Below are 141,440 nucleotides of genomic sequence, written 5' to 3'. Positions count from 1 at the left end.
ACCTGTTTGTTTTAAACAAGGACACGCGACCGGGAGCACTTGAGGGAATAGACATGCTCTTCTACGAAGTTGCTTACCCTGTTACCGTGGTTATTTACGGTGCGTACAAGATAAAGACGCCGGATGTTAAAGAGTTAAAACCAATGCGCCATCCAGGTAACTGCGTAGGGAAGCTGGTTAGAGAGTTCTTCGAAGATTCCTCCCGCGGTGGTAAATTAACCTTAAAGAGAAGAGAAGCCATCAGGAAATGGGAAAAAAATACTAATAGGACCGGAGGAACCATCGAAAACATCAAGAAGTTGGAAACCGCGTTAGAAAGGCGCATACACGTCAAGGATATCACCGACGGCTTTATTTACCCAGGAACGCACAAATACGGAGGCAGAGGTGCTCCTATAGTCATTTATCAGCACAACGCACACGCATGGAGAGAGTTAAGGTTTCCTAAAAAGAAGGAGACAAAGGTCTATAAGAAGTCACCATTGACAGAATTAGTTCATGAGAATTCTATTTGGTTAATGGATGCGGAGGGGTGTCAATTTATGACGCAAGATGGTACTTTATACCGACCGGAAATGGAACACCTGCGCATACGAAGTGCATGTGAATCCCTTGGAGAAGACTTCTCTGACGAAGTGCTTAGCTCCCGCAGTTTGGACTTCTTAGCCGCAAAGAAAAGAAACGGGTGGAAATCCACGCCGGAGGAGTTCAAAGACATAGCTAAAGCTTGCGTAGAACACGGTCACGGTGGTCTGTGGAACATGGAATACGACGAAGACGAATACGTGTCTCTGGATATGAAACACTGTTACCCTGCAAGTTTTAAAGGCCTAGGAGATTGTAAGGAATATTACGACCGTTACGGACATCCAGATTCACAGTTCTTTCGTGTTGCGTTGGATGGTCACTACGACGCCCCAGCAACTGGGTTCGTACGGTTAACCAGCTGGAAGTTAGCAAAGGGCTTACATCCCATAATCTATGCGTGGTACGGGAAGCACCTGCAGGAGAAAGAATGGATACCCATACCCCTATTGAAGTTCTTTGAAGAGCGCAAACTTTTGAAATACACAGCGCATGAAGCCATACTTTGTCACAGCGCCTTCACGCAATGGTTACCGGAGCATAACCCCACAGCGCGTGTGGTCATAGGTAAATTCACGCAGGGCGCAAAAGAAGGTGAAAAACATATGCAGCGACGCCTGATAACGGACGCCGGCGAGTTAAGCTTCCTCATCAAGCGTGCACATGATGAAGGAACGATGGTATCCGTGGAGAAATGGGATTACCTTGTAGATGATAAACTACACGAATGGAATGCGCTGTGTTATTACCAAGACCATCGACCGCAGTATTACCATTTACGCGCCAGCATGCTCGCATATGCGCATATTAACCTACTTGCGATGCTCCTACGGTTCGACAAAGAGGACATTCCACGCGTAGCCACGGATTCTTTGTACGTAAAGCCCGAAGTGTTAGAAAAGATGCAGGAATTCTACACCGAAGATGAGTTGGCGGAAAGTGGTCAATGGCGCGTTAAAGATGAGGAGATAAAAGCATGGAGAGAACGTGTAGAATATCACGGAGAAAATACTTGGGGCGTCGTAATGCCCACAATGAGGCCCATGCCAACCGTAAAGGACCCCATTTCCTACCAACGCTTCTCTTATCTGTATGGTACGGGAGGCAGCGGTAAGACGACGCGCGTCTTGGAACTCTTTCCGGCCTTAAAAGTGCTAACGCCAACGCATCGGCTGGAAAGAGAACTCTGCAGTCAGGGCCACGACGCACAAACCTACCACAGCTTCTTTCGCTGGAATGGCCAAAAGTGGGTACCTGAAGCCATCCACGACATACCACCAGTAATACTTTGGGACGAAATCTGTACCGTTCCTTTAGAAATCCTCAAAGAATTCGTAGAATTCCTCCGTGGAAAGTGTCAAGTAATATTCGCCGGAGATCCCTGCCAGCCTTCTCCAATAGCCGGAGAGATGCCCCACGAATGGCTAAAAGAAATGGTAGACCATGCGGAGGAAATTAACGCAGATTACCGCAGTAAGGATCAAATAAGAAACCTGAAAGCAGAATTAAGGGGCCTTAGCGACGCCGAACAATCTAAGGTGTTACGTAAGAGGGTACGAGCAAAGTCTTACGAAGACTTCCTTTACACATGGCATCCAAAGGATCTGGTGCTAAGCAGCAAACGCGCAGCACAGTCTCGCATACAAAAGGATTTGCTAAATATACACCGAGAGCGCTTCCCTACGCATTTGGTACCTGTTTGCTATAAGCCGCGTGACACCCGCATGCAAAGAAAAGATGTCTGGGTGCCGGGTACCGACGTTCAACTGCAGAACGCAGTAACGCACGATAAAGCCTGGGTACCCATAGAAAAGGTGGAAAAAATAACCTCCCATCCAGACTGGCGCTTGGGTTATTGCATGACAGTCCACAGCGCGCAAGGGCTTACCATAAAAGAAACCTTATGGATCATAGACCAGCGGCTGTGTTGGAGCAACCTTATCTACACCGCCGTAAGTCGTGTGTAGTATGCCAAACAGTTGAAAAGAGCCTGGGGTCCGCAACTGCGTTACGATAAGACGCCAGAAGACATAGCAAAGGAGAACATTGCTAAGAAACTCCTTCGCTACAAACGGCACGACGAAGAAAAAAATATGACGTTCGACCTATGCGTGGACGACGTCTATAAGAAAGGCGCCCGCTGCGCCAAATGTAACATACCTCTACTATGGAGGTTTGACCCAAATGACGATCAGCAGTTCTCCGTGGATCGCATAAATAATAAACGCGGGCATTGTAGAGGCAATGTAAGACTGACATGCCTAGAGTGCAATCGGGCGCGCGGTGCTGCGCTACTCTGAGTCTTTGGGGACTATGAGCAGCTCTTCCATGACAAATCCACGACTTGGGCCATTTAGGTAATACAACACGGGTTGCCCTTCCTTGGTGACGGACTTCGAAATCTCATACGTTTCCAAAGACCAGTTAGGATCCGTGGCTCTCTTACTGCCACCTTCGAGTTCCCCCGGCTGATAGAGGTATCGAACCACTATGTCGCGGGGTAGCTTTTTTTCCTTCAGTCCGACCGCTCTTGAACTTCTGACGTAGGACTTGTGTTCCACGTGTTTCTTTTTTATGGCATCCTTGGGTTTCATTCCCGTAGCCCTGGCCGCCTCGTTGTTCAAAGCCACAATGACCTAGGGAAGCCGCTGAGTCCATTCCCTGTTGCGTTTGGAGGGATCTTCCAGCTCTTTCCGATACTGGTATCCAAAGAGACGCTCGGCCAGGGTCTTATTAAATCTTTCAACAATGCTCTGACCCCTGTGGTACTCAGCTTCGGCTCTCCTAATTTTAGTGTCGTGGTCTTTCAGGGTCTTAGTAACCACGCCCATGAACTCTGTCCCCGCATCCACTTGCAGCAGCTTAGGCCATTTCAAAACGCGCTTATAAATCCTACCTAGGGCTTCTGCGACTTCCCCAGAATCCTTGCTGGTTATGGGTTCGGCGTCCTTATATCTGCTTGCGATATCAACTACGGTCAAAGCGTACCTATAGGTCTTTTTTCTTACCTTGTCGTGCGGTAAGAAAAGCAAATCCGCCTGATGAACCTCGTTGGGGGCATTTACGGTAAAGCTGGGCCTGGGAATGTACTTCGGAACGGGAAGATAAACCTGCCAGAGGGTTTGTTTTCTTAGCCAGTTCTTAGCCGTTTCTTCTGATACCCTGGCCGCGGTCGCGAGTTTCTTAATAGCTGACGCTCCTTTCCAATAGCCTTCAGGCCCATAGTAAATCCTCTTTAGTTTGTCCTCCAGGCGGCCCATTATATGAATTCCAAAACAAGATTGATCTTTCGCCCGTTGAAATCCGCCGTCTTTCCGTCCACTTTAATGGTGATGTTTATGCTTTCTACCAAATTAGACAAATCATAGCTCAAAGAAATGGGAGTGTATTCTACTGGGTCAAATGGATTACCTTTGGGCAGAAACTTGGACATAAGAGAAGACTTTTCTCCATTGTTGTAACTATTGACCAAGTCGCAATAGACTTCGTAAGAGGATGCGACTTTCCATTTCACATCAAGTTGACCATTTATCGTGGTACTAGTAAGGCCCAGGAGTTCTACCAATGGACTGCCCTTTAAATTAGCGCTTCCACTATTTTTCTTGAATTTCATTTCATGGGGTAATCCTGTGGTAAGAGTATATCCATGCTTTGCTAGCTCCTTAGCCAGTGTTATAGGGGTGTAATGGGAATCTGGCAACTTTGGTTTGGTGGAAGTCACGACGACAAAGCCGCCAATCAAATTATACCAAGAATTGTACAAAGAGCAACTAACCAACCGAACCCTTTCCGCGCGGATGGGAGGATTCAGATAAGTAGTAAAGTTATTCTTGTCGCTTTCCAAAAAGACGATCATTATATTAGATACGCCAAAGCCACGCCTCCCGCCAGCCCTGCGACTCCTACGAAGACCAGCTCATTGTCTTTTTGTTTCTTAGAAGGCTGATAGTAATCCTTAAACTGAGGCTTTTTCAACCCCGTTAATGCCGCGGGGTGTGCTTGCGCATAAAGCTTAAAGGCGTAGTCTGTGTTTTCAAAATTCTTATCCGCCTGCATTTTGTCTTGGTAGTTCTTGTCCAACCAATCCCTGTAAGCTTGTCTTTTTTCATTCCAAGCTGCCACGTCCCTTTGATATTTCTCCAGCGCCAAATCGTGTCTCTTCCTCTCAGCGGCCAAATCTCCGCTTTTGTCGCCTCTAACTAATCTATCCAAATACTGACCACCATAATTAGCTCCAGTGAATGCTAAAGCTGCGACGACTCCACCTATGACCACGCTAGCCATTATATATTACGCCGTAGGGAGGTACTTTTCCTTTCGTAGGTAATCCTTTAGCAAGATAGCCCCGCCTACGGCAGCGGTCATTTTAGCAAAATTAGCGAAGCTCTTGCTTGGGTCTTCAGTAAAGTCTTCTTTGAGCACTTTCTTACCTACCCAACCAATACCCGCAACGATGGAAGTAATGATAGCTGCTTCTTCAACAGTTTTCAACAACGCGGTCGACATTATATTACAAAGCGAGAAGGTTATTCCATTTCAGGGATCTTACTTTTTCTAACCTCCACGGGTGCGCGATATGTTGGGGCCTCCCACTTTACCTTTGGCTTCGTAGCCCGCCATTGTAAGTAGAGGCTGCCTGCTGCTATAGCAATTCCTATCGCGCCAATGACGTACCCAGGATTCCAAAAGGATTCCTCTTCTTCTACCTTTTCCTCCTTTTTTGCCTTGTTCTTTTTATTCATCTCTGCGAGCTTCTTTCCGGCAGCAACTCTGCCTGGAGATTTAGCCTTGGTAATCTTGGTATCTTCTACGGGTGGTTGTTCTTCGGTGCCACTCATCTTATATCTAAGGACTTGAAGGACTTGACAATGACTTAAGGACGACTTGACAATGACTTAAGGACGACTTGACAATGACTTGATGACGACTTGACAATGACTTGATGACGACTTGACAATGACTTGAGGTGACTTGACAATGACTTGACTAAGTACTTGACAACGACTTAAGTAAGTACTTGAGGACGACTTGACTAAGTACTTGAGGCGACTTGATCAGGTACCTCAGTAAGTGCTGCCTGGAAGACCTTTTCGACTTCTCTGTCCTTCTTGAAGTCCTTCCAAGATGTTCCGAAGGAACCTAGTACCTCCTTCAAGTCGACGTGCTGAGCTACGTGCAAAGCCACAGAGGCGACTGCCATTAACTTACCGCACTTCAAGGACAACCAGCCGCAGGTTATCTTAAGTTCTTGAGCGATAACATAGTCCTCGCTTATGTCCTTCCGCAGTTGCTCCACGTCGTCTATGGGCAGTGCAAGTCCGAGAAGCTTGGTGGTCAGCTTAATGGCTGAGTCTGCTACGGCGTCCGTGGTCTTACTTGCAAGGGCAGGCTCCTACCTTTTATGGAACTTCTTAACCTCCTCTTCTGACAACTTATTAACTTGCTCATGGGTAAGTTCCTTGCCTATCATTTCTTTACACTTCCCAGAAGACACAAGGACGTTAAGTTGTTCCTTGAGGTTACTTTCATCTAGCTGTGTGGGGACTTCATCTAAGAGCTGCTCAATATCCATATACATTAGAAATCATAGATTCCAACCGCGTAGGGAAACCTCAAAGAGAAGATCATTTTGGAATGTTGGTGCGTTTTTAAATGTCGCATGTATTCGTGTAACTGTTCCTTGGATATCTCACCGCCGTAGTCGCTTAAAATGGTTTCCAGGTTAGACTTACTTGGAGTATAAAATACTACGAGGGAGCCTATGTTTTCCCTGAAGGGCTTGTAGACACTGGTAAGCTGCTGCGAGAGCAACCAAACGCTGATATTGTCATGCCTACCGCTGAAGGCGAGTTTAACGAGCTCGGAAGTGCGTCTTTTTACGTCGTCCCCACAGGCAATGTCATCCAGTATGAGGAGTGTTTGCGTGTCCTTGGGGAATTGTTTGTGCCAAAACTTCAAATGGCTGGATAACTCATTAGGGTCTAAGATATCTACGAAGAAGTCGTCATCTTTCACTCCTATGCCTTCCCAGGTGCGGTTGTTCACGTAGGTGGGGCATAATAACACTATGTAGTCGAAACGGTATCTAAAGGGTCCTAATAGCTGCTCCACTACGAACTGCGTTTTGCCGCAGCCGGTGGGTCCTACTATCAGAGCATTGCAGGGAATATGGTTCGGATCCATTATATATACGATGGACCCAGTGGACGCAGTAAGAAGGATTGCTGGCGACGCAAAAGATAAAAGAGACACCATAGAAATGCAAAGGGAGGAGATCGATCGGCTGCGGGAGCGCGTGCAGGAATTGTACGATGAAATGTGCGGTCTGAAGCGCGCGGAGAGGTTTGGTGCCTTGTTGACGATGGCCGGTTGGGCAAAAGAAAGCATTAAGGACTTCATGCGATATCCGCTGTAGAGCTGTTTAAAAGACACCTCAGAATGTTAAGTGTATGGTTGTTAAATTGTTAAAGATGTGTGCGTGTGCTGTTTAAAAGACACCTCAGAATGTTAAGTGTATGGTTGTTAAATTGTTAAAGATATACACATGAGTCATTTAAAAGACACCTCAGAATGTTAAGTATAAGGTTGTTAAATTGTTAAGGATGTCTGCATGTGTTGTTTAAAAGACACTTCAGAATGTTAAAGATAAGGTTATCATACTGTTAAGGATATGCTGCATGTGTTGTTTAAAAGATGTCTTAGAATGTTGAGTATAAGGTTGTTAAATTGTTAAGGATATACGTATGAGTCATTTGAAAGACACCTAAGAATGTTAAAGATAAGGTTGTTAAATTGTTAAGGATATACGTATGAGTCATTTGAAAGACACCTAAGAATGTTAAAGATAAGGTTGTTAGATTGTTAAAGATGTCTGCATGAGTGCCGTTTAAAAGACACTTCAGAATGTTAAAGATAAGGTTGTTAAATTGTTAAAGACTATCATTTCTTTTTTTAAGAAGATACCTAAGAATAAGGATATTTCTTTTCTTAAAAAAAGAAATGATAGTCTTTAACAATTTAACAACCTTATCTTTAACATTCTGAAGTGTCTTTTAAAGCAGCACGTGCATATATCCTTAACAATATGATAACCATACGCTTAACATTCTTAGGTGTCTTTCAAACGACACATGCACACATCCTTAACAATTTAACAACCTTATACTTAACATTCTAAGACATCTTTTTTTCTTAGAAGTAACATCCTTAACAATATGATAACCTTATCTTTAACATTCTGAGGTGTCTTTCAAATGACTCATACGTATATCCTTAACAATTTAACAACCTTATCTTTAACATTCTTAGGTGTCTTTTAAACGCAGCTGTATGCTCCTGCAGACCTATTTTAAATGACACTGCAGAATGTTAACAATAAAGTTAAAAATACGTTATATTGTGCTTAAGGTACACTTAAGTATAAATGAACTGTTCAATGTGTAAAAAGGTGTTCAGCACCAAGCAAAGACTACAATACCACGTTCGTCGTGGCGTTTGCACAAAGAAACCAATTAGTAAAGTTTGTAAGGATTGTGGTAAAGAATTCAGTACCGTTCAAAAGATGCGACAACATCAAGACAAACGCATTTGTGGGCTTTGCAAGGGCTGTAATAAGGAATTTCCTAACACCTCCGAGCACCTGAAAAGGGGCGTCTGTGAACAAAGCAGACAGTGTAGTTTCTGTAATAAGATACTAAGCAGTCGTCAACGTTTACAGACGCATCGGAAAACATATGAAGTCAACTATCGATTTCTCTTTGGGAGCTACGACTTAGAAGGCGTGGATTGCTACCAATGTGCGGATATGATGAGTCGCTGCCCGCATAAAGAGGATTACTTAAGGAATCGCATAGATTACCATAAGAAGATAGTCCGTACTTTCCCCTCTTTTGAACGCGCCGAAGGCGTTCCGTGGACTAAAAGGGAGTATTGGAGGCAAGAGTGCGACCGCTGTGGTTGTGTCAGAGAAGAGGAACATATCTTCAACTGCCTCGACAAATAAACGTCCTTAACAATATAACAACCTTATACTCAACATTCTGAGACCCTTTTAGAATGGGGTTTGTGCAAAGAGTCTCAAATCCCATTCTTATTTTTATTTATTATTATTAAGAATAATGAATAATAATAAGGACCCCCTTTAAAGGTATATGCTAGCCTACGCAGCAGCCTTCTTAGGAGGATTCCTAATCACCCTTTCAATATATGGACTGTATTACGTGCGAACTACCAGCCGATTGCATTACGCCCACTCCTGCACCGCGTAAAAAATACACCTGCCTTCATTGCGGCAAGGTATTCCTGGAAGAATCCTTTGTGGGGCATTGGTGCTCCGCGGAGCAGCGGACTTTAGCAGACGTCCTTATGAATGCAGAGGACTCTCAGGCTCCCAATTAACCACGTCAAATACCCACCTGCCATCCTTTTTACCATGACTCATAACATGGGTAACATCCTGCCCTTCGATGGCGTACCTTATCCTATCAGGCGCCCAAAGGGTGTATGTTCTTTTTTTATTCTTTAAGACCAAGCGCAGGCGGTCCAAGTCTTCAAAGACTACGTAATTCTTTATCTCATAAATCTCCCCCACCGGCAAATCCCTCCAGTATGTTTGTATGAACTTTAACTCGTTAAATTTATCCTTGTCCATATATTCTATGAAATATCTTTAAGTGTGTTGCCAAAGTCTCCGAGGTTTTAAAGACCTTACAACACCACCTGCAGGGAATTCGTAGGTGTTCAGCATACGCAGTGATCTCCCTGCAAATGACATCGTAGTCGCTGCTTATGAGCACCTTATAGCCATTTTCTTCATACCTCTGTAAGAGCAGTTGCTGATCCTCAGATAACCTGCCGTTGCCTTTTGGGGTCTTTAGCTCTATGCAGAATCCACAGTAATGTGTGTGCGCGTTTAAAATCATTAAGTCGGGTTGACCGCGTTGATATCCTTTCTGCCAGCACTTTATGCGTTTGCCGTTCGAATCCTGCAGTTCACCTAGACCAGGGGCTAAAAGTATCTTAGGGTAAAACTTGCGGATGTAGTCCACTACCTTTTTATGTAGGTCAAATTCATTTTCTATTTTGAATACTAACTTGTTTGGGCCATCAAAGCGCCTTTCATATTTACCTGTTTTTCTTAGCGCGGGTAGGACTTCTTCGAAGACCCAATCGCGAAACTTAACGGCTTGGGGTAACTTAGAGCTAAATATCAGTTCATACAAACCTGGCTCAGATATGAACACAGAATGTGGGTGCATAGTAGAAGCGCCCTGTTTTAGGGCCCTTCCTAACTCACTCGACCTTTTCTGGTATTTCTCAGAAACGTGCTCCCTGATTGCGTTTCTCGTTTTTTCATATCCTAATGCAGCTGCCACCTCTTTTCCCTTAAAGTACAAAGTTTTGCCTTGCACTATGCATTGCAGTTTGGTTTCGTTGTTTTCAAATACGCGAAGCATTGTATATCTAAGGAATATTTAACCTTAATATGCAACACTTTTAAGTTGGTTCATTTCCACGCTCAGTTGCGCGTCTGAGACGACGAAGATGTAGCAGTTTATCTTGTCAGCATCCTGCGCATCGGTGTTCTTGGTGCGTTTGATCTCCAATGTTATGCCATCCTGCGTATTTACTAGACGTAAACCCTGACCATGTAGGTCTTCGTCGTTGATGGTGCGCATATCGATCCACAGCGCATACTTATCCTTAAAGAATTCCTCGGGGCTAATTTGGTCGCCAAACTTACGCTTTGCCTCCCTGTACACGTCTGCGGGCTTTATCCCCTGGGAGTAGACCTTGTTTGGAACTCCGTTAATATTCACGCCGACGTTAGTAATGTTGGGGTTGTGAAAGGCTTCGGAGTCGCGCTTACCAGCCTCATAGGGTTTGGCAAACACCAACACCAACCCCGTGAGACTTCTTCGGGGGAGGTTAATACTTTGGTTGATAACCTCATCCGTCTTATCCAGGAAGCTAAATGTCTTATACATCACTACGTGGTCGTATAAGAATGCCTTTCCGGCGCTATATTCCATGCCAGCGCTACGGGCCAGCTCTTCGCTGTACACCGTTTCGTACTGTAATTCTAGATTAGTGATAGAGTATGGGGTTGTCGTGGTAAGTGCACTGCTTAGCCCACCAATGATGTTATTAGCATCTGCTAAAGTTACTTCAAACTGCAGTTCGGCAAGCTGTCTTGGGTAATACACACCGTGATTCGTAATCACTTCAAAGTCCAGTGGTATGACATACTTACTACCATAGGCGGTCTTTATTCGCTTTGCGTCTGCCACTGCGGTTTCTCCGCTGCCGTCAGTAGGTTGCGTTTTCGTAGGTGTGCGGACCTTACGTAGAATGACACTACCAATTCCTTGTTCTATCCTTTGCGCGCGGTCAAAGGCTGTCAACCATAGATCCTTATAGGTGGTATACAGATCGTACCTATTTAAGTCCAGCAAGGATTCCCCGGCGAACTTTACGCGCATCTTAGAAACGATGTTGCGACCCACGTTGTTAACGATAATCCTTTCATCTGTGGGGCTTGACTGCACCGCTAAGTCGAACCTTAAAGCCAAGGTGCCGGGTACTAAGACTAGGTTATCCGTTAGGCGGGGTACGCCTACGTACAAGGTTTCCCCTGGCTTTGCGCTGCTGGGCGTAAAGGTGACCCGATGAAAGGTGCGTTCTGCTTTCAGTCCGCCAACCTGCTTAGGTAATACGTTGGGATTTAACTTTGAGCTTATCATATATAATGGAAGTAGAAGGAACGGATTTCGACCCCCTTACCGAAGAAGGCCAAGTTGATATTAATGACGAAGAATACGAGTCTTTACTTCCTAATGACAACGTAGACGGACGAAGTCTCTTTGAGAAATTAAGTAGTAAGTATGGCAGCAGGGCCCGCGATGCTATGCGTTCCTTGAGAGATAAATTCAAGTCTAAGAACCCCCACACGCCCATTCCAGAATACTTAGAAATGGAATCCCTTGGCGTGCGGTCGGACTTAATAGCGGACATCATCGAGGACCTAAGAGAGCGATACCCAAACATAAACCTGGCTCTCTTAGACATCCAAATAGGAGACAAAGGGCAGATTCAAGTTAGAGAATCGGGTAGGGAAAAATGGCACAACCTGTATCAAAGGAAGAATTCCAGCCTGCTTAACAACCAACTTCCAAAAGGAGTTACAAATGCGCTTGGAACGCCCAACTTGACCATGCTAAGCACTTTGACTCAAAGGGATACAGAAGTTGCCAGGGAGGCCTTTGTTAGTCGCCTTTCACCGCCGGGTAGCGAAGTTGCCCTCAGATCCGCAATCAGACTGCAAGAGGAGTGCCAGGAAGAACTTAAACGACTTGAAGAAAGCGATGCGGCCGGAGGCTCAATGAGTTACTTGCAGAGAATAAGTGCAAAGAAGGAAATACAGGAAAATAACATAACCATCGATGACCTTACGCGACAAGACTAAACCAAGGAAGAAGGCGGTATCAAAGCTACTTGACGATTTTAAGGAGGATAACATAGCTGCAGGAACGTATAAGAGAAGGGAAGGAATTCATTAAACAAAATGACGGCTCGCTGCAGCGCATAGGAGGGAGGTCGAATTCAAAGAGCAAGATATAAGGGATCTGGTAGACCAAAGGAATTATGTTCGACTTGAAAGGAATATATTACAAAAGGATCTCGATCAAACCCTGCAGGCGTTGGACGTAAAAAGCGAAAACCTGCGGGCTGAAATGTCTGACTCTTTGGTAGAAAGGCGAATGTTAATGTCTGAAATCAATGCCAAAACAGATCAAATTCAACAGAAAGATCAAGCCATCAAAGACTTGGAGTATGAAATAGATCGACAGCGGGGCATAATCGAAGATCAAGAGCGCCCCGAGGAAGAAAAGGAGGCTGCTCAAAAAGAAATAGAAACCCTTCAGGAAAGAGTCGAGGAATTACAGGCGCAAAAGGAGAAGCTGGAGAAAGAATTAGGGCTTACCACCAAGGAAAAGATAAAAAGAGCTCTGGTGAAGTATGGCGTGCCGCTGGCATTTGCGATCGCTATTTCGAGCGTAGTAGGGGTGATCCTTAGCACACTTAAGGCCACAGGCGCTGGCGTAAAGAAATTAGGCAGTGGGCTAACGGACTTAGGTAAAAAAATGGCAGCCGGCTTGCCTGGGCTGCTTGGTAGCGTTCTTAGCCTGACACTTAGGGCCGGCGGCGAACTGTTGAAGTTCGTGGGGAATAACATTTGGATCTTAGTCGTAGCTATTGGGGTGGTACTCCTGAAGAAGATGAAGGGGTAATCTTATCCTTGTATGTTATGTCAGGCTTATCGTCGTCGGACGCCCCTCGGGGTGTTCTCGACTGGGGATAAATAAAGATAGTATTCGCGCCGCCTTGGTAATGCGGAACTAAAGGTAATACGCAGATAGTACTAATGGTCTTATGATTCCAAGTAGCATCCGACGAAGGACCTACCGTTGGAGCGGCATTTATGCGAAGGTTGGCGACGTCATTGGGAAGAACATAAAGCTTAGCATATTGACAATTGACTATCATATGAAAAGTTACGGGCGCTAGGTTTTCTTGGGAAATTCCATAAGGCTCCGCCGAAAAATGAACTGGGTTCCTATTATTATCTTTTTTTCTAAAAGGTAGTAATGGTTGGTCGTTCTCATCGACAATTTTAAACCCAACATTACATGAGGCCTCCGTGTTAATGCAAATGGTGCACATGAGCAGCCCTAAACCTCCAACCTTCACCTGCAGTCCGGTATCGTACCATTGCTGTTGTAAGCAGCGCTTCTCCTCCATAAGATGTGAGAAAAATTCTTCTTTCTTATGTGGGTTCATATATTTCAGGTCTATAGACTTAATACCGTAAGAGTGCTAATAACCTTGTGATTGTAAATCTCATCCCTTTGATTTTCTATGCTGTTTATGCAGACGCTTCCCGTGTCGTCTATACGCATTTGCAGCTTTACCTTTCCGTGGCAATCGGCAACCATGTGAAGAGTCCAAACCGATAAATTCTCAGCGCTATTCGCTGGCGGCTCTACGGAGAAATGCGCAGGCTCCCTGTTGTTCGTCTTTACGCGCATGGGCTGTAGTATGCCATTATCGTCGCAAAAACGAAAGCCCACGTTAGCATGACTCACGGCGCCAATGCAAATACTACAAAGGATTAACTTCTTTCCCGAGTAGTTCAAGTCTACAGACATGCCCGTGACATCAACCCAAGAGCTCTGGGTGTATTTTTTCTCGCCTGTGTAAGTCGTATAGACACAATCTACTCCAGCTACGTAGGGGTTGTTCATCGCCATATATAATAGCTCAGACCAATGCTTGCAGCTGCTAAGCCGGCTTTTAGTAAGTTGTGGTCATATTCCTCAGGCGGCATAACCTTCTTTACTGGTTTCTTTGGCGGCACGTACACCTTTTTTAATGGTTTTTCTACCTCTTTTTTTGGTTTCTCTACGAAGTGAGTAATGCCCTTGGTCATGTCAGAGTTCACGTCATTCACCCCAAACTTCATATCCTTAGTAGCTCGCTGCAGTTTGTTGTTATAACCCACAACGGAATTGGTGTTAATAACCAAATTACTTGGCATTAACCAACAACCAGGCGACAAAGCGTAATCCAGACGCACTTTAGACTGCTGCACCGCTAATTGATATCTCTGCACCGATTTAGATATGTCATTTTCTATTATTGCAGACTCAAACAGGGTTAGGAATTCTTGTTGCGTTTCCTGTGAAGCGCCTTGGGATCCAACAATGGGGTTGCGGGTATTTACCTGCGCTCCCAGGATGCAGTACACGAATGCTTCTATGCTACGGTTAATCCTGGCTAGGTTTCTTAGACCTTTTCCTTTCATTAACACGAACGGATCCCAAGTGCCGGGGTAGTTTGTTTGAATTCTAGTAATTAATGAATTATTGCCCTTATCACCACCCATATCGCTAAACTCTAACTCATCACTTGGATATTCCTGATGCCCGTAGTCGGCCGGCTTCTCACCATTGGCACCCCAAACATAAACTATACCCAGCCCATGCGTCTTACCCTCCTTATAACGAAAATCTTTTTGCTGTGGTTTGAACTCATTAATTAACCTTTCCAGGGCTGCGGAGTCGTAGCGGTTATTCATTGGATCAAATGCCTTATCTCCCGGTAGGGGTACGTTAAGCTCCTTCAACAACCTCCTTACCGTAAAGGCAACGTGAAACCGCATAAATGAAATGTGAAACATGTCCGCGGCAACACCACAACCTTTAGTGGCAGCCCAAATAGCAAAGTCTAACTGCTGCGGCCAATACCGCATGTTGGGTCCTGCTAACCATTCCCTGGCCTCTTTACCTGACGTATGCTTCAACATCGTATTCTTAAAGATATTTCTTACTACTATGTTAAATGATTGTTTACCCACTGAAATCTCTAAATGCGTTACCAATTTTTCAAAGTTGTTTACACCACCTTCAGCATCGTAAAATGGGTAATCTTCCGTGGTTAACAATAAGTTTCTAGGAAAATTGGATGCTTTATGCTCGGGTTTTGGTGGTTTATGAACGGGGTGTACAATCGTCAATTGCTGCACCTGATCACCTACTTGCTCCAGCTTTGAATGTTCCAAGTCCGCATTGCTGTACATCCTGGAGCCGTTGAAGTAAATCCCATCGGGTCTTCTTTCGAACTTACTAGCATCCGCGTGCGGAAACATCTTCCTAAAGGCCCTCCAGTTGGCATAATCCCTGTTGTCGTGATGTGGCTGCTCCTGTATATCATTCCCAAAAGCGTCGTACATTAGTATATAATGGATGTTATACCTTCAGCACCTCCACTTTATCCTGAACTTCCTAAGGAACCTAACGAATTAAACGCGGAAAACTTTCGTCTGAATAAAGCGAACTTAATACTGGCTTACTTGGAAGGGCAGGCAAAACACTATGAGGAGGTCAGGAAAAAGTATGCTAGAGCCCGAAGCATATTACATAAAATCGCGATAACTTCCGGCTCCATGTCCGTGGCTCTTACAGGCACTGGCGTTGCTACCTCACTCACCGGACCTGGAATAGTCGTTGGCGTTCCTTTGGCCAGCGTTGGAGCCGTCTGCGGCATCGTTTCCGCTGTTACGACAGGTATTATAAAGCAATTGTCCGGTAAGATATCCAAGCACGACACTCACATAGCCCTAGCAAGAGCAAAGGCTAACACCATCGCCGACTTAGTCTCCCAAGCTTTGCGGGACCATAAAATCGACGACACGGAGTTCTCTTTGATCCTCGCGGAGGAAAAGAAATACGGCGAATTAAAGTCGGGTAATAAAAAAACCATCGTGAAAGATCTTTCCGAGGAATCTCGCAAAAAGATCTACCAGGAGGCAAAAGAGGAGCTGCAAAGAAAACTCGCTCAGTAGACATTTGCTTTGAAAAGAACGTAGGGGGATTTCGGCTGCACATTTCATCTTCTCGGAATCCATTCTAACAGCGGATGCTGGGGGTCTATTTTGTAAAATATTTCGTAAATTACGTCAGGGTAATAAGGAATATCCTTATCCAGCCGACAAAATAACCACTCGGCCCTTTGCATATCTGGGATATGAGGAATAGACTTACCGGTAATTTCAGACAAAAGATAGGGGATAGCTTTGTAATATTTTCCTAGCTTTAATTTTTTCAACGTTTTCCGTAGACTTTGCGGGGTTGGCTCTTCTAAGTGGTCTATGATTTTCTTCTTTACATCGTCGTCAAAATATACCGGATGTAAACCTTGGATATGACTCATCCAGTCTCGGAAGTATTTTATTCTCTTATATGGGGTCTTCGTACGACCTCCATTGGCGTAATATTGCTCTTTGGTAGCATTTGGTACGGCATTACGAATATTCTTACCACACTCGTAACACTGTGCTGACGTGTCGTCCTCTATTTGCATTTTTTTACCACAACACCAAAAGGGTTCTGGCTTAGGTACGATAACTTTAGGTCTTAGACAAATTATGCAAAAGTCGTTAACGAACTTCTTACATTCGTGCATCGTATATCCAACAAATATTTTAACCTCCGTTTGCGGTACCCAAATACAGCAGCAGTAAGGATTTTTCGCGCTGCCCCCGGATCGCGCAAGACCCCCTGTAGGGCCTTTAACCTACCTCCGAAACCCCAGGGGGGGCTGGGGTTTTTCGATATGTCATTTTTTCAAATGCCGGCGCTACGCGAGTCCCCCTTACTGCTGCTGTCTTCCTGGAACTATGAAGCTTATAAATGTCGAGTTTTTCTCTGTGTTTTTTGCTTGCATGGCAGGAAGCAGCATGTTTAGTTTGACGTGCAAACGCGCCGAAAACAGAGTTTGTCACGCCGTTTTGTATGCTGCGTAACGCTTTTCACGCATTCGGCATAAGATTTATCCCTAATAATGTTCTTTAAAAATTCGTATCTCTTAAAAACGCCTGGATACCCCTATTTTTTCTTCGTCTAAATGATAGAGTAAATGCTAAATTAGCCTTGTGAAATGAAATTTATAAAAAATAATTGGTTTTGAAAAGAATATGGACACAATCTTTATGTACCTACTGATTGAAAATAGGGAGCACGAAGCTAAAAAATTATATATATTATAGCCAACTATTAAAGTCATGGTAGAATTGGGTATATTTTAGTAAAAAAACAGAGTGACAGTCATTTAGGACGATTTCAATTAGAAATTTCTCAAAATCATTTGAAAAAAAAAAATTTCCTGGTGTTAGTAAAATCATGACGTCATCATTTGTTAACGATCTTTAAGCCTTATTATTTCTTTTAAATGCATGGTGACCCCTACTTTTCTAACCAGAATTTGACAACCCTTTGATAGGTTAAAATAATTCACATAGTCATTTAAAAAAATAATTGATTCTCAATTAATGGTCAAACCATGGTCAAACATGATTAAAACATGTTAGAACATGGTCAAGCAAACATGGTTGACCATGGTTTGTCCATGATTTGACCATGTTTTGACCATGGTCAACCATGAACGTTAAATTGCACAAGTTTAACCATGGTCAACCATGGTCAGTTAGTGTCTTGCTATGTAAAAGAACAACCATGGTTTGACCATGGTCAACCATGTTTAAAAACAAAATCAATACCATGGTAGACCATGGTCAACCATGTTTGAAAGCAATATCAATACCATGGTTTACCATGGTCAACCATATTTGAAAGCAAAATCAATACCATGGTATACCATGGTCAACCATGTTTAAAAGCAAAATCAATACCATGGTAGACCATGGTCAACCATGTTTGAAAGCAATATCAATACCATGGTTTACCATGGTCAGCCACGTTTGCAAACAGCACCCGTACAGCATGGTCAAGAAAAACCTACATAAATATACAATATCAGGGTGCAAATCATACTGAGCAGTAGTATAATTCACTCATTAATAGAAGGAACAAAATAAATAAAACAATTATTGCCTTTTCAAACAAATATTTGCACTCACTTTTTTAATGCAACAGAAAATAATTTGAATACAATCAGCATGTAAATATTAGCCAAAATTTTTGTTTCTACACTAAAGTTACTATCATGAAATTTGGTTGGCCTGGTGCTCTTTTGTCCTGACAACTTACTGTACTTTCTTTTCAATGCTTAATGCACATCTACAGTATGGTAATAATTTTTAGAATTATTTATATTTTGTCATATTATAATACACTCAATGAAATAACTTGATTATGTATACAGCCAATCTGTTTATGCATTTTAATGTGCTAACTAGAATTCTTTTAAAGAAAATTGATCAAAGAAACAGATAAAATGACTTTGCTTAAAAATACTTTTTCCATACAGTTTTGTTAAGTATAAATGAATAATTGCAAGACCTTGAAAAAATTCATAATTAAAAATGAGAAATAAATTGTCATAAAGAGAGAAGTTCAATTTGTAATAGCTTCTGCAAGACTTTTTCTAAGTATGTTGTGAATTTTGATTCCCCACTATAATTCCTTGTACATGGGTTTTTTAGCCTATAAAAATATTTTCTCGGCTCTGTACATTACTTCTTGTAACAGATCTTTCTTGAACCTTAAAATCAATGTGGAAAGATATAAAATAATTAATGTTCTGTAATTGTATATGAGTTACGTGCACTTGCTAGCATTCTGGTTCGCTATATTAATTACCAAAGAGCTCAACAAGAACGTAAACGATTCAAGTCGTATTTCGAAACATAAATGTTGTTTCACGCTTTCGAAAAGCCAGCCAGGCATTCAGCTTCATTGACAAACCTCATTAAAATGCTTAAAGCCACGAAGAGCAAGATTCCAGCCAGTTAACTCCAGAATAAATTGGGTTTGAATAAAAAGTGAAAAGCAAAATAAGAGTCTCAATGTACATGCCTGATAGTGATTCAATCCATGTCCTCATGATCAGCCACCGATTTTGCAATCCAGGAAAGTAAAAATTGAACCCATTGCATGATATCAAACTCTTGCTGAGCAAATTCAGCTTCCAAAACTCATAAAAACTTCTTTTGAACAGAGATTATACGGTATTTTTCTCTACAAGAAACGGTTACCGGTGAATAACAACATTAGGCGCCAAAACACAGACTATGAGCCCGCGTACATACCGGCTAATCACCAGTCCACTCACGGTCACAGTAGAGTGCTTTGTGGAAAGAAAGACTTGCAAATGTGTAGAGATGGATTTGAAGATGTTTATATTTTAAATGCACTGGAAATAGTTGCAGCAGTGGGTAACAGTAACAGGAAATAAATAAGCATAATTTTCAATAATGTATTGTGTGGAAGTTTATTCGAAATGCACTGGTAATCTAAGATATGGATTTCAAAAACGAATTTTTACATTGTAAAGGTTAACTTTTAAAAGGCCTCACTTACATACTTACTTACAAGTATATGGTGTTAGTCTCTTGTTAGTTTCTAAGGAAAAAGTTGACATTTTTGCTAGCAAATGGGTAGAGAGTTATGATAACTCAGATATTCTGGCTGACCATGGTTGACTGTGTACCATGGTTATCCGGGCATTAACATATTTTGACCATGGTTGATAGTGTAACATGAAAATTGATTCTTATGTTTAAATGTTCCTTATATATTGACTGTGTGCCATGATCATCATTTTTAACACTTTGACCATGGTTGACTGTGTGCCATGGTCAACATTATTAACACTTTGACCATGGTTAACTGTGTGCCATGGTCATCATTTTTAACACTTTGACCATGGTTGACTGTGTACCATGGTCAACATTATTAACACTTTGACCATGGTTAACTGTGTACCATGGTCATCATTATTAACACTTTGACCATGGTTGACTGTGTACCATGGTCAACATTATTAACACTTTGACCATGGTTGACTGTGTAACATGCATGGTCATAACAATAATGTAAACCAATTTTTTATATATATATTTAGGAATTGATTTTTAGATTTAACATTCATTATATTTTCTCATTTTTTGATCAATTTAAGTTTTTTTTAAGAAAACCAAACCAAATGTCTTTTGACCTTGGTTGACTGTGTGCCATCGTCATCATTATAATAAACTTTGACCATGGTTGACAGTGTAACATGGTCATGACAATGAATACAAATTAAACATATTTAAAATATTTAAACATTGATTTTAGCTTTTGTTCCTTATATTTTCTTATATTTAAATCAATGTATGCCTTTTTTTGGGTAAAATCAAACAAAATGTTGTTTGACCATGGTTGACTGTGCCATGGTCATCATTATTATACTTTGACTGTGGTTGACTGTGTAACATGGTCATGAAAAAAAATGTAAATTAAATTAATTTAGAATATTTAAAAACTCATTTTTAGCTTTTGTTTCTTATGTTTTCCCATATTTATATCAATTAATGTCTTTTTTTTGGTAAAATCAAGCAAAATGTCTTTTGACCATCGTTGACAGTGTGCCATGGTCATCATTATTTTCTGATCATGGTCAGCCACCATGGTTAGACCAAAGTCAAAACATGGTTGACCATGGTTGACAATGAAAAACCATGGTACCATGGTCATTCTAACGCAGGGGTATGTCCCTTTCTTTGAAAAAACTTGTTGTTGTTGTACAGATGAGATCTAGATTGTTTGGTTGGAGTTTTCTTCGTTTAATTAATTTCGACTTATTCCCACATAATTCAAAGCCTACAAACACTTCGCTCGTCAAAACAACTTTTATCTTTTTCTATCCATTCATTGATACGGCATATTTTGATTTTTCCTATGGCAAAAATTACAAAAATGCCGAACTAGGTCCCACAGAAATTTTCAAACTTTCTATTGTTCATCGGTATGGATGCAGAAAATATTTAATAAGCAAACGGCTGCTATTTTTGTTTGGTGAAATAATCGTGGAAAATCGCCGTCAAGAGGAAATTTTTCAACCAAACGCTAAAGACAGATGTATAATGAGTACGGCGCGCAAAGCATGCTAGTGAACCATCCTCCTTTGTCTGTGGATAAATGTTTAGAACTCAGACGTTTATAATGCACTAGTCAGTTGTTTCCACTACCCCCCCCCCCCCCCCCACCCCCGGGACATGGTGGGGGAATTAGCAAATGATGCATGGCAATCTAAGACAAATCCTCCAGCAACCAGGGCAGAAATAAAATGCAAATCCCCTACCCTCAGAGGTCACGATAATGATTACTTATGGTTATTGATTTGCTATCACTCATTCTTTCAGAAGTTGAGAAAAGAGGGAGAGAGAGAAAATAAAAGAACTTGACATTAGTTTGGAATATCAACTTTAATTTCATCAAACATTAGACTTGAGAGCACAATGGACAAAACCATTGCTCTGTCTTGGGTTCCTCTGTCAATCCAACACACTGAAGATGGAACCATTGTGCCACACACTTAGGACCATCGCATCCAACCATAAGGCCATATTCTCCTTGAGAGCATACACAGTATACATCTGCATCCTCTGAATTTAATAATAGATTAATTCAAGGCATTTAAGTATATTCTAAGATCTAGTGATAGCTTTACCAAATTAATTAACAGTTTTAGCTTACCTTGGCACATTGGACAAACCCATTCCATGGGTGCGGTGTATTTCAAATCAAGACATCCTAGGCAATAAGCATCTGTACATTGTTCAGGGTCAGCTGAACAACATACAGATGCCATACCTTTACATACAATACAGCTCATACCAATATTGTTATCTAAAAATTACAAAAATAATATCAAGAAATGCTAAAAAAACATGCTTTTTAACTATGACTTGCAAACTATGGTAAAAAATACCTAAGCAGTCATTCATTTGACTTGATTTCTTTGCTGCAGTCTTTGCCTTACGCTTTTCTATGATATTCCCATAGTGGTCAAGGTGCCATTTTACTTCCTCCACTGGCAACAGTACTTTCTGTGAGAGATCTTCAATATCTATACCTGGAACAAAAATTAATGGGAATTAACAAAGTAATCTAGCTATCCAAGATATATTTTTCATAAAGAGTCATCAGATGCTTTCAGTTTGATCCATTCATGCTGCATCACTGTTTTTTTTTGAGGTGGCAGTTTGCAGTGACTGGATTTGTAAAAAACAAAAAAAGGAAAACAAAATAAGCACCACAGCAGCAACAACAACAACAACAACAGATACATTTATATTTCTAGACTGGGAACTTACTTCAAGTTCAGGTCCAACTTTTAAAACACCACACTTCCCAACAACTAGAGTTGCTTGCTTGGTTTTTGACAGAGAAATGCTTTTGACTGAAGAGTTTATGTTTTCTACCTTTTCAAAAATAAATATTTCATGATTTTAAAAAGTGTTTAGCAATGCAAAATTATATGATATCACATCCATGTGGCTATGATGGTGCTATACTGTACATGTGGTAGCATGATTACAACAAAACTTGTCCCAAAAATTAATTATCACCTTGATATTTTTTGCCTTTGCAATCATACCTTTTTACTTTCTTCAGCAAAGTCAACAGATGAAGATATCTGAAGTTTGGGAAAGAATGTTTATTAAGCTTATGTTCATGAATTATCATCATTATTATTTGTTGTTGCTATAATATTGATATATCTATTAACAATAAATAAATAATTGATAATATTTCCAAATTTGACTGGAACCATAATGAGACAATAAATAGAAAATTTTCTGTCTTTACGCTCTTAAATTATATTCTATGTGTACATACCTCTTTTGCATACTTTAAATTCGCAACTGAGTCGCCTACTGTAGAAATACCGATTTCTTTGAGAATTTCTCTGTTCAAATCACGAACCATCTCTTTTTGCATTCTAAAAGAAATATATCATACGACACATTATTGAATATTATTATAAAAGAAAGTTTAATTCTTATAAAATACAATGAATATTGGGTTAAAATAAGCTTTCATACAGACCTTTCACGAGCGAACTTTTCTGCATAATCTTCAGCCTCTTGTACGGCACATTTGGCGAAAAAGTTTTTCCAAAGTCTTAGCAGATTCTGGAAAAATCAATAAAAAACAGCGCATTTAATTGGAAGTTAAGAATCTAATACGAAATATCCAATCAGTATGAAGAAAAGTACATTTAAATAACAAAAAACATGCAAATATATCATTACCTCGTGGACTTCGTGGTGGTCATCCATGTCCGCCATCTTGAAAGCAGAAACTCGGTTCCAGACTCCCAACTTCAATTTCCACGTGAGGTACGGGGAAGGCGATTGGTATTTCCAAAAAATCCCCCGGGGGGTAGAGAACGGAATTTGCTCAAAGCTACGGTAATTCTCCCTATATTGCCCGACAAAATCCCCACATACCGCGGGGGAGGGGGGGTGGTGGAAACAACTGACTAGTGCATAACATGAAATGAGATGAGTTATATTACTCCCATAAAAGTGCATGGCTTACCTTTTCCCTTCTTTGTAACCATTAGGCGCACATAATATGGTAGGTCTCCAGATTCATCGTCACTGATGCTTGCAATGTATTCATTAGTGTCATTGATAGTAAGGTTCTTCAACACGAACCAAGCACGACCTATTGTCAAGTTTCCAAGAAATTCTACTCTTCTTTTCAACGTGTCGCCAATATCTTTGTTTATGTGCACCCTTCCATCATATGAATTAACGCTGATAAACTGAGGATCGGGGATGTTTCCCTTTCGTATTCCCCATCTGGCAGAAAAGATTTCTTTTTGACCCTTCGTATTCCACATAAACAAGGCATCTTCTCCAATACAACCGTTGATATCTTTTGGACCCTTGATTGAGTATACTTTAAAAAAAGAAGAAAATAATAAGGCATAGATATATGTTTGCTATTATATGGTAACATTGAGCTGCTGTCTGCAGTGATGAATGTATTACATTAAGTATATCCACAGGTAGCCCAAGCTTGGTTTCTGTGGTGTCCTGTTATAAGGAAATGTATGGGGAATCATCAAAAATTTCAATAAAATCATCAAAATGTGAAATAAAGCCTCGAAATTTTACCCTATCATTGCGAAATAGCACTTCTTTCGCTCTGCGTGGTTATTTTTTGAATTTAGCCCGTTTTAAGGATTTTTTTCCCCACCAGTAAGAAATAAGAGAACTTCTCTTAATTTTTGATGATTCCCCATACATTTCCTTATGACAGGACACCACAGAAACCAAGCTTGGGCCACCTGTGGTATATATCTGTAGAAAAAATCAGTCCCATCGCTGGTGATCGAGTGTGTTAATATGTGAACAACTCTGCGATCTTATGCGATCGCGATCGCAGACGATCGTAGGAATAGAATCGGGTTCTATTCCTGCGATCGGGTGCGATCTTTTGCGATCATTTGCGATCATGTGAACAGAATTCTGTGGAAATAAAACGCGCTTTTTTCACGCACGGTTAACTGAAGTTTCTTAGCACTCGATCGTTTATGACGTATCAGTCTGTCAACTAAAACTATTCGTTTTTCAGATCATTTGGACAAAAAAATATTGAAAATTAAAGACATTCTTTACCTGGTTGAACGATTTCGAATAAGGTTAAATGCAAGAAGATGAAAAAGTACTGAAACCTGAAGGAAGCCATCGCCTTACCCTGCGAGCAGAGTCTCCTTTTAACTCCTCTACGGGCGAGAGAAGGAAAGGAGACTCTGCAGAAATCGTGTACAATTTTATTTGAGCATGCGCAGCGGTTGCTAAGAAACTAACTCGTTCACAAGCTCACTCGTTTTATAAATGGTTTCCGGTTCCTGTCCGAACACGATTACCGCTTAAAACATGTTTTTAGAGTCATGACCTCAGTGAAAGATGATCTCGTGTTCTTCTTTCACTGCTTAATCAAGCTTAGCAGTTTGAAGCACAATTTTTTCACAAGCGGAAATTTGGTCGCTCATCAGTGCCTGGAGCGGAGTTATTGCCACCAAAAGAGGATTTTTAGGGTATCGACTAGTGTTTGGATCGATTTCTTGAAGATGTTTGATCATCGGAGTTACAAGCTGGAAAATAAGCGACTTTGCATGACCTGTCGGCAGCGAAACAAACGGGTCTTTGGCATCCATAAAACTTTCTAGCGATTTCCTTTGATGAGTAATTGGTTGAAATTGATTTTTGTTTTGATAAAACGTGATATAGATCGCTTTCGAAATTACAGTTTGGGATACGATGCGGGCTCAATTTTGGTCATCGGCCATATTTTTTAATACAGACTCGCGCATCAAAACCAGTTTAAACCAGTATGAAACCTGAAATTATGTATCTCATTATCCAGATTCTTGGATAACGGCACTACAAAAGAAAAACACGATTTCTGCAGAGTCTCCTTTCCTTCTCTCGCCCGTATAGGAGTTAAAAGGAGACTCTGCTCGCAGGGTACCATCGCCTTTCAGTAATACTTTCGCTTTGCTTAACTCTTTCCCGTTCACGCTCAGTAAAATCGGACGAATTCGTCTGATGACGTCATAATCGGATAAAATCGTCGGATCTCATCGAAAAGCCACGAAAATCGATAACTAGCCTTCGGAAGAAATAAACCAATCACTGGCTTCGTTTCAGAATCGCCGAGTAATTATTGACTCTGTTTTTGACCGGCGACTCCGAAAAATTTCGTTGGAGCGTGACGCTCAAAAATGGCGTCTCAACCAAAGCAAGCAAGAGCCTTTAATTTTGATATTGACAGAGAGGAAATGCTTTCTTTTATCATGGATGATGCCCTTAGTGATGATAGCAGCTGTGGAGGGATTTCTAGTTCAGAAGAATCGGATTTGAACCGAGAAATACTCGCTGAAAGTGAAGAATCGAGGTGAGTGAAAACTGTCACGAAGCGTGTTTACGAATGATCACATTTAGATTCATGTAAAACCTAAAAAAAATCACATTTATAACACCACATAGACAACCAGAACAGTGTTTTTGCAACAGTCATATACTTATTCATAAATTTCTGACAATCTCTTGCCATAGAATTAATTTTTTTACGAATAAAATTTTCGTTGAAGCGGTTAGCACTTCTTTGGCAAATCGGTTTCCATGGCAATTTAGATGCTGTTTTTAAATTTGATATTATCGTGGCTTATACTCTGCTCGTTTTATACATTGTATGCCAAATCTCATCTAGAATCTCTTTTTGACTTTTCAGCTTTTAATTTTGATTGAATTTCTTAAGAAAAGATTAGAAATTTTAACATATTTTGTTTTATTTACCAAATGCTTTTGAAGAACTTGATCGATGCAAATCTTTTACTTTTCATAATCTGGTGTTATTTTCCTTTTCTTTATTGATTTTTCTATTTATCATCTTTTCTAAGAAGTCTATTAGACCATAAAATATAAAGTCAAATGGCTTATTTTATTGAAAATAAGTTGAACTAATACTTTACTATTGAATTTTCAACAGTAATGATCATGAGGAGGAACAACAGGAGACCGATTCACCACCACCAGACTCAGATCCCTCATCAGGTGAGGAAAGTGATCCAGACTTCAATGTTCCCCTTTCTGCTGTGCATTCTTGTAGACCTGTTAGAGCTGGTGCTGTTGGACGAGCCGGTGCTGTTGGACGAGCCGGTGCTGTTAGACTAGCTGGTGTTGTTAGACGAGCCGGTGCTGTTGGAAGAGCTAGTGCTGTTGGTAGAGGAGTTGGTGTTGGCAGGCCCCGTGGTGCTGGTAGAAGAGTTGGTGTTGGCAGGGCTCGTGGTCAAAGAAATGTCGGGAGAGGTGCTGTTGGAGTTCAGAATGCTGCTCAACAAGGGGAAAAAAGCTATAACCACCCAGATACTAGCAATATATTACCACCCTTTGCACCTAGACGGCCACCTGGCTTACACTCAGACCAGCCATATCTGAGAAACACTTTAACCACAGCCATTGAATTTTTCCAGCTGTTTTTTACAACTGATATGACAAATGATATATGTATGCATACTAACAGCTATGCATATCTAAAGATAGCAGCTACTGGAGTACAACAGTCTTACACTAGGCCAGATGGTAGCTGGCTGGATACAAATCCAGAAGAAATCAGGAAGCTAATAGCTGTCCTCATCTATTTTGGTCTTGTCAAAGCTAGTACTTTTGACAGATATTGGAGCACAAAGACACTCTATCATGGTCTTTGGGCCAGTAGTATAGGGAATGGGGGTTCCAGCGCAATCTCAACACGGGGTACGACCCGCGTCAAAAATCCACCTACGGACGACCCCCACTCCAAGTGTGGTTGAGGGCAACAGCGCACTTAAATATGTTAGTCTATATATGGAGTGCGAAGAATGTAAGAAGTTCGTTAACGACTTTTGCATAATTTGTCTAAGACCTAAAGTTATCGTACCTAAGCCCAAGGGTTTCTGGTGTTGTGGTAAGAAAATGCAAATAGAAGACGACACGTCAGCACAGTGTTACGAATGTGGTAAGAATATTCGTAATGCCGTACCAAATGCTACCAGAGAGCAGTATTACGCCAATGGAGGTCGTAAGAAAACGCCATATAAGAGAATAAAATACTTCAGGGACTGGATGAGTCATATCCAAGGTTTACATCCGGTATATTTAAGCGACGAAGTAAAGAAGAAAATCATAGACCATTTAGAAGAGCCAACCCCGCAAAGTCTACGGAAAACGCTGAAAAAATTAAAACTAGGGAAATATTACAAAGCTATTCCCTATCTTTTGTCTGAAATTACCGGTAACTCTATTCCCGAAGTTTCTGATATGAGCAGAGCCGAGTGGATGTTTTGTCGGCTGGATAAGGATATTCCTTATTATCCTGACGTAATTTACGAAATATTTTACAAAATAGACCCCAACCACCCCCTCTTGAGATGGATTCCAAGAAGATAGTGGAATTAGCATAAATCTTATGGCATAAGATTACGCGTAATTTCCAGACTGTCGTTCGATATGTAAACGAAATCCTGTCACGCTCTTTTCAAAGTAAATATTTACTGAGCAAGCTTTCTTTGAAGCTCTTCTTTCGCTTCCTGGTAGATCTTTTTGCGAGATTCCTCGGAAAGATCTTTTACGACTGTTTTTTTATTCCTTATGTCCGTCTTTAATTTCTCATACTTTTCCTCTTCGGTCAGAATAAGCGAGAATTCTACGTCGTCTATCTTTCTGTCACGCAGAGCCTTTGAGACAAGATCGGTAATTGTATTTACTTTAGCCCTTGACAGAGCTATTGTCGTGTCATGCTTGGATATCTTGCTTGACAACTGTTTCATAATACCCGTAGCAACAGCCAAAATAATACCACAGGCTGCCCCAACGCCGGCCAAAGGAACTCCAACGATTATTCCCGGTCCGGTAAGCGAAGTAGCGACGCCGGAGCCCGTTAACACAACGGATATGGATCCTGAAGTTATCGCAACCTTATGTAGCGTACTCCGGGCTCTGACGTACTTTTTTCGGACTTTTTCGTAGTGTTTTGCCTGCCCTTCCAAGTAAGCCAAGATTAAGTTCGCTTTATTCAAACGAAAGTTTTCAGCGTTTAGTTCGTTAGGTGTAGTATAGGGAACATCTGGGTACAACTTAGGTGCTGATGGTATAACATCCATTATATATACTAATGTACGACGCTTTTGGGAATGATATACAGGAGCAGCCACATCACGACAACCGGGATTACTGGAATTGGAGAGCATTTAGGAAGATGTTTCCGCATGCAGACCCTAGTAAGTTCGAAAGAAGGCCCGATGGTATTTACTATAACGGCTCTAGGATGTACAGCAATGCGGACTTGGAGCCAAAGCATCCTAAGATTTTACAACCAAAACCCGAGCATAAAGAAAGGCAACCTAATTTTCCAGAAAATCTATTGCCGGCAACCCAGAATTACCCATTTTACGACAACAAAGGTGGAGCGAATGACTTTGCTAAGATGGTTACCTCCTTAGAAATCCCCGTGGGTCCTACGACTTTCAAGACAAAGGTCAGAGACATCTTTAGAGAAACTGCCATGAAACATACCTCAGGGAAAGAATCCAGAGAATGGTTATCAGGTCCCAACATGCGGTATTGGCCGCAGCAGTTAAACTTTGCCGTCTGGGCTGCTACTAAAGGATGCGGTATAGCCGCGGATATGTTCCATATTCCTTTCCTGCGATTTCATGTTGCTTTTACTATTCGTAGGATATTGTTTGAGTTAGGAGCGCCGCTTCCTAGTGACACTATCTTTAACCCGAAGGATAACAAATATGACAAAGTCGCATGGGAGCGATTAAGGAATGAGTTTAAGCTTACCAACCCCGATTTTCGTAACAAAGAGGGTACCGCCCATGGTTTAGGAGAGACTTACACCTATGCTTCGTATGTTGGTGCCAGCATAGAAACGCCGGGCATGGGGTATCCTAGCTCTTACGAATTCTCGGACTTAGGAGGCAGCGGAACGAAGGGTAATTTAATTTACTACATAGAAAGCAAAGAAAAGTATCCTTGGGCGCCTTTCTTTGCCGCAAAGGGCATTGGACTGAAAAACCTAGCAAGGATTAATCGAAGCATCGAAGCCTTTGTTTACGGCATTCTAGGGGCCCAGGTTAGCACTCGCAGCCCCATCGTAGATGCCTCCGGTGCGTCACAGGAAACGCAACAAGTATTCCTTGTCCTCTTCGAAAGCGCTGTTATCGAGAATGAGATCTCTAAGTCGGTGCAGAGATATCAACTTGCAGTGCAGCAGTCTAAAGTGCGACTGGATTACGCTTTGTCACCTGGTTGTTGGTTAATGCCAAGTAATTTGGTTATTAACGCCAATTCCGTCGTGGGTTATAACAACAAACTTCAGCGAGCAACCAAGGATATGAAGTTTGGGGTGAATGACGTGAACTCTGACACTCTTAGAAGCATCCCCCATTTCGTGGAGAAGCCTAAGAAGGAGCACGTAGAAAAGCCCACACCAAAGAACGTAAAGAAGAAGCCCAAAAAGAAGGTCCTGCCTGCGATACCTGAGGAATATGACCATAACTTACTAAAAGCCGGCTTAACAGTCGCAAGCATTGGTCTGAGCTATTATATATGGCGATGAACAACCCCTACGTAGCTGGAGTAGATTGTATCTATACGACTTACGCAGGCGAGAAAAAATACGACCAGGCATCTTGGGTTGATGTCACGGGCATGTCCGTGAATTTGAACTACTCAGGAAAGAAATTGATCCTTTGTAGTATTTGCATTGGCACGAGTAGTCACGCCAACGTCGGCTTTAGGTTCCTGGATGAGAATGGCATACTGCAGCCTATGCGCGCGAAGACGAACAACAGGGAGCCTGCGCATTTCTCCGTAGAGCCCAACCCCGGCAGCGCCGAAAATCTATCGGTTTGGACTTTCCACATGGTCGCCGATTGCCATGGGAAGGTAAAGCTGCAAATGCGCGTAGATGACACCGGGAGCGTTTGCATAAATAGCATAGAAAATCAGAGAGATACGGTTTATAATCACAAGACCATTAGCACTCTTACGGTGCTTAGTCTCTAGAAGCAAACTATGTTTGCTGAAATATATGAACCCACACGCGAAGGAAGATTGGTTTCTACATTTTTTGGAGGAGAAGGACTACTTAGAACAGCATTGGCATGACACCGGGCTGTGGGTGAAGGTTGGGGGCCTGGGATTGATCATGTGTACTATTAGCATTTCGACGGGGTATTCGTGTAATGTCGGGTTTAGGATCGTTGATGAGAATAACCATCCATTACTACCCTACAGAAAAAAAGATAACGACAGGAACCCAGCCCATTTCTCGTCGGAACCCCCTCCAAGAAGCGGAGAAGACTTAACGCCGGTAACTTTTCACATGATAGCCAATTGCCAATATGCGAAGTTACAAGTTCTTCCCAACGACGTTGCCTACCTTCGGATAAATGCCGCCCCGTCAAGAGATTCCCCGACGGATGCCACTTGGAATCATAAGACCATTAGCACCATGAGTGTGCTGCCGCTAGTTCCGCATTATCAAGGCGGCGCGAATACTATCTTTACTTATCCCCAGTCGAGGATGCCTCGGATGCCCGACGACGATAAGCCCCCAGTAATATATAAAGACAAGATTAAGCCTTCATCTTCTTCAGGAGTACCACTCCAATAGCGACGACCAAGATCCAAATGTTATTCCCCACAAACTTTAGCAGTTCTCCGCCGGCCCTAAGTGCCAAGGAAACAACCGAACCCAGCAGCCCAGGAAGACCGGCTGCCATCTTTTTTCCCAAGTCCGTTAGTCCCTTACCTAACTTGCTTACGCCCGCGCCCGTAGCCTTAAGCGCGGATAGGATAACTCCTACTACGGTGCTAATAGCAACCGCAAATGCCAGCGGAATACCATACTTCACCAGAGCTCTTTTTACCTTTTCCTTGGTGGTAAGCCCCAGCTCCTTTTCCAGCTTTTCCTTTTGAGCTCGTAATTCCGCAAGGCGTATTTCAAGTGTTTCTACTTCCTTTTGGGCTGCCTCCCTTTCTTCCTCGGTACGAGTTTGGTCCTCGATTACTTCTTGCTGCCGCTCTATTTGCCCCTCCAGGTCCTCAATGGCCTGATCTCTTTGCCGGATTTGTTCCTCCTTGGTGTTAATTTCAGCCATTAACCGTCGCCGTTCCACTAAAGAGCCGGCTATGGTGGTTTGCAGGTTATCGGTATCGTCTTTAATTAAGTCTAACTCCTGCAGGGCGAGATTAAGAGCCCTTTGAGTTTGATTTCTTTCGCGTCGAATTTGGGTTCTTTGGTCTACCAGCTCCCTTATTTCTTGATTTTTAAATTCGACTTCCCTCCTATGTGCGTCGACAAGCCGTTGGTTTTGCTTCATGTATTCTTCCTCCCTTTCTTCCAACGTTTCCCGCAGTGCTTCCACTGAGGTGCCAGAGCTTTGGGCTTCTCCTAAGTCCTCCCGTGCTTTGTCTAATTCGCGCAGGGCCTGATCCACCTGATTTCCTATTTCTTTTATTCTTTCATCTTGATGGGCGGACTTCTTTTCAGCATCGGCAAGTAGCTGACCTTGCTTTGCATATTCTACATCTTTTTCTCTTAACTCCCTTTGCAGATCCGCGGCACGTTTTTCCGCGTTGGTCCTTTCGGTTAAGTTGTGCAGCCTTTCTAACAGGCTTCTAGTAGCACGCTGAAAGCCTCTTAATCTCAAGACGTCACCCCTAACGTTGCCCTCCTCATCAAAGAGGTTTTGCGGTTTTGTCCAGCGGTCTTTGTCGGGAAATCTTAAGTCTTGGACGCTTATGAGGACTTTGTTTCCCTTTTCCGTGAGCTTTACGTCGTCAGCATCAAAGTTGTCGTAGCGCAGCTCTAGCTCTTGCGTCGCCCACTCTATGGTTTCCCGTGCGGCTGCTTCCGGCTCGCCCATGTTTTGAAGCTCTATGTGCTCACGCGGAAACGTGTACTCGCGTGCTTTGGGATGTCTTAAGGCCTTTGCAATCCTATCCCTTAGGGAATCGTCGACTTGTTGGGTGGGAAGCAGCGGTTCTTCGTCACCGTCGTTAATGTCAGCCTGACCTTCCTCAGTGGTGGGATCAAAGTCGGGGTCTGTTCCTTCTACTTCCATTATATATGATAAGCTCAAAGTTAAGTCCCAACGTATTACCTAAGCAGGTTGGCGGACTGAAAGCAGAACGCACCTTTCACCGGGTCACCTTTACACCCAGCAGCGCAAAGCCAGGGGAAACCCTGTACGTAGGCGTGCCCCGCCTAACGGATAACCTAGTATTGGTTCCTGGTACCTTGGCTTTAAGGTTTGACCTAGCAATACAACCAACCACCAAGGACAAGCGCTATACCGTCAATAACGTGGGTAGGAACCTCGTTTCTAAGATGAGAATCAAGTTCGCAGGGGAATCCCTCTTGGATTTGAATAGGTACGACCTGTACACCACGTATAAGGATCTGTGGCTAACAGCCTTTGACCGTGCACAAAAGATAGAGCAGGGAATTGGAAGCGTTATTCTTCGTAAGCTTCGCAGCGATACTAACCCCGCGCCTACGGACTCCAGTGGAGCAACCGCAGTAGCAGACGCAACAAGGGTAAAGACCGCCTATGGTAGCAAGTACGTTATCCCTTTGGATTTCGAAGTAATTACGAGTCATGGTGTGTACTACCCCAGGCAGTTATCCGAGTTACAGTTTGAAGTAACCTTGGCGGACACTACGAACGTCATAGGAGGAATGGACAGCGCAATTAGCGGAGCCGTGGATCCCTATTCTATCACCAACTTAGAGCTACAGTACGAAACGGTGTACAGCGAAGAGCTGGCCCGTAGCGCTGGCATGGAGTACAGCTCTGGCAAGGCATTCCTTTACGACCACGTAGTGATGTATAAGACATTTAGCTTCTTGGATAAGACGGATGAGGTTATCAACCAAAGCATTAACCTCCCCCGAAGAAGTCTCACGGGGCTAATGCTGGTGTTTGCCAAACCCTACGAAGCCGGCAAGCGCAACTCCGAAGCCTTTCATAACCCCAACATTACTAACGTCGGCGTGAATATCAACGGAGTCCCAAACAAGGTTTACTCCCAGGGGATAAAGCCCGCAGACGTGTACAGGGAGGCAATGCGCAAGTTTGGCGACCAAATTAGCCCCGAGGAATTCTTTAATGATAAGTACGCGCTGTGGATTGATATGCGCACCATTAACGACGAAGACCTACATGGTCAGGGTTTACGTCTAGTAAATACGCAGGATGGCATAACATTGGAGATCAAACGCACCAAGAACGCCAGTGCGGGCGACGGTGATAGGATAAACTGCTACGTCTTCGTCGTGTCTGACGCGCAACTGAGCGTAGAAATGAATCAGCTAAAGAGCGTTGCATATTAATGTTAAAATATTTCTTAAATATACAATGCTTCGCGTATTTGAAAACAACGACACCAAACTGCAATGCATAGTGCAAGGCGAAACTTCGTACTTCAAAGCAAAGGAGGTGGCTTTGGCGTTGGGCTATGAGCGCCCTAGAGATGCAATTAGAGCACACGTATCTGAGAAATACCAGAAAAAATGGGTTGATCTACAAGGGGCTGCGAATCACCGCTCCTTTACTACGCAACCAAATGCCGTGTTTATATCCGAACCTGGTTTGTACGAACTGATATTTAGCTCCAAACTACCCAAAGCTGTGGAGTTTCGTGATTGGGTCTTTGAGGAAGTCCTACCCGCGCTAAGGAAAACGGGTAAATATGCAATAGAAAGGCGGTTTGGCGGCCCAAACAAGTTAGTATTCAAGATCGAAAATGAAGCCGACCTACACGCGAAGGTCGTCGACTACACACGTAGGTTTTACCCCGATTTCATCATAGCGCCGGGTCTTGGCGAACTTCAAGATTCAGACAGCAAGCGAATAACCTGCTGGCGAAAAGGCTACCAAGCCGGTCAACCCGACCTTTTAATCCTAAATGCGCATAAGAAATACCGCGGGTTGTGTATTGAGTTGAAAACCCCAAAAGGAAACGGCGTCTTATCCGCGAAGCAATCTAAGAAAATCTCACAGCTTGACGTAAATGGTTACCTAACGATGGTTAGCAACGATTACGACATTATCTGCCGTGCCCTGATGGATTACGCGGATGGCATTCGTATTCCCTGTAAGGGCTGTGTAAAGCGGTTTAAGTCCTACGCCACTTTGAAAACGCACCTAAAGATATTCCATAGGTATAATGAAGCTCAGCTTGACTCACTGGCGTGATCTTGTCCACGGTAAAGCATACGAAATAAAAAATTACGTCGTCTTCGAAGACATCGACCGTTTACGGTTAGTCCTCAAAGACTTAGAAGGCAAGGAATATTCCCTTTGGGCGCCGGATTGCGTGCGGTACGTAATTCAGGGCGAGGAATTCACCCACTTACGCAGCCATGGTAAGAAGAATGGGAGGTGGGAGTTCGACATTGAAAGGAGAGTCACTCCATCTCCTCTTTGTAGTTAAGTGCGTCTGCTAAAGTCCGCTGCGCTTTAGGATCCGCGGAGCACCAATGCCCCACAAAGGATCCTTCGGGGAATACCCTGTCGCAATGAAGGCAGGTGTATTTTTTACGCGGTTTTGGGGGCGTAATGCAGTCGGCAGGTAGTTCGCAAGTAATACAGTCCATATATTGAAAGGGTAATTAGAATGCCTCCCAGAAAGGCAGCTGCGTAGGCTAGCATATACCTTTAAAAGGGGTCCTTATATTTATTAATGTTTCTTCTTTTATTCTTAATAAACAATCAAAGAATATTAATAAATATAAGAGTGCATTTTGAGACTCTTTGCGCAAACCTACTTTACTTACGGGCTTTCCTTACCTCCATGTTTTGAGCATGCCAATCATCAAAACGATCCAAGTACTCCTTAAAACCGCGGGGATGATGTTGCGGGCACAAACACTGCCAGATATGATCATCTCCTTTCCTTAAGCCGCCACACGCGTCACAGGGCGCACTCCAATACTCTGCGTTCTCCCAGCGCGTACCTTCGGCGCGGTCGAACTCCGTAAAGCGTTGGTCTATTTCTTTCTTACGAAGAGTTAACTTCCTTATGGTTTCCGGTGGGCAACATCTCGCAGCGATATCACCATGCTCCTCGCATACGACGTCCAAATCATAATTACCACGACATCTATGTTGATGCCACGCGTCGGTTAAGAGCTCCCCGCAGCGCGCACACACATCCTTTAAACACACCCTATTTTCTTGGTGGTATTGCAACATTTGGGGCGTGCTAAATAGCCGATTGCAATCAGCACAGCGTCTTTCCTTAGACTTCAAACAAACCCTTCCTTCCACGTGATATCGCAGCGCCTGTTTACTGCTAAACTGCCGGCTGCAAGTGCCACAGGTGGTGACGTTATCCACCTCTTTAAAACATACCTTCTTTTTTTGGTGATATTGCAAAGCCTGTTTGCTACTGAACTCCCTGTCGCAATCCTTACACTTCATTATATAATAAGAATTTATTAAGCCTTATAAGGGATACTTAATAAAGTCCTGCACGCTTTCTTTTGCCCAACCGGCCATCGTCAAAAGCGCACCAAACCTCTCCGCGCGCTTCAGACCGCACATTTCATCATACAATTCCTGCACGCGCTCTTTCAGCCGATCGATCTCCTCCCTTTGCATTTCTATGGTGTCTCTTTTATCTTTTGCGTCGGCGACAATCCTTCTTACTGCGTCCACTGGGTCCATCGTATATATAATGGATCCGAACCATATTCCCTGCAATGCTCTGATAGTAGGACCCACCGGCTGCGGAAAGACCCAATTCGTCGTGGAGCAGCTATTAGGACCCTTTAGATACCGCTTTGACTACATAGTGCTGCTTTGCCCCACCTACGTGAATAACCGCACCTGGACGGGCGTAGGCGCGCAAGATGATGACTTCTTCGTAGATATCTTAGACCCCAACGAGTTATCCAGCCACCTTAAGTTTTGGCACAAACAATTCCCTAAAGATACACAGACACTCCTCATACTGGATGACATTGCCTGTGGGGACGACGTAAAAAGGCGCACTTCCGAGCTCGTTAAACTCGCCTTTAGCGGCAGACACGACAATATTAGCGTTTGGTTGCTTTCCCAGCAGCTTACCAGTGTCTCTAAGCCCTTCAGGGAAAACATAGGTTCACTTGTCGTATTTTATACGCCGAGCAAGTCTGACCTGGAAACCATCTTAAGCGACTACGGCGGTGAGATATCCAAGGAACAGTTACACGAATACATGCGGCACCTAAAAACGCACCAACATTCCAAGATGATCTTCTCTTTGAGGTTTCCGTATTCCATTAACATATATGGAGATTGAGCAGCTCTTAGATGAAGTCCCCACACAGTTAGATGAAAGTAACCTTAAGGAACAACTTAACATCCTTGTGTCTTCGGGGAAGTGCAAAGAAATGATAGGTAAGGAACTTACCCATGAGCAAGTTAATAAGCTGTCGGAAGAGGAAGTCAAGAAGTTCCATAAGAGGTATGAGGCTGCCCTTGCAAGTAAGACCACGGACGCCGTAGCAGATTCCGCTATCCGACTTGCGACTAAATTGCTTGGACTTGCACTGCCTATAGACGACGTGGAGCAACTCCAGAAGGACATAAGAGATGACTATGTCATATCCCAAGAACTTAAGATAACCTGCGGGTGGTTGTCTTTGAAGTGCGGTAAGTTAATGGCAGTCGCCTCTGCGGCACTTCACGTAGCTCAGCACGTTAACTTGAAGGAGGTACTAGGTTCCTTCGGAACATCTTGGAAGGACTTCAAGAAGGACAGAGAAGTCGAAAAGGTCTTCCAGGCGGCACTTGCTGATGATCAAGTCGCCTCAAGTCCTTCTTAAGTACTTACTTAAGTTATCCTCAAGTACCTAGTTAAGTCATCCCTAAGTACTTAGTCAAGTCGCCTCAAGTACTTAGTCAAGTCGTTGTCAAGTCGCCTCAAGTACTTAGTCAAGTCGCCGTTAAGTCATTATTAAGTCGTCCGTAAGTCATTGTCAAGTCGTCATCAAGTTACTTGTCAAGTCCCTTAATATAAGATGAGTGAACCAGAGGTAGAGCAGCCCGAGCAAAAGATTACCAAGGCTAAATCTCCAGGCAGAGTCGCCGCGGGAAAGAAGCTCGCAGAGATGAACAGGAAGAACAAAGCCAAAAAAGAAGAAAAGGTGGAGGAAAAAGAAGAGGAATCCTTTATTAATCCAGGCTACGTCATCGGCGCGTTAGGAGTCATCATAGCAGCAGGTAGCCTCTACTTACAATGGCGGGCTACAAAGCCAAAAGTAAAGTGGGAGGTCGCAACATATCGCGCACCTGCGGAGCCGCCCGTGAGAAAAAGCGAAATCCCTGAAATGGAGTAGATTTATCACCCGTGGCGACCTAGATTTTCCTTCTCGCTTTGTAATATAATGTCGACTGCGTTGTTGAAAACTGTTGAAGAAGCAGCTATTATTACTTCCATCGTTGCGGGTATTGGTTGGGTAGGTAAGAAAGTGCTCAAAGAAGACTTTACTGAAGACCCAAGCAAGAGCTTCGCTAATTTTGCTAAGATGACGGCTGCCGTTGGCGGGGCTATCATGGTAAAGGATTACCTACGAAAGGAAAAGTACCTGCCGACGACGTAAGCTTTGCTTGCGTCTAATATATATGGCTAGCGTGGTCGTAGGTGGAGTTATTGCAGCTTTAGCATTCACTGGAGCTAATTATGGTGGTCAGTATTTAGATAGATTAGTTAGAGGCGACAAAAGCGGAGATTTAGCCGCCGAAAGGAAGAGACACGACTTAGCGCTGGAGAAATATCAGCGAGACGTGGCGGCTTGGAATGAAAAAAGACAAGCTTACAGGGATTGGTTGGACAAGAACTACCAAGACAAAATGCAGGCGGATAAGAACTTTGAAAATACAGACTACGCCTTTAAGCTTTATGCGCAGGCGCACCCCGCGGCATTAACGGGGTTAAGAAAGCCTCAGTTCAAGAATTACTACCAGCCTTCTAAGAAACAAAAAGACAATGAATTGGTCTTTGTAGGAGTCGCAGGGCTGGCGGGAGGCGTGGCCTTGGCTTATCTGCTCTGAGCGCAGCTCAGATCACTAGAAGGGGACTTGTCCCCTGTAATATATGATCGTCTTTTTGGAAAGCGACAAGAATGACTTTACCACTTACTTGAATCCTCCCATCAAAGCCCATAAGGTTAGGCTGGTTAGTTGCTCTTTGTACAATTCTTGGTATAATTTAGTCAATGCCTTGGTCACTGAGCATAAAGGCGGCGGCAATTATCAAGGCGTAATGCTGCCCGATGGACATTACACACCAATCACCCTTGCTAAGGAGCTCGCCAAGCGCGGTTATACTCTCACCACGGGATTGCCGCACGAAATGACCCTCAAACATAATATGCCAAACTATTCAGTAACTTTTGGAAAGCTTGACCCATTGGGATCTTTATTATGTGCCTCGGGCAAGACAATTACCGACACAGCCATACCTGTGAAATGGAAAGTCGCATCCTCTTACGAAGTCTATTGCGACTTGGTCCATAGTTACAACAATGGAGAAAAGTCTTCTCTTATGTCCAAGTTTCTACCCAAAGGTAATCCATTTGACTCAGAAGAATACACTCCCATTTCTTTGAGCTATGACTTGTCTAATTTGGTAGAAAGCATAAACATCACCATTAAGGTGGACGGAAAGACGGTGGATTTCAACGGACGTAAGATCAATCTTGTTTTGGAATTCATATAATGGGCCGCCTGGAGGACAAACTTAAAAGGATTTACTATGGGCCCGAAGGCTATTGGAAAGGAGCGTCGGCTGTTAAGAAACTCGCGACCGCGGCCAGGGTATCAGAAGAAACGGCTAAGAACTGGTTAAGAAAACAAACCATCTGGCAGGTTTATCTTCCTGTGCCCAAGTACATTCCCAGGCCCAGCTTTACCGTAAATACCCCTAATGAAGTTCATCAGGCGGATTTGCTTTTCTTACCGCACGATAAGGTGAGAAAAAAGACCTATAGATACGCTTTGACCGTAGTTGATATCGCAAGCAGATACAAGGACGCCGAACCCATAACCAGCAAGGATTCTGGGGAAGTCGCAGAAGCCCTAGGTAGGATTTATAAGCGCGTCTTGAAATGGCCTAAGCTGCTGCAAGTGGATGCGGGGACGGAGTTCATGGGCGTGGTAACTAAGACCCTGAAAGACCACGACACTAAGATTAGGAGAGCCGAAGCTGAGTACCACAGGGGTCAGAGCATTGTTGAAAGATTCAATAAAACCCTTGCTGAGCGTCTCTTTGGGTACCAGTATTGGAAAGAGCTGGAAAATCCCTCCAAACGCAACAGGGAATGGACCCAGAGGCTCCCCCAGGTCGTCGCGGCTTTGAACAACGAGGCGGCCAGGGCTACGGGAATAAAACCCAAGGATGCCATAAAAAAGAAACACGTGGAACACAAGTCCTACGTCAGAAGTTCGAGGGCGGTCTTCCCCCATGAAAAAAAATTAGGTAATGTCACAGTCCGATATCTCTACGGACCGGGTGAATTAGAAGGAGGATCCAAAAGAGCTACGGATCCTAATTGGTCTTTGGAAACTTACCAGATCCGAAGCGTAATAGCTAAGAAGGGTCAGCCCATCTTGTATTATCTTCACGATGGCCCCACACGTGGGTTCGTCATGGAAGAACTGCTTATCGTGTGATGTCCGAATGCTATCGTATGCACTCCGTCATCACACATCCATCGCTTACCGTCAAATGCAGACAGTGACACCTTCTCCTGCGTGACGTTATGTATCTGATGACCATAGCTGCGCAGGCTGTTCATCTTATGCCGCTGTTCCTTGCGTGTTCGTAATACGTTGAGGTAGGACTCGTGCGTAATGTCCTTCTTAACCACGTACTTTTTTACGCCTTTAGCTTTCTTTTCTACGCCGTCTAACTTTAGCACGCTGTACATCTTTGGTTTCAGACCCACGTACTCTACTATGGGTTTTCCTAACATTTCGTCTTTCATCTTCCCAATTACCTTCTTATTCTTCGCAGAGTAAAGGAAGTGCTCCTTCGGGTAACCGCTGGTGTCGTACTCGTCTATGTCGGGGAGGCAGTCTTTGTAAACGTCTTCCGTTTGCACTTCTAGAATTAGGGAGTCGGTGTCTGTGTATAGGAGGCGACAGCGGTCTCCGTACTTTGGCTTAAGCTTATCGTAGTAGAACTCGTACATAAGCAGCTTCGATAGATCCAGCACCGTAAAGCCTGTGTAAACGGGCTTGTTTAGTAAGAGGTTTGCCCTTTTCATGTGAATCACGTAGAAGTTCAGCATTTCTACGTATCTAACGAAGCCTGGCTGTGACACGTATGCTTCTGCTTCCTCTTTGGTGCTGACTATTTTTACGCTTACGCGCTTGCGGATGTTCTCCATTGTCTTTCCGAACACGCTGTTGTTCATCAGTTTGAAGAGGTTTTTCTCGAAGTCATTTTTCGCTGCGGTACGCTTTTGCGTGTTAAAGTCAATGTAGGGGCGCATCCAGGGTTCCTGCGTGAATTTTAGGACTCTGTGGATCTTCTCTACGCGCATTCCGTGTCGCACGTAGAACTGCAGGTTGCGGTAATGTACCACATACTTCTTCTTATCCATCAGGTTCATAGTTAGTTTCCTGTACGGTTTGTAACCAGGGCACATTTGCTTTTGCAGCGGACTTAGCTGCTTAAATGGTATCTCTATCGCTTCTGGTGCTAAGGGGAACTCATTGTGTTCGTCGTGCAGGCGCTCTGGGTACTCCAGATCCACTTCTAAAACGTAACCCTTGTCTTCCTCCTTTCCTACCTGCATGTAGAAGTCTATCGGCTTCACTGGATCCCATTCGAAGTCTCTCACAGGTAGGTACTGTGACATTGCCCAACCATAAAGGTTATTCGCATCCAGATAGTAAATGTATGTGGTTGGTTTCTCTGGGTCGTGCTCTACTAAGGGGTTGTTTGCGCGGGCGTAACGTCGGCTGGGTCCGCATACGCCGCCACGAATACCGTCTTCCATAAACCGATACATGTCGTACTCCGTTAGGAGATCCAACTGCGCATTTGTCTTCTTTAACAAAGCACTCCAGCTGAGCCCAGGAGCCGTGTAGAAATTAGCGGGATCCAATCCGTAATATTCCATAGCCATCTTTCTGAAGCTTTGGAAAACATCTGCAAGCAGCACTACGTCAGACCTTAGGTAGATGTCGTGGTAGTCCCCCATGTTCTCACAGGAGTACTTTTCCCACACGTCTAACGCATGCTGGTACTCCTCATCCTTTATACCGGACTCGTTTAGGGTGCTGTAGAAGCGATCTTTGGGTGGTAGGGACTCTTTGAATCGATCCCAGGAATCCATGTATTCATATGGGTAGACTCCTTTCCTTTCCGCGCCATATTGACTGGAAATGGGAAAGTTGGTGTTATACTTTACGAGGTTTGCTAAGGAGTCCGCCATAAACTGCTGCGAATCTAAGAACTTTAGCTTACCCACAGTTACGGACATGTAGCGCTCTTTGTTGTTGGGTATGCATTTGACGTTGGAGCCGTCTGTTCCTTGTAGTAGCAAATGGGAGTCGTAACCGCGGAGGTTGTGAAAGAACACCGGAATCTCCATGTCTGGATTTACTTTGAAGTTTATATTGCATTTCCAATGAGCCGCTCCTCTGTATTTACCCGTGATGTGGCAGTGATCCCTAACCTTATCCACATAGAAATCCTCAACAAATGCTTTGTGGCAGTGAATGCAGTGCGTGGAGGGCTTTCCCGGCTTCTCACCTTTCTTAGCATACTTCCCGCATTTAAAATGAGCTTCTCCTAGATACTTTCCATCTTCATCCCACGCTTTCTTGGCTCGTCTTCCAAACTGAAGAAGCGTATGTTGACAAATGTGGCATTTTTTTGCCTTGTTAAAAGCCTCCTGGTTCTCTTTGGTAAATTCCATCTTCTTTGGACGTCTTAATTGTTCTCTAATCTCCCCCTCCTCTTCTCGCAATGCTTCTAGAAACTCATTAGCTGCGTTCTTACCTCGGTAAATCACAGGAGGGTTTGCTTTACCGTCTGATCTGACTACTATGTAACCAAAGGAGCAGATCTCGTGTAATCCTACCTTATTCGTGGCACCACGTTTCTGCTCTTCCTTAGTTATCAACGCTTCGAAGTCTGCATATATCACGTAAGGCACTTGCATCTGCTTTTGATGGTCTGCGTATGAAAGCTCTTTGTTGGTGGGTATCTGGATCCGTTGCGCCACTTCTTCGACTCCGCGGCAGATCTCATCGTGTTTCTTTAGGGCATTTAAGGATGTAAATGACAGCAAGCAGCAGTCACAGAAGTACTTTTTGCCTTTGTGCTTAGTATGTCTGTAGAATAGTCTGCTAATGTGTTTAACCCATGAGTAGTGTCCGCCGTGGTAGAATAAATGTACGCGCTCTCCTTTACTTTTTGACAGAACTAACGGTACTATCGTCTGCTCTCTGACTCCGTAAACGTTAATTGCTAGATCGTTTATTTCCTCAAATATGGGGATGTCTATCAACTGCATGGGAAATTCCACACCATCCCACTCTAAATCATCTGTGGGATACTTACTTGTCCTACAGGGATCCTTCTCTGCTGGATACAGTGCAGACCTGATTGCCCACATAAAGCATCGATTGTCTTCATTCTTCACGTTTACAATAGCCTTCTTCCTTTCTACCCACGTTGGTAGCGGTACGTAACTCCCCCCTCGTATGGGTACGTACCTGGCTATACTTATCTCTATTCCTTCAACCTCCTCTACTGTCCAACCCGATCCTTCTTTCGTGTAGTTAGACAGCGACTCCATTATTGCTTCTAAGGCTTCATTGAGTGACCTATCCAGATTCGTGGATTCTAATATCACTAACGACTTTGATCGCAACATTGCTGTCGTCATTACCTCGTCTTTTGACAAACTTACTTCTACCATTATGCTCGCTTTCAGGGCTCCTAATTCTTCTATACCTTTTCGGAGAGTCCTTTTAACCTTCCTTTCTGACTGACGCCAAAACTGTCTAACGTCTATCTCACCGTTACCGGGTATTGACACCGTGCTGAAGTTGCTTTGGGATTCCATCTATATAATAGGAAATATTTTATACCTAATACCAAGCACTTTTTAGGTCGTCGTAGTCGTACTCACAGTCCTGACAATGCCAAAACAATTTAACCTTAGTCTCAAACTTCTTACCACATCCACAATCATAACTGCTCATACACTTCGTCTTCATTTTCAAATGCTTTTTCAAATCCGCTTCTTTCTTAAAAGTTCTCTTACATTCTTCGCACTCCATATATAGACTAACATATTTAAGTGCGCTGTTGCCCTCAACCACACTTGGAGTAGGGGTCGTCCGTAGGTGGATTTTTGACGCGGGTCTTACCCCGTGTTGAGATTGCGCTGGAACCCCCATTCCCTATACTACTGGGCCAGAGCCTTTATGCCTATCAACAGATTCAAAGCTCTTATGGCTATGCTCCATGTTGTCCACCCCGCAGCTGAGGCCCCTGGTAACAAGCTAAGGAAAGTGCAGTCTTTTATAGATGCATTTAAAGCCCGCTGCCTTAGTTTATACCAGCCTAAGCAAAACCTGGCCGTTGATGAACGGATGGTAAAATCCAGACACAGGTCAGGCATAAGGCAGTATATAAGGGATAAACCAACCAAGTGGGGTATAAAGCTGTGGGTGTTGGCGGATAGTAGTAATGGTTATACCTGTGACTTCAATGTTTACATTGGCAAGGCTGCAGGTAGAAATGTCAGTGCCAATGGTCTTGCATATGATGTGGTCTTAAAACTTATGCAACCTTTTCTCCACCAAGGTTATCACTTATATTTTGATAATTTCTATACATCTTTTCCATTGGTGAGAGATTTGTACCAGCTTGGGGTGCCATGTACTGGTACCATGATAGAAAGTCGAAGAGAATTCCCAGTAGTTCTCAAAAATGGGAAGACTTGGGCAAGGGGAAAAGATCGTGGAAGCATGAGGTGGGACAGGACCCCAGCTGTTCTTACCCTGCAGTGGAAGGACAACAAGGTTGTTTCCCTCTTGACAACCATTGGTAATGCCAATGAAGCATGTCAGGTGACGAGAAAGGTCAAGACTGGAAATGTCTGGAGGCAGATCAATGTCCAACAAGCAGCAGCAATCAAGCAGTATAACTCTTATATGAATGCTGTTGATCGCTCTGACCAGATCTTGGCTAACAACAACTGTCTCAGAAAGTGTATGCGTTGGTGGAAGACTCTCTTCTTTCACCTAATTGACATAGCTATTGTCAACAGCTATATTCTATTTAGGGAGCATAGAGCCAACAACCCCAATGTCGAAGCCCTTCGGAGACCAAAGTCTTACTCACTCCTTGATTATAAGGAAGAGCTTGTCAGACAACTAGCTGGTATTGGTGATGATGATGCTCTCCCAACTAGCGGCAAGGTCAAACCTTCGGGACAGTTCTTTACAGAACACTTACCTGTGTTTTCAGAGGATGTTCGACGCAACTGTGTTGTTTGTTATCGTGAGGGGAGAGGTCAGCTGAGGGTGGCCTCATATTGTGATGCCCCTCAATGTCAGGTGTTCCTACACATAACTAGTGCTAGGAACTGCTTCAGGGTGTGGCACAGCAAGGACTATCACCATGACTAGTTTTATATTCAGTTTCCCGACATTGTGCCGTAAGAAACCGTGTATCAATTGGCTGTATATTTATGAACTAAAATGTTTACCTCCTTTTGCCTTTTTGCATTGCAGGTTTGTTTGCCTAAGAAACACTAAGGAAAACCGTAAGCAATGTTGAAAATGAAGTGTATTGTCCTACATATTTTATTGCTTTAGTGAATAAAGATGAAAAAAATTCCAACTGGTTTGTTTGTTTTGTACAAATAGAGTATTAGCATAAGCATGTACAATATTATTTACTGCCACATACAACTCTTGACCCGTACGTATTATTACTAGTATTAGTAATTAGTATTATTAAGGGCAGGAGACTGGCTTTATTATATAAAAAAAGGCTCAAGAAGGAATATATTCTGCATTAATACAATTTTGTAATTAAAATCGCATTAAAGGAAATGCTTGGAGACCAAAAAAAGGCATTTAATAAATGGACGCCCAGGAAACATGTTTTGGCCAGTTTTGCGCGGCCAAAACCATATCACGAAAAATCTCGTATCTCATTGAAAATTGAGAATTTTGTCTCCAAACTTGGTGTGCTTTTTCTTGATGAAATTATCAAACTTTTTTGTAAAAGAAATTCATCAAGCTCTGTAAACCCTGGAAACTAGGGGCGTTTTAAGGAAAAAATCACTGCCTTAAGAGTTAATTTATGCTAATTTATTCATAAGTGATCCTCTTTTTCTGGTTAAAAAAATTGATTATTTTAAGAGCAAATTTAATCAGCTTTAATTTGAGGTATCTTGCTCTACATGCCTCAAAATAGTTTTGAAAATATAAAATTGAACTTAGATCCTGCCATTTTAACCCCTTTTTTGCAAGAACGGGAAAGAGTTAATCAAAAGAGAAGAATCTGGATAATAATTAATCACGAGGGGAGGTTGGGAGAATTCGAGACAGTTATGCAAACCCGAGACGTAGTCGAGGGTTTGCATAACTTTCGAGAATTCTCCCAACCCCCCGAGCGTTGCTATCAGGCTATGTAAACACAGAGAAAAAAGTTTTCTATTGCTTTTACTTAATAAATACTAAGGGAAAACATTACCACTTGCAAGAAAATAAATCTTTATTTGAATTTGATTCTCATATCAAAATACAAATTCTACATACATCACGAACTTCGATCGTTAGCCAATCAAATTTCGTGTAATAAACGCCAAGGAGGCAAAAGTGAAGCGAGAAATAGAATCGCTAGCTATTTTAAACATTTATCTTTCTAAAACTTTAAAACAAATACAAAGAAATGTCCAAAGATTGAATAGAAATCTTAATAAAAGATTTCAGAATTCATTATCTTTACGAAAGTGATCAAAAGTAGATAACAGAGTGTCAGTGACTGGAATTCTCGTTTGAAAGAAACGTGGTTTTGCTCAATTTGACAGCCAGAAAACATGGCAGCGAAAATGATTGTTTCGTCTTGCCTCGGGAAGATATTTTGGGGAGCTGAAGAGCTATCGCTGGAAAACGTTCGAAGCTGCTGACTGTTTCCTTGAAATACTTGTACTCCTTATCGGGCGGTGCATTTAATCATGAGAAAACACGTCGCTGAACAACCGAAGCTGTCCTGACGAAGGACGTGTGTTGTAGCTCCTGAGGGAATTCTCGTTACGGCGACCAACAAGAGATTGTCATGATCGATATTACGATCAGAAACACCTGCATGAGACCATACGTTTATGCCTGTGGCCCTGACACAAGTCAAAATTTGGAACTTCGTCTTCAAAATACATTTTTGGGGGCGTTTTTTTCCTCGAAAGAAACTGTAAATTTTTGAACTTGTACTGGGAAAACACGAAAGTTGTGACGTCACAACTGTGTTTACATACCCTCATGCAAACATGCCTATCAACCAATCACAGCGTGCGTACTATTTAATTTATTTTATAACAATGAATCTCTAATACTTATAAAGAACATATTCTACGTTTGTTATATAGCTACGAAATGTTCCGATATAACGAACACTCTCATTGGTTTAAAGAAGACCACGTGACACTAGCTAAATCTAAATCCCGACAGAAAAAATAAGTTACATGAATATTACAGGGAAATAAGTTATGTGAAACATCGAGACTCGAGGGAAAACAAAACTAACTATTTCCCTCGTGACCAGACATTAAGTGTATAATATATAATCTTTAGCTCTAAATAACAACAATGTAAAAATAAAATAGAATACATAAAATATTTACAAAGTTAATACAAACATATATAATTCTGACTAACGAGACATTGAGAAAAAACTGCATTAACGTAGTGTATGGCACTTATATGTCATGATACGCGCATGCAACACAAAAATGCATTTATTTATCAAATTGATTAATCGTAAAGTCTTATGAATACGAATCCTTTTCAAAGTCGAGGTATCATTTAAGGTTTTGGGACAAGTTTGTTAGTCGAGATTCCTTATCATTTTTTTTTTTTATAGACAAACAATAAATGTATTTGTTTGGTGTCAACTACGAACACGTTTTGACCCAACAACTAGTGAACCTGAACCATGAGGTCTCTTTGTACTTGTGGATATGAAACAGAAAACTTTATTGGCTTGTTCTTTATCATAACACCTTGTGGCCGAACTATCATCATTGAATTGGAACAGGAAGGAAACCCGGGACACCGCATGCGGTGTATGAAGAAATTTAGAAATCACAATCCTAGGTGGTTTGTGCAAGTTATTCGTGTTTGAAAGCAGACCAAAAACAGCTCAAATTTTGTTTCTGCCGAGTATGGATTAAATGGTGAAAAACATTGACCCCTAGAGTCGATTAATGAAATCATTAGTCAATTATTCCTTTTTTACGTACGAATTAACCGGAATAATGCAATCACATTGCAATATTCAAATGAAAATTCAGTTCATTATTCGACTCGTGATAAAGAAGGTAATTCATGTAAAATTACAGATACCTTCGTGCAGAATCGCTCTCTTATTTCATAAGCATACACACTAGGTTTCATAATTTCCATACTTCAATTTCTTGGAGGATATCATCAGTAATTGCTGAGATAAACAATTTTCTGTCGAATAATAACAGGTAAAGGCCTTCCCAGCACTTAAACACGGCCAAGACTATTTCTGACCGCCATGTTTTCTTGGTCTTCCTGTGTTAGCATTGATTATAACCAATCAAAATGTCGTATATTGAATTTAAAGTTTATTGGAATTTTCATATCTTCGTTTTCGACGTTGTCAAATTCGACAGAATAATTAAATCAAAATTCGAAAATTCAAATCGTTAATCGACTTTAGGGCTCTACGCGTGACCTTCTTTGACTGTAATCTTATAAAAGTTGGATAATTTGGTTTTTACGTTTTTACCTCAAAACACTAGAGACTTTATATCGGCCTATACCCTCCCCCCAACCCCCCTCTTATAAAAAGGAAATAGCGTGTGCCAACCGTGCCCCACCCATGAAGTTTTCTTTCTAAACCAATTAAAATTTAATTGCTTCGTGAGAGATTCCTTTGGATTTGGCGGGAAAATGATACATCCCCCGGCCCTCCTCCACCTATAATCGGGACTTTGCTACACCCCTGCTATCTAAATCCAATTAGGTATGGAGAACAGTAGAAAAACAAAACAAACAAACAAACAAGCAATTAAACAAAGTATACACGAATGAATGAATTCGTCTATATATAATTTTATGAATTGCTACAATTAGAGATAAACAGAACAAAAGTTAATATGAATTCGTATATAAATTACCGTTTACTCGAAAATCGTTAATAGATTGTATTCACGATTGTATTCAGCTTCTATTTTTTCGCTTTATTGATGGTTTTCACGGCGGCCATGTTGGAGAAACTTAACCAAAGATCTAGAATTGTCAATGAATTTTTTTGTTAAATCCTCCAACATGGACGCCGTCGTGTCTTTTGTTATTTAATTCTGTTATGGGAATGGTCGAGAACCATCAATAGTATTAATTCATTTTTGTTATTTCTTTTGCCTAGCTGACTTGTTGATACAATGAACAGTAAAGACAATAATTAATCGTATCGAGGAATCTAGTTCGGTGTTATTTTGTACCTAAATGTATTAGTAAAAATATATTGTGTATCATTCCAGAAAAACATATTCATATATAGGCTCTACATTGTCACCATGGCTTGAATTGTGGCTGCAATCAATCTCACTATACGCGTCACGATCTGGTAATTGTGGAGGGATGACTTCAGTTGAAGACAGGAGATCTAATTCTACATAGATGATCTGGCCTGGGTGCTGAAATAACAAAATAAGTTATTGGCCAACTAATTCAGTTGTTTAGTATAAAATCTACCTTAAAGGGGAAAAAATGTGTTGCATGCCAAATCTACTCTCCATGCATAATATTCATATGCCTTGCAATACAACATCAGAATAACATTATTTTGATTAACACCCACTAAATCGTTATTTTAACGGAATTTCATATGATTCTGTGGTTATTATTAAAAGAAATATAAAATGAAGCATGTTCGCTAAATATACAAATGGTCCTTTAATTGCAGCGCGCTAATTGAAACCTTAATATTTGAATATAGCTTTAATTGTTTTCATTTCAATTAATAAAAGAAACTCAATAATGAGCTATTGTACTACAAATCAATAAAAATATGTTGATAATATTCTATTCTAGCATATTTTTCATACCTCTTTCTTGCTATTTTCTACCTGGGCATGGATCGGTATGTCCCCCTGTTGTCTTGTTCTCTTCTTTTTTGACAAATCAACACTTGCATATATGGGTATGTCATCTTCTATAGCCTCCAGAGGCAGAGAGGAGGCATCCTTAGGACAACAGAATTGGTTTTAGTCCTTAACAATATACTTCTTCGTAATATATTCTGATTTTGTAATCAAGGCATAAATACGTACTCATTTTCTCCTGGTTGTTCTTTCGTATCTGTGGAAATAAATAGCCTGCACTATAAAAGTCGTTCTTGCATGCAGTAGGTGAAATTGGCTATTTTAAACCTACGACTTGCATGATTAATGATGGTAATTGAACTGAGTGGAGTGCAATTTGGACCAAAATCATACGAGTGATTACAAAATTGCACGACCGCGTAGCAAGTGCAATTTGTTAATCACAAGTATGATTTTGGTCCAAAATTACACAACACGAAGTTCTATTACCACTTCTATTACCTCATCCTTTTTGTAATCATACACAAGAAAAGGACACAATAAAGAGTGCAGAATAATCAATTTAATGTGGAAGAAAGAGTAAATCAATCAGGTTTTTTCTGCTATAAAATAAACGATTAACAGCAAATCATTAAATATCCATAAGTAATGCTAATCATTCTCTTCTCTGATTGGCTTAATATAGGAATTCTGTTCTGTGATTGGTTCTTTCAAAATGATGCGATTAACAGCTCAAGAGGATGCGATTAAGAGCTCCTAAGGATGCGATTTTGGAATTAATCGTACTCCTATGAACAAATCAGATTGCTGGATTAGGTAGTGATTACAAAAAGGATATGATTAGGTTATTAATCACTGATTAATAACGCAATGACTGATAATTAATGACTGATAAATTTTTAATCACTGAGGATGGTGGAATTAAGGATTGGACTGTTTTTAGTTTTGTAAAAATAAAAAAATAAAAAGGGTTAAAAAACAAAATTCAAGAGGGAAAAAATAAATAAGAGAAGGAAGGACATCAAGAAAGCGTTGGGGGTGCTGATGTTAAGAATTAAGGTGACGGTGATGCACTGAGGAGCAGGAGCAGGAGCAGGAGCAGGAGCAGGAGCCGGAGCAGGAGCAGGAGCAGGAGCAGGAGCAGAAGGGCAACATCAATAAGGAATGGTAACAATAACAATATTTTAAAAATGTAATATACCTTTGCCATTACTGTACTTTGTATAGATCACTACAGCAAAGATAATAATTATCGTTATCAAGACAAACATTACTGCTCCACCTGCTGCCAATAAGATGATATCCTTTTTGCCGGTCTTATTGTCTCCTCCTAGAGGACCGCTAGTCTTGTCTTCAAATAAATAACAAATAAAATATGAATAACAAATGAAAACTTAATAAGAAAATGAATATAAAAATATAAGAAATTATAAGATTCAAGTGAAAGACAAAAAGAAATAAAAGAAAACACAGAAATAGAACAGTAAACTCCTACGAAATGAAGAATATGCAAAGAAGAATAAGAACAAAAGAAAAAAAAAACACAACTTTATAAATGGAAAAATAATTAACATGAAAGAGCAGCCGATTGTATTGTATCATACGGACGATTTTTTTATTTGCACCTGAAGTGATTTTTTTTTTTCGATTAAGCTCTTACCTTGTTGTACTTTTGGTGTTGAAACTACTACAATAGTTGAACTTATTGAACTTATGTCTATCGACTTAGACGTAGAAACTAAAAAAAAAGTAGATGCATGAGTCGGCATTAATGGAATTCACAGCTCAGTTTTTGTGTGTATGTGTGGGATTGATGCTTGTTTCTTCGATTGACTGATTGACTCCATTAATTAACTATAATTATACAAAACAAAAGTATAATTATAAGTATAAATTAAATACTAATGAAAGATAACGTAACGACGTTTCGAAAATATACTGACGTCGCTTTCTTTCGTTAGTTGTTACTTGTTTATGTATTTCAAAGTCGCGATATTAAAAACAAACTCACTTAAGGAATATAAAAACAAACAAAAAATAACTAACAACCAAATAAAAACGAAAAACAGAAGAGATGACTAACTAAAAACTAGTGTGAAAAAAGAAAAACAACGAAGAACCAAACTAGCAACGAAATGAAAAAAAAAAAAGATACTCGTTCAATACCCGTTTATAAATTAATTTTCCAAATTTTCATTTTCTGTTCTTTAGATTTTGTTTGACTTTCCGTTTTTCTAGGTTGGTTGTTTGTTACGTTAATTTGGTTAGATTACCTCGGTTAATTATTGATATCGAGCTTTGTGTATAGTAGCGTGTACTTTCCGATAGTACCGTAGAAGTAGGAAGAGCTAGAAATGATCAAATCACAATTTATTTATATTTTTATTTTATTTTTCTTATTCTAAACAAATTTAACATAATGTTTAATAACTTATATCTTTTCCAAGGGGAAAGCATAGTTGTTTTTTTTCTTGTTTGTTTGTTTGTTTGTTTTTTGTTGTTGTTGTTGTAGCTTTTTTTGCTTTTTTTTTTTTTTAGAGGGGGGGGGGGATGGAAGCATAGTCACAGACGGACTATATAATTGCACAATTCTTAAAAAGAACCTTTTCACGTTTTCAACATAGCTGTTAGTTAACGCTGATAAATATATAATACCATAAATAAAATGATAAACCATAAAAATGATAAATTAAAATTCATAATTCCACGGGGAGGCTATTCCATACTTTGGCTTACGATGAGTGCGTCCTCAATCATCATCATGCATTTCCACGACAAAAAAATATAGAATTTGTGTGTGTGTGTGTGTGTAATTTTTGATGCACTTCGTAGTTTTCCAAAAAACTCTTTGAAAATTGTGGTTTCGCATAAAACGTAAGAACCATTAAAAGGAATAAATATTTCAAACCTGTTTGGGTGACATTGATAAAGTGTTCATCATAACCAAGTAAATTTTCTGCTTTACCCCTGTAGAACCCATAGCTGCCTGCACCAACAGTTACTAGCTCCAAGACACTACCACCAGTAACATTATGGGATCCTGTAGCTATCGATTCTTCCTTACTAGGTTCATACCACGTGAATAGAGGAGAGGGCACGCCATGGGTCAAACAGTATATCCTGATTATACCACCATTATATGAAGAAACTGTGTGATTTGAATGAAATACGTCTATTTCTGGTTTGTCTGCGAAGAGAACGAATCGATTCTTCCAATATTCTGATATACGTTCAGAAGGTAGGCTTATTTTGTGAATCACATTTTGTTCTCTGCAAATGACTGTCATAAGAAAACCGTTTTAAATAAGATAATAATAGGTATTCATTTAGATTGATAGATGGCCAGCTTTTTATCGTTTGAATGGTCATTGGATGTTTGACGTTCGTACCACCATCATATGAAGAAACTGTGTCAACTACATCTATTTCTGGTTTGACTGTGAAAAGAAGGAATTGATTCTTCCAATACCTTCCGATATACGTTAGCTCGATTTGTGAGTCCATTTTATTGTTGTTTTTTCTTTCTTTCTGCTTAATGATTTCATGTTCTATTATGACCCAAACATCGACATTTCGTATTAGCAAACAACAAAAGAACCGGCTATACAATTAATTGACAAAATAATCAATGTACTAAACTCACACTGGACAGATATTGTTGTACTTCTACAGGCTGGATTCTCCTTCGGGTTGTTACTGGCACAGCAATTATATATTCCACTATCATTTCTTGTGATATTTGACATATTAATTATTACATTTCCCACGCCTTGGTTCTTATGGAGCTTGCCACCTTCCCTCAATCTCAGCCATGTGACGTTTGGTTCAGGGATTCCAACCACAGAACAGCTGATAAGTAATCCGTCTGATTTATTTACACGTATCTTTGAAGACGAAGGGTTTAACGTGACATTAGGAAAAGCTGTTATAAGAAGAACGAAACTCATTCAAAGCACTGCTAGAATTACATTATTGATCATGTTAAAAAAATACAAAATCAGTATTGCTTATCGTTAAAAAAATTTAATCCAAAAAAGTAAATAGAAGCAAAAACAAGAAAGCAAACTAATTAAAAAAATTTCCATTTAAGGAAAATATAATGATACAAAAAAAAAAAGATATAAGCAAACAAACAAACAAATAAACAACAACAAAAAAATAAATAAAATGAAAAAAAAAAAAAACACGCAAAAAAAAGCAAAGATAAACGAGAGCTTGATGTAATTAATACGTGGTACGTGGATGGTATGAAAAGAAATACGTTCGAATGAGCCGTATGAGTCAATGAGTCATGAGTCAAGGAGTCATGAGTCAAGGAGTCATGAGTCAAGGAGTCATGAGTCAATGAGTCATGAATCAAATAGGAAAATTAATTATATTTTATATTCTAGTTGTTGTAATGCCACCAAACGATCTGGGATAGAATATTGCTACCGTTTGTTATAGAAGGTTTCAGTGGCCACCATCTATAGCAGGGCTAAAGTGCGCGGATAGACTGGAGCGAATAAACAAATCGGTGAGTATTCGTGCAGCTTTGCAGTGAGATGTTCTAATAAAAACAGGTGTTATCTCAAAAAACTATTGAGTTTGGTAAGTCTGTTAGTAGTAGAGATATCGTAGTTCAATTTTCGGTGCATAGAATATCGATTGTCGGGTCAAATTTGAACATTAGAGTCGAGTTGGAGTACAAGTCCAGTGAATGGTTTGAAAATTCGAAATTCGAAAAGTCTAAGTTGGTTGGTGTTTTGAAACAATCACCATGGGAAGAAATGGATTTCAGTTCTAGGGTAAGTTTAACAATACATGCAGCAAATCAGCAGAGAATCTAATATTAAAAATTTTCGCGGGATTACTTTCACCTGATGTTTTTGGTTTACTGTGTTAGTGTTCAGTAGCTAGACAATAAAGCTAGACACATGAAATACTGGAAGGAACAGAAGCAGTCCACGGCCGCTATAACTTCAATACCGGTACCATTTTTGATAATTTTCACGAGAGATATTATAATTTATTTTATTCGACTCATTACCCACAGACTCACGACTCATTGGCTCATTGGCTCATTGGCTCACCGGGCTCATAAAACAGACGACCTCTGGTATAAATAATTGAAACTCGTTAAAATCGCGAATCAAGATACAAATACCATTTTCCTAATCTTACTAATAATGAGATGTGTAGCACCTAAACTACTTTTAACTTACACGTTACGACTAGCTTAACTTTACTTGTTATGGGGCTTCTTGTTGCCAGCACCAGAACACATCCATACGTACCACTATCAGCCAGAGTGACATTATGGATTACTAGTGTAGCGTTAGATTCTTTACTCACTCGAACAGGGTTCAGTAGTCTAGCAGGACATGTGTTGTTGTTTATGTACCATTTCCCCTCGTTGAATATATTTTCCTGTGCAATTTGAAATGCACTGCCATTGTCAGCATAGAACATCCACTTTGGCGAATAAACACCAAACTCGTCCATCTTGTTATCCACACTGTAATCCCACACGAGCTTAGCGGTATCTCCTACAGACACATATGAAACACTTGGTGGAACTACTGTGAAACGAGCTGCACCTAAAATATTCAACCACGATATATTAAAATATAAAAATATAATGTACTAGCAAAATGGATATTCCTGTAGGATAAAGCGATGTTTCTGAGAAAGTAGAACAAACATATTCTCACCCTGCGTCCTGCTCACGAGTAACACTACTTTGAACAGCAGTGAAATCCATAGGACCAGAGATGCCTCCATTGTTTCAAAAGATTAAAGCAATAGTGTATCAAAATGATAATAATATTTGATTAGGTAATGTATTTCACTTTCATGATTCGTTGTTTTATGCATGTGGAATTTCTTTCTCGAAACTAAGTATGAATGAAAAGTGTTTTCTTCCATTCTAGCGCATTATAGCAGCAATCAAATGATGCTAAAATGAAATTCATGGTTGTTTCGTTGTAATCATTGGACCACTTGATTTAATATCGAGTCAAAATGATTAATGATAACTGTCGTTTTTGCTTTGTTTCATAATGGTTTGTTTTATGTTATTCTTGTGCTCCTTATTATTATTATTTCTTCCGTTTACTAAAAACAATCCAACGAAGCGTAAGGGCGTAAACGTATTTCTTATTCCAGATGATTTTCTTCTGACGCTTAAAATATTTACGTTATACTGGAGGCAGGGCATCACTAAGAAAAACACTTTAAAAAGTGTTACCCCCCAGTCATTGCAAACCAACTCAGCTTTGTTCTCAAAATAATATACCAATGGAGATATTAATGAAATCAAGTATGACGATGGATTTCGAAAGCATCTAAACCTTCACGATAATGAATGAAGCTCCTCGTGGTTAAGTATTGTGCTCGAGAGAGGGTTCGTACCCATGGAAGGCGCCTTTTGGTTTACTGTCATTCAATAATGGGAAACATACCTTGTGGCGCGTGCCCTGGATGTCCTTTTATTAATTACTACCACTTATAGTATAATACTAAATATTTTATACGCCAGTCCGAGTCTAAAACTGTTTTTGAGTTGCCGAATAAATCACATTTATTAATGAGGGAAAATATTGGAATTATCTGACAATATATTTAGATGAATATTCATTTGATATATTTGCTTTGTTTCCTTTGCACTTTTGCTTTCTTATTTTATTGTTCACTTATTCCTCCTTTTTATCTTATTTTTGGTAGAAACGCCTTCTCTTTTTTATTTTATTTTTTTATGAAACCTCTAGGTAGTTCTATCAAAATATTCAACATTACGGGCTTTAAAACAACTACTTTTCTTCTACGCTAGAATAAAGGTGTATTTGTTGGTATTCTGATCCTTGCTGCTCGTGATTAACATTCGATGTAGCATGTTTTTGCGCTGTCTCACAGGGAACATTTGTTGGTTGCCTTATTTTATCATTTTCCCTTAGTAGCGACTGATATTCGTGCTCTCTTGACAATGACTCGCCATTATTTATCTGTTGATAAAGATGCTGAGTTCCATTCAACCAGGAAATATCAAAAATATATAAGAACTAATGTAATAAGGGCGTAAACGTGATTCTTATTCCAGATGATTTTTTTCTGATGCTTCAAATATTTACGTTATACTGGAGGCAGGGCATCCATGAAAAAAATCACTGAACACTTTAAAAAGTGTTACCCCCAGTCATTGCAATTAAACTCAGCGTTGTGCTTAAAATAATGTACCAGTGGAGATAGTAATGGAATCAAACATGACCATTGATTTCGAAAGCATCTAAACCTTCACGATATTGATGGAAGCCCCGTGTGGTTAAGTATCAAGAGAGGTTTCGTATCCATAGAAGACTTCTTTTGGTTTACTGTCATTTAATAAGTATAAACATACCTCATGGCGCGCGCCTTTTTTTTTCTTCTTCTTCTTTTTTCTTTTTTTCTTTTCTTTTTCGTAGATGTTGCCCACTACATTATGGCTACACTGAATGTCCTTTTATTAATTACTACCACTTACTACTACTATAATACTACAAATTGTATACGCCAGGCCGAGTCTTTAAAAGAAAGTCTAAAAATAGCATTTGTTTTTGAGTTGCAATAAATCACATTTTTTAATGAGGGAAAAATTATGGGAATTATCTGACAATATATTTAGATGAATATTAATTTGATATGTTTGCTTTGTTTCCTTTGCACTTTTGCTTTCTTATTTTATTGTTCACTTATTCCTCCTTTCTATTTTATTTTTAGTAGAGACGTTTTCTTTTTTTTCTTTTTCGTTTTTTCTTTTAATAAAACGAACATTACTTTAATACAACTACTTTTCTTCTACGCTTGAATACAGATGTAGTGGTTGGTATTCTGATCCTTGCTGCTCGTGATTAACATTCGATGTAGCATGATTTAACACTGTCTCACAAGGAACATTTGTTGGTAGCCCTATTCCATTATTGTCCCTTAGTAGCGACTGATACTCGTGCTCGCTTGATAATAACTCTCCATTATTTATCTGTTGATAAAGATGCTGAGTCCCTGAGAGAAAGTGCTGCTCTGCAGGGTTCTCTTTTGGTTTCCTCTCGTCCAATAAGGTTGGAGTGCATTCTCTCGATACTGCTCCGACATCAATATTCGGTGGTATCAGGTTTGGTGATTCGTGGTGTGTTTCCAATGCTGCTGGTTCGTGTGTTTTCATTTCGATTCTATCCTATATACAAGAATATAGTAAAACAATTTTTTGTTTTTTTTTTTGTTTTTGTTTTTGCTTTTTGTTTTTGTTTTTGTTTTTGTTAGTTTGTTCATTAGATAAACCCAAAACATCTACTCTATCCCTATTACTGCTAAGTCAAGGGGCCAAGGGTTAGTGAGTAGTCCATATTCAGATATATAGTACAACTTAATTTATTTTCATCCACACCCCCCCCCCCGCCCCCCCCCCCCCCCCCCACCTAAATAAATTATAAATAAATTGAAAACGTAGTCCAAATCAGCATCCTAAATTATTAAACTCACCTCTACAATCTCAAAAGATTCTTCTGGTTTTGAAACCCTAAAAAGTGAAAATATAATCGTCAAAACGTTTATCAAAATTCAGTTGGCTATAGTCCTCATGAAAAATGGCGTGAACTATGAATTATTTGTTTTTGCATGGGGAGTGAGGATAAGCAAAGGGTGGGTTATTACATACAGTACGCATATTGAACATGTGAATTTACCTTTCGTTGTCGCTCCTCTTCCTTAAAACTACAATATATTTAAAACAATGATAATAAGTAAAAAGATAGACACACATCGATAAAACAATGTTGCCAGATATCAAACAAAGAAAGAAAAAGAAATATTAAAATAAAAATCTGAAATTATTCTATCGAGTCATTATCAATCGTTTTACATACTTCACGGATCCTGATTAATACTACGTGATATACATGCATGCTGGAATTAAAGTGTTTACCTTTGAAGCCAGCCCTTTTGAAAATGTAGCACACTAATAGCGCCATGATAATATTCACAACTATTGATATTGATGTTACTATAAAATGAACTGTTGCAAATGTGCGACCTGATGAAAACAGAAAAATGATTAAAGGTAACACACAGTATGTGCCTGCAGACTCGGGGTAGCGGTAAAGCAAAATAAATAATAAATTAAAAAAACGTGTCAATACATAGAAATAAATTAATTAAAATATATGTAACCTTTATTTATAATTACATATGTAACATTGACATAACCTTGAATTAATAGTGTCGAGCAAGACCTCTCTCCAGGCTTGGCTCTTGATTCATGACCTTTGAATGATGATTAGGAAGTCAAGTCAAATGTTAATAATTCAACTGAAGTAGTTAAGAAAGTGGCTCATCAGATGTTTATTCTTAATTCTGACCTGTAGTGGTTTGTGTTGATGACGTTATTTCATAGATACTTCTACTTGGCATCAGAGAGGGTGGATGGACTGAGGATAGATGACATTATTTTTTTATGAGTAAATCATTCCAAGCATCCATCCATCCATACATCCAAGCATGCATGCATAAATCCAGCTTCCTTGCATCCATCCATCCATCCATCCATCCATCCATCCATCCATCCATCCATCCATCCATCCATCCATCCATCCATCCATCCATCCATCCATCCATCCTTCCATCCATCCATCCATCCTTCCATCCATCCATCCTTCCATCCATCCATCCGTCCGTCCGTCCGTCCGTCCGTCCGTCCGTCCGTCCGTCCGTCCGTCCGTCCGTCCATCCATCCATCCATCCATCTCTTCTTCAGATTTTGTTTGACTTCCGTTTTTCTAGGTTGGCTGTTTGTTACATTGCTTACATTACCTCGGTTAACTGTTGCTATCGAGCTTTGTACATGGCGTGTACTTTCCGATGGTACCGGAGAAGTAGGAAGAGCTAAAAAAGACCAAATCACAATTGATATATTTCTCCCATGTGCATAGTTACAGACGGACTATATAGTTGCAAAATTTTTAAAAGAACCCTTTTCACGTTTTGTAGCTGTTAGTTGACACTGATGAATATATAATACCATAAATAAAATGATAAACAATAAAAATGATGAATTAAAATATAATTTCACTGGCGAAGCTAATCCATAATTTTAGCACGATGAGTGCGTCCTCAATCATCATGCATTTCCACGATGAAACACTTTTGTGTAATGTCTTACGCACTTTGTTTTCGAAACAAATCTTTGAACATTGTGGTTTCGCGTAAAAAGAACCATAAATAAAATGTTTTAAACCTGTTTGGGTGACATTGATGATGTGTTCATCATAACCAAGTAAATTTTCTGCTTTACATTTGTACGACCCATAGCTGTCTGCGTCAATGGTTACTAGTTCCAAGACACCAACACCAGTAGCAGTATGGGATCCTGTAGGTATTGATCGATCACGGGGATCATACCACGTGAACAGAGGAGAGGGCACGCCATGGGCCAAGCAGTATATCCTGACTGTACCATTATCATATGAAGAAACTGTGTCATTTGACAAGACTACATCTATTTGTGGTTTGTCTGCGAAGAGAACGAATTGATTCTTCCAATATATACCTTCTGATATACGTTCAGATGGATAAATGACCTTTTTATCAATGATCGCCTGAATGGTCAATGGATGTTTGACGTCTGTCTTTCTATCTGTCTCTATATTTTTTGTCTGTCTGTCTAACTGTCTATTATTCTTGTTTGTTGTCACTAGATAGGTATTCCGCTAAAGGGTTTTAGCTAATAGGGTATGCTTCATAATTTCATGATCTATTAGGATAACCGAAAAATCGACATCACAAATAACAAAAGAACCGGCTATTTAATTAAATCCAAAGGTTGACAAAATAATAAATGTACTAAACTCACATTGGACAGATATCGTTGTACTTCTACAGGCTGGATTCTCCTTCGGGTTGTTATTGGCACAGCAATTATATATCCCACTGTCATTTCTTGTGATATTTGATAGATTAACTGTTATTTTTCCCACGCCTTGGTTCTTATGAAACTTGACACCATCCATCAATCTCAGCCATGTGATGTTTGGTTCAGGAATTCCAACCGCAGAACATCTGATAAGTAATCCTTCGGATTCATTTACACGTATCTTCGAAGACGAAGGATTTAACGTGATATTAGGAAAAGCTGTCATAAGAAGAACGAAACTCATTCAAAACACTACAAGAATTACAATCTATGTCCAGAAATCGCGGACATTTGAGCCCGCACATTGGTATGCGGCTTTCCCATGATAACATAGAAACCAATAAGGCTGCTAATCTCTAAAAGCCTTGTTTCTTAGATTTATGTTCTATTCTTGGATCTTTAGTACAGAAAAGGACGCGGTTAATTATCTTTAATTTAGCTGAAATCACTGTGTTGGTGGTACAATATGTGGACTTCGAGGAATGAACTTTCATTAAAATGAAAAATCATTTTAGTGGAAGAAAGCATCGCTAGCTACAGTGAAAGTAAGCAAAAACGACAATCCAAAATAACTAAGACAAATTGCCAATTGAGGAAAATACTTGAATACAAAAAATAGATATAAACAAATAATAAAAGCAAAGATAAGCGAAAGCTTGGTGTAATTAATACATGGATGATATAAATACTTGAAGCTCGTTAAAATCACGATATATGTTCCATTTTCCTAATCTTACTAATAATGAGATGTGTAGCATCAAAAACATTTGAACTTACATGTTACGACGAGCGTAACTTTACTTGTTATGGAGCTTCTTGTTGACAGCACCAGAACACATCCATACGTACCACTATCAGCCAGAGTTACATTATGGATTACTAGTGTAGCAGTTTATTCTTTACTCACTCGAACAGGGTTCAGTAGTCTAGCAGGACATGTATTGGTGTATATGTTCCATTTCCCCTCGTTGAATACATTTTCCTGTGCGATTAAAAATGCACTGCCATTGTCAGCATAGAACATCCACGTTGGTGAAAAAATATCAAACTCTTCCTTCCGGTTATCTACAGTGTAATCCCACACGAGCTTAACTGTTTCTCCTACAGACACATACAAAATACTTGATGGAACTACTGTGAAACGAGCTGCACCTAAAATATTCAACCAGGAAATATTAAAATATAAAAATATAATGTACTAGCAAAATGGATTCCTGTAGGATAAAGCGATGTTTCTGAGAAAGTAGACAAAAATATTCTCACCCTGCGTCCTGCTCACGAGTAACACTACTTTGAACATCAGTGAAATCCATAGGACTAGAGACGCCTCCATTGTCTCAGAAGATTAAAGCATTAGTGGATCATATTGATATAATATTTGAATAGGTAATGTATTTCACTTTCATGATTCGTTGTTTTATGCATGTGGAATTTCTTTCTCGAAACTAAATAGCAATGAAAAGTGTTTCCTTCATTCTAGCGCATTATAGCACCAATTAATCAAATGATGCTAAAATCAATGCAAACTCATGTTTATTTTATTGTAATCAGTGGACCACTTGATTAAGGTATCTTTAACAGGACAGATTAGATCAATTTTTAATATCGAGTCAAAATGATTAAGGATAACTGTCCTTTTTGATTTGTTTTTTTCTTATCATTATTATCATTTCTTCCGTCTACTAAAAGCAATCCAACTGAGCGTAAGGGCGTAAACGTGATTCTTATTCCAGATGATTTTGTTCTGATGTTTCAAATATTTACGTTATACTGGAGGCAGGGCATCACTGAGAAAAATTTAAAAAGTGTTATCCCAGGTTATTGCAAAAAAACTCATCTTTGGGGTTCTCAAAATGAATAATATACCAGTGGAAAAAGTGTCAAAAAGTGTTACCCCCAGTCATTGAAAACAAACTCAGCGTTGTTCTCAAAATAATATACCAGTAATAGTAATGGAATCAAACATGACGATTGATTTCGAAAGCATCTAAACCCTCATGATATTGAAGGAAGCCCCTTGTGGTTAAGTATTGTGCTCGAGAGAGAGTTCGTATCCATGGAAGACGCCTTTTGGTTTATTGCCATTCAATAATGGGAAACATACCTCATGGCGCGCGCCCTTTTTGTTTTTCTTTTCTTTTTTTTTTTTTGATTTTGTTTTTTGTAGTTGTGCCCACTACATTATACATACACTGAATGTCCTTTTATTAATTACTACCACATATACTATAATACTACATATTTTATACACCAGGCCGAGTCTTTAAATGAAAGTCTAAAAATAGCATCTTTTTTTGTTTTGCAATAAATCACATTTTTAAATGAGGGAAAAATTTTTGGAATTATCTGACAATATATTTAGATGAATATTAATTTGATATATTTGCTTTGTTTGCTTTGCACTAATTTGCTTTCTATATTTTATTCTTCACTTATTTCTCCTTTTTATTTTATTTTTAGTAGAAAGGTTTTTTTTTTCTTTTTCGTTTTTTCTTTTAATAAAACGAACATTACTTTAATACAACTACTTTTCTTCTACGCTTGAATAAAGATGTAGTGGTTGGTATTCCGATCCTTGCTGCTCGTGATTAACATTCGATGTAGCATGTTTTAACGCTGTCTCACAGGGAACATTTGTTGGTAGCCTTATTTTATCATTTTCCCTTAGTAGCGACTGATACTCGTGCTCTCTTGACAATGACTCTCCATTATTTATCTGTTGATAAAGATGCTGAGTCCCTGAGAGAAAGTGCTGCTCTGCAGGGTTCTCTTTTGGTTTCCTTTCGTTCAATAAGGTTGGAGTGCATTCTCTCGATACTGCTCATACATTAATATTCGGTGGTATCAGGTTTGGTGATTCATGGGGTGTTTTCGATGCTGCTGATTCGTGTGTTTCAATTTCTATTCTATCCTGTATAAAAGAATATAGTAAAACAAATTGTGTTTGTTTGTCTGTTTGTTAGATAAACCCCAAACATCTACTCTATCCCTATTACTGCTTAGGTTAAGTTGGTAATCAATAAGGGGTCAAGGTTGAGTGAGTAGTCCGATCCATATTCAGATATATAGTACCACTTAAATCCTCCCCCCCCCCCCTAAATAAATTATAAATGAATCAAAAACGTGGTCAAACTCAACCTGTGGCTTTTTTCCCTTTATTTTCATTTTCTTATTATAGACATTTTATAGTATCAAACTCACCTCTACAATTGCAAAAGATTCTTCTGGTTTTGAAACCCTAAAAAGCAAAAATATAATCGTCAAAACGTCATGAGCTATGAATTTTTTGTTTTTGCATAGTAGGGAGTCTCAGGATATGCAACGGATGGGTTAAACTGATTACATACAGTACGTATATGGAACATGTGAACTTACCTTTGGTTGTCGCTCATCTTCCTTAAAACTAGAATATATTTAAAATTATGATAATAAGTATAAGATAGACACACCCCGATAACACAATGTTGCCAGATATCAAAGAAAAGAAAGAAATAGTAAAATATATCAGAAATCATAGCATTGAATCATTATCAATCGTTTTGCATACTTCACGGATCCTGATTAATTCTACGTGACTTACACTGTATTATGGAATTAAAGTGTTTACCTTTGAAGCCAGTCCTTTTGAAAATGTAGCACACTAATAGCGCCATGATAATATTCACAACTATTGATATTGATGTTACGATTAAAATGCATGCAAATGTGCGACCTAATGAAAGCAGGGGAAAAAATGATTAAAAGTTACACAGAGTATGTGCCTGCAGACCTGAGGAAGCGGTAAAGGAAAAAAAAAGTCAATATATAGAAATAAATTGATTAAAATATATGTAACCTTTATTTATAATTGTATATGTAACATTGACATAACCTTGAATAAGTAGTGTCGAGCAAGACCTCTCTCCAGGCTTGGCTCTTGAGTCATGACCTTTGAATGATGATTAGGAAGTCAAGTCAAATGTTAATAATTCAACTGAAGTAGTTAAGAAAGTGGCTCATCAGCTGTTTATTGTTAATTCTGACCTGTAGTGGTTTGTGGTGATGATGTCGTTATTCGATGGTGATTTCTACTTGTCATCTGAGAGGGTGGATGGACTGGGGATAGATGACATTAATTGTTATGACTAAATCATTCCAAACATGCATCTATGCATCCATGCGTCCATGCATCCATGCGTCCATGCATCCATGCATCCATCAATCCATCCAACCATCTATCTATCTATCTTTAACCGTCTAAAGTTAATAATATGTCATTGTTCTCCAAACCTGTTTAAATAACACTAATAATGTGTTCATCATAACCAAGCATATTTTTAGCTTTACACCTGTACAACCCATAGCTGTCTGCGTCTATGGTTACTAGTTCCAAGACACCAACACCAGTAACAGTATGAGATCCTGTCAATATTGATCGATTATGGGGATCATACCACGTGAACAGAGGAGAGGGCACGCCATGGGCCAAACAGTATATCCTGATTTTACCACCATTATATGAAGAAACTGTGAAATTTGACTGAAATACATCTATTTGCGGCTCATCTGTGAAGAGAGTGAATTATATATTTTCCGTCTGCACTGTTTCAATGATCTTGATTGTGGTCATATTGATTTGTTACAAACCTTGCAGCGCCCCCTCACCCCACCATAAAAATATAGCAACATATATTTGTATATCTAAAAAAAATAGCATTTAGACTCACACTGGACAGTTACCAAGATACTTACAAAATGGAGGTTAGTTCAGGTTGTTAATAGCACAGCATTCGTATTCCCCACTGTCATCTCCTGCAATATTTGTAATATCGATTGTCACATTCCCTACACCTTGATCAATGACATTACCCTGTACTTTTTGCGACCTGACGTTTGGCATAGGAGTTCCTACCGCAGAACATTTGATATGCAGTTCTTGGGATTCGTTTACAGGTATGTTTGAAAATGACGGATTGATCGATAAAGATGGAAATGCTGTAAATAAGAAAATAGCACATGTAAGTACATATCAGTCGTCGCCCTTACCAATACGACAAACAACTAAAACCCAAATGACTTATTTTGAACATTTTCATTAGAATGCTTACCTTATATCCATGAAGAAATTAACTATCAAAATTGCTCATATTAGCGCAAAGTTGAAAGTGCAAAGAATATAGTATGCACAAAGAACGAAAGAACGAAAGAACGAAAGAACGAAAGAACGAAAGAACGAAAGAACGAAAGAACGAAAGAACGAAAGAACGAAAGAACGAAAGAACGAAAGAACGAAAGAACGAAAGAACGAAAGAACGAAAGAACGAAAGAACGAAAGAACGAAAGAACGAAAGAACGAAAGAACGAAAACATTTTAAGATAAAATCAAGATTTTAGGGTTAAGATTGTACTCATCGACTCGAGTCTTATTATGGCTGGATAAATGTCAATGGGAAAACAAAATCATCACCATAATAATATAGAACATTTGTACTGAGAATATTTTTAAATTTAGAAAATCAAAATCAAAAACTAAAGCAAACAAGACAAAAATTCAATTGAAACAAGTAGCACAATTTTTTTCCAAAAAAGAAGAAAAAAAAGAAACAAACAAACAATTATACCCACATGTTACGACAAGATTAACTTTACTTATTATGGGGCTTCTTGTTGCCAGCATCAGAACACATCCATACGTACCACTATCAGCCAGAGTAACATTATGGATTACTAGTGTAGCAGTTGATTCTTTACTCACTCGAACAGGGTTCAGTAGTCTAGCAGGACATGTATCATTGTTTATGTACCATTTCCACTTGTTTAACATAGTTTCCTGTGCAATTTGAACTGCACTACCATTTTCGACATAAAATAACCATATTGGTGAAAAAATATCAAGCTCTTCCATCCTGTTATCCACACTGTAATCCCACACGAGCTTGGCGGTTTCTCCTACAGACACACAAAACACTTGGTGGAACTACTGTGAAACGAGCTGCACCTAAGATGTTCAACCACGAAAAATATTACTTTGTTAGCAATGTGACTATTCCTGTTAATAAACTCTGAGAAAATAAAGAAACAAATTATCACCAAGCGCCTTGTTCAAGAGTAACAGGTTGATCGTCAATGAAACCAATAGATCTACAAAGAACTCCATCGTTCTTATGAAGCAATGATGGATCAAAATAATACAATATTTAAATTGGTAAGTATCCTATTTCACTTTCATGGATCAAATTTTAATGCGTGTGGGATTCTATAGCTTCTTAAAACCACATAGAAAAAAAGCATTTTTCCCACTACTGTAGAACTTTTAAGACCCCTCAAAATATTTGAAAGACTTAACTCTATTTGAGGGGAATTGAAGCTAGGGTGATTTTTGGAAAATAAGAAGTTTTTCAATTCACCTCAGTTTTTTATTAGCTTGGGCTCAAGCGCTTTAGTATGATTTTTTTGAAAAAATTGTTTTTGTGATAGCATTAGCATAGGACGGGCAGACTTTCGGAATCTTGTCAAAGAACAAGCCCAGCTAAATAAACTTAAATCAATAAACAGCGGGTAACGAATAACGAAATTCGTTTGTGATAGAATCAATATATGTCTTCTGACAAGATAACTAGAATTCTACGTCACGCTTGGTGCAGACTGCATTCTACAATGAAATATGCACCCCTTCGATGTTTAGCTAAATGTTGAAAGGGAAATATGACGGCTACAAACGTCAAGCCAATTAGAAATTAATCATGTACTTTAAATTAATTTCTAGATAATGATAATCGTGCTCTCCAGCTCTTGATAAAGATCATGAGCTTTGGAAATTGCGGTTTTGCAGTATCCGGCCCATTTTATTCTCGATATTAAATTTGGATCCGGATACTATCAATAATGGTTTGATGTTCAAGTTTGAGGGTTTCAAATTCTGTTTCCAAAGCTATTGGTTCTTGTGGTTTCAGTGTCTCTTCGTGCTGCATAAAACGCAAAAACACATGATCAAAAACGATACCTTATTGTTTTTTATAACATAGGCAAGATATAACGCGTGCTCTGATTGGCTAATTTGCTATGTGAAAAAAATGAATATCCCATAGAGATATCCCATAGAAAATGTTTTTTAAGGTGAAGCGGCGAAAAATTCACCGTTGGTTCGCTAGCTGTAGCAAATAGCAAAGTGTTTCGTGACTTAAAACTAGAAATATGGCTTCTTTTCCATCTAACAAAGATTATGAACTTCCTAATTTTGATTTTGAGTTTGAGCAAAACATTGAACCCCCAGTTAATAAACAACAAAAACCAGAAACAAATTCACAAAGATTTGCTAACTTCAACGAAAACGAGTTGCAAGATATCCTCGCTGATAAGCAGTCTGCCAAGACCAAAAAAACGACAAACTGGTGTGTTTCCACGTTTAAAGGTAAGAAAAATTAATTAATAGCTTTAATGAGATAAAATGGCATGACCTTTTGACTTAATTAAAAATATAGAAACAAGTTTTCATGAAAAAAATTTTTCGCGAAAGTGTCAACACAGACAATAAGACACTAACGTGGCTTCCGTAAGTTGTGTTGTAGAGAGCTATCACTCTCAACGAGGAAAATTATAAAATATTAAACAACAATCTTTTCGTATTTCTGCTTTATTTTTATTGCTAGCAAACTGTTTACATATTTTTAAAGCAGCGAATCGATCTATCGGCAAAAATCTCCTACTAATTCACTAAGTAATGAAATAAAACATCGTGTTTTCAATCGGTTTTGCACAACAGCTTGTTTAGTACGGTTCGCACTGCAACTAAGAAAAACAAAAAATAATTGCTCGACAATAGGTAAGAAATACAAATTAATTGTTCTTAACCTTTTTCAAACCTTTATTCTTTTAGCATGGTGCAAAGAGAAGCACATTCAGACACCTCTTGAGAAGATGACGCTTGGTCAACTGGATGCAAATCTCCGCAGGTTTTATCCCGAAGCACGAAAGACAACCGGCGAGATGTACAGCAAGAAAACACTCCTGGGCTTCCGACATGCCATTGAGAGATATATGAATCAGCCTCCTTTAAACTGTGGTTTGAAGCTCTCAACTGACCCAAGGTTTAACCGTTCAAATGAGATGCTTGATGCCCAGCTAGTTCAAATGAAGCGAAAAAACACGGAGGATACACAGCATAAACCAGTCATAGAAAACCAAGATCTATTGAAGTTGAAAACTTCCAAGGCTCTCTCCCTTGATGATCCATGGAGTCTGTTAAGGAATGTCTGGTTCCATCTGATCTTGTTTTTCTGCCGGAGAGGAAGAGAAGGCCAGCGAGAGCTAAAGACATCAAGCTTGAAGTTTGAAGTTGATGCAAGCGGGCGACCCTACGCTACAATGGCGCACGACGAAGCCACCAAGAACCACCCGGGCGGCATAAATGATGTAAACTCCTCAGAGAAAAAAGCTCGAATGTATGAAACTGACTACCCAAACGACGGCTATAAAGCTCGGCGCTTGTATTTGTCAAAGACCAATCCAAACTGCGAATCCCTCTTCCAGTATCCGAAGAGAAATTGGTCCCCAACAGACGACGTGTGGTACGAAAACAGGCCCGTTGGCGTCAATAAGCTGGACGAAATGATGAAAGAGATCAGTAAAGAGGCCAAATTATCCCGCCCATACACTAACCATTCAGTCCGAGCCACATCAATCACAGTGATGTCAAATGCAGGTATTCCTAATCGCCATATAATGGCCATATCTGGGCATCGAAACGAGCAGAGTTTGGCACACTACAATACGAGGCCTTCGACCGAACAACTGCACCACTGTTCTGAAGTGCTGTCCCAAAGTCTCACTTCCTCAAGCCAAGCGATTGTCCCGGCTACTGTTCATCTGAACACAGCTGTTAAAAACAACAATGTGGTTGTAGAAGTTGCAAGACAAGATCCGGCGAGCCAGTTTGGCTCCATCTTTAGCAACTGCACAGTTCAAAACGTTCAACTGGTCATTCACGAGAAGTGATCGCTGATCTATCGCAACGGGTGTAGATCGACCATGAACATAACCTCTGTGATTCATCTTCTTTAGACTCGCATTTCTCCGCTAAGGCTTTTATTGACTTTTTTGATTATCGTGGTTTTTTTCTTTTAGAAGAGGCGCTGTAAAACATACTTTGAACTTTCTTGATAGCCAACGGTAAATGTAAATTTCCTTAGTGTGCGCGCGCACATTTAAGAGAGTTTTGACATGTGATCATACGAATAAAACATTTTTCAGAGAATTAAAGTCGTTATCTATGTTATAAAAGCAATGGTCCATAATGAGCGTGCATATATCCAGTTCTGGAAGCACTCTAGCAGCTAGAGATGCTCGAGGCGACGCCTCGAGCATCTCTTACGCTGCTCTCGTGCTTCAAGAACTGGATATACGCACGCTAATTATGGACCATTCCTTAAAATTAGAGAAGCACGCAACGACTTATATAGGAGAAGAATTCAATACGCGCCATCGATGTAAGTAAAAATTTATTTTCGCTATGAAAGAAACAAATTAAACTATTGAAAGAAAAAGAAAAAGATTAAGAAAGAAACAGAAAGCTTTTCGAAGTTGTGTAGGCTTGGTAAATAAATATTTGAAAACATTATAATATATAATATTACTTTTAATAATAACGTTACACTAATACTTAATTCACAACCACTTGTCAGATGATTCAGTGCGCTGCATAGTATTTTTTGCCACACATTTCATTTTCTGAATTCTGCATATATATATATATATATGTATACACTCGATTGCATAAACGTTGTAGTATACATTTATACTTCTAACAAATCACGGTGACGTCACTTCCGGTTAACATGAGATACACACGTGCTGCCGTGGATGCTCAGTACACAAAGCTTTGCCGTGGGGTTCGGATCTCTTCGAATCCTTCGAAGTTGTGGAGACTTTATCGATAATATTTTTCACTTCATTCATTAGGTAAGAAGTTTAATTTGGGATATTTTTACTTTATCTTCTTTTATCTTCTTTCGTTTTTAGATTTTTCTTCTGGGTTTTTGACTTCGTTTTCAAGTCATATTTATGATGCAAACTCCGTCCAAGCGAATCTGTTTGTAAGTCGAGTGCTTCATGCCTCACTTACACCGCCGAAATTTATGCATCCTAGGCGGTTTTTGGGAAATAAAGTTATAGTTTCCCGAGTTGCAACCATAGTTCTGCGAAATATTCATTATTTTGCTGGAATAAACTAATGGTTGCTCCCTACTGGTTTATTTTCCAGTAAATTTATTTCATGGCGGACGACACGAGGGGTTCACCTCCGCCATCTTGGAAAGATGAGATGTTGGGAATGTTCAACACATTCAAACAGGAGATCACTAATCAGATTCAGGAGCAGCTTGGACCTGCTGACGACTCAGATTCTGAACACAGCGTTTCCTCAGGAGACGATTATGTGGGTAATACCACTTCTGGTTTCGACAATCTTGCAGATGAATTCTCTACATCAGATAAGACTGGGCCAGCCGTTGATTCTAAATTAGCCTCCATGGTGGAGGAACTGGTTAAAGAAAAGCTACCCAAGTTAAAACTCGACGATTTGATGTCAAAATATCTTCGACCAGAAAATTGCAAATTGCTGGTCTCGCCCAAAGTCAATAGAGCTGTTTGGAATCAGTTAAGCCAGAATACCAAAGCCACAGATAGGGCTTTTCAAAAGTCTCAACAGTATTTTATTACTGCCATGTATGCCATGATGTCTGCCTGCGAGAAGGCAACAGGAGAGATGAAGTCTGTTCTTGCACACTCTTTAGTCCTTGCCTTGGCAGGTAATCGAGAACTGAACCTGTGCCGGCGGGAGTCCTTAAGGCCTGAATTGAATTCGCAGTTTGCTTCGCTTTGCAACCCTACTACGCCGATTACAGATCAGCTGTTTGGGGATGACATTGGAAAAGAAATTGACGAGGTAATTAAGGCAAACAAGCATTTCAAAATGTCATCCAAGAGAGGCAGTCGTAAAGGTTATCACCCCTACAACAGCCAAAAACGGCAAAGATCCTCTTCATCTTCAAGAGATGGCAGAGCTTATGGCTCGAGGTCTTTTTTAGGAGAGAGAGGCTCCTACCGCAGGAGGGGAGGAGCCAGACAACGCACTCAGACCGACAAAGAGTCTCGTCAATAATTTCCAGAGCTCAGGTTAGTTACATGACTCAAATTCATGGTATTATTGGGTCAGAGACACCATGTAGAGCTGGCCAATTACAACACTGTTTAGAGGAATGGAAAACAATTTCGTTGGACCCCTTTGTATTATAATGTGTGTCTAATTGTGAACTTGAGTTTCATTGCATTCCTATGCCATCAAATGGCTCTTCAAGTTCCTTACACTCAGAATTCAAATTCACATTGACAGAACAACAAGCTGTTGATAGAGAGATTGACACCTTTTTGGAAAAGCCAATTATTGAACGATGTCAGTCAGAACGTGGGGAGATTATTTCACCTATATTTCTAATACCTAAGAAGGAACCTGGGGTCTACAGAATGATTTTCAATTTAAAGTCCCTTAACCAATCAGTGACTTACCATAAGTTTAAAATGGACACGCTTGAGTCTGCAATCAAATTAATGAAGCCTGGGTGTTTTATGTCTTCAATCGACCTGCGAAATGCTTATTACTCCATACCACCTTACGAACTCAATATGGACATAATTGCCTGGGATATCTTGATGACTCTTTCTTCACGGACGATACTGAAGATGCCTGTCGTGAGGCTACCATACATGCAGCTCAGCTGTTTACTCGTCTAGGTTTTGTCATTCACCCAACCAAGTCTATATTCAATCCTACACAGTCATTAGAGTTTTTGGGTTTCGTGTTAAATTCTGACACCATGACAGTTTGTTTGACCCCAAGGAAGATTGAGAAAATTATCCTTATGTGTCAGAAGTATTTATGTGGACAGGCATATACCATTCGGGAAGTTGCATCATTGATAGGAACTTTGGCATCAACATTTTCTGGGGTGGAGTTTTGGCCCGCTGTATTATAGAAATTTAGAATGGGACAAAGATGTGTCCCTAAAAGCTACCCAAGGGGATTTTGTTGAGAAAATGTCCCTTTCCAGGGAAAGTCTCCAAGAATTAGAATGGTGGGTCAGTTCCCTCCCTGCTGCAAGGAGAAACATTGTGTATGGTATCCCAACCATGATTCTTACGTCTGACGCATCTTCTGTGGGTTGGGGTGCTTGGACTTCCCAAAGTCAAACCCAAGGTCTATGGTCCCAAGTGGAGAGGAAATATCATACCAATGTCCTGGAGATGCTCGCAGTTAAACTGGGGCTCATGTCCCTTTTTGAATCAGTATCCAACCAACACATTAGGATCTTATCTGACAATACTACCACAGTGTCCTATATTAATGCTATGGGAGGTTGTAAGAGTAAGGAATGCACTCAGATTGCTAAGGACATTTGGTTATGGGCCATCAGTCGGCACCACTGGCTCTCAGCGGCTCATCAGCCGGGGCAGCTGAATGCCATTGCAGACTCACTGTCGCGCCATTTTGAGGATGGGATAGAATGGCAGCTGAATCCTATTCTTTTTGACAGAATCTGTGGGTTGTATGGGGTCCCTGAGATTGATCTGTTTGCCAGTCGAATCAACCATCAAACGAATACCTATCTTTCTTGGAAACAAGATCCCTGTGCAACCTATGTAGATGCTTTCACTGTGAATTGGTCCCAGTTCACTAACAGTTATAAGTTTCCACCATTCTGTTTAATCAGTAGATGTCTCCAAAAAATATTTTTGGAACAAGCAACAGTGACCATCATAGTACCTCTGTGGACCACACAAGCTTGGTTTACAAGGCTTCTAAGTCTCCTGATCCATCGGGCCAGAATGTTCCTTGTCACTCATGGCATGCAAGGTATCAGGCAACAGTTCATTGAATGCAGCATTTCTGAGGACATTACCAATGTCCTCATGTCCTCATGGAGGCCAAGTACACAAGCAATATGATGTTCACATCAGGAGGTGGGGTGAATTTTGTCTACAAATGAAAGTTGATTCATTGCGCCCAAATATCAATGACGTGTTAGAGTTTCTGCACAGTTTACACATCAAAGAGCTATCCTATTCCATAATTAATACAGCACGTTCGGCTTTGTCGAACTATTTAATGGGATTCGAATTTCCTGGTACTCACTACACAATTACTGATCACCCCTTTGTTAAACGCTATTTGAAGGGAGTGTTTAATTTTGTCAAACCTACTCCTCGTTATCAGGAGACTTGGGATGTCAACCCAGTACTGAAATACATAGAGCTATTGTCGCCGTTGGAGAAACTTTCATTAAAGGAACTAACATTCAAATTAGTTATTTTGCTAGCACTCACATCTGGACAAAGATGTCAGACATTATCATTTCTCGATATTGATGATATGAAAGAGAATGCAGATTATTATTTGTTCTACATACGGGATCATGTCAAGCAAGACAGACCGGGAAAGATTTTTGCATCGTTTATTGTTAAGAAGTACATTAAACAGGAACTCTGTGTTTATTCCACTCTTCGACACTATCTTGAAGTGACAAAGAGTGTACGTAATGAAGGCAATTCACGACTGCTCGTATCCTACGTGAAGCCTTATCGACCGGTTAGTACTAGTACTATAGGTCGATGGATTAAAACTGTCCTCCAAGGAAGTGGTGTTAATACAACAAAGTTCAAGGCTCACAGCACCAGAGCAGCTGCTACATCCAAAGCAAGCCAGATGATTCCGACTGATGAAATATTGAAGCACATAGGATGGTCTCAAGTTTAAACTTTCCAGACATTCTATAATAAACCTGTGCTTACTGATTTTGCTGCAGCGGTATTAAGATAAATTGTTATTGTCAAAATAAAGTTTTGTTTTGTTTGTCAATAGTGGTTGTGTCCACAATAATTGCTTTAAAGTCTCATGTTAACCGGAAGTGACTTCACCGTGATTTGGTAGAATTGAAAAATTAAACGAGCCTTACCTGTAAGGTGAAGTTTGATTGTGATTCTACCAAATCCAAGGTGACGCGCTGAGGGTTAACATGCCCTCCCTTAGAGTTATTCTGTTTTCCCACCCGTGCTTTTTACCCGTTTTTTCTCTATATCGTGTCCACAACATTTAAAACTCTGAGCATCCACGGCAGCACGTGTGCCTCTCATGTTAACCCTCAGCGCGTCACCTTGGATTTGGTAGAATCACAATCAAACTTCACCTTACAGGTAAGGCTCGTTTAATTTTTCAAATTTATACGAATATCTAATGAGATGCATAATGCAAAATAACCATTTTCAACGCTTAAAACCAACTGATTTATAATCTGTACGATCTAATAGACAAGAAAAAAATATTTTGACAGTCATTGAATGAAACAAACAATAAATAAAGCGATTTTTCCGTTTTGCATATCATTAAATATACTGAATAAATTAGATATTTGTATAAATGTATACTACAACGTTTCTGCAAGGAAGAGAGGAAGGGAGATAGATAGTGAGTGAGTGAGTGAGTGAGTGAGTGAGTGAGTGATACTTTATTTATACTCGAAAAAAAATTCTATCAATATAAAAATTGCTTTACAAGAATGTCGAGTTAAATAAGAATACAATTTAGACAGCTAAAAAAGTTTATGAGAGTCCAACAGAAGAAAGCTTTCTTTTAAATTCCCTTATACTTCTAGCTGACTTAATATCTGAAGGCAAAGAGTTCCATGCTTTTGCACCTTCATAGGAGAACGCACGTTTGAGGTACTCAGTGTTTGGTTTCGATAATTTTAAACACTTTTCTCCCTTCCGCAAATTATATTTTGTAGTTTGATACTCAAAGCGGTCTCTTAAACTTTGAGGTGCAAGAGCATTCAAAGTCTTGTACATTATTGTGGCTTTATGTTTCTTCCGCCTGTTTTGAAGATTTTCCCATCCTAGAGACATTAAAATGTCGCGCGACCTAGTTTCATAATTACTCTTAGTTATAATTCGGCCTGCGCGATTTTGCATTTTTTGGAGTCTGTCAGCTGATGTTTTTGGTAAATTATCCCAAACCACATCGCAGTAGTCAAACCAAGGAGTTATCAGCGAATTATATATTGCAATCGCCGTCTCCTGGGGGACGTAATCACGAACCTGTCTAAGGCCAGCCAGGCCTGATGAAACTTTTTACGTATATGATCGACATGGTCAGCCCAGGACAGGCGTTGGTCGATTACAACCCCCAGGGTTTTGGCTGTTTGGACACGTGCGATTTGTTTACCTTCAAGGTAAACATGTGGTTTGGAACTTATTTGACGTAATTTGTCGTCAGACCCAATAAACATATATTCAGTCTTTGTTGAATTAAGGCTTAATCTATTTGCCATCAACCAGTTGGATATGCTAATAATATCAGAATTGATCTGCTCAGATAAAGATTTTACGGAAGTATTACAAGCCGTGAGGCTTGTGTCGTCCGCGTACATTCTTGTACTTGAAAAATGTACACTATTTGGTAAATCATTAATATACAATATGAATAATAATGGACCTAGGATTGACCCTTGGGGAATTCCACAAAGGGTTTGTTTTATAGTAGATAATGTATTATTCACGTTGCATCTCTGTCTTCGCTCAGTTAAATAGGATTTAAAACCACTTCAATGAATTTTCTGCAATGCCGTAATTAGCTAATTTATGGAGAAGGATAGAGTGATTAACTGTATCAAACGCTTTCGTAAAATCAAGGAAGGTGATACAGTTAATCTTCCCTTCATCTATATTTGTAAGCCATTCAGTTGTAAGTTCCAGCAGAGCAGTAGTCGTTGAGTGCTGTGGTCTAAAACCTGATTGTTTTTCAGAGAGCAGGTTATTTGAACTAAGATAAGTATATAACTGGTTGAAGACAATTCTTTCGAAAAGTTTAGCAATGGCAGGAAGTACTGAGATAGGGCGATAATTGTTTAAATCATCTCTATCATTTGCTTTATGAATAGGAGTTACCTTGGCGAGTTTAAGGTCATTTGGAAAAATACCACTGTCTATAGATTGATTGAAAATCTTAACTAAGGGATTAATAATAATTGGAGCACCTTCCTTTATCAAGCGCACAGATATGCCGTCTAAGCCCGTTGCCTTATTACTTGATATAGAGTTTAAGATCTTAGATAATTCATCAGAAGTCGTGTGTTGTAATTTAAAGGTCGAGTTTGCTTTATTTAGGTAATAGTTAAAGCTTAGTGGTCCTTCCGGGATTGTACCGGCTAGCTTTGTCCCTATTTCAGAAAAATGAGCGTTAAAAAGCTCAGAGATTTCTTGAAAATCGCAAATAGTGTTTTCCCCGCTCTTTAAGGAGGTTATACGAGTTTTGTCTTTACTTTTTCGAGATAAGACTTCATTTATTGTTTTCCAAACTTCGCTCGAATTTCTCGAGATTTGTGAAAAGTGAGTTTCATAGTATTTCTTCTTAGCTTTTTGATTTCATTGTTTACTCGGTTTTTACTTGCTTTGTATTTTTCCCAGTCATTATTTTGGTTTGTCTTTATTGCTAATTGTTTTAGTTTGTCACGTTCGAGCATCAATTTTCGTATTTCAATTGTCAACCAAGGCGTCCTTCTATTTCTTATGCGCTTCCGCTTTAACGGTGCGTGCAATTCAATAATAGATAGAAACAATTCTTTCCATTTTAACCACATATCATTTGGGTCCTTTAAATCATTCAGGCTATCCCAAGGGAGTGACGCCAAGTCCCTACGAAAATTGTTTGCATCAAAATTTTTGAAAGTTCTAAATGTTATTATTTTGTGCTTATGATTTGTTGGTATAGCTATCTTGCGTATAGCATACACCAGGCTGTGGTCACTCAAAGAGAGGTGTATAACACCGCTCTGGGCAACCCTGTTTGGAGTGTTTGTAAGAATGATATCAATCAATGTTTTGCTTCTTTGGGTGATTCTTGTTGGTTCAGTAATTAGTTGATGTAACTGAAATAACTCAGAAGTATGTCTTAGTTGACGAGCCTGTGTACTTGTATTACTATTGATTAAATCACAGTTCAAATCCCCCAAGACATACAGCTCTTTGAATTCAGAGTCTATTTTTGTCAAAATATTTTCGAGAATGTTACAGAAAGCTAAAACGTCATAATTTGGTGGTCTATAGCAAGCTAATACGATAAATGGTCTACTGTGTGGTTTCGTTATCTCAATACATAGTGATTCAATGTTGTTATCAGATAGATCCGGACGGCTTTTGCCGTTTATACTTGATTTTAAATACAAACTAACACCCCCACCTTGACGATTTCTGTCAAACCTATACAATTCATAGCCTTCAATACCTACTAGAGAACTTGGGATAGTAGGGTCAAGCCTGGATTCATTTATAGCAAGAAGATCAAGGCTCTGATTTGCGACCCATATCCTCAGTTCATCAATGTGTGCGAGTAAGCTAGCAATATTCAACGAGGCCATTTTAAAACCTCTTACCTTTGGTATGTTATGGCCAGAAATTGATACGTTGGATTGATTTGAAAAGCTTTCCTCTATTGGTACTCTACCTAAGGATCAAGTAAAATTAGATTTAATATGACTATTGAAGTCTTTGGCGATGGCTCCTATGCCGGCTCGGTTGAGGTGGAGTCCCTTGTCATTCAATTCTTTGGTTGTGATTTTGTGCTTTATAAGAGTCCATCCTCGGTTTGAACAGAAGGATCCAAGCCGCTTGTTAACATCTATTCTGGCAGTTTCAAGCATACTGGAGTCTTGTCGAGCGGTAATTTCTGAAATTGCTATTTTACACTCTGGAAGGGCATTCTCAATGCTTTCACATACTTCAACAATCTTATCTGTTACGGTACTTGGAGTATCACTTTTAAGGTTGTTGGTTCCCGTATGCAATATTAAGCTATTAGGTTTTCTCTTGATAATTGGTTTTATATAATCTTTCAAGTCATCAGCAGTTGCACCGGGAAAGGAACGAATAACCACGAGATTGTCCTTATTAGACATTCTCCATCCTTCTAGTTTACCAATAATTGAGTCACCAACGATAATTGTTGTCTTCCGATTCTCTTTGTGGGACTTATCCGGCTGTGTTGTCTCACTTTCATCAGGGCAGGTCGCTGGGGCTTCACTAGATTTATCTATGGTTTGTGAACTCTGCTTCTTTCTCTTTTTTTGCCTCTTTTTCCCTTTCACTGAACTGTTGTTGCTTGTAGTTAGAGGTTCTATCCGTTCTTCAGTTTCATGCATCTGCATAGTTCTTTCTGTCATGTTAGGCCCAAAGAAAGGGTTTTGAAAAGGGTGGGTCCCAAGAGGAAATGAAGGCATTAGGTTATTGTTGTGGGTAATGATGCCAATTGTTGCCAAGAGTTTTTCGCGTTCGTTTTGTAAATGTTTGATAGTCTCTTTATGAATAATAATTTCTTGTTTCAACTTTTCGATTTCTTCGTTTACTTCAGTTTCTTTAAAGACTTGTCTTTTTATCAGGCTGACTTCTGCAATTAAATCTTCTACTTTTTGGGTCAGTGGGTTAATAGTGGACTCATCACTTAACAGTAACGTTGGAGTGGTTGGTTGATAAATAGGCACTTGTACTATGTCTTCGTCAGGAAAAAACTCTAGGAGAGCTTCTCTGAGTTTTTCATAATTCGACCCATAAAGTTTAAGATTTCCCGTTGTGGTATAGAAACGTACCGATGCGTCTTGAATCTTATAAGTAAAAGCTTTGTGGAGTTTATCTTCACTTACTTCACCGGCGTCTTCGTCAGGAGCATCAAGGACAAGCCGGATTAGTGTCTTCAAATCTTCGAAATTTCCTTTCCATTTAAGTTGTTGGTCGTCTGATAAGTCCAGTAGTGGCTTAAGACTTTCCATCATTAGTTTCAAGGATATTTGGAAGGAAATCGTTTGTAAGATTTGATAAAATTTGAAATTTTCTTGGAGCTCACTAATACACGTCCGTCCAGAGTGAGTGAGTGAGTGAGTGGGAGAGAGAGAGAGAGAGAGAGAGAGAGAGAGAGAGAGAGAGAGAGAGAGAGAGAGAGAGAGAGAGAGAGAAAGAGATCCTTGTGTCCCCTGTAGTGGCTAGGAAAAAAAGCAACATTGTTTCACTCTAACCAGGTAGGTGTATTTTAAAGTGACTGTTGCTAGCGTTGATATGAAGTACTAGCGTTTTACATAATGCTAGCGCTACAGGTATAGAAGTCAACATTTTATCCTATTCCTTTTTCTGCAAGATACGACTAGAATTACTTGAGGCAACTTAAGTATACCAGAAAATTCGTCTTCCGGTCTATCAGGTTTTTATGTTTTCTGTGTTTTAATTTAGTCACAGCGATATTACTTGCCATGGCTCTATTCCGCTTCCTTTTGATATTATCATCATTTATTTTTGCATAGGCGGTTAAGTTGAATGGAAGTTAAGGTATTACCTCTGCAGCAAGGAAAAGCAAAGCAAAGATGATGGTGGCGAGTAAAATTACTAACCAAGAACTAAGACGAAAGTAAAGACACAAAACGAAAGGAAGAAGAGAGTGAAGGAAAAAAGAAGGAAGTAGAAAAAAATTCCCAACCTAGATATCTGTTAAGTATATTGACAGGTCGTGTATGACATCACGACTGTCGCGGCTTTAGCACGAGACGTTTTGAGTAATAAACAGAATCGTTTAGCAGTTCACTCGAATTATTGTGGTTTTACTCGTTTCGGAGGACCTTTATACACGACATATAGTACAAACTTTATAGGGTTTAAGATTGACATAGTGCCTTAGCTTTCTTATTACACGTCGGGCTAGAAGGGCTAAAAAATGTTTCATTTAGGCAAAACGTTTTTGTGTTCCATTGAAATTTCTTGAAACTTGGTAACATTAAAGAGTCTAACAAATCTCACAACTCTGTCGTTTTACTTTTTTAAATTTCGACATGTTTGGCGGGAAAATGACGTCATCAATTTTAACGGAAAATCGAAATACTCCACAATGGAAAATTCTAACTAGCGCATTTGAAAGAACTGGACATGAGGAGTTCAAAAATGCAAAATTTGTTCATTTCTGATATGTGAACCAAAAGATATGATTTTTTGAATGTTCATGAAGCCGCCATTTTGTTACTATTTTGGTTCACATTTCGATCGAGTATTTCGATTTTCCGCTAAAATTGATGACGTCATTTTCCCGCCAAAAATGTCGAAACTTAAAAAAGTAAAACGACAGAGTTGTGAGATTTGTTAGGCTCTTTAACGTTACCAAGTTTCAAGAAATTTTAATGAAATACAAAAACGTTTTGCCTAAATGAAACATTTTTTAGCCCTGCTAGCCCGACGTGTTATGCCATTAGTTTTAGATATTTTGCTTAGAATAAAATTAATTTGTTTTTCCCATGATGTTATATTTTGATCAATGTAGACACCCAAATATTTGATGATTCAGTCTGTTTAAATTGTGGTAGTTCAATGTTAGGAATTCTTTTCTTACTCGATTCTTTTATCATGTAATTGGTCTAGTCTATATTTACAGTTGATTTATTAGCTGTACAAAAATCTAAGACAGCTTGTAATTCAGTATTCATAGCTCTCTCTACAGCCGCAGGGTCCTTATGTGAAAAAAAAAAAAAAAAAAAAAATTGTCATCTCAGCAAACATCCTAAAATTTAGTTTTGACACCCAGCAATCTTTACTTAAAAAAGTATAAGCGGAAAGTAGAAGAAAACAAGGCATGGATTAAACCATATTATTAAAATGAATGACTAAATGCTGGAATGTTAAAGCTAAGGTACCATATTAAATGATAAAAGACAAATGATACCACCGGCTGGATGAAAAAAATATAATATATTTCCTCACCTGTTCCATTTAATTAGTGCAATGGAAAAAAGAAGTGGATATTCTTGTGTTTTATCGGCCGCATCCCGTTTTCAAGTTTTCAGAAAAGGAGCATGCCTCCGCGCTTCCTCTTCCCTCTCCCCCACATGTTTGAATTGACTAGTGGACTGGGCACTAATGTCAAAGACTTTGTAAACAACACAATAGTAGGTTGGAAAGTCGTGTATTTTTTATTATTTTTTTAAATTTTTTTTAAAAATTTAGCATGACAATTGTAATTTTTGCTGCGCTTTCTACTTGCATAAGTGCTGGAGGGCTCTTTAAAATAATATTCCTGTATCAAACAAATATTAGAAGAGCAGCAATGTTACCAAAGCTAGCTGATCGGTTAAAGGCAACAAAGATGAAATGTTGGATGGATCGCGAGAGTTAGGATATCGTGGAAGTTCTTCGACCAAACAATTCTAGCCGATGTAGCCAAAGTTTGAAGGTTTGCTACTTTTCCAAATTCGCTGCTCTGACAATTTTTTTTTTTTTTTTTTTTTTTTAACAAAGCAACATTAGGGCTTTCTGATGATATGAATAAGGATCTGTAACTAGGTGCCAAAATGTTTTGAAATGCTCCTTCAAATTTAGACATTTTTTGAGATTTTGAACAAGCTGTTTTACATAAGGTAACTTTTTTTTCCGTTTGGTATACAAGGGAATGTAATTTCATTAAAATATTACTACCAGAGCAACTGTAATAACAGATCTTCCATACGAAAAAAGAAATGTAGAATTTCGTCAAGTATTTATTTTTTTAGAACGCCATAAAGTTTGAGGCATTTCGGGCACCTCGAAGGCGATAAATCTGTGCCGAGGGTCCTGGAATTTGAATGGTGGTCGGTTTTTGTTACTGAGACAGCCTCTTAATACTTTGTTATGCGCGCTTGGAGGTAATGGTAATACCAAAAACATTTTTAGAGCACTTGATATATATTAACCTATACATTAAAACTGAGCGGATGTTGCAATAGACCAATGGAGTTTCAAACCTAAACTACCACAATTCTTTTTAAAAGCTCTTTTTTCACATTGAAATGTTAAAAATCCTTTGAGGATACCAGACAATAGTGAAATTTTGTATAACAAATTAAAGCTACTGAAGAGGATTTTGGTTGTGTGAGGTTTGAAAGGTCATCATACTTGAGGTGTAATGCTTTGCATGAGTGAAATATTCAAGATGAAAAATAGATCAAAGTACAAATCAGAAACGGAAATAAGAAAAATAATAATAATAGACAGCCTCTTAATTACTGCGAAAGCCATCACATAGTAATTCTCTTCAACTCCTTTTAAGATCTTAAGCAATCCTTCAATGATTTTGACTTTCTTCATCTTTTCGTTGTAATCAAAAACCCTGGAAAAGAAAAATAAAAGATTATTAAATTATATTGAAGTAGTAATAAATGAAATTAGTCAAATTCAAGCTGCAATAAACATCGATAAGTATATTATTTTTTAATATTAAGTGCGGCCTTTACCTAAATTCAAGAGTGCCACATCACCAGTGCAATCCCCATTAATATCATGTGACCCTTAATGTGCCTTAGTATGTTCGATGAGTTCTGTTTGGGTGTTGCTGAAAAGAGAAATATATAGGTTAACCAAAAGTTAAATAGAGTAAAAAAATAAAATAAGTTTGAGTTCCCTTATGAAGAGAAACAATATATATTTTTTTAAACAAAAGTGCTTTTTAGCTTCCCCCTCCCCCTCTCTTTCTCTTATTTATTGTTATACAGGAAAGTAATGGAAGTTGATAGCTGACTATTGAGATATATGAAGGATATATAGGTAATTGAAATAGCGGTGTTGCTAAAAAAATATAAATGTTGAAAGTAAAGGTTTCAGTATTTAGATCTTATTAACCGAGCGGGAGATCTGTACGGGATAATCTTGACCGAGGTCGGAATGTACAGACCGAGCGCAGCTCGGTCTGTACCCGACGTACCGAGGTCAAGATTATCCCGTACAGACCGACCAAGCTCGGATGATAAGAGTTTTATTATATGACCACTTTTCATTGAAAAAGACAAAATGTTTTCGCCGTAAGATTAATATGCGATCGGACCGATTAAGGTGGCTGCCTACCTTTGAACGTTCGATTTGAGCCCACGATGTGCGCGCGCTCAAATACCGCTGAAAAATCTACAAGATTTTATTGAAGAACCATACGCGTTTTGAGCTTCAACAGGGCAAAACCCTCAAATTTTGCACGGGACTCTATATTTTTTGATAGCTTATTCGAAAAAACTCCTAAAAATCTAGGTTATATCAACATTTTAGGAAAAGTTTAAATCAGGAACACGTGAAAAAATAGAATTTTGTAGGGATTTTTGTTCGACTTTATGAGATTTTTTAAGAGCACCGAAACTACAAAATATGACAAATCAATGTATCTCTCTGTCTTTTTGTCGAAAATATCCATGTATTATTGTAGAAGGATTGACTAGCCTTCGTTCGTGCAATCATATAATCTGCAAATAACTATTATCTCATTAATCTTAATTTTTTTCTAATCACTTCCGGTGGCGCAATTTTTACTCCAAAAGCTCGTGCGTAGGCTTCCATTAAATGCTGATTATCTCGAAAACGAGCTCGGGACACCCTTTTTTTCTTTCCAGATTTGGAATCAGCATTGAATTTCAATTCGGAAAATCGAAGTTTTAGAAAAAGCTTAAATCAATTTCCAAAAGTAGGCAGTCACCTTAATACCGGAGAATCTAGACCAGTCCGCGCTGCGATCTATCCAATCAGATTGCTCGATTTGCTAGTGTCCAGGCTCTATGATTCACGGTCATATAATAAATAAATATTGTAACCAATTGTTTTCTTCCACCACCACCACCACCACCACCACTGGTGGACTGGTGGATAGGTTATCATTATCAGGAACGCCCCTAGGCCAGTGATGTGCCTCATGGGAAAAATGTTGATGCAAGAGAACGTTATTGTTGTGCCGAGATTTGCAAAAATGAATCCCCCCTCTTAAAGTCCTGGATCCGCCACTGATGGTGGACATTTTTTCCCCGTTTCTTAATATCTGCAAGTTTTGATTCATGTTTTCGACATATGTGTACTTGATTATATACGAGAAATGGAGTAACGGGAAAAAATGGCTGCTCTCAGCGAGAGTGGACAGCAGTTTACACATGAGCACTGCAGGCATTTGCAGCATAATTTATTTTTTTTAAGTTTCAATTTTTCTGTTTGTCTCATTTGTTGATGTATTGGTAGTGGTATGAACAAATATTGATTGGTTGCTTTGTTGACTTGAAGGTTGGTTTATAATTGGTTGATTGGTTCATAAGGTGGAACAGAGGGAATGCGTAAGTAAATAATTTAATAACTTTAATAGCTTCTTTTGGAAAAAATAGAAGAATGATGAATAACAAAAACATTAAGTACTTAAAGCTTATGCTATTTTCAGGATCATTTACGATTGTCTTTAATTATGCAAGATTTTAATCATGTAAGTCTTTCTCAACACAACACTCATCCGGACTATCAAACCACAGCAAATGTATTATATATATACACTCCATTGCAGAAACGTTTTTGTATACATTTATACATGTCTCAAATAACAAATTCCGGTGATGTACAATTCGATAAACGTTTCAAAAAAGATGATCCCTTATGTTTTCATTGAATTGCTGGTGTTATAGATGCTTTGAAGTCCTGGTTAACTTTACTTAAAAAACGAAAGATAACTACATATAATCCAATACAATATCAAGTTTAGCTAAATTTACCTTTGATGTCTTTCACCAGAATCTAAATTTTGGAGATCCTGGATTTTTTTAGGACAAATCAAGACTAAGCTTAAAACAAACTTGAAAACTGGTCAAAAAAGGTGAGCAAAGAAAAAAGCTTTCTTACGTCTTCTACATAACGATGTTTGGTTTTCAATAGGAATTTTTATGTTTTTATATGAACCGTATTTTTTACCGCAATGAAAATTAAAAAATAAATAGAGAATACTTCATGGAAAGTGCGCCTGTACGGTTTTTCTTCACGAGTTGTGCAGTATCAAAAACAAAAAAAAAAACAAAAAAACAAAAAAAAAACAAAAAACAAGCGAGTCTTCGAGCTACCGAGTTTTATTTTTTGATACGACACAATGATAGAATTAAAACTGTACAAAGCACTTTCCATGCTGTATTTGTTTATGATATACATACTGAGAAATTTGATAATATTCCATTCATAGTCCTCTCCATCCTTTCGTCTAACCGAAGGAAAAAAATCTGCTACATATCTATCTAGCTCTTGTTGCTCTATTTCGTGAACTTCTCTTTCCTCATTTTGTGATGTTAGATAGCTTTTCAGTAGCCTCACATCTTGCTCGGTTTAGCTTCCCTTAGTATGCTTGTTTTGTAGACGTTCTACATAATCCTCTACAGTGTCATTGGGAGTGACAAATTTATTTTCTTCCATTTTTTATGCCTTTGCTTACTTTTTACAGTAAAAAAGGACCTATTTTAATAAGATAGAACAAAAACAGCACTGAAAAGATTTACTGCTTCGCTCATTGACAAAGCTACCAGATCTATGAGCGCAGGGATGGAAACCATTCAACGGTGCAGTGCAAAAATATCGTTCGTCCAATCAGATCGGCGAACGACTTTTTTTACGGTGAAAAAACGTCGTTCGCCGATCTGATTGGCTGAGACCAGTGAATGAACGAAAACTTACTGAATAGATTTTCAGTGAGTATTTCTCAGTATGTATATAATAAATGCTTTGGTAGCATCATGAGATAGAAACTTGGCTGCAGATCATTATAAACTAACTAAACTTGTGAATTGAAGGCCCTGAACGTATCATCAGCTAAAAAATAGTTTTCTTATCCTAATTCTTTATTAAAATATTTTTATTCCTTTCATATATAGATATGAGCTTTAGCTACTTTTCGATAACCTTGAACACTTAATTTTGAGATTCTATTTTACCAGTTTTCATCTGTTTTCCTGTGTAAGAAAGGTACGGAAATCACGAACGACAAATGTTTTCGAAAAACAAAGTTTACATCCGGTTAAACTTGACAAGAACAACTGAGACAAAATAGAAAATAATGCAAAATGCAATGCAAATACAAAATAGCAATTTTCTTTGTCAGTAAACTGGCATTTGTAAAGGAGTTTTAAAGGTCTTTATACAATAACATAGTTCTCAACAACAACAAATTAAGCTCATTTTTATAATCATACTAGCTCGAAAAGCTCAATAAATAGTTGAAGATATTTGTGTGATTTTATGTCATTCAATATTTAATTAACTTATCAGTAGAAAGATATAAAATTCAAAATGAAAGTACTCTTCAATAATAACAAAACAGGTAAACTTTTTTCGCCCGTTTGTCATTCTAGTTTGTTGCTCGTTTGTCACACATCTCTTGGATTTGTTTAATTTGTAGAATTCAAAAAGTTCCCTTCTCTGATATATACTTATACTAATAAACTTAATGTGTTTTTTTTGGTTTTTTTTCAAATAACTACTTTAAAAACATGTAAGAACTACGAGTACTCTTACTACAATAACAAAACAGGTATACTTTTTTCGCTCGTTTATCATGCTAGTTTGTTGCTCGTTTTCCGGTAGTTGTAGCTATTTTATCTACAAATAAAACAAAATAGAAAATGTCCTAATCTCTACCTGCAGACTGTGTCGAAGTCTTTTCTTCCATGATTTCTTCCATGATTTTTTGTTTTGTTTTTACAATTTTACAACAACAAAAAAATGATAGTTAAAAAGCTTGTTAAAGTGCTAACTCTGACGAAAATCGCTCAAACTTGGATTCAGTTGAAACTTCCTAAGAATGCTCTTTAAAGGTCCAATAATAATATCGAGAAAACACTTCATACAGTGATTATTGGACCTTTAAAGAATATTCTTAGGAAGTTTCAGCTGAATCCAAGTTTGAGCGATTTTCGTCAGAGTAGCACTTTCAACATCCTCAAAAACAAAAATATTTTCAGGAAAGGAAAAGTATTTGATAAAGGTACTTTTAGGCATACAATTTAGTAAGAAAACTAGTTGTAAAAGACAACATTTCGCTGTTATCTCGACAATGTCACCTGATGATGTTGTCGAGATGACCGCGAAACGTCTTTTACAACTAGTTTTCTTACTAAAGGAAAAGGATTGCCGTGAAAAAGAAGAGAATGAGAACGGAATAAATCAAATATTATAAAATCGATTGCATTTTCTTTCAAATTTGAATGTGAAAGTAAGCATTTTTCTGTTTTTCATATCATCTTGATTAAAAAAAGCAAATATGAAAAACATCTGAGAAAATGCATACATATGCTGAAAACTAAAACTTAGAGCCTTTCTTATGATTAAATAGAAAGGGCAGATTTCATAAACTACCATCTGTTTCTAAATCCACATTTGCAGATAATTTCATACAACTGCTGCTGATTTCGACTGACTCTGTGTAGATTGTGTTCGTATTGCAATATGTTCAGTCAATCGATATACGAGGACTCTGATCAAAACATGCGGGATGTTGAAAGAACACGAGAGGAGCGTAGGAAACCAAGACGCGTAGCGTAGAAACACAAAACGAGGGCAATAGGCTTATAAATAGATCCCACTGGTTAAACAAACCACGTGGAAAGTTGATAGTCGATATATGCAGCTCAGACTTCGTTTCTTTTTAAAGTTGAACATGTTCGTTTTACGTTATTACCTCAATACGTCCTATCTTTCTTACCCCCCCCCCCTCCCCCCCCTTCCCCCCCTCCCCCCCCCCCCCCCCCCCCCCCCCACCCCCCCCCTCCCTCCAGACGGGATTCTATAATAAATTTGGCGGGATAATGGTACAGTGAATCGCGATGCTATAATATATGCATATTATAACTGTATATTGGTATTCGATTTTTTTATTAATGCTGAAGCTATCAAAACCTTACTTGTATTGTTGGGAGCAGCAGCTGTAGTGTGTGGGGTTGCAGAAGGCCCTTCTTTTGGTTTTTCTGTCGAGGGAAAATATAATAATTAAAACAATTTCACGCGCAATCCTTTTAGTTTTACCACTTGTTTGGGCTTAACTCAAGATGGTGGCCATTTTTTCCCGTTTCTTAATATCTGCAAGTTTTGATTCATATTTTCGACATATGTGTACTTGAATACATACGAGATATATGGAGTAACGAAGAAAAATGTTTGCTCTCAACGAGAGTGGACAGCGGTATACACATGAGCACAGCAGGCATTTGCAGCATAATTTAATTTTTTTAATTTCAGTTTTTCTTTTGGTCTCATTTGTTGTTGTAGTGGTAGTGGTATGAACAAATAGTGATTGGTTGCTTTGTTGACTTGAAGGTTGGTTTATAATTGGTTGGTTGGTTCATAAGGTGGAACAGAGAGAATATGTAAGTAAATAATTCAAACTTTAATAACTTAAGGAAAAATGGAAGAATGATGAATAACAAACATACCAAGTGCTTAAACCTTATGCTATATTCAGGATCGACTTACGATTGTCTTTAATCATTAAAGATTTGCGAGATCTGCTTGATTTGTATGAATTAATTCCTCAATAATAAGTCGATTGAGTGCCGGTGTGTTTAAAGCTGTCTAGGTTCGTCTATAAATAGCTAACCTGATTTCCTATTAACATTTCGTGGTTAGATACTATACCTTGGGGGTAGGTTTTGATTAAAAAAGACAGTGTTGGATTAGTTTGTGGTAAGAATATGGTAAATAATTATTGACATTCAAATAACCATCTGATATCGTTGGCCCATAACCATCTGTGGTATAATAAACTATCTATCAATTATTTTTTTTAAGAACAAAGTTATGAATATGTCTAACAATATAACCAACATATCGTATTATTGTCGAAATACTACAAAGACTATATTTTGCTTCATAACATTGAACCCAGACGTTGATGTTTGTTGTGAAGTCAGTGATCATCCAGGTGTGTGTAGTCTTAAGGAAGACTTGAACTAGAGAAAGTCTTTGAAATGACTAGGTCCAGCTCAGGTTGTCCAAAGGTCAGTCACCACTAACAATATTCTTTCTCGCCAAAAGAGTATTAAGCACACTACCAAGCAGTTTATTGATCAAAAACTGAAGTTTATGGTGAAACAAGTAAAGTGCATCAGATATCTAGGTGTGTTTATAGACTCTCATCTTTCTTGGAAAAATCATATTCAACATATTGTCATGAAATTAAAGCGTACTATCGGTATACTATGCAAAATTTGCCATTATACACCTATGACCATACTCAAACAACTATATCATACTTTAATTTATCCCCACTTGACTTATACTGTTATAACATGGGGAAACACCTACCCATCTAGTCTTACACCTCTTATTACACTTCAAAAGAAAGTCTTAAGAGCAATGACCTTTTCTGACTTCAGAGCTCCTTCAAGTCCACTTATTCAATCTCTGGGAATACTTAAACTCAATGATATAATTTATTTGAATAATTGTATATTTATGTATGATTTTCACTCAAACACTCTGCCATCAGTTTTTCATGACTTCTTCATACCCATAAGTAAAATACATACCTACAGAACACGATTAGCTTCAAAAGACTCTTTCTATATTTCCAAAATAAGAACTAATTATGGCAAATTTAATAACCGTTACGTCGGTGCCATTACTTGGAACAAGATTAAAGATGAATTAAAAAGAACTAAACGTTCAAGTTAAAAAAAAAGTAATAATAAATCAAATTTTAAAAACTTACTAGTACTTACTCTGATGCACTTTACTTTTCGCCCATGGTTTCTTCCTTCTTTTCCTTTATGGTTTTCTCTTTCTTTATTATTATTATTATTTTTACTCCAATCTAATTACATTTGTTTTTGGATTTTCCTATTTCTATACTTATTCTTGTAACAATTATCAAACAGTACCAAATGACCAATTTGCTACCTAACTTGATTAGCACTGATATTTTTTGGTAGCAAGTGGTTCCTCAATTTTTTATTGTAATCATCAAAATATTTAACAATTAATTTGCAAATCAGAGGGCACAAATAAAGTTCTATTCTATTCTATTCTATTCTATTCTATTCTATTCTATTCTATTCTATTCTATTCTATTCTATTCTATTCTATTCTATTCTATTCTATTCTACTCCATTCCATTCCATTCTATTCTATACAACACTCAACCTGACGATAACACTTCACAATAAATGTGCATAATATATATATCGTATTATTTTCCTAAAAGAGAATACGGTCTATGTGGATTAGGGAATTAGAAGTTAGGAATCAAAAGTTTATATGAAATAAATAAGTTATGTTACTCCCAAAAGAGTGTATAGCTTACCTTTTCCTTTCTCTGCAACCATTAGGTGCACATAATATGGTAGAACTCTAGATACATCGTCACTGATGCTTGCAATGTATTCATTAGTGTCATTGACAGTAAGGTTTTTCAACACGAACCAAGCACGACCTATTGTCAAGTTTCCAAGAAATTCTACTCTCTTTTTCAATGCCGCATCAATATCTTCGTTAAGGTGCACTTTTCCATTATATCCATTAACACTGATAAAATGAGGGTCAGGCATGTTGCCCTTTCTTATTCCCCATCTGGCAGAAAGGATTTCTTTTTGATCCGTCGTATTCCAGATAAACAAGGCATCTTCTCCAATGGAACATCTGATATATGTTGGACCCTTTATGGAGTATACTTTGTCAAAAAAGAAGAAAATTATAAGGTATTGATATATGTTTGCTATTATATGGTGCTGCTGTCTGCAATGATGACTGTATTGCATGAAGCATATCCGTAGATGACAAAACATAAGGAAGGTAGCAAATTCATTAACATAGTATAAAGATTATAGTGCAGTCACAAAACTAACATGTTTGTATTCAAAGCACCGCTACTAGCTGAAAGCAACATTTTCTGATTCTCATATCATTTTGATTACAAAGCGCAAATACGAAAAATCTGAGAAGATGCATACATATGCTGGAAACAAATTCTTAGACCCTCTCTTATGATTAAATAGAAAGAGTCGATTTCATAAGCTACACTATTTGTTTCTACATCCAAAATCGCGGACATTACATACACCTACTGCTGAATTCGACTGACTCCGTGTAGATTGTGTTCGTATTGCAATTTACGTACTCAGTCTATCGATATACAAAGACACGTAAACCCGTCTTATTAAACGACATTGACTGATTTTGATATAATTTTATATACGAATGCTTGTGTAGGCAAACGAAGATTTGAAGAAAGCCACTAATAAGAAGGCCTTTTATGTTTCCTGAAAGCATTTCATGTGCTTAAGAAAATGAAAAGACTTAACTACTACTTTAACAGTATTTGATTTTAACTTATACGTATTTAATATATATCTGAGTAATGCCTATTGGTATTTGATGTGTATCTTAACATATTTGTTAAATCGCTCTGTATTTAATCTATGTTTAAAAACCTATTTAATAAGTATTCAACAAGCACTATGTTCAGGTACAGATAAGATAGGGTATCTTGTTTATACTTGTATAGATCTTAATATATATTTGAATATCAAGTATGTGTCAAGTCAATAGACTTACTCCTACTTGTGCGATGATCTGTAATAATATAGGTATTAAGTACTATACTTAATATGTGCTTAACAACAGCAAACCTTCCCAATGACTAAATACATATTAAGTACCATTCTTAATATGTATTTGTATTGTATTTTAGTTGAAGTATGTGTCAACGAAGTCAATAGACTTTTAAACTCATACTTGTGCGATGATTCGTAAAAAATAGGTATTAAGTACTATACTTAATATGTGCTTAACAACAGTAAAACTCTCCAATGACTAAATACATTTTAAGTACCATACCCCCCCCCCCTCCCCTTTAGCTGGCCGCTGGCCGTTTTATTCATTCATTTACTGCCTTATGCATGAAGGAAATTTGTTTCATTTTATTTTTTTTTAATTTGGATTAATTTTTTCGACAACCCCATTTTCGCTATACATTTTTCTAATGCATGATGGTCTTTCATCAATTTTGCAAGATGCACTTTATTGGCTTTCCTTATTAGCATATGACGGAGATTTGTTTTGGAAATTATCGGATCCTATCCAGCCCCCCCCTTTTGAAATTTCCTAGGTCCGCCCCTGAATAACACCTATTTGTTGCGTTTTCATCAGCGTTTTTAACCTACATTAGGAACACCGACGCAGCTTTCACTAGTTTTTAGCTAGTTATCTCTTCAAAATAAAGTTTGGATGTTTTTACAGATAAAGAAATTAAAATACTATTTTTATCAAGTGATTTACATATAGGTACCTACGGTAGATATATAAAAATTATTTTAAAATGCACGATATCGCAGTGAAACCTCGCTCTCAGATTTAATAATACGGTATTTAAAGGTTGTGTGGGCTTCCTGTGAGCAAAAGCAATTACGACCACAGGTAGCCCAAGCTTGGTTTCTGTGGTGTCCTGTTATAAGGAAATGTATGGAGATTCATCAAAAATTTCAATAAAATCATTGAAACGTGAAATAAAGCCTCGAAATTTTACCCGATCATTGAGAAATAGCCAACGGATTTCTTTCGGCAACCGACCCGAGGTCACGCCCGAAGAAATACTTTTGTATCTTAGTCCGTTAAAAAATACACTCACCATAATTTCGAAGAAAGATTATAAAGTTATAAATTATAAGTTAAATACTTTTGTATCTTAGGCCGTTAAAAAACACAGTCACCATAATTTCGAAGAGAGACTATATCCAAATCCAACCCGCATTTACGATAGACTTCCGGCGTGACCTCGGGTCGATTGCCGAAAGAAATCCGTTGAACTGGTGTACAGTGAGCTCCAAGTACGGGTCAGAACAAGCGAGGTAGTATGTGAATACAGGCAAATTTCATGGCTTAAAGAGGCGAAGACTAACCTCTAATGCGACTTTCTGGGTTCTATAGGGATGTGAGAGAAGGGTCAAGACTAAAATTTGGCGCTGGAAAGAAAATTCGAAGACGTACGAGGTTTCAAAGACCCGTGATGGTTCGCTTTTGGGCCTCGAGTCTCCAACCTTCTCTTATTTCTTACTGGTTGGGAAAAAAATCTTAAAATGGGCTAAATTCAAAAAATAACCACGCAGAGCGAAAGAAGTGCTATTTCTCAATGATCGGGTAAAATTTCGAGGCTTTATTTCTCGTTTCAATGATTTTATTGAAATTTTGGATGAATCTCCATACATTTCCTTATAACAGGACACCACAGAAACCAAGCTTGGGCTACCTGTGTTACGACCAATGAAAACTCTGTATTTCAACACGTGACAAGATTTGAAAGGTTGGCGGTCATTTTTACTAAACCGTTGAAGTAGAAATATAAACGGCAAAGGTTTGCTTGGTTTATTCCTTTCTGTTGTGCTAAAATGGCTTTTTATGGTTGGTTAATGATGCGTGGAAGATGTTGGATGCCTTAACCAAGATAAACTCGTATCGGAATAAGTAAAGGCCGCGAAAGAGCCAAATACTCGCTTCGTATTGCAAGTTGTTGTTCATCGATCTACAGTCGAAGCTCATAAAGGCGCAAATATCGTTTGGTAAGTTGTATTTTCTGACTTATTCAGTACGATAAACCTAATAATATGTTGTTGAAATGCCGAGTTAGTTTTAATGTGAGGGATAAGTTTAATAATATGCCGAAGTTTATTCTTGCCTCGATGTTTTACATGAGTTTACACTAGCCCAACAGGCAAATGTTTATCGTAAACAATATGGTCAAATGTCTTTAAAAAACTACAAAATACGATTTACCAAATGTACTTCAACAGTACTTCTAGAAAATGTAGGCATTTAATTTAATTTGACTGTTTTCTATCCAGTATAAACTAGCTATTGACCCGGGATGAATTGGTTGTGCATTTGACAAAGAGGGCTATATAAGCTGCTTGCCAACACTTGAATACTCTAGAAGTTAATTTCTAATTTCTGCCAATAATTAATTTCTTTAATTAATCTATTTTATTACTGTTATGATATTGATATTTTTACAGAGCCATCCCATCTACATATGAAACAGCAAAGAAAATAAGAAAGAGAGAACAAGGCAACAAGAATACAAAGAGAATCAGAAAATGCTAAGGGTAGGTTAAGTGTTGAACTTAAAAGTTAATCATGAATAAAAAGTGTTGTTATCCTCAAAGATGTTCGGCATAGGGTAAAACATGGACTGGACTCTTGGACCCTGGACCCTTGGACTATTATTTGGACCCATGTTTTACCCTATGCCTTAAATTATACGAGTTAAGTAGAGATTAAGTAGCGATTAAAACAAATACAGGTTAAACGAGGCATAGGGTAAAACATGGACTGGACTCTTGGACCCTGGACTCTTGAACTATTCTTTGAAAAACCTGTGAAAATTTAACCTGTGAAATTTTTTCACAGGTTTTCACAACCTAAAATCCTGTGAAAACGTACACTTTCACAGGTTTCGAAACCTGTGAAAAACCTGTGAAAAGAATTCACAGGTTTTTTCACAGGTTTTTTTCCACAGGTTTGAATTGGTCAAAAACCTGTGAAAAGGGACACTTTCACAGGTTCAAAATGCTGTGAAAAACCTGTGAATATAATTTTTGCAGGTTTTTTGCAAAACATTTCTAGACAGAAAACCTGTACAAAAATACCCTGTGAAAATTATATTCACAGGTTTTTTTAATAAGGAAAAAAACCTATTATACTGTAAATATGGACACTCAAAATCTGTGAAAAACCTGTGAAAAGCTTACATTGGAAGTTTTGAGAAAACCTGTAAAATCCTACTTCAAAACCATTAAGTCAAGAGCTCATTAACAGAAGCAGCAAATCCCCGCGAAATATGTATAAATGGCACCTACATGTAGTAATACTAAATTTTGATTGTCAATTTACAAAAAAAGCCTTTCTGTTTTTCCATCTTTGTCAGTTATGTATCAGTTATGTATTAAGTGTTATAAGATAGCAAAATTTGAGTCCATAAGCTACAAAGAGGTCACTACTGGGATTTTGCAATTTTAATACTGAGCTATGATCTCAAGTCTGACATTGACCATGATCTAATAAAAGTTAAACTTTTCAACATTTTTTATTGTCATTCTTTTTATAAATTTCTTTTGAAATCCTTCAATAACTATCCTGAAAACAATACACGCATTCTAGAAATGGTTATTTACCTATAACTAGATAGGCTTATCCTCTTTTTTCGCTTAAGAATTAATTTTACTGACCAGTTGGCAAGAGCCATATAGACCAGAGCTCATAAGTAGTCATCACTATCTGAGATCCAGCTCTTTTATAAGCTAAAACAGAGCTAACCAGCAAAAAGGGGAAGCACAGTCTGTAGTTTTCAAGTCCTGTGGTGATTTCATCAGCTTTTTGAGGCTGTAAAAAGAGAAAAATGCTATAGTTCAGATTCAAATGCTGCATTTTTTACAACTTGCCAAAACATAACAGCATATATCTATAGAACTCAATATTTAAATAGCTTTTAAATTTAAAAAACCTACCTCCACTGAATAATACTGCTTGCTTGAATACAACTTGAACCTTCATTTTTAATTCTTGGCAAAATACTCAGGGTTTTTTCATTTGATGTCTTCGTTTTTACTTCAGCAGAGGCATTACTATGAGTAAACATATTTGCTTTCATCTCAAAAAATTAAGATCTTTTGTTTTAAACGCTTTGAAGGCTATTTTATATTCTAACAAATAGTTTTTTCTTCATCACAAATCAACCAAGGAAGGTTTCTTTGCAAAAATGAGCGAAAAAACTTTTGATTTCCCGCCTTTTTGCTTTCTAATGCTAACAGCCAAAGAATGATCGTGTTTTCGTCATGTGACCAAGAAAAAGTCCGCTGACTAATAAAGCGAGCCAGCACATTTAAAATGGCGCTGAAAGTTGTGGTTGTTTTTTCTTGCAAAAGAAGGGGAAAAATCAAAAAGTCAGCCAAAATAAGGTATTAATTTAATTTTATAGTTAAGCTTTCAATGTGTTATGTCCATTTTCTAAAATTCAAAAAATTATCAAGGCTTTATCCAAATGAAACTTACTAGTAAAAGTTTTAAAAGTTTTTCTTTCAAAAGTTTTTTTTCGACACTGAAGCAGAAAGACATCAGCTAAGCACATTATGATTAAAAATAATAATAAAACAAATACAAAATGTTTGAGCATTAGATTTCACTTGGAGGATTTCAGGAACAGGAGAATAAGTTTCTGGCAGACAGCACCATCTGATAAATGCCATGCATTCTTCGGTTAATTTATTCAATTTTATAAAAATGTATTATCATTATTGCTAATAAATGTTTTACTCGTAGTTGTGATGAATTGCAAACCCGGAAATTATTGGGATATATAAGCGGTATCGTTGGAATTGAAGCAACCCACCCCATATCTGCAGAGTGTTATTACACCTGTAAGTCTTAAAAAGTCAAAATTGTATTTGAATTATATATTCCATTTGATGTTCAATTCAGTCCATCATGAAATATTAACACTGGATAGAGACAACAAAGTCTTTATCCTCTTTTAGTAGCATCAGCCAAAATTTCCATTCCAAAAATCAACTTTTAAATTCCAATTGGAATTCAGTGGATGAAGAGCCACTCTGTGGAAAATGCTACTGTTATCCTTAAGTAGGATTGTAAGCAGGATCGTGCATCCTATATGAGATCTTTTTAGGATTTTTTATAAAGTAACTTTTATAATGTCAAGTTAAATTTACTGTAGCTGTTCATTAGTGTCATAAGTATGATCATATGCCTTCAAAATATGTTGAGGAAAATTAGAATTATATAAAGGCATTTCAGCTGTTTTCACAGATTTTTCACAGGTTTCTGTTTCAACGAGTTTTTATCATCCGAAATTCACAGGTTTTTCACAGGTATATCTGTTTCAACGAGTTTTTATCTTGCTGAAATTCACAGGTTTTTCACAGGTTTCCATTTCAACGAGTTTTTATCATGCCCAAATTCACAGGTTTTTCACAGGTTTCTGTTTCAACGAGTTTTTATCATGCCCAAATTCACAGGTTTCTGTTTCAATGAGTTTTTATCATGCAGAAATTCACGGGTTTTTCACAGGTTTCTGTTTCAATGAGTTTTTATCATGCCCAAATTCACAGGTTTTTCACAGGTTTCTGTTTCAATGAGTTTTTATCATGCCCCAATTCACAGGTTTTTCACAGGTTTCTGTTTCAATGAGTTTTTATCATGCCCCAATTCACAGTTTTTTCACAGGTTTCTGTTTCAACGAGTTTTTATCATGCCCAAATTCAAAGGTTTTTCACAGGTTTCTGTTTCAACAAGTTTTTATCATGCTGAAATTCACAGGTTTTTCACAGGCTTCTCCACAGAAAATAAAATTCACAGGTTTTTCCCACACAGGTTTAAAATGTTCACAGGTTTTTCACAGGTTTCTGTTTCAATGAGTTTTTATCATGCCCAAATTCACAAGTTTTTCACAGGTTTCTCCACAGAAAATAAAATTCACAGGTTTTTCCCACACAGGTTTAAAATGTTCACAGGTTTTTCACAAGTTTCAAAAATTAAGATTTTTCCAAGAATCGACATGAAATCGGCCGTGTAAAATTCACAGGTTTTTTCACAGGTCATTTTGATGTTACCTGTAATTTCACAGGTTTTTCACAGGATTTTCACAGGTTCTCATACATACAATGCCGGCAAACAGTCAGTCTGGGCATACATTCGATTCTTACTGCGCTCTTCTGTTAAGGCCAGTTTTGACGGTACGATTTTTGCCTGCAACTATTGTATGCAACACGCTCGCGTCTGTCGTGGGCGTGTTGTATGCTTGATTTAAACGCTACGACTCGAGTTGTAGGATGGCACGAGCGTGTTCTATACAGTAGTTGTAGGCGAAAGTCATACCGTCTAAATCGGCCTTTACAATGTTGAATGTCATAGGAAAAAAAAAAGACAAAAAAGAAAACCCCTCAACATAGCATAGCCTTTCATTTGAAAATGTTACTTTGATTTGCGCTCATTCGAAGCTTGATTTAGAAGTCGTTCCATGACAATTTCACTTATCTATAAATTGATTTGAACGCGGCCATATGGCAGCAAAATAAAAACCTTACAAGTGATTAAAAAAAAAAGACTAATGTATATAATGACCAATAGTTATAAGAAATATAATGGTTCAAACATGGGTCCACTCCATGTTTCACCCTATACCACTAAAGTAGCAGTTAACCAGTTCAAAACAAATACAGGTTAAACGAAGGTTAAGTGCACATCAAATACCATTATTAAATACATATTAAAGCTACAAAAAGTAGCATTATAGTATACGAGTTAAGTAGAGATTAAGTAGCGATTAAAGGGACTCTGAGGTGCCAGACACTTCGCCACTTCTTCTAGCTCACTTTCCTCGCTCACACTTTCATCGGGTGTATTATAATCTTCTCCTCAAGCAATTTCCGACTCAAATTGATAAGGAACAGCCATACTTCAATAGCAAAATTTGTATGATTCAACTCCAGCTATCCAACAAGTTCCACTATCTGACGTCATCAGACCACATTCATCCCAAGCCATCAAATCCACGATATTCCACAGGGCGCCCAGCTTAAGTCATTTCGCAACTTTGACGGACGATATCACCCCAAAAAATGCATTTCATGGAATTTTCATTTCGATTTTCAAAATCAACAAGGTTTGATGTACATTTTAAGCTATGGTCTGTCTGGCACCTCAGAGTCCCTTTAAGATGACTGCCTACTTTTGAAAATTGATTTAAGCTTTTTTTAAAACTTCGATTTTCCGAATTGAAATTCAATGCTGATTCCAAATCTGGATAGAAAAATAGGGTGTCACGAGCTCGTTTTCGAGATAATCAGCATTTAATGGAAGCCTACGCACGAGCTTTTGGAGTAGAAATTGCGCCACCGGAAGTGATTAGAAAAAAATTAAGATGAATAAGATAATAATTATTTGCAGACTATATGATTGCATGAATGAAGGCTAGTCAATCATTCTACAATAGTACATGGATATTTTCGACAAAAAGACAGAGAGATACATTGATTTGTCATATTTTGTAGTTTCGGTGCTTTTAAAAAATCTCATAAAGTCGAACAAAAATCTATTTTTTCACGCGTTCCTGATTTAAACTTTTCCTAAAATGTTGATATAACTTAGATTTTTAGGAGTTTTTTCGAATGAGCTATCAAAAAATATAGAGTCCCGTGCAAGATTTGAGGGTTTTGCCCTGTAGAAGCTCAAAACGCGTATGGTTCTTCAATAAAATCTTGTAGATTTTTCAGCGGTTTTTGAGCGCGCGCTCATCGTGGGCTCAATTCGAACGTTCAAAAGTAGGCAGCCACCTTAAGTATAAAAAAATTTCCCAAGGTACTACGGCATTTACGATTACGGGCAATTTTCTTGCCATAATGTCTAGTTACTGATTAAATGGTTTCATACAAGAAGTTAAAGAGGACTGAATTTGCTTTTTGGGAAAAAAACACGCATTTTTCACGCACGATTAACTGAAGTTTCCTAGCACTCGATCGTTTATAACGTATCAGTCAATCAACTAAAACTATTCGTTTTGCAGATCATTTGGACAAAAAAATATTGAAAATTAAAGACATTCTTTACCTGGTTGAACGATTTCGAATAAGGTTAAAAGCAAGCAGATGGAAAGGTACTGAAGTCTCAACGCCATGCCTTAACCTGCGAGCAGAGTCTTCTTTTAGGTGGCTGCCTACAGCTGCCTACTTTTGAACGTTCGATTTGAGCCCACGATGTGCGCGCGCATTTTTTTTCTAATCACTTCTGGTGGCGCAATTTTTACTCCAAAAGCTCGTGCGTAGGCTCCCATTAAATGCTGATTATCTCGAAAACGAGCTCGGGACACCCTATTTTTCTTTCCAGATTTGGAATCAGCATTAAATTTCAATTCGGAAAATCGAAGTTTTAAGAAAAGCTTAAATAAATTTCCAAAAGTAGGCAGTCACCTTAACTCCTCTACGGGCGAGTGAAGAAAAGGGGACTATGCAGAAATAAAGTAGGTCGTCTGTACCGTGGTAGTCTTGTCCAGACATGACCTCTGACGTCACGCTGTACATGGGGCCAATCATATCATATGATTTATTGAGTCTACACACGGTTAAGACTGGGAACCAAAAGTTCGTGGCAGTTGTAGCGTGTAACCAGACAGTGGTGGTGGTTGTATCCTCGATGGCAGAGATGTCTTCTGATCTACTGGCCAATAAGATGCGTTCTAGTATCTACCAATGATATTGCATGGTGATCGTGTCTTCGTATCGTCATCTCCCCTGGGGACCCAGGCTGGCAAGACTACGGACTCGTTAACCACGCTACACTTACCAGAGAAAGTAGGCGGCTAGTCACAACTCTTGAAAATAATGTAAACCTCGAAGCACTCTCAAGAATAATTACCAGGTAATGTATTGTGTCTTTATCTGTGATTATTATAGACATAATCTTGAGCGTAACCTAAGTTAATGTTCCTTTTCGTTACGCCTTTCACTCTGATCAAGATGGAGGTGTGAAATCCTCGCTAGGTTAAGCTAGCCTGTTCGATATATTCGCTTTAGATTATGGAAAAAAACAACTAAAACTCCAAGTGGTTTACTTAGTTGAAGCATTATCTGAAATTCAGATTGTATTTAGATTTTATATTTAATATGGTAGGCCTCCTAAACAAGGGGAAGGATCGTCCCGGGTTGCGATTGTCTTGCTATTGTGTTTATGCTTTATAATCTCGATCTTTTGTCTACAGCATCATTTTTTTTTCAATTGAAGCTTATCAGAAACGATTTTCTAGTTCTTATATTTACAATCGAAAGTGGGTCTAATTCATATTGGAATCGAAGTGCTGAGTACTCAACGTGGACCAATACAATAGTTTGATAGCTTTCATTCAACATTTTATGAATTTTGTGTCAATACTATATGATAAGAACTCCCATGACTGATGTAGACATTATAAACTTAAATCTGCTATTCATACTATTTTTACGTTATCATTCCGGCATATATTGTCTTTGGAGGGAATTTATGGATGAAGTCCTGGTATAACACTGAGCCCATGAGCCAGAATCACATGCAAATGAACTACCTGTGTAAAACCAAACCTTTCTGGTTAGGAGGGTAACACAGGTAAAGCAGGAATTGGAGTTTAGAAGTTGATTTTTATGGAGGGACAAAAACTGGAGGACCCAGAGATAAGCCCTCAAAGCACAGGAGAGTTCTTACAAATATCTTTGCTCTCTACAAAACCAAGCAAGGCAAGGCTCAAACTCAGGTTGCGTTGGTGAAAGGCAAGGCTCAAACTCAGGTTGCGTTGGTGAAAGGCAAGGAATTAAATACTGGCTGCTATAACACCCCTACTTCCCGCATATTTGATCTCACTAGCAGCTATATGTGGAATGAGAATAAATCAAGGCACAGCTTAAGTATGAGCTTACCAACATGCTTATACCACTTTTGCCTTGTATAAATTTATTAACCTATTCAGTTCAGTATTCCTTCATGTGTTTGTATCATGGCTGGAAGATTTCATTTATTATTTGAAATTTAAATTTGAGTTTGTTTTGAAACTACTAAAATGAAGGTCATAATCTTTAAATCTTAGCATTGGCTAGGAATTGGTCATTCACATATTTGTGAATGGGGTTTTTGAAATAATAGCTGAAAACACTTCTTTGCACATCGATGTTTAAAATTCGCTGTCTGCATAGATATGAAAACCACAGGAATAGGCAACTAGAAATGAAGTAAGTTTACAATTATAACTTTTTCTCCATATCTAGAGGCTGAGAGCAGGATAACATGGCAGGACAACAAATTAATGAAACTACAAACAGTAGTGGTAAGTAGGAACTTTTTTCATTTAAGGGATTTCACATTTTTTTAAGGCTGCTGCCAAAGAAAATTTACTTGTTCACCTAGCTTCAAAAAATGAATAGACATTTTTGAGAGCTTAAGTTTGCTAAGGTCTGGCTTAGTCCCATATTTCCTGAAGCACATGTATTTCTGTTTGTCACAAAACGTATCAGATTTTACTGAAAATTTGCTCATTGGGTAGTTCCAGAAAATATCCATACCTATACCATGGGCGACACCGATTTTCTTACCCCCTAGCTTTTGGAAATTCAAAACGGCTAAAGGCCCCTGGCCAAGGAACTCCTTATTTGTTTATCCCCCCTGTTCCCATTGGAATTCCATGTCACTATATATACCCTTAGCATTATTAGAGTATGTGGACCGCGTGGCACTAATGAAAATAGTAGAAGATAATATAGGTAAGTTGTAGTGCTTGGGAACGAGGTTATTCCGGGCAAAAGCCCTTGGAATTAAATTCGGAAAAATTAATTTCCGACCTCGCTGGGATTCGAACCCACGACCTTCGGAATTATTAGAATTATTAAATAGCTTACTATGAAAGAGATTGTTGCCAATTCTTTGCAAGAAGAACTGAGATGAATCAGGGAATGGAAGTCGAAAAGCGAAGTGCATATATTACAAAACTTTGTTTAGAGGTCTTAAAACTTCAAAATCATAAAAACAACAACAAATACTCTTGTTCTTTTCATAACTTATCATCAATATTTAAAGTGCACCTAAACCCTGATACGATACTTTCAGTATTGATTGTACATGGTCATGGTGTTGTCACCTTAGACAGAAAGCGGGCAAAAGCTTTCATTGGGAACAAGTTATCCCATGCCAGAAAGCCAAGTGCTTACAAAGGCAAAGTAAGAAAATGTTTTGTATATTAAATACTTTAGAGTGGTTGGGGTATCATTACTATGTATACTTTGATTGGTCCAGAGTTTTATGTTGTCAGAGTACAGATGTACACATTATAATATGACAATCATGGTTATTTCAAACAATGAGCTTCCTTTCAGTTCCCATGCTGCACAGAAAAAAGTAACTAATAATTATTTTGATTTTATTTTTATATAAAATAATTGCCTTATTTAACTTTTCTGCGCATTAAAGAAAAACGATAAAAAGTCATATACTCAAATCAAATTGTCTTTTTTCGCACCACATTTTTAAGCCATCTGTGCATCTGGACGAGTGCAGACTTAATACAAGATGTACATGCAATCTGCTTATCTTATTATTTTTTTTATAGAACAATTACCACAGCAAAACTAGGGGTACATCTAGTGGAAAAACCAAGGTGTGCAACATTGTAGTCTGTCATAGATATAACCTTTTAAAATGATATATAGATCAATATATGTTTTCTAAAAAATGACCCATCTGTTGATTTTTGAATTATGTACAATTATTGCAAAACAGCCTGTGAATGTACATTATAACCTTAAACATTCAGTGACTATTAGGTATATTTTTCCATTGTCTATATAAAGAAAATTTCTTTTCAATTTATTTATTCAAAGCCACATTACATACGTGTATTACAAGCCCTTGTAATCGAGCATTTTCATAAATGATATCAATAAACAAATTAATATTTATTTGTTTATTTACATAACTTTATCCATGACAATTATCTAATTTCCAAAGCTATATTGGAAAGGGTAAGCACAACAGAGATTGGCTCCAAATTAAATGCACCCTAACGAAAAATTAAATTACATATAGCAAAAAAATACGAATAATGATAAACTCTAGTGAAAAAATCAGGTGAAGATTTACCAATTATACTTAGATGTAATTTAAAGGCTAAGATTATGGCAAAAATTAGTCTGATCTATTTTTCATTAATTACATCTTAAGTAATTCTAAAGTAAGGGGCAGTTAAGATGAGGATATCAGTAGTACTAGATCTAGGATTTTGTAATCATAATATTCAACTATAAACATTACATTTTGTCTTTAAAGGTGGTGTCAGCTCAGGATACCCTGAAGAAAAGAAATCTTAACGTAAGTTTATTGGTTCAGTATCCTTGAAAATATTGTCTTCCCTATGTAATCAACCAACATATGCACAGCCCCCTGCCTTTGTTTTGTGTTAACCTACATAATTTATTATTATCATTATTATTATTATCGTTATTTTAATAATATGTTTTTAAATATTATTGTAATATTCATAATAATAAGTATAAAAATAAAAATAATTATTTTTATTTTTATTATTTTTATTATTATTATAATTGTATCATCACTTTATAATCCCATAGCAACTATTGTATTATTTTCAATTTTCAAATTTCTTTCCTGTCCAAATTAAAGATTAATCTGGATGGCTTCCATTCGCATTTTTTGTATCTGCCAATCAAATCTCAGGGGAAACAATAGAAATTGACTTTGAGCCAATCAACGCGACATCTGCTTACGACCGGCCGGCCTTTGTTTACTTTTTTTCGATTTTTTTTCCAAATGGTGGAAGTTGTTAAATTGGGATCTTCTTTTTGAAGACCTTTTTAGCGTTAAAAAACGATGATATAATTAATCTGCAATAGTATTACATGTCTGTCCAATTTGGAAATAATTGAATTAAAAAAATCCTTGAACTGCCAAATATTGGACTCAGCCTATCAGCCTCTTCCAATCTTGTCAGTCCTCTGAATTTTTTTCATCCAATTATTTTCAAACAGGACAGCATGTATATAATCCTATTGCCTATACTTATTAGTATTATTATTGATAATATAATTAATAATTATTATTTAATAATAATAATAATATTAATAATAACAACATACATTTATGCTCCCAATATATCTCATATACATGTAGGGCTTAAAGCAAACAACTGATCATGAAGAAGAGGGACCAAGCAACAAAAAAGCTGCTCTTGAAATTGTAAGTACCTGTATCTTTTATAAAATTTAACAACTTTCTTTGTTGTATTACTGCTATGGGTGTCCAACTTTAGCCACCTCTACAGAGTTTTTTTACGAAATTAATACAAGCACTAAATTTTTCCTCAAAAATTCAGATAAAATGCAATCTTAAATATTATTATTTAGAACTCTTAGAAAAGCTATCATAGAATTCGAAGGCTCTATAACTAGATTTACATATTGTAGTAATGTAATTAGGCACCATCCACTGTTTTCTCTATAAAAAAACATCAAGCAGGCTTTGAACAAAAACATCTCAAATGCCCTTAGTAAATACCAAAAGATTTAAATTCAAAATAGTTTCGTAAATAGACTACTTTTTAAATATAATTTAGCAGTACATGCAGTCTTAGATTTAGTACCTATTTTAGTTTTTTGTTAACTTAACTTTTATCGTAAATATTTGCTGTAATTATTACTATAGGTTTTTAGATCTTCATAGATTTTATAGATTTTATATGATTTTCTTACTATTGTTGTAACCTTCAATATTTTGTTTATTGATTGAGTAAAGACCCATTGTTATTATCATCATCGTCATTATTATTATTTGAGTATTCATTACTATGCTACTATATTGAAAATCATAAATTATATTATTTGAAAAAATAAAAAGGTGGCCATATGATTGGATGCACACGTCTGTCCTTATAGCTTCAAGATTGCTTTTTACTATATATGAATATGATTATGAACAGACCATTTTATTTCTCGTAGGAAACATGTCAAGTAGAGAATAATGAGGTATCAAATTCAAATTCAAATTACAAAGAAATTGGAATATTTTAATCTGTGAATCTTTATATAAGGCGATAAACAATGATTAATTTTGTATAAAATGTTAATTAATCAGTTGCAATATTCTTTTAATTTAATTTTTTTTTTTTTTTTACATCAACGATTTTCAATTATGTTGTGAATGTTTGATATTTTCATTTTTATTACAGCAACATGATGGGCAAAGTGACTACTTCGAAAGAAGAGAGCAAAGGATAAAGGAAAACAAGTTGGAAATGTGGAAAATTGGCCTGGTAAGATAATATTTATTTAGTCAGCATATAGTTGAGTGGTCAGAGCATTGGTTTCACAGCCCTGCGGTCCAAGGTTCGATTCCCACTCTGGCCACTAGATGACATTGTATTTGTTAATTGGGTCCCTGTTTGGACAAAATACAATTTCTCTGCCATGCTTTTTAAATAGTGAGCCAACTGGTTTGTCTCCTAGCCAGTTGGGATTTTTAACAATATTATGTTTATATTACGGTTTCTAATTTGTCTCCCCAAATTAGCTCTTCAAGAGCTAAATACATTGAGATGTAAATAAAGTGGATTTATTTATTTAAAATTTTTTTATTATGTACTTCAACAACATTTGATTTGATCTTCTAGCTTTCTGGTGAAGCCCAAGGGTAACAACGATTAGACATGTGTATGTAATATATATCTCTACATACGCATTACTTACAAAAAATTTTATCAACAATATTGTATATGGGCACCCATGCATTGCATGTAACATATTATTGTTGTTCTGATGTATTGGAGATACTTACTGTTTCCTTTTGTTTATTTCAGCTTACCAAATCAGAGGCAACAATTGTTGCTCTGTTCTTCTTGGGAATACCAAAATTGCAAGATGTGCAAATGAAGGTTTTGAAGCAAGCTTGCTTAAACAACAATGTCCCCTTCACAAAACTCTCCAAGAAGAACCATTTGTGTGAACTTCTTGGGGAGTTTTTATACGAAGAAGAAATAAGAAGAAGAAAAAATGACGATGAAGGTTTTACTTATAGTAACCTTAAATCCATGATCACAGATATCTGAGTCTGAGTTCACAATTTTATTTTATTGCTGCTTTTTTACCAGTTTTTCCATGTGCATCCCTTGGTAGATTGTAGAATGACAGCAATTTTTGGGTCAATTGAATGCTCTGAAACATATTTTTTTATGATTGTTGTGCGATGACAATTTTCTGAAAAAAGGTTGACATAAATAGCACATGAAATTCATATCTGCGCAAATGAAAAAATCCACAAATTAAATGCTTTCTTCTGAGGTCTGAGTCTTCTGCGAATATTAATGGAAAAGATATTTGAACATCAGCTATATGTACATGTCACTTGTACAGCTATGATCTAGACCATTTTGAACATCACCAATAATAATACTGTCGAATGGAAACATCATAAAATTATTTAAGATATTTTTTCAAATTTCTCATGTTAAAATGTTTTTTATCTCTGGACAACAATATTGTATTTATATATGTGTATGCAGTCAATGTATTTAGCAATATATTCTTGTATGCATTAATAAATGTTAATTTAATTGCAATAAAGTACATTTTTTTACTAGCAACCAAGCACTGTTCTGTTACTTGTAACTTTAGATTTCAAAGAACATCACATAAATTCACGAATAATATCATAAAAATTATATTTACAAAAAATGTCACAGTTAGAGTGCTCGCACTAAACCCGTGAAACAAGTACTTAACAATTTTTAGTACTAAATAGTGATAATCAAACAATAGGAAACAAAGGATTCTGTATGAACTGCATGCACTCTATTTACAAACAATTTATAAACAATATGAAAGAAATTTACAAACAATATGACTTAGATTTACAAACAATATGAAAGAAATTTACAAACAATATCACAGTAATTTACAAACAATATGACAGAAATTTACAAACAATGTGACAAAATTACAAACAATATCACAGTAATTTACAAACAATTTACAAACAAGATGAAAGAAATTTACAAACAATGTGAAAGAAATTTACAAACAATATGAAAGAAATTTACAAACAATATGACAGAAATTTACAAACAATATGAAAGAAATTTACAAACAATATCACAGTAATTTACAAACAATATGAAAGAAATTACAAACAATATCACAGTAATTTACAAACAATTTACAGTTAAAAAATAGTATGTAAAAGTACATTTAGTATGTAAATGATGATTTACAGTGTATTTACAGATTATTTCCATAGTATGGAAATTAATTGATTTTTCCAGTGATACGCGCCTGATGATGACTAGCATTAGAATGAATGGCAGCTTCAAATCTTTCTATTGGTTTTCATAGATGACGTGATTGTGAAAGCGAAGTTTATGTAATTTTACTTAAAAATAGATGACATTATTGGAAGTACAAGAACTAAATTTGTTGCTTGATATTGGATGTAGGATCTGTCAGCAGCAGCACTAGGAAACCTAGCTGGATGATTCAATCATTCAGTGGCAAAATTATTACAAACATCGCACTCTCTGGAACAGCAGGATAAAAACCCGCAATAGAGTCCTGGGATTTGGGTAGACAGTGATTAAAATATATAAAAACACTGCAAAACGACTCTAAAACTGCAGTGGAAGAAGGGGAAAATAAAATCGAAGTTGTTTTAAATTCAGCATCTTGTGATAAAGGAAAAGACAAATGCTAGTTAAGGCGACGAATTACGGGAAACAAGATAATAATCCAACTGGTCGTGCAACATTGTTGCGTTGCAAGTGGTAGAGCGTTTGCTCTATTTCCTCTCACCTCGCAATTTAATTGGAACGCACAACATATCTTTGTTTGCAAAAACGTGTTGCAAAAGGTATAAGTACTACGACTTGCAACGCAACAACGTTGGTTTTAGAATGAATGAACAGATTGACTTATACCCTTATATCCTCTGTTTCTCTATTCGTTTTTTTAAATTTTCTTACACTCCCATTTAAAAACATGCTACATAGCGACAATTCGGGAGAGGGGGAGGATCCACACTGCAGAAATCTACTATTTGCTTACGCGCAAAGAGACACAGGTGTTTTCTTTTTTAATAATTTCACCTCACCTCAGAACACCTCAGCTCAACATGACTCCCCTGACCTCAAATCAACTCATCTCATCCTATTTCATTATTCATCTCATCTCATCTCGTCTGATCTGATCTGATCTCATCTCATCCTATTTCATCTCATTTCATCTCATCTCATCCCATCCTTTTTCATCCCATTTCATCTCATTTTATCTCATCTCATCTCATCCTATTTCATCTCATTTCATCTCATCTCATCTCATCTTATCTCATCTCATCTCATCATCCTATTTCATCTCATCTCACCTCATCTCATCTCATCTCATCTCATCTCATCTCATCTTATCTCAAACGATCACCTTATTTGTCTCATCTCATCTCACCTCATGGCTCTCACCCATCTCATCTCACCTCACCATCTCACCTTACCATCTGAACTCACCTCACCTCATCTCCTTATCTCATTTCACCTTATCTCTGCACCTTTCCTCATCTCATCTCCCCACCTCATCTCACCTCATCTCCGCCAACATTGTCTCATCTCATCTCATCTCACCTAATCTTATCTCATCTCAAATGATCTCCTCATCTCATCTCATCACATTACATCTCATCTCACCTTACTTCATCCATGCACCTCACCTCACCTCACCCCTTTATCTCATCCCCACTGCAGAAATCTACTATTTGCCTACACGCAAAGAGACACAGGCGTTTTCTTTTTTAATCATTTCACCTCACCTCAGAACACCTCAGCTCAACACGACTTCCCTGACCTCAAATCAACTCATCTCATCCTATTTCATCTCATCTCACCTAATCTTATCTCATCTCAAATGATCTCGTCATCTCATCTCACCTCATCTCATCTCATCTCATCTCATCTCATCTCATCACATCTTGTCTCATCAACCCAGCTCATCTCATCTCCTTATCTCATCTCACCTTATCTCTGCATCTTTTCTCATCTCATCTCCCCACCTCATCTCACCTCATCTCATATCATCTCATCCTATTTCACCTCATTTCATTTCATCTAACCTCATCATATCTTATCTCATCTCACCTAATCCCATCTCATCTCATCTCATCTCATCTCACCTCGATCATCTCATCTCACCTAATCCTATCTCATCTCAAATGATCTCCTCATCTCATCTCATCACATTACATCTTGTCTCATCATCCCATCTCATCTCATCTCACCTCGATCATCTCATCTCACCTCATCTTATCTCAACTTATCTCCTCATCTCATCTCATCTGAACCCGTCTCATTTCACCTCATCTCATCCTATTTTATCTCTTTATTTCATCTCATCTCACTGATCTTGCCTCAACTCAACTCACCTCACCTAATCTCATCTCATCTCACCTTATCTCATCCTATTTCATCTCACCTCATCTCATCTCATCTCACCTAATCCTATCTCATCTCAAATGATCTCCTCATCTCATCTCATCACATCTCATCTCATCTCATCTCATCTCACCTCGATCATCTCATCTCACCTCATCTTACCTCAACTTATCTCCTCATCTCATCTCATCTGAACCCGTCTCATTTCACCTCATCTCATCCTATTTTATCTCCTTATTTCATCTCATCTCACTGATCTTGCTTCAACTCACCTCACCTAATCTCATCTCATCTCATCCTATTTCATCTTATCTCATCTCACCTCATCTTATCTCATCTCAAATCACCTCATCTCATCTCAAATCACCTCATTTCATCTAATCTTATCTCAAACGATCACCTTATTTGTCTCATCTCATCTCACCTCATGGCTCTCATCCATCTCATCTCACCTCACCATCTCACCTTACCATCTGACCTCACCTCATCTCATCTCCTTATCTCTGCACCTTTCCTCATCTCATCTCCCCACCTCATCTCACCTCATCTCCTCCAACCTTGTCTCATCTCATCATCTCAACTAATCCCATCTCATCTCATCTCACCTAATCTTATCTCATCTCCTCCAACCTTGTCTCATCTCATCCTATTTCATCTCATCATCCCATCCCATCTCATCTCATCATATCTCATCTAATCTCATCCTATTTCATCTCATCACATTACATCTCGTCTCATCATCCCGTCTCATCTCATCTCATCATATCTCATCTAATCTCATCCTATTTCATCTCATCACATTACATCTCGTCTCATCATCCCGTCTCATCTCATCTCACCTCGATCATCTCATCTCCCCTAATCTCATCTCAACTGATCTCTTCATCTCATCTCACCTAATCTTATCTCATCCTATTTCATCTCACCTCATCTCCTCCAACCTTGTCTCATCTCATATCATCTCACCAAATCTTATCTTATCTCAAATGATCTCCTCATCTCACCTCATCTTATCTCATCTCATCCTATCTCATCTCACCTCACCTCATCTCATCTCACCTCATCTTATCTCATCTCATATAACCTCATCCTATTTCATCTCATTTCATCTTACCTCACTTCACCTAATCTTATCTCACCTCAAATCACCTCATCTCATCTAATCTCAAATCACCTTATTTCATCTAATCTTATCTCAAACGATCACCTTATTTGTCTCATCTCATCTCACCTCATGGCTCTCACCCATCTCATTTCACCTTACCATCTCATCTCACCTCACCTCCTTATCTCATCTCACCTTTCCTCATCTCATCTCCCCACCTCATCTCCTCCAACCTTGTCTCATCTCATATCATCTCACCAAATCTTATCTTATCTCAAATGACCTCCTCATCTCAACTCACCTCATCTCAACTCATCTCCTCATCTCATCTCACCTAATCTTATCTCATCTCATCTCAACCGATTTCCTCATCTCATCTCCCCTAATCTCATCTCAACTGATCTCTTCATCTCATCTCACCTAATCTTATCTCATCCTATTTCATCTCACCTCATCTCCTCCAACCTTGTCTCATCTCATATCATCTCACCAAATCTTATCTTATCTCAAATGATCTCCTCATCTCACCTCATCTTATCTCATCTCATCCTATCTCATCTCACCTCACCTCATCTTATCTCCTCTCACTTCATCTCTTCTCACTCAATGCATATAATTTCATCTCATCTCATCTTCTCATCTTATCCCATCTCAACTTGTCTCCTCTCACCTCACCACTTCTTCTTTTACTTCTTCTCATTTCACCCAATGCATATAATTTCATCTCATTTTTATCTCAGCTCACCTCCCATATTTTCTTTAGCTAAAGATCCAATATATTTTCCAGTCACTCGTGAAATAAAACCATTGGTAATGAAGCATGTTAAAAGAGGGGTGGGTAAGGGGCAATTACAAATTATTTTGGGGAATGCATTTTGGTGAATGAATATTATTATTCTGAGAAAGAATCTGAGAATCTTAAATCAACTACTAAATTCTTATTTGATCTTTCCTTAAATTTTCCTTAAATTTTCCTTAAATTGTTGGTGATTGGTGGATCTTCTTAATATGAAGAATTTTACCTGACCCTCACCCTCACCCCAACCGTACATAATGAACGTAGCGTAAGGATAAAAACTGGCAAGATTGATCCCAGTGCATTTCCAGGACCAGAGTCTGTAATTACATAATTATACAAATGTCTTACACAAATGGCAAGTATAGCACAAAGAAAGTAACATTATAGTAAATGTATCTAAAGACATTCATTTTGAACTTTATATTAGTTTTCAAACCATAGTTAATAGAGGGGAATTGTTAGAAAACCTATTGTTATAAGTCTTTGTTCAGTTTTTTCAAGCGTGACCGTGCACAATCTTTTGTTTCATCATTGTTTTACTCTTCTTGGCGATGGCTGAGTGAATAGACCAAAATCTTTCTTTTGGCTGCTAGTTCAAAATACTCAAAGATTTATAAGAGATATTTGAATATTCCTTACAATTATCACTTAGACAAATTTTATGTTTAATAATTTTGCAATTTCGGATGAGCATAAATCAAACGTTGTGCACGGTCCAGAACGGTTCAATATCAAAAGTGAAAAAAGACCTATAACAATAGGTTTCCTAACCATTCCCCTCTATTAACTATGATCAAACGTTTTGAGGCAAACACCTCAATGTTGGCATGTACAGCTCTTAGTAGAAATAGGGGGTGTTTAGTAATTATGATTTCTTTAGGGGAGAACATATTATTTTGACAGTGGTATATTTTTATTGATGATAGTGCCATGTATAAAATATACTTCTTATCAAATATACTTCTTGCCATGGATACTTATTAGCAAGAATGTAGTATATACTCAGAGTGACATAAGCTTCTGTTATTTATGTGCCAACCAGACACCGATTGGATGATAAAACAAATGAAACCCTTGACATATCATCACAATGCTTTTGTTCAAACATAGAGTAGCGCCAGTATCTTTATGCTCTCTCATCGTCGCCATAATTTAAGTATTACTACAACCACAATCTTTTTGGGTGAATAATTTTTTTGGAATATTAATAGACACCTCTGTAAAAGGAAAGCCTTAAAAATTGGACAATTCAACAAAAATTCATTAATTTTTTTGTTATGTCATACCAGGTGCCATAGATCCTTTTAATAAAATAGTTTTGTTTTCTGCACTTGATGTTTAATTTATTCTTTTGAAATGTGTACGATGCCAATGCAATTGCAAAAATTAATTTGAGGTTAACTTTTTTGCTTATGAAAGGTAAGCATGGAGAAATATTACTGCTTTAAATCTCAATTTCCTTTTATCTGATAACAAACTCCTTAATCACGAAACAGAAATTCTCTTTCTAATGTTTCAAAAGTAAGATGGCTGGTATCATTGTATAGGATGAGTGAAAATCAGTTCTGAAAATAAATAACTGAATATGAATAAATCAAGGTAGTTGTCATTGCTTGCACATGCAACTTGATTGCAGCAGGTGGCAAGATCCTCGGTGTACCCTCCCATGCATCTAGCTTCAGTAAAAAATCCAAAAAATATACTTTTTTTAGATCATTCTATAAATGAAGAATAAGCAAAACAATATTAATATTTCATGAAAAAGAAGCAGTCTACCAACACAAGATTTAAAGGATAACCACTCATTATCATTACTTTTCAATCGAAATGGCTCAATGGCATCCCCAAGAGTTAATTAGTGATATTGTCATTTAAATTTTCAGTTGATGATTCACTTTTTACAATAAACTGCTAAAATTCTGTGTGATGGTGCTAGGTCTTTGTGAGGGGTTTTTCTACCACAGCATGCAATTGTTAAGAATTCAATCAAAACCCAGCAGGCAGATAATCTATATTAAAGTTTGGAGTCTGGATATTTGAAGATGAATTCATGAATGGATTCTGTGCATGTGATCCATTTTGACTGTAAATATCATTTTTATTTACAGTACATAAGAATGGTTTAACTTTTGAACATAATATAAATCAAATCTGATCCAACAGGAATCCAAAATGGCGGGCGAATTCGACAGCGCAGTGAAGTAACTTTGAGTTCCCAAACAGTCAGTGCCTATAAAATATGATATCGGTTCGATAGTATGGTTTACACGCTTTTTAATATTAAATATAGTAGTTGTGAACATGAATCTAACATGAGAGAAGTAGATATAACTTAGCTTGCCGTACGTTACCTCAACTCTAGCTCAGTGCCAATTAATTCTAAAGTGGTACGTATGAGTCAAACCAACTCATAGTTAAAGTAAAACCAGATACAACCTCTACTTGCATTATTATGGCAGTTCCAAAAATCCTCAGTATACCCTGCTTCGTATAATTCCTCAAAGACACGACTGCCACGAACTTTTGGTTCCCAGTCTTAACCGTGTGTAGCCTCAATAAATCATATGATATGTTGGCCCCATGTACAGCGTGACGTCAGAGGTCATGTCTGCCATATAGGACAAGACTACCACGGTACAACGGATTACGTGACAAATTCAAAAAAATGACGTGTAACGTCAAACAGATGAAAACTAACAAAATGGCGTCCTTGAGCGAAGAGCAAAACAAAGTTTTTAATATCGTATGTTCCCATGATAGCATCAAATCCCAAATTGTACTCTGTAGAATCCCAATTAAGTTGCTCAATTTTGTTGAGCGTATTATAAACAAAAAATCATACACTCTTCTCACACAATTCGATATTTATAGATAATTGTGATGTTTTGAGAGTTTTCAAATTGAGCTTTCTAAACATCACTCATACCTATAAATTCCTAATTGTACTTGAGACCGTGAGATTTCCTATACAAAATATGTAAAAAGTATTATCTTACCCAGAACAGTCAACTCCACAGAAGCATACGTAACACCTAAGTCATTTTTTGCTTCGAGTTTGTATTGTCCTGCATCAGACTTCATTACGCTACTGATTATCAAGGTTCCATTATCAAATATCTTTATCCTTCCTCCGTTTGATAGTACAGCACCTTTGTAGTACCATACTACAGTTGGCAAAGGATTTCCAATAACTTTGCAAGTGAATGATGCCATTTGGCCAACATGTGGAGATTGAGCTGAAGGTGGTTGAACTACTTCTGGAGATCCTTTAATCAAAACAAACTATATTACTGAACTTTATTAAATAATCTGTTGATTGAGGTTAGTAGTATAGCATTTCAAAATAATACCCAGGTAGTACACCCTCATTTCTTATCAATGCAACTCAGTTTTGAGTCCCAGCTGGCTCAGTGTTAGGGAAGCACGGGTGGCATAGCGGTGTGAGCGCTCGCCTCTCATCAATGCGACTAGAGTTTGAGTCCTAGGTTTGGTGTTGTACTGTATATGAGTCGAGTTGTTTGTTGGTTCTCTCCTGTGCTTCGAGGGTTTTCTGGGTTCTCCAGTTTTCCTCCCTCCACAAAAATCATTTCCTAAATTCCAATTTGATCATGGAATGAGGGCCACAGGTTTGCTGACTCTCTCTCTGGTTCTCTGGCTTCCCTCCCTCCACAAAAATCAACTTCTAAATTCCAATTAGAATTTCAGTGGATGAAGAGCTACTCTGTGGAAATGCAACTGTTAAATCCTATTTCATTATTTTTTATACCCAACAGCACAAGAGTGAGAGACTCTGAACCAACAAACTTCAGGCATAATATATAAGTAATAATATAATATAATATAAAGTAGAATGGTTATACTTGTATGTGTGAAATAGTTAGAAGAAACTAAATAGAGGCATTAGTAAATCTTTGGTTTAACTTAACCCATAAAAAAGTTAATTCTGGTTTTTCCTCTGACCCCCAATCCCTGGGAATCACTGATTTCCTCCATGGTGGGCTAAGTTTATTTTCTGGAACCACACAATCACTCTCTCTCTATATTTGCCATCCCGAGGTTGAGTAAAAAACTTGGTCGAGTGCACTGCAGTGCATTGTGGGCATTGTCGAGGGGATATTTTTCCAAGATGGCATATATTTTGTTCTGTTAAACAGTCCCACAATGCACTGCAATCTTGGAATTGCAAATATATCTCAAAGACTAACCTTCCACAGTGAGTCTTGCTTGATTACTCGTGATAATAACTGTATTACTACTGGCACGGCAGGAATAAAGCCCAGCATCGTCAAAGGTCACGCCGGTTATAGTTAGGTATGCTTTGCTATTAACATAAGAGTTACCCCGAGTCACATTACCACCATCTTTCAGCCAATAATAGGTTGCATTAATTAAACCTGTTGCTTGGCAACTGAATGTTACTGTGCCACCTTTGATTTGGAAATCATTTTGTGGGTGTTCGATGAAACTCTGGCTTGATGAGAAACCAAAATTATGTAGAAAAACTAGGGAAAAAATGCTGTGTTAGTTCAAGCCTAGCTAGTCTGCATATAGCAAAGTAATTTTTAGCTTTTATAGTGGCTCCAAACTCCACCCCCTTTGGGCCCCGTCACATAGGGGGTGTACTATTTTATGATATGATCAGGACATTCACAAAATCAAGCATCAATAATGCAATAGATAGCAGCTTATCTAGAGGGAGGGGGAGGTGAACACCTCCTGCACCCCTTCCCTAGATCTGTCCCTGTTATGTTCAAGGCAAATAGAACCTTTGGTGAAATATGAGAAATGTATATGGTTACCATTAGTTGTACAACAGTGTACTATTGTACAACAATGGACTATTTGCTAGTATACTCATGATAGAGTTACCAATCAGAATTCACAATTTGAATACATAAATTATAGATGAGATGGAGAAAGATGAGAGGTCCTTAAGCTTTTATAGGGGGGTACACATGCACCCTGTGCTCCCCCTGGTTACTGCCCTGAGAATGACCACACCATATTGCCTGTGGCTTTGTCCCAGATAAAGTCCCAAATAGTTCTTTATCTTGGGTATAAAGGTCTAATTCCCATGTTAGACCATGTGTCATTCTCTTGAGAATAATATTCTTGGTTTAAGTTGTGCATATTCATGTGTCTTCTCTGTGCAACCAATAAACAAAGAAATAATACTCTAGAGAATGATACATGGTCTGTAATAGTATTGAAGAAATAAAGCACAGGGGGGTTGGCAGATAACACAGAGAAGAAGAAACACAACGTGTAGCGGAGTGCTTCTCGACACTTCTCGGGTGTTCTGCCAATCCTCAAGTGCACAGCACAGCAAGCAAGTTTTTATTTCTTTTATAAAATACAAATTACAATAATAGATAAGAATGACGCAACAGAAAGTGCGCGCGCGTGCTGTGTGCTCTCATAAAGCTTGCACTTCCAACCAATCAGAACGAGAGATTAATAACAGTTATTCTACAACAAACATTATGCCCACAAGCCAAGAGGTCTAAAGTTTTGTTCGTTAATTCCTACCTGCTACTGCAGTGAATATTATAGCTGGCCAGAATCCCATGGTAAATTAAGAATTGGTGAATTCATAAAACCTTTCAAAAAGGTTTAAAAAATCTATAAATTCAAGAACAAAAATAAGAGAGAATTACTTATACAAAAAAATAAAACTTGGCATTTAATAAACTATACTGTAAATAACAACAACATATATACTGATAGAAACTGAAACATCTTTAATCTTCGGATAAAATAGTCAAAAAAAGTTTGTAATAAACAAAGTTTTCTTACACTTTTAATAATTAATCGTATTGTACTTGAATTCTTAAGAATACAGCACTTAAATTGTTGAATTTTTATAGAGAATTCAACCGAGAATATTTCCTTAGCAACAATTAATGGCAGTGGCGTCTGAAGTAACCACATACGAAACGACTGTGTATTTATGCAGCCACGCTTGAATTTACAAAAATACTACTCCAATCTCAACAGTAATGAAAAATAAAAGAATTGTGTTAACTGTTTTACGATTTTTGAGGCTTAATGGGGAGTTGAATTTATGTTTTGATAGACAAACAAGTTCAAGAATATCAAAGAACAGAACGAGAGGTCTTGGTATTTTGAGGTTGGACTTTAGGAGGAAATATCACTTTCATTTACGTACTCAACCGCAACTGTATCAAACAAATCACTTTTTTTTGTATGGATAAGGTTTAGTATTTAAAAACTTACCTTGTATTTGGTTTTTAAGGTATTTTGAGGTCCATGAATGCGATCCGTGCTGAACTTTGTGCGAGTCTATTCGTCCAAGTAAAGCTTTGTGTGGTCGGAGTACACTTTTACGAGAGAATTCTTTGTTAAAAAAACGCTTCACTAACACTTTCAGTTTTAAGCGCTTACAATGATATCTAGATGAACACTTTTGATTTCATTGAGGGCTTAAGAATATAAGCTTTGTTTTATGATCCTGTGATGGAATCCATCCACGATCGGATAGGCTTCTCTTTAGTGTCACGCGACTAAGTGTGTAGTGCGTGACCGGTAGTCGCTGTCACGTCATGTCAACCGGTTGCACCGCGTTTCTACTGCAAACAGCTAGTCTTCATCCTAGTCTCCTCCGCAGCTACTCCATATATTCTTTATTCTCTGTTGGGATCACTGTATTAAGTTTTATGGCAGAGAAGAACCGTAGGAACGATCTAAGCGTGGAGACGGAACGGCCGAGTGAGAGACTGTGGAAGAGCCTAGAGAGGAGGAGGAGGAGGAGTCCCCCTTCCCCCTTCGTCTTTTTGTCCTCGCCACAGGAAGCCCAAGGAGCACAAAAAGCCGAACAGATGCTTGCGGAGGAGGCTATCTTCATCCCTGGTCTTCAACAGGCGATGGTTTAGACCACAGGTAGCCCAAGCCCAAAAGACTCTTCTTTCTTACCAGTGTAGGGGAAAAACGTTAAAACTGGCTTAATGCAAAATAAATCTAAGTATACAGGACGATAGAGGTACTACTTTTCAAAGGTCAGTCTTTACTTTAATTCACATTTAGGCGATCTCATTGAGGTTTTTAAGTGTCGCCATACAATTTTCTTTTATGACACCACAAGAACCTAGCATGGGCTACAGAGGGAGGTCTATAAGAGGAACTATAAGTTTGTGTATTTTATAAATTTTAAAGATCGCGTACGGTGTGAGTGGTCGCTATTCATTCAAATCATTGGACAAAAAATTTCATGCCTAATTTATTTTAACTTTTCTCCTTTATTTAGTTATTCATTTTTGTTTGGTTGTCTGTCTATTTGTTGCAGGACTGGTATCGTTGGTTATTTAACTGTATTTTTAGTGAGCCCAGTAAACAAACCGGAGCCGCAATAAATAAAGATTCTGTGCGAAATATACCATGCTTTTATGTTCAACTGAGAAGACAAAAACCTCTCTTTTTTCCCCTTCCCTTTCCCTACTAGAAAACCGTACATCGCCAAGCAACGCTGGCTACGAAATTGGCCTTTATTATACACCATCAAAAAAGGCGTTCCCCTTAAGATACTTTAGTTCATCAGTTATAGAAGTCAACACAGCTTTCATTGGAAAGAGTATATCCAAATCTCCCAAAATTTCAATGTAGTCACATTAAATGAGAAAAAGCTACAGCTGTTTGAAATTAGAAAGGCTTGTATGGAAACGACAACCAAGGGCCTACCAGCCTCGCTATCATGCTTTCATCTATATCTTTATCTATATCTTTATCTATATCTCTATCTCTGTCTATATCTATATCTATACAGCGATATGCAGAAATGATGATCCTTTTGTATATACATAAAAGTATATCAAAAGTATATTAGAAATTATGGGATACCATCTCTGATATTTTTTCAGAAAGCTCTAGCGAAAGGCAACCCGAAACTGAAAAATATCATTATGACATCCCATAATTTCTGATATACTTGTTGATATACTTGTAATCATGAAGTCATGAAACCGGTAAAATAGATATTAGACCAACACTTTATCTATTTGACTATTACACTTTGACTTACATTTTTATTTATTTCGCGGGTTAAATGCCTTCACTCTATTTAGGTTGGCAATATATATTCAGTGTGTGTGTAATGTGGATACTAGGCAGTTAAAAGCAGGCTGTCGGGGGCGGTGGAGGAAGTAAAAGTTCGATTAGGTGCTTATGTATTATAATTAATGCTTCAATACTGCAATACAGTAGTATGTCTATATAATGGACTGGTCATTCCTGTTGTTATCTAGCTGATGCATATTATTACAGATCTTCAGGTCTTGGTAATCTGTAGGGTTTTGCCTGCCACCAAGTGGCTGATACGTAGTTTCTGGTACGTTCTTGGCGAGCTGAGCATCGGGCTGTTTGAACTGTGGACGGTGAAGGGATTCGTAAGCTGGACCTTGACCTTGATGCGATGAACCAGCTGCATCAGAATGCGCGAGTGCTTGATAATGACTCGGCGTTTCTGTGGAGGGGCTGCTGTAGCCATCTACTCTAGACATTTCGGTTGGATGATTATCACGATACATTCTTATGGGCTCGTATTCTGCAGGTGGGGGGTCTGTTGAGGAGTTTCTGACACCAAGCTGGTTGAACAATTGCTTTCTTCCATTTCTAGCGCGTCCCTTGGAAATAATATTTTGTATAAAATTAATTGACATGACATGTTCGCATTTCACTGAAGAAACATTTAGCATCCGTGTTATTTGTTGAGGTTTTTCAACAAACCAACCAACCAACCAACCAGCCAACCAGCCGACCAACCAACCAACCAGCCAACTAACCAACCAACCAACCAACCAACCAGCCAACCAACCAACCAACCAACCAACCAACCAACCAGTCAACCAACCAACCAACCAACCAACCAGTCAACCAACCAACCAACCAACCCACCCACCCATCCACCAACAAACCCACATTTACTGACGACGTTTTTTACTGACGTGAAATTCGATACACACCACCAGAGTAGAGGGTGCAGGGTTATCCCATAAACGCTTGCGCGCTTAGTTTTGACGGACATTAACAAGTGGATGGTCCGCAACAAGTTAAAACTAAATAGTGATAAAACTGAAATTCTCGTATTGTCAAGTGCTTATCGTACTCGACCATTAATTGATTTTCTTAATATTTTTGGTTTTGATATTTCTCCTTCCTCTGCTGCTCGTAATATTGGTGTTGTATTTGATGAAAAGCTGTCACTTGAGAAACACATAACCTCTGATCTGTTTGTAAATCTTGGTTCTTTGACATCCATAATATATGTAAATTCGTAAATTTCTAAGCCTTGGTGCATGTGAAACCCTTGTTCATGCATTAATTTCTTCTAAACTGGATTTCTGTAATTCCTTGATTCATGGTCTTCCTAAATCTTCTTTACAGAGGCTTCAGCATGTTCAAAACGCAGCTGCAAGGGTTGTTAGTTTCTCTCCCAACAACGAGTATATTACTCCTGTTCTATCTAATATGCGCTGGTTGCCTGTAGAGCAACGCATTGAATTTAAAATACTTTTACTCGCCTTTAAAGTCTTACATAATGGTGCACCTTCCTAACTTTGTGATTTAATCAGTCCTTATGTTCCTTCTCTTCTTTAAGATTCTCTTCTTCAAACCTAGTGGTTAAACAGCCTTAAAATACAGTCTTAAATCGTATGGAAAGATGACTATTTCTCGTGCTGCACCTGAGTTATGGAATTCTTTTCCTTCTAACATTAGGCCTTGTGTTTCTCTTTCCTCTTTAAAGCGTCAGCATAAGAACTGGCTTTTTAGAAGGGCATTTGATATACTTTAATTTAATGCATCTACGAAGATTTTCAACCATCGTAAGACTTTTTGAGACTATGCTGTCTTGATTCATTGTAAAGGAAAGAAAATTGTTTTTTTTATCTGCTTTGTGCAGTTATAAAGCAAGCGGCCATTGGCAGAACACGAGAGAAGTGTTATTAGGGACTTTAAGATTCGCAAAATCTACGACGGCGACGACTACCGGAAGTATAAACATCTTTACTTTGGGGTTTCGCGCCTTCAAAGTCTGTCTTCCCTGTGGATGAGTTGCCGGACTTTACTGACAATGTTTTGAATGAAATCTCCAATGAACAGAACATCAAAGATAAATTCGTGAATGAAAATCGTCCTTCGAAAGACTATAATAATATAATATACAATAATAAGGAAATATTTCTTATTTAACTTGTTTTGACGAATGCTTCGGAAAGCCGCTATTACTCCTTCCTGTTCGAACGCCGAGTAAGAGTGATGTCGTCACGTTCCAAACGAAAATATGCATCGAAACGCAAAGCATCATGTGATAACCCTGGACCCTCCTCTGACACAACACATACTATTGCATGTATAATAATATCAGTGTTTTCATACGCAATATGTAATTGTACTTTACAAGCATTTAACACAACAAAAACAAACAAAGGAATCACGATATTTAGTGTAAGAGTTACATCAAATAAGCTTTTTTCCAGTTGCTTGTTACATTATATTTTGCTTCATCCAATATGGCGACTTGTGTGTTGTTGTTTGTGCCACCTTGGTTAGTACTTCCGAAGACGATCGACATCTTTTTGTGTAGGTTTTCTGCGAACGGCGTGTGCGTTACTACGTGACATGAGCGTATTAGCCCACCTTCCCCACCCCCCCCCCCCCCCCCCTCCCATGCTACAAGGTCTTTCAAGACCGAATACGCATTGCCTCGTGCTGAATAATAACCATGCGATTAGAGCCTTCGATGATTTAGTACATCGAATCAGAATGGCATGCGCACTAACAATAATACATTCATCACTCGGCAAATGATCGGCAAGACAATCAGCAAAATTCGTAAACCTGAGCCTTCGATGCATCACAGCGGCACAAGACACATGCGCCATAGTGCTCAATTGCAGATTCAGTGACGACTACAAAGAAAAACGGCTTGCATCTTATAACTCGGGCCGTTCCACGGGAACCCCGAGCAATTAACACTGATGGTTGGAAAACATAAATTATCATGATGATAATTAACAAAAAACATACTTCATAAACTTGATCTTCAACTGCTTCGTTTCTGATTACGCTGAAAATGGATCGAAGATTTATGAAGAAAAGTGAAAGGGTCAATAGCACATCGTTTAATTACTGACAAAGTTATATTCAACTAATTACCTTTTGGTATTCCCCGTTGGATCTTTTCAAGGACATTAAATGAAAAAGAAATTTGTTAGAATTTCTGTTTGGAGTTTCGTTGAATGACAAGATCTAAGTGCATTTTTATGTTTGAATAGTTTCTTCGTAAAAGCAAAACTACAAACGAACAAACAAACAGAGATTATGCAGAAATAAGGCGGAGAATCAGAAGAAGAGGAATTCATTTAAATACGTGCCTTTTCTTTTAATGTTCCTCCAGATGTAAAGAAGCAAGAGGACGATAACTACCAACGACACACCTAGGAAAGCTGCACAGACAGCCAATGCAGTGGAGCCTTGAGTACCTTGAGGGGGGGAAAAGGACAAAAAACGATCAGGCAGGATAAGCATGTTGAATCAATGTTGGAGAATCTAGAAGTATTCACAGTAATTAATAGGCACATAAAAAAATAGAGAAGGAAGGGAAGGAGGAAGAGTAGGATAGAGAGGAAGGTTGGAAGGAATGAGGAAAGAATGCTGGCAAAGGAGACAAATAAATAAATAAATCTTTTATTCAGATAGACACTGAGCTCATTTTATCACCTCGAAAAAAAAACATATTATGAACTCCCTATCAAAAAGAAGTTTAATTTCCTTATGGATGGATAGCCAGCATAGCGGTCCTCTGATGGGCATCTGATGGGGATTGGTGCAAGCGGAGTGTGGAGTGGGGAGTGGTGATTTACGAAGAGGGGGTAGGAAGAGGAAAAACGGAGGATGAATACCAACATACCTGTAACCACAAGATAAGCCTTCCTTTCATCTCGACCAGCAGCATTCTCTGCCCGGCACGAATACAACCCTTGGTCACAGCCAGTTGCCTTGGTGATAGAAAGCGTCCCATTGGAATGAACAGAGTAGCGATCACTTGAGCCAATCACAACATCGGATTTTGACCATGTGACCGAAGGGGTTGGGTCTCCCTGTGCTTGACAGTGAAAGTTAGCTGTAGAGCCGATAGCGACAGTCACGTTGGTTGGTGCGGTGATAATATTTGGTAGAGCTATGAGATACGAAAGTTGTTGGCACACTTCTGAGGAACTATAAAATTTATTGGCAAATACTTATCCCCTAAAATATAATATTTTAATTCATAAATTATACTTTGGACAAGAAATAATTCGATATTATACATCGTACTCCCTTTGAATCGCGTTATCTGCTCCAAATGGTGCTACAAATGATGGACAAACACTGACCACCATACGCTGTCAACCAGAAGGAATTCCATTGCTGGGTTTCAATCAGCAGATCAGAAAAAAGCCATTATCTGCTCCAATTGGTGGTCAAACACTGACCATCATGTGCTCTCAACCAGAAAGATTTCTAATGAAACTTGTGATTCTGCTGATAAACATTCCGCACGAGACAAGAAATGACGTCAAGTGCGCCAAGCAATTTCTACAAAAATTGCTATACACAAAATTATATATACTATGCACTACACTCATAATGGCTCATAAGTGTACGAAAACGAGGTCACCCGATCATTAGATCACAATAAAATATATAAAGCACATGAAAAGTGTTCATGGAAGAAAAGTATAGAAAATTGACCTTTTGTTTTGACCTGAATTCGCGCTATCCACTTTTATTTTGAATAAGCAGTCTTTTTGGCCTTGCAAGATGACTGGGTGGCTGCATTTTCGTGCACTCGTCAGCCATTATGAGAACCGTGAATACTTACTATAAGCTCGCAAATAAAAAGAGCTACTGGCCACGCCCATGCTGTTATTCACTCGACAAACATATTCTCCTTGGTTGTCGACTGTCAGTGCTGGTATGGTCAACGTCTGTTGATTCTCAACGACATTCCCGTCAAAAATCCACTGGAATTTTGGCGTGGGGTTACCATTTGCTGGACACGTGATACTTAACTCTTGACCACGTGTTTTGGTTATGTTTTGCAGGTGGGATGCAAATCGTGGAGAGACTATAAACATGCAAAAAACGAAGTTAGTCACAATTGCCTTGATGCCATATCTAGCATCTCTTTCAGCAATCCGATGTTGTAAGTTATACCTGTCGCGTTTTAGGATTCGACTTTCGCTGTATTGTGGCCCGTATTGCGATACAACGATACACAACTTGCCATAGGGCTACATATGTTGTAAGTTGAAGGGCCAGTTTTGGATGCACCTGCACACGGCCTCTCCCTTAGCAAAGACCTCTTCCGCTTTAATAAATGTTGTCATTTTATCATTTATATTACTGAAACCATCACCACTCATGATTATTCTTCATCATCATCAAAACATTTTTTAACTTAACAGTAACACCATTGTCATCATCAAGACCATCATCAACATCCTCATTATCATCATCACCACCATCATCAACATCCTCATTATCACCATCACCACCATTATCAACATCCTCATCATCATCATCACCACCATCATCAACATCCTCATTATCACCATCACCACCATCATCAACATCCTTATTATCATCATCACCATCATCATCAACATCCTCATTATCATCATCTTCATCATCATCCTCATTATCATCATCTTCACCATCATCAACATCCTCATTATCATCATCACCACCATCATCAACATCCTCATTATCATCATCATCACCATCATAAACGTCCTCATTATCAGCATCACTACCATCGTCAACATCCTCATTATCACCATCACTACCATCATCAACATCCTTATTATCATCATCACCACCATCATCAACATCCTCATTATCATCATCACCACCATCGTCAACATCCTCATTATCATCATCACCATCATAAACGTCCTCATTATCATCATCACCACCATCATCAACATCCTCATTATCATCATCTTCACCATCATCAACATCCTCATTATCATCATCTTCACCATCATCAACATCCTCATTATCATCATCACCACCATCATAAACGTCCTCATTATCATCATCTTCATCATCATCAACATCCTCATTATCATCATCTTCACCATCATCAACATCCTCATTATCATCATCACCACCATCATCAACATCCTCATTATCATCATCATCACCATCATAAACGTCCTCATTATCATCATCACCACCATCATCAACATCCTCATTATCATCACCACCATCATCAACATCCTCATTATCATCATCACCACCATCATAAACGTCCTCATTATCATCATCACCACCATCATCAACATCCTCATTATCATCATCACCACCATCATCAACATCCTCATTATCATCAATCACCACCATCATCAACATCCTCATTTCATCATCACCACCATCAATCAACATCCTCATTATCATCATCATCACCATCATAAACGTCCTCATTATCATCATCACCACCATCATCAACATCCTCATTATCATCATCACCACCATCATCAACATCCTCATTATCATCATCACCACCATCATCAACATCCTCATTATCATCATCACCACCATCATCAACATCCTCATTATCATCATCATCACCATCATAAACGTCCTCATTATCATCATCACAACCACCATCATCAACATCCTCATTATCATCATCACCACCATCATCCAACATCCTCATTATCATCATCATCCACCATCATCAACATCCTCTATTATCATCATCACCACCATCATCAACATCCTCATTATCATCATCACCACCATCATCAACTCCTCATTATCATCATCACACCATCATCAACAATCCTCATTATCAGCATCAGCTCCACCATCAATCAAAACATCCTCATTATCATAATCAACAACATCTCATCACCACCATCATCAACATCCTCATTATCATCATCATCACCATCATAAACGTCCTCATTATCATCAACTTCATTAATTAAGTTTTTTAAAAGTGTTGTATGTTAATGCGTTGGCAAGGGTTGACGAGCGACAACCAAACACGCTTAATATAAACTACTGATAGCTATCACGTGGCACCCTATAGAGCTTTTACTGTAAGTTTTGACGTATTTCCGGATCCAATAAAAACCACTAAAATAAAGCGAAAGATAATTTAACCTTTCTTCATAAACAATTAGGAATTTGAACAACAAATCCTGTCATGGAGATAAAGTAAGAAAAATCTAGAACTGCTTTTCGTTCTGGTTTCGGAAGTGGACTTTTGATACTTAAAACAAAGTATATATACATACATAGCACTGACAAAGAAGCTTTTTGTTGCTTGCTTCCCAAAGAGTTTGTTGCTACACATTTGTAAATCCCTCCATGGACTTCAGCGACTTTATCAATAACTAAAGTATTGTTTGATAGGACCCGAACGTTCCCAGAAGGCATTGAGTGTGATGTGATGGTTATTCCATTGGGTAGGAGCCATTGTATAATCGGTGAGGGTACACTTGTGGCTGCGCAGCTGAAAATTACTGATTGGTTTTCTTTGACTACTTTGTTGAAGGGAGAGATTGTGAACCTTGGAAAACCTGGTGGAAATAGAAGAATGGAAAGACGGACGGACATACATTTTATTGTATTGTGTCATCAAAATATCCGCTAGTTTTATTTTCAGTATTGAAGAAAAGATGCCATAAAATGGTTCTAACCACAAGTTATGTACATTTAAGTCCCTAAGCGGACCTTTGAGCTTAATAGAAAAAGAGTAAAATATGAAGTTGTTTACAAAGAAATGCCATGTTTAGTGTTGAGTGTATGACGTCACAGAACCTATAGAAATTCGTAAAAATACTGAACTGAGGGGGGATCTGGAGAGAGAAATATTGTTAGAATCAAAATGAAAAATCAATGAGAATATGGTATCTCACTAATGATGGCTCAGTTGTTTTAGCATCGGTCTGTTGTGCGGGAGGTTGTGGGTTCAATCCCTGGCCGGACCAACACTCAGGGTCTTAAAATACGCGTGGAGAAATTGTTGCCTCTGTAATTACATCTGGGCAAATAGTTTTGCCTCGAAGTGGTTCAGAAGATGCTCCAAATCCTTGTTTACGAGTACAATGTTGATATTTCTAGTTCAGCTGTCTTGAATTACAGCAGTCAACGAAAAAAAGCATGCGTAGACATTAATTTAAGTCACGTGATCGGCTGGCTCCGCCCTCTCTTAATCACTCGGCAACATTGTCGTATTGATTGACAGCTAGTACATGCTAATTGATAGGACTGCAGACCAGAACTCTATAGCAAAAGCCCGCAAAAGTCCCTTGGGTAATGTCCTGAAGGCTCCTGGAAACTATTGCGCAACTTGTCCATTTTGTGATATAGAACTAAATTCTTATATTCAATAAACCCAATTTTCATTTTATTCGCTTCCATGACAATTATGCTCCTAAGTCCCTGAATTGATACCATAATACAAATTTCCTATTAAAATATAGAAAAAGCATCTTACCCAGAACAGTCAACTCCACAGAAGCATACATAACACCTAAGTCATTTTTTGCTTCGAGCTTGTATTGTCCTGCATCAGACTTCATTACGCTACTGATTGTCAAAGTTCCATTATCAAATATCTTTATCCTTCCTCTGTTTGATAGTACAGCACCTTTGTAGTACCATGCTACAGTTGGCAAAGGATTTCCAATAACCTTGCAATTGAATGATGCCGTTTGGCCAACATGTGGAGATTGAGATGAAGGTGGTTGAACTACTTCTGGAGATCCTTTAATCAAAACAAACTATATTACTAAACTTTATTAAATAATCTGTTGATTGAGCTTAGTAGTATAGCATTTCAAAATAATACCCAGATAGTACACCCTCATCTCTCATCAATGCAACCCAGTTTTGAGTCCCAGTTTTGAGTAAGATGTGTGAGTAGAGTTGTTTGTTGATTCTCTCTCTGGTTCTCCGGTTTTCTTCCCTCCGCAAAAATCAACTTCTAAATTCCAATTGGAATTTCAGTGGATGAAGAGCGACTCTGTGGAAATGCCACTGTTAAATCCTTATTTCCAAGATGGCATCTATTTTGTGCCATTAAACAGTCCCACAATGCAAAGCAATGTCAATTTGACCCTTTTTTCCTCAACCTCAGAATGGATAATATATCTCAAAGTTAAGACCAACCTTCCACAGTAAGTCTTGCTTGATTACTTGTGATAATGACTGTATTACTACTGGCACGGCAGGAATAAAGCCCAGCATCATCAAAGGTCACTCTGGTTATAGTTAGGTATGCCTTGCTATTAACATAAGAGTTACCCCGAGTCACATTACCACCATCTTTCAGCCAATAATAGGTTGCATTAATTAAACCTGTTGCTTGGCAACTGAATGTTACTGTGCCACCTTTGATTTGGAAATCATCTTGTGGATGTTCGATGAAACTCTGGCTTGATGAGAAACCAAAATTATGTAGAAAAACTACGAAAAAAATGCTGTGTTAGTTCAAGCCTAGCTAGTCTGCATATAGCAAAGTAATTTTTAGCTTTTATAGTGGCCCCAAAACTCCACCCCCTTTGGGCCCCGTCACATAGGGGGTGTACTATTTTATGATATGATCAGGACATTCACAAAATCAAGCATCAATAATGCAATAGATAGAAGCTTATCTAGAGGGAGGGGGAGGTGAACACCTCCTGCACCCCTTCCCTAGATCTGTCCCTGTTATGTTCAAGGCAAATAGAACCTTTGGTGAAATATGAGAAATGTATATGGTTACCATTAGTTGTACAACAGTGTACTATTGTACAACAATGGACTATTTGCTAGTATACTCATGATAGAGTTACCAATCAGAATTCACAATTTGAATACATAAATTATAGATGAGATGGAGAAAGATGAGAGGTCCTTAAGCTTTTATAGGGGGGTACACATGCACCCTGTGCTCCCCCTGGTTACTGCCCTGAGAATGACCACACAATATTGCCTGTGACTTTGTCCCAGATAAAGTCCCAAATAGCTCTTTATCTTGGGTGTAAGGTCTAATTCCCATGTTAGATAATGTGTTATTCTCTTGAGAATAATATTCTTGGTTTAAGTTGTGCATATTCATGTGTCTTCTTGTGTGCAACCAATAAACAAAGAAATAATACCCTAGAGAATGACACATGGTCTGTAATAGTATTGAAGAAATAGAAAATGTGCATGTGTGTTGTGTGCAGTTATGAAGCACACAGGGGTTGGCAGAACACGAGAGAAGAGAGAAGGAGAAGCACAACATGTAGCAGAGTGCTTCTCGACACTTCTAGGATGTTATGCCAACCTTCAAGTGCTTAATATAACTCCACACAGCACAGCAAGCAAGTTTTTTTTAATTTCTTTTATAAAATACAAATGACAACCCTTATTTTAGATAGGAATGATGCAACTGAAAGTGCCCATGCGTGCTGTGTGCTCTCATAAAGCTTGCGCTTCCAACCAATAAGAATGCAATGGGAGATCAATGACAGCTATTTCTACATTCTCAAGTTTTATCAATATTCCTACCTGCTACTGCAGTGAATATTATAGCTGGCCTGAATCCCATGGTAAATTAAGAACTGATGAATAAAACCTTTCAAAAAGGTTTAAAAAATCTATAAATTCAAGAACAAAAATAAGAAAGAATTACTTATACAAAAAAATTAAAACTTGGCATTTAATGAACTAAATAACAACATATATACTGATACGAACTCAAACATCTTTTTAAATTTCTACTGTTGTTAAGTTTAATCTTCGGATAAAATAGTCAAAAAAGGTTATATACGAAATAAACAAAGTTTTCTTACACTTTAAATAATTAATCGTATTGTACTTGAATTCTTAAGAATACAGCACCTAAATAGTTGAATTTTTATAGAGAATTCAACGGCTTACCATAAACCACGAAACCAAACGAAACGAAACGAGACAATAATATGCGAAACGAGGATTTCGCATTTTACAGATCTTTAAAATGCGAAACCGTCATTTCGCATTTTACAGATCTGTAAAATGCGAAACGACAGACTGTAACCTGAGGCTTTGCGATCCCATGTTTAACTGTAAGCTTACTCACGAAATTAGATGAAAACTGTGTAGCTCCATGTCTTAGAAAATTAGAGATTACTTTGAATCTCAGTGGGAAGAACAGTGTAAACTTTCCATGCACCAAAAGCCACAAATTTATTAACTATATTGAAATACTTCAACTCGTGTTGTTGTGGCGCCATTTTGAATGCACAGGGACCCCAATCGAATCATTATACATGACAATAGACATCAGAGAAAAAAATTTAGCGCCAAAGTTTTTACTTTTGAACTTCTTTCAATGAGGTTAGAGAAGTATGGCATTTAAAATTCTTTGAAGCGTTTTCCTTATGTTTTGCCGTCGAGTTATAACAGTCTGGTGCGTCTGGTGCTGAAACAGCTGTACAAGAAAAATGTCATTAGCATGAATATCACTTTGAGTATTAATTTTGATTTAACCACATGTTTATGTTAGTTATGCATAGTTTGTGCTGTATGCTTTTATTAGAAAAAAAAACAACCTAGAAATAAATTGAATCCACTTTTCTCGCTTTTCTCTTTGTGGGCTTCCTTTGTGCTGTCATATATTATGATTCGATTGGGGTCCCTGTGCATTCAAAATGGCGCCACAACAACAGTAACATTTCTGACCAATCAGATTATCCCTTATATTACAATGGCCTACTTGCAAGAACAGTTTATATGAGGAACGTTTTGATTTTGTTAGCGATGTAAAATAACACAAACATAAAATAATTGGAATTTTATGGTTGTGAAACTCGGGTCGCACAAGAAATGGTCAGCTTCGGGGATTATCCGGGAGATTTGATACTCTAATCTGGAGACCGGGAGACACGGTCCAAAATCTGGAGACTCCCGGTTTATCCGGGAGAGTTGACAGCCCTGAATATAGTTTATAAATTTGTGGCTTTTGGTACATGGAAAGTTTACACTGTTCTTCCCACTGAGATTCAAAGTAATCTCTAATTTTCTAAGACATGGAGCTACACAGTTTTCATCCAATTTCGTGAGTACTCAAGCATGTTAAGGCCTGGGTTATGAACCAATTCTCTATTAAACCATTAAAAAATAATTTCTCTGGTGTTTCTGCTTAAAGTATGACCAGCTTTCTCAAACTTTCTTATATTGTGGTTCTTTACAAATTGGTTCCAAAAAACGGGAAAAATTAGAATGAGTTAAAAACGTATGTGATAAAATATGTCAATATTTCGCAATTGAAATGTGTTGGATATTACTATGATGTCTTTATCTTGGTTTGATCCCCTAGTTTTAGCAAAATTCAGAGATGGAATGATTGCAATTAAAATTATAGTCACGTCGGTGGAGGTAACGCAACAAGCTGCTTACGGTTGAAATATCGCGAAATAGAGATCGTAAAAAGACCTCAACGGAAAGCTAAAAATGATTTGCCCAGAGATTTTTCTTTTGAATCTGATAGAAATACATTAGATAATCCTCTGGGTGTAGGTTTTGAATAATTTGGTATCTCCGCACATAGTTTTTATAAGCAGTATTTTAAGGCCTTAATTTGCATTTTTAAACTTTGGAAAAAGTGTACACGGTAGAAAAATTATTTCGAATCTTAAATCGCCAAATATTCTAGAATAAATACAACGAAAAGCAAGAGGAATACCTATTCCTTCGGTAAAAAGTACCAACCGAAAAAATTATTAAGCAGTTTAGCTGTAGGATGCGCTTATTTTTGTACTAAATTCCTTGACCTCGTCGGTCATTTTCCCCCTGCATTTGGGCGAAATCTATTTTCGAAAATTTCGTGGGGAAATTTTTTTTTTTTTTTCAAAACTAACAACACCTCGATTTATTTTACACTAAGGGCTATCTAAAAACAAAATATGAGCGAAATCGATTTTTTGACTTGTGCCATGAAAATTCGATTTTGGTCGATCCTTACAGACAGTCGCTCTTAAATGGTTTCATACAAGCGATTAAAGAGGACTGAATTTACTTTTGGAACTGAAATTGTTTTTTGCTTTTTTTAGGCACGGTTAAGTTCCTTAGCACTCAACCGTTTATAAATGTATCAATCAGTCGTCACCAAAAACTATACTGTCGTCAAAGCATTCGTTTTCCAGATCATTGGGACAACTAATATCGAAAATCAAAGACAATCTTTACCTTGCTGAACGAGTTCTAAGAAAGTTAAAAGCAACAGGATTAAAAGATGCTGAGATCTCAAAGACATCATCGTTTTCAATGTTGGGTGTTTTTGCTTTAACAGATCAAAAACAGTTTTCCGTGTTTGAATACTCTAATCAAAACACGCGGAATGTTGGGAGAACACGAGAGGAGCGTAGAAAATCACGAAGCGTAGCGGAGTGGTTTCCAGCTTCTCGAGTGTTCTCCCAACATCCCAAGTGTTTTGATCAGAGTATCAAACACAGAAAACTGTTTTTGATTTGTTTTATAAAATAACAAACGCGCGAAAAGATCGAAAAAAAGCAAAGTCTAAGTAACTTCTCCCTACGTGCCGTCTTATTCAAACTGACCAATGAGCGCGCGCGATAGATTAAAAATGACGATAGCGTGTTTTGATACTCTCATCAAACATGGTTTTCGACCAATCATAGCGCGCGTAGTATCCCAATTATTTTATAATAAACGATATAAATAATTGGGGGGAGTGAAAGATCATGATGGAGGAGTTATGAAGTTTGTTTGAAGATCGAGGCTTGTCTCAACTTTCGAAAGCCGGGATACATTATAGCTGGGATATAAGAATTATGATATATATGACCAAGAAAATTTCGTGATCATAGTTATATGTGAAAAATAATAAAACTGATATATTTTTCCCAACAATTTCTCCTCTATTTTCTCCGCCATAAGCTAGTTATACCCCCCCTCCAACTGCACCTAAATATACCCCCCTCCAACTGCACCTCTCCCAAAAATATTTTTGTTATGAATGGTTCTTGAAGTACTGGGTTTCACTGATTTTTTACTAGTTAAAGAAATGAAAGTTTTTTTTGAAATACTCACAAATTGTGCATCGATGTTCTGATCATAACTTCAAACCACTGAAATTCTGTGATTCCCTTGAAACAAATAAGAAAACACTCAAAAAACATCAATATAAAATTCTACTGTTTTCAACCTTATAATTCACAGAAATAGCTTCACGCATTGATAAGTGATTAGTGACATGTTTTCAGTTGAAATGGCAATTGTAACTTCTTTGAGGCGAGAGATGTGCGAATGCAATGTAGTTGTATGGCGGTTTCGCTAATCACACACAGGCGACACAAATATCTATTTATTGTTGAAATTTTAAGTCTTATAAATTCGGATTCTAATCTTAGTCAAAGTTGTTATAGATTACAAACAATAATTGGCTTTGTTTAAAGTTTGTAGAAATAGCCATGAATAATGGGACAGACACGTTTTTGACCCAGTAACTGAACCTGAAACACGTGGTGGTCTCTTTGTGGTAAACCGAAACAGGAATCTCGCTTTTTGACAGGTTTGTTTTTTATCATAAAATCCCCTAGATATATGTCCAAGTTTAATTGGCACCGCGGAAATACGTTTTTTCGAGCTCGATCATTATGGTCAGCGGTATACGCGTCTTCTTTCCAAGTCGGCCATCATGGCGGCTGGTAGTGGTTTGTACTGGTATTGGTGCGTGTTTATCACAAGAAATATCATTTTAAAAGCATCAAACTCATTGTTATCATAACAAAGAATACGCAGATGCTACATTTTCAGGAAAAGAGGGAATATTATGGGAAAAATAGATTTTTTTTTACGCCACAACAATCAGCATACTATCGAAGGTGAGTAATAATAATAATAATAATTTGAATTTTTTCCAACTTTAGATGCTCCTTCACCCTCTAAAATGAACCAAAAGTGATCCTTTTACTCCTGTAAAGATAATAAGACACCGTTGTGCTTGATTTGAACTTATAAAGTCAACTTAAGTATCCATTTTACAAAAACTCAATTTTTTTCTACCTCTGTCAGTTCTTCGATGTTCGTTCTCTTTTTACTTTCTATCTAATCGATGTTCGTTCTCTTTTAACTTTCTATCTAATCAGTGGTTGCATATCCGATAAAATTGATACTTTTACCTTTTAATTGTACGCTGTAAAAAGTAGAGCATGATAACACCTGCTTGGGTGAAGTAATTTGCTTTATTTTTGGACCTTAAAATTGAACTAATTATTAAAGTTTGTAGAAGGTTTTCTGACAATAATATTTCCATCACTACCCCAAATTGTGATTGATTTCACATAATTTTGTAAAAGTAAAAATAAACCATACCGTATCACACATGTGTAACTACACTGTTTTCTGTGTAACACAATCAGTGATGATTGAAATTTATCAGTTTCTAAAAGTTCCATGGTCGTATTTATATTTACATATTTTGTACATATCATCTACATATTTATTTACATATCTATTTACATATTTATTTACATTTTCATTAACATATTGATTGTGTGGTTAAAAAAATCGCCACTAAAATCATTTATTCCTCTGGAATTAGTTGTTGCTTGTGAAGTATTGCTTTTATTGATGACAATTTACTTTGAATGTGTTGCTTAAAAGAAGCAGACTTGAAATATTTATAATCTTTGCTGCTTGTAGGTACACTGGGATCTTCATCATCACCAGGATCCTCATCATCGTCATCATTATCATTCTCGAAATCAATGTCGTCATCTTCAACTGGCTTTAACAGCTGAATGTTCCATGCGTAGGAGAGTTGCTGTACATCTTTAATGAGGTTTGACAGACAAATGCTACATTCCTTATCTGTCAAACACTCATGGTGAAATGAGTGACCACATGTCAGTCGCTTGGTTGAGGACTCTACTGGTGCTTGACAGTCATGACTATCACAATCCACAGTGCTGTTGGGTTGAAACAATGGCCATCTATAACCCAAAGGCAGACTTTTCCTACAGAAGGCTTTGTTAAAGCTTGCAAGATGGAATGAAGATTTCCCGTATGGTTTGCCAGCCTTGTTAATTGGTCTTGGGAGCTCATATGACTGACCAAGATTTGTTGCTACACGTTCAAACATTTCCATGATACTTTCAGCTGCTAGACCTGAAAAAAAGACTACATGTTACAACTATAGACATACATGTATGTTTATTAGCACAGTATTCATGTTTGGAATTGAATTGATGGATATACAGATTGAATCTAGTTTGACAATGAATTTTTTAATTATTATTACCAGACAGTAGAAGCAAATCTTGGTCACTAATTCCTCGTTTGTAGCCATTGACATAGTCTTCTTCGAAGTAGTTCGGTTCACAATTGGACCTGGCCAGTAGACGGGCTGTTTCTTGAATTTGTGCGGCTTTGTCATTTTTACTTATTCTGCTTCTCAATCGTGAATGGAATATCTCCACTTTCTTTTCGCTAATTACAGAGCACAGATGTTGTTTGGCATTGTGATATTCTTGAAAGGAGCTTTGATGGTAGTTCTTGTCACTAATCCATGACAGAGTGGCTTTATTATAATGGTGGCGTTCCATAGCTATAAACATAATGGCCAATCTCTTCATTGATTCTTCAATGTATTGAAAGCTACCTCCCTTGACAAAAACAGGGTAATGAAGAAATGTGAGTGGGACTAGTTCTTCAAATAAATGGAACAAACAGACAAACTCTACATCTTTACACTCTTGAAAAGCTGCAATGATTGCATCTCTGATCTATAACCAGCCTGCAAATGCAAGTGTGATGCACAATGAAATCTTCTCTGGCTTTGGTTTCAATGGCAAGATCTTTCTTTGGCCAAATACTGACTTGTACATCTCTTGAAATATTGGATGGTATCTTATGATAACATCTTCAGTGGCATTCAAGTAGACATGGAACTGCCCAAGCTCAGGAATCATGGAGTCATGTTTTTCTGATGATATACAAATATTTTTCTTGTGGAAGTACCATGTTGGCCAGTCTCCAGCTACAGGAAGGACATTGGTGTTTAAAAATGTTGACAGCTCTGGCAGTACTTGGAACATATACTGGTGGGTGTCTCTATAATCATTAAGACTATGTAGATCTTGTTCTATCTCATCTATGAGTACAGTTGATTTTAGAGACTGGGATTGGTCTTCTCTTGCATAAACTCTGTGATATAATATGACAATAATATTGAACTCCCTTGCTATGGGCATAGAATACAAAATATTAGAGTCATCCAGTGTCATAAGTACTTATAGTACTTAATAGTTTTACTTTTTCGACTAGTACTATTTCGAGCTAATTATTGGAATGGTATTGTAAGGATATAGACTGTGTTTCCACTTGTTATGCTAAGTATTTTATTATTTGACTCTGTTGTTGTATAATTTTTATTGTAAATAAAAATTTTATATCCCCCAGTTGTGCTTACTTAATGTTGGATGATTATAATTTGATGCATACCTGAGTTCTTTCAAGGATTTCCTCAGCAAGCAAGGATTTATCTGTTTGTAACTTGCAGGAAGACCCTCCAGAAATGTGTGTTGACAGTACTGAGACCATGTTGCACTGATTTCTTGTACAACAGCTTGACTGCGGATTCCTCCTTTGCATATTAATTGTTGAGGTTGTCTTCCAGGTATATGAACTGTTACTTCTCTGTGAACCTTATTCACTGACTTGACTGCATCGTACTGGTGGATATCCAACATGATGCTGGCCATGTGAACAGCATTTGATATCTGTCTCCCCTGTGGTGTCTTGATTGCATTTATGTTGTGAAAGTCATCAATCATCAAAATAAGAAAGGTTCCCTATAAAAGAAAGATTTATAAATATTGGCAGTTTAACTATATGTTATGAATTGTTTCAAAAACAACACATACATGTAATACAATAATGATTAAATGCTGATATGATGCTACAAAGAATAGTTTTTTTAATTAGGGATCATGGCATAATAATAAGTTTAATTAGATCTTTAAAAAAAGTTGTTATGTCTTGTGTTTTGCTGTTTTTTTGTTAGAATGACTAATTAATGTACCTTTTTCATAACAGAATAAAGTTTATCTTGAACTTTTTTGATATAGCCATTTGAAATCTCATGTTTCTTCAATGTTTTTGTTTTTGGGTTTCGGGCAAATCCCAAGGTTATTCCGGCTGAGAGTCCCATAGATGATAAACCTTGTAATTCCAAAAATATCCCACATTCATCTTGGAAATTGCCATGTCTTTGATTCCTGTTGAATGCATAATATGTACATGTTAAAATCAAATTAAGTAAAAAAATATGTTTAGGAATAATTACCTGTAGTATATTAAATGCCAGATAAGTGATGTAACTCTCCTTTCTTGCATGTGCACCTTTTTCTCTCCATGTCTTTCACTTGATATACTATTAAGTAACGTTGTGTATAGTGTTGGTACATGCTGCATAACCAATGCCTTCATGTTGTCATGCCCCACCAGTGATTGTCGGTCCTTGTGCTTGTCAACTATTGTGCCCAATTTTCTCAAATTGTCCTCAAATGTTGGCTCTTAAATTGAAACAAGATTGAATCATGTAAGTAATGAAGTTTATCAATAAAAATGCTTTCATTTATCAAATAGATTTTTTGTCTAATTCTCAATAGAATAATATGTACCTTCTAATTTTGATTGAATCTTTTTCCAGGTGCTCATTTTGACTTTGATTTCTTCTTCTTCACTTTCTTCTTTTCTGTCACATTGGTTCTCTTGCTGAGACTTGAAATATAAAAATTATAGGTCATTACAAAAGTGTTCAGTGAACATAATTATATTCATGCAACGACATATATATCATTATTTTCATTGATCCCTACCTGCAGACTTGATATATCTGTATTTTCTTTATCTTCATGTAACTGGTCTGTTGTTCCAACTATCTGTGTAAATTAATTCAATTATGATATTTTTATTTTTCAAAGTTATTTAAGTTTTAATGATAATTACTGATAAAACAGTAATACTATAGATAAGTGTATATGTATTTATATATTTATTTGACCTTTCATTAGATGTTTCAAAGTAGTTTTTTTGAAGTCTTACATGAATATATAAACATAAATTAAAATACTATTGTCAAACTTTAATAGCAAGACTTACTTTTTGTTGTTTGGGAGGTGTAATATTTTCTGAGCCAATATCTGCATCAATGAACCTTTTTGGTGCTTCTTTATGACATATATTGCACCATCTAGTGCCAGGTGTATATTGGGGGTCATTTTTGCCAGCCTGATCTAATATGGAGTGGTAAGTTTGGGGAATTTGGTGGGGATGTAAGGATTTTGAATGTCCCCAAGTTGATGGACATGAACATCTTTTGTTGTTGTTTCGCCGTATTTTATCAAAATGATGCTGACAAAGTCGTTCATCATAGGGGATTTTTCCACATCTATGAATTTCACTGTTTGATTTTCTTAATATGCCCCTACAATCCTGTGATAACTGTCTAGTTTTGGCAAAATAACACAGCATGTTTTCAATCAGCACTAAAAAATCACAACAGGTGCTGTCGTCAGCCGATCTATTGATGGCGACAAAAGTATTTTTTTCGTCATTCAACTGATGTGTGCAAGCATTAAGTTTCTTGTGCAAGGTATATATGATGTAAAATCTATCAGTCTAAAAGTCACTTGACTTACAGATCTAAGTATTGTTTGTTTTGGCTAAGTTTTGACAATTTATATATGTAAGTTTTTACTAAGATGGCGCTTTGAATGCTCGGTGTAATGTAGATATGCTCGAGAAATTATCGCTATTTCGTTTAGAAAAAAGACGCTTTTTGCTTATCGAGCATAATTATATATTGGTCTATGGACAAATAAAAGAGTCATTGGCATTTGTAAACAGTTTTATTGATACAGATTTGTTTTTCTCCCTTATTTAAGTTACTTTTTCGAAGTCAAAAATTTCATAAAATGTCCGCCATTTTGTGAGTTGTTTTGAGACGCCGCTGACCAGTACAATAGAGTGATCGTAAGCGTATTTCCGCGGTGCCGTTCATTAGTGGAATAGCTGGAAGCGGAAAATCATTTTTAATTAGATATATTTTAAAGGAGTTGAGAAAGGGAGCAAACGGTATTTTTATCACCGTATCAACGGGCATTGCGGCTCAAAATATAGGAGGATCGACAACACATTATTTCGCCGGCGTCGGAACAGGAAAAAATCGGCTCACGAACTGGTGAACATAATCAAGAATAATCCTACTGTTGAAAAGTTTGCCTGATCACATGGCTTTAGCCTTTTTTCGTTACACTCGGTCTTGTAAACTAAATATGCCTCCGTAGTTTTGATAGCTTCCCCATTAGATACGGAAAATAAACTAGTGATTATTCTGTAGAAAAATTCAAATTTCAAATTAACGATTTCAAAAACATTCAAACGAGTGACTCGACAGTCATCTTGAACATAAACTCATACGCTCATGTTATGTAAATTCATAAATTCAGCGTACTTCAAGTTTTGACAAGGAAGCACGCTAAAATATTGATTGTGTAATCCAGCCATCAATGTGCATAGCAACCGCCTGTGTGCATAGCAATCTGCTACGAGCATAGGACGATAAAATTTCCACTGTTTCACTCCCCTCCTATTACACCCGTCATTCCCTTCCTTACACGATCGTAAGCCATTCGGATCGGCCGAAACCAAAACACTACGAGGAACGCCTGTCACATGATGGATTGCGCGCGCTAGATAGATCAACCAAGAACAATGACTTTCATGGAATCTTTTTTTGACGTCACATCCGCTCGTGCATTTCGAAGCTGGCCGTCAAATTCGGACTCTTACGCGCGGTGGAATTTTTGACGGCTGGGGAAAGCCGTCTCTTGGCTATGGCTAAGGACACTAAGAATTCGTTTTCTTTATATGTAATGGGTATGCCATCAGAAGCAAAAGAACGGTACCGG

The 141,440-nt window shown here is 38.1% G+C and overlaps 14 protein-coding genes and 3 long non-coding RNA genes across 36 annotated transcripts in view; 7 read left to right on the top strand and 10 right to left on the bottom strand.

Annotated features, from left to right (window-relative positions):
- Positions 1 to 18,050: 18,050 nt before the first annotated feature.
- Positions 18,051 to 24,635, bottom strand: LOC148913850 (uncharacterized). 3 transcript variants are annotated; one of them, XM_089025922.1, is made up of 3 exons: positions 24,563 to 24,635; positions 23,475 to 23,840; positions 18,051 to 18,645 (listed from the first exon to the last, which is right to left on the bottom strand). In XM_089025922.1, exons 1-3 carry the CDS (start codon positions 24,630 to 24,632, stop codon positions 18,617 to 18,619), a joined length of 465 nt encoding a protein of 154 aa, XP_088882048.1. In that variant the 5' UTR covers positions 24,633 to 24,635; the 3' UTR covers positions 18,051 to 18,616. The 3 variants fall into 3 exon arrangements, 1 of the variants encoding a protein (XP_088882048.1); XR_016119026.1 differs by lacking the exons at positions 23,475 to 23,840; positions 24,563 to 24,635 and adding an exon at positions 18,960 to 19,215; XR_016119027.1 differs by lacking the exons at positions 23,475 to 23,840; positions 24,563 to 24,635 and adding an exon at positions 18,956 to 19,215 and having other exon boundaries at positions 18,603 to 18,645.
- Positions 21,640 to 23,465, bottom strand: LOC148913851 (uncharacterized). The gene is made up of 7 exons (XM_089025927.1): positions 23,186 to 23,465; positions 22,980 to 23,065; positions 22,770 to 22,872; positions 22,528 to 22,566; positions 22,244 to 22,351; positions 21,859 to 22,002; positions 21,640 to 21,776 (listed from the first exon to the last, which is right to left on the bottom strand). Exons 1-6 carry the CDS (start codon positions 23,219 to 23,221, stop codon positions 21,997 to 21,999), a joined length of 378 nt encoding a protein of 125 aa, XP_088882053.1. The 5' UTR covers positions 23,222 to 23,465; the 3' UTR covers positions 21,640 to 21,776; positions 21,859 to 21,996.
- Positions 24,636 to 25,549: 914 nt separating the features above from the next.
- Positions 25,550 to 28,016, top strand: LOC148913849 (uncharacterized). Its single transcript, XM_089025867.1, has 2 exons — positions 25,550 to 25,844; positions 26,439 to 28,016. The coding sequence occupies exons 1-2, from the start codon at positions 25,672 to 25,674 to the stop codon at positions 27,259 to 27,261; spliced, it is 996 nt and encodes a 331-aa protein (XP_088881993.1). The 5' UTR covers positions 25,550 to 25,671; the 3' UTR covers positions 27,262 to 28,016.
- Positions 28,017 to 46,790: 18,774 nt separating this feature from the next.
- LOC148913848 (uncharacterized) lies at positions 46,791 to 47,681 on the top strand. Its single transcript, XR_016119044.1, has 2 exons — positions 46,791 to 47,040; positions 47,612 to 47,681. It is a non-coding gene; the product is annotated as an uncharacterized LOC148913848 (long non-coding RNA).
- A 1,106-nt stretch (positions 47,682 to 48,787) lies between these two features.
- On the bottom strand, positions 48,788 to 55,586 carry LOC148913847 (uncharacterized). The gene is made up of 10 exons (XM_089040334.1): positions 55,517 to 55,586; positions 55,028 to 55,402; positions 53,467 to 53,745; positions 52,732 to 53,103; positions 52,097 to 52,171; positions 51,484 to 51,561; positions 51,025 to 51,174; positions 50,052 to 50,079; positions 49,827 to 49,964; positions 48,788 to 49,415 (listed from the first exon to the last, which is right to left on the bottom strand). The coding sequence occupies exons 1-9, from the start codon at positions 55,584 to 55,586 to the stop codon at positions 49,934 to 49,936; spliced, it is 1,458 nt and encodes a 485-aa protein (XP_088896460.1). The 3' UTR covers positions 48,788 to 49,415; positions 49,827 to 49,933.
- Positions 55,587 to 57,284: 1,698 nt separating this feature from the next.
- LOC148913846 (uncharacterized) lies at positions 57,285 to 60,967 on the bottom strand. Its single transcript, XM_089040282.1, has 9 exons — positions 60,682 to 60,967; positions 60,067 to 60,342; positions 59,643 to 59,714; positions 59,192 to 59,260; positions 59,040 to 59,096; positions 58,759 to 58,866; positions 58,520 to 58,547; positions 58,317 to 58,353; positions 57,285 to 58,011 (listed from the first exon to the last, which is right to left on the bottom strand). Exons 1-9 carry the CDS (start codon positions 60,965 to 60,967, stop codon positions 57,625 to 57,627), a joined length of 1,320 nt encoding a protein of 439 aa, XP_088896408.1. The 3' UTR covers positions 57,285 to 57,624.
- LOC148913843 (uncharacterized) lies at positions 60,831 to 100,324 on the bottom strand. Of its 5 annotated transcripts, XM_089025882.1 has the most exons (7): positions 100,198 to 100,252; positions 96,084 to 96,200; positions 95,805 to 95,958; positions 90,890 to 91,255; positions 88,494 to 88,556; positions 61,519 to 61,893; positions 60,831 to 60,960 (listed from the first exon to the last, which is right to left on the bottom strand). In XM_089025882.1, the coding sequence occupies exons 3-6, from the start codon at positions 95,845 to 95,847 to the stop codon at positions 61,634 to 61,636; spliced, it is 732 nt and encodes a 243-aa protein (XP_088882008.1). In that variant the 5' UTR covers positions 95,848 to 95,958; positions 96,084 to 96,200; positions 100,198 to 100,252; the 3' UTR covers positions 60,831 to 60,960; positions 61,519 to 61,633. The 5 variants fall into 5 exon arrangements, with proteins under 5 accessions (XP_088882008.1, XP_088882006.1, XP_088882005.1 ...); XM_089025881.1 differs by lacking the exons at positions 60,831 to 60,960; positions 61,519 to 61,893; positions 96,084 to 96,200; positions 100,198 to 100,252 and adding exons at positions 81,743 to 82,933; positions 83,058 to 83,155; positions 87,232 to 87,267 and having other exon boundaries at positions 95,805 to 96,047; XM_089025880.1 differs by lacking the exons at positions 95,805 to 95,958; positions 96,084 to 96,200 and having other exon boundaries at positions 100,198 to 100,324.
- LOC148913845 (uncharacterized) lies at positions 62,920 to 64,820 on the bottom strand. Its single transcript, XR_016119036.1, has 5 exons — positions 64,765 to 64,820; positions 64,349 to 64,669; positions 64,117 to 64,144; positions 63,943 to 63,979; positions 62,920 to 63,652 (listed from the first exon to the last, which is right to left on the bottom strand). It is a non-coding gene; the product is annotated as an uncharacterized LOC148913845 (long non-coding RNA).
- Positions 64,676 to 66,885, bottom strand: LOC148913844 (opioid-binding protein/cell adhesion molecule homolog). Its single transcript, XM_089025917.1, has 3 exons — positions 66,346 to 66,885; positions 65,473 to 65,715; positions 64,676 to 65,286 (listed from the first exon to the last, which is right to left on the bottom strand). The coding sequence occupies exons 1-2, from the start codon at positions 66,623 to 66,625 to the stop codon at positions 65,483 to 65,485; spliced, it is 513 nt and encodes a 170-aa protein (XP_088882043.1). The 5' UTR covers positions 66,626 to 66,885; the 3' UTR covers positions 64,676 to 65,286; positions 65,473 to 65,482.
- Positions 68,504 to 70,220, top strand: LOC116303553 (uncharacterized). Its single transcript, XM_031713111.2, has one exon. The coding sequence runs from the start codon at positions 68,638 to 68,640 to the stop codon at positions 69,712 to 69,714; it is 1,077 nt and encodes a 358-aa protein (XP_031568971.2). The 5' UTR covers positions 68,504 to 68,637; the 3' UTR covers positions 69,715 to 70,220.
- Positions 70,526 to 73,592, top strand: LOC116305585 (uncharacterized). 2 transcript variants are annotated; one of them, XM_089025884.1, is made up of 2 exons: positions 70,526 to 71,892; positions 73,488 to 73,592. In XM_089025884.1, exon 1 carries the CDS (start codon positions 70,991 to 70,993, stop codon positions 71,876 to 71,878), a length of 888 nt encoding a protein of 295 aa, XP_088882010.1. In that variant the 5' UTR covers positions 70,526 to 70,990; the 3' UTR covers positions 71,879 to 71,892; positions 73,488 to 73,592. The 2 variants fall into 2 exon arrangements, with proteins under 2 accessions (XP_088882010.1, XP_088882011.1); XM_089025885.1 differs by having other exon boundaries at positions 73,485 to 73,586.
- On the top strand, positions 93,866 to 107,752 carry LOC148913842 (uncharacterized). Of its 12 annotated transcripts, none has more exons than XM_089025892.1 (9): positions 100,736 to 101,004; positions 102,378 to 102,436; positions 103,183 to 103,322; positions 103,712 to 103,759; positions 104,428 to 104,469; positions 105,289 to 105,354; positions 106,113 to 106,139; positions 106,343 to 106,426; positions 106,970 to 107,752. In XM_089025892.1, the coding sequence occupies exons 2-9, from the start codon at positions 102,397 to 102,399 to the stop codon at positions 107,216 to 107,218; spliced, it is 696 nt and encodes a 231-aa protein (XP_088882018.1). In that variant the 5' UTR covers positions 100,736 to 101,004; positions 102,378 to 102,396; the 3' UTR covers positions 107,219 to 107,752. The 12 variants fall into 12 exon arrangements, with proteins under 12 accessions (XP_088882026.1, XP_088882015.1, XP_088882018.1 ...); XM_089025895.1 differs by having other exon boundaries at positions 100,823 to 101,004; positions 103,213 to 103,322; XM_089025897.1 differs by having other exon boundaries at positions 100,853 to 101,004; positions 103,249 to 103,322.
- Positions 107,753 to 120,498: 12,746 nt separating this feature from the next.
- On the bottom strand, positions 120,499 to 133,814 carry LOC148913841 (roundabout homolog 3-like). 2 transcript variants are annotated; one of them, XM_089025843.1, is made up of 11 exons: positions 133,690 to 133,814; positions 131,029 to 131,117; positions 129,664 to 129,960; positions 128,990 to 129,259; positions 127,785 to 128,069; positions 125,357 to 125,602; positions 124,403 to 124,672; positions 123,867 to 123,974; positions 123,649 to 123,670; positions 123,520 to 123,559; positions 120,499 to 121,114 (listed from the first exon to the last, which is right to left on the bottom strand). In XM_089025843.1, exons 2-11 carry the CDS (start codon positions 131,066 to 131,068, stop codon positions 121,022 to 121,024), a joined length of 1,671 nt encoding a protein of 556 aa, XP_088881969.1. In that variant the 5' UTR covers positions 131,069 to 131,117; positions 133,690 to 133,814; the 3' UTR covers positions 120,499 to 121,021. The 2 variants fall into 2 exon arrangements, with proteins under 2 accessions (XP_088881969.1, XP_088881970.1); XM_089025844.1 differs by lacking the exon at positions 133,690 to 133,814 and adding an exon at positions 131,582 to 131,685.
- Positions 133,815 to 135,080: 1,266 nt separating this feature from the next.
- LOC148913839 (uncharacterized) lies at positions 135,081 to 137,924 on the top strand. Its single transcript, XR_016119039.1, has 2 exons — positions 135,081 to 135,347; positions 136,168 to 137,924. It is a non-coding gene; the product is annotated as an uncharacterized LOC148913839 (long non-coding RNA).
- LOC148913840 (uncharacterized) lies at positions 135,778 to 137,099 on the bottom strand. Its single transcript, XM_089025874.1, has 2 exons — positions 136,766 to 137,099; positions 135,778 to 136,632 (listed from the first exon to the last, which is right to left on the bottom strand). The coding sequence occupies exons 1-2, from the start codon at positions 137,097 to 137,099 to the stop codon at positions 136,049 to 136,051; spliced, it is 918 nt and encodes a 305-aa protein (XP_088882000.1). The 3' UTR covers positions 135,778 to 136,048.
- Positions 137,925 to 138,004: 80 nt separating the features above from the next.
- LOC148913838 (uncharacterized) lies at positions 138,005 to 139,472 on the bottom strand. The gene is made up of 6 exons (XM_089040224.1): positions 139,347 to 139,472; positions 139,149 to 139,248; positions 138,812 to 139,040; positions 138,548 to 138,743; positions 138,058 to 138,317; positions 138,005 to 138,008 (listed from the first exon to the last, which is right to left on the bottom strand). The coding sequence occupies exons 2-6, from the start codon at positions 139,183 to 139,185 to the stop codon at positions 138,005 to 138,007; spliced, it is 726 nt and encodes a 241-aa protein (XP_088896350.1). The 5' UTR covers positions 139,186 to 139,248; positions 139,347 to 139,472.
- A 1,932-nt stretch (positions 139,473 to 141,404) lies between these two features.
- The window catches only part of LOC148913837 (uncharacterized), a 2,611-nt gene continuing 2,575 nt past the window's right edge, over positions 141,405 to 141,440 (top strand). Inside the window, exon 1 of the mRNA XM_089040149.1 lies at positions 141,405 to 141,440. This exon is cut by the window's right edge and continues 191 nt beyond it. Within this exon, the coding sequence (XP_088896275.1) occupies positions 141,405 to 141,440 (36 nt within the window).

This window comes from Actinia tenebrosa, unplaced genomic scaffold, assembly GCF_029948245.1.
Source record: "Actinia tenebrosa isolate PJP-AT-01 unplaced genomic scaffold, QUT_ActTen_1.0 PGA_scaffold0__85_contigs__length_37466705, whole genome shotgun sequence".
Taxonomy (NCBI): Eukaryota; Metazoa; Cnidaria; class Anthozoa; order Actiniaria; family Actiniidae; genus Actinia; species Actinia tenebrosa.
This window is presented reverse-complemented; position numbering and strand designations above follow the sequence as displayed.

Coding starts and splice junctions, on each gene's coding strand:
- LOC148913851 (XM_089025927.1), bottom strand. CDS start 23,221: ATGGCGGACATGGATGACCACCACGAAGTCCACGAG. Junction 22,873..22,979: donor GAAAAGTTCGCTCGTGAAAG/GTCTGTATGAAA, acceptor TATTTCTTTTAG/AATGCAAAAAGAGATGGTTC. Junction 22,352..22,527: donor TTGCTGAAGAAAGTAAAAAG/GTATGATTGCAA, acceptor ATTTTTGAAAAG/GTAGAAAACATAAACTCTTC.
- LOC148913850 (XM_089025922.1), bottom strand. CDS start 24,632: ATGGCTTCCTTCAGGTTTCAGTACTTTTTCATCTTCTTGCATTTAACC. Junction 23,841..24,562: donor ATTCGAAATCGTTCAACCAG/GTAAAGAATGTC, acceptor CTTTTTTTAAAG/TATACTCAATCAAGGGTCCA. Junction 18,646..23,474: donor GGTTACAAAGAAGGGAAAAG/GTAAGCCATGCA, acceptor ATTGATTTTAAG/GTTCAAGAAAGATCTGTTAC.
- LOC148913849 (XM_089025867.1), top strand. CDS start 25,672: ATGGCGTCTCAACCAAAGCAAGCAAGAGCCTTTAATTTTGATATTGAC. Junction 25,845..26,438: donor GCTGAAAGTGAAGAATCGAG/GTGAGTGAAAAC, acceptor AATTTTCAACAG/TAATGATCATGAGGAGGAAC.
- LOC148913847 (XM_089040334.1), bottom strand. CDS start 55,586: ATGGAGGCATCTCTGGTCCTATGGATTTCACTGCTGTTCAAAGTAGTG. Junction 53,746..55,027: donor AGTTAAGCTAGTCGTAACGT/GTAAGTTAAAAG, acceptor TTCTTATAACAG/CTTTTCCTAATGTCACGTTA. Junction 49,965..50,051: donor GAACAACCAGGAGAAAATGA/GTACGTATTTAT, acceptor TGTTGTCCTAAG/GATGCCTCCTCTCTGCCTCT.
- LOC148913846 (XM_089040282.1), bottom strand. CDS start 60,967: ATGACAGCTTTTCCTAATATCACGTTAAATCCTTCGTCTTCGAAGATA. Junction 59,261..59,642: donor GATAGCAACAGTTAACCGAG/GTAATGTAAGCA, acceptor ATCTATCCTCAG/TCCATCCACCCTCTCTGATG. Junction 58,548..58,758: donor CAAAAGGGCTGGCTTCAAAG/GTAAACACTTTA, acceptor AATATATTGTAG/TTTTAAGGAAGAGGAGCGAC.
- LOC148913844 (XM_089025917.1), bottom strand. CDS start 66,625: ATGGAAGAGCTTGATATTTTTTCACCAATATGGTTATTTTATGTCGAA. Junction 65,716..66,345: donor AGTTAATCTTGTCGTAACAT/GTGGGTATAATT, acceptor TCTTATTTACAG/CATTTCCATCTTTATCGATC.
- LOC116303553 (XM_031713111.2), top strand. CDS start 68,638: ATGACGCTTGGTCAACTGGATGCAAATCTCCGCAGGTTTTATCCCGAA.
- LOC116305585 (XM_089025884.1), top strand. CDS start 70,991: ATGGCGGACGACACGAGGGGTTCACCTCCGCCATCTTGGAAAGATGAG.
- LOC148913843 (XM_089025879.1), bottom strand. CDS start 96,003: ATGCAGCATTTGAATCTGAACTATAGCATTTTTCTCTTTTTACAGCCT. Junction 91,256..95,804: donor TATATGGCTCTTGCCAACTG/GTCAGTAAAATT, acceptor TTTTTGACAAAG/TATACTCCATAAAGGGTCCA. Junction 61,894..88,493: donor TGCTGCTCCCAACAATACAA/GTAAGGTTTTGA, acceptor TGAATATTTTAG/GTGCAGCTCGTTTCACAGTA.
- LOC148913842 (XM_089025889.1), top strand. CDS start 103,047: ATGAATCAGGGAATGGAAGTCGAAAAGCGAAGTGCATATATTACAAAA. Junction 103,760..104,427: donor CATCTAGTGGAAAAACCAAG/GTGTGCAACATT, acceptor TTGTCTTTAAAG/GTGGTGTCAGCTCAGGATAC. Junction 106,427..106,969: donor AAATGTGGAAAATTGGCCTG/GTAAGATAATAT, acceptor TGTTTATTTCAG/CTTACCAAATCAGAGGCAAC.
- LOC148913841 (XM_089025843.1), bottom strand. CDS start 131,068: ATGGGATTCAGGCCAGCTATAATATTCACTGCAGTAGCAG. Junction 128,070..128,989: donor TGTGGAGTTGACTGTTCTGG/GTAAGATGCTTT, acceptor TATTTCCACCAG/GTTTTCCAAGGTTCACAATC. Junction 124,673..125,356: donor TTTTTATTTGCGAGCTTATA/GTAAGTATTCAC, acceptor CGTATCTCATAG/CTCTACCAAATATTATCACC.
- LOC148913840 (XM_089025874.1), bottom strand. CDS start 137,099: ATGAAGAGATTGGCCATTATGTTTATAGCTATGGAACGCCACCATTAT. Junction 136,633..136,765: donor AGATTTGCTTCTACTGTCTG/GTAATAATAATT, acceptor TCTTTTTTTCAG/GTCTAGCAGCTGAAAGTATC.
- LOC148913838 (XM_089040224.1), bottom strand. CDS start 139,185: ATGAGCACCTGGAAAAAGATTCAATCAAAATTAGAAG. Junction 139,041..139,148: donor GATTCAATCAAAATTAGAAG/GTACATATTATT, acceptor TTTCAATTTAAG/AGCCAACATTTGAGGACAAT. Junction 138,318..138,547: donor TTTATTCTGTTATGAAAAAG/GTACATTAATTA, acceptor TTTCTTTTATAG/GGAACCTTTCTTATTTTGAT.